The sequence below is a fragment of the Castor canadensis genome, chromosome 9, assembly GCF_047511655.1.
Source record: "Castor canadensis chromosome 9, mCasCan1.hap1v2, whole genome shotgun sequence".
NCBI classification, from domain to species: domain Eukaryota; kingdom Metazoa; phylum Chordata; class Mammalia; order Rodentia; family Castoridae; genus Castor; species Castor canadensis.
This window is the reverse complement of record NC_133394.1, coordinates 77,761,921-77,906,099: the sequence shown is the minus strand read 5'-3', so window position 1 is coordinate 77,906,099 and position 144,179 is coordinate 77,761,921. Positions and strand designations below refer to the sequence as shown.

The 144,179-nt window shown below is 35.8% G+C and overlaps 1 long non-coding RNA gene and 1 other non-coding gene across 2 annotated transcripts; both read right to left on the bottom strand.

Moving 5' to 3' along the window:
• Window positions 1-41,776: 41,776 nt before the first annotated feature.
• Window positions 41,777-41,883, bottom strand: LOC141411126 (U6 spliceosomal RNA). The gene has a single exon (XR_012435967.1). It is a non-coding gene; the product is annotated as a U6 spliceosomal RNA (small nuclear RNA).
• Window positions 41,884-53,146: 11,263 nt separating this feature from the next.
• Window positions 53,147-117,155, bottom strand: LOC141410750 (uncharacterized). The gene is made up of 4 exons (XR_012435537.1): window positions 116,987-117,155; window positions 103,134-103,217; window positions 72,905-73,021; window positions 53,147-53,541 (listed from the first exon to the last, which is right to left on the bottom strand). It is a non-coding gene; the product is annotated as an uncharacterized lncRNA (long non-coding RNA).
• Between the last annotated feature and the right edge of the window lie 27,024 nt (window positions 117,156-144,179).

Genomic DNA, 144,179 nt, shown 5'->3' with positions numbered 1-144,179 from the left:
TAAATGGACAAGATGAATGTGTTGCATTCCCAAATTTTCTTCTTTTTCCCTGTCTCTTGAAGATTCAAATCATTTAACCATAAATGAACGAATATCATATACAAAGGAAGGTGTGATTGTATGTTGATAAAGAGCACTCTTTGAAAGCATTTATAACCAATTCTCCCATTTCCAACTGAATAGAAAGCAGAACTTGGTTAAAACACTAACCATTTCCCTCAGGGAGGATAGAGTTTTATGCCAGAACTGAAATAATTATATACTTGCAAAGATCATTCACCAAAATGTTCAGTAATTATGCCTTGTCTTTCACTATCAATTCTCACCAATTTATGTAGTCCCATTCAAAGCTATTTGAAAGATGGCCATTTGTTTCTATTTCAAAACAAACCTACTAGAGAGAAAATATATTTAATAAAAGAGTATTTCTTTAAATCCCATTCATCAGATGAGGGATTTCACAGTTTAGACCAGGACACAGAGCTGTCAATACTTTTCTGGGGTGATACAGAGAACCAGGGGATGCACAGTCACTTGTGGAGCAGCTTGTCTAGTAGTTAGCTAGGATTCCACCAGATCTGTCTCTTGAGCTTCAGAAAAGCATCTACATCTCCTCCCAGACTTCTTCACATTCACCTGGCATTAAGTCAGGGCTTCTGAGTCTCGGCACCTTTCACTTTTGGGTTAACTCCTGAATGTGAAAGTTTGTTCTGCACGTTGTGGAATGGTCAGCACTTCTCTGGTCTGTCTACACTAGATGCCTGTAGTACACCTCTCAGCTGTTGCAGCCATCATACTCCTTGGCATTGCTGAATCCAGGAATTAAACAACAGCTCAAGTGAACTCACTATTGCCTCTTCCAAACGTGATTCTTTCCCCATCTTCCCAATATTCACAATGATATCCACATCAGAAATCTGGGAGTACAGAAGTTGGATGTTACTGGAATATGATGGTGTTACATACTGAAACACCCGTCAGAAGATGGAAACACTTAAGTCAAAAATGCATTGATACATCTGACTTAGTGAACATCACAGTGAGGCAGGCTAAACTTAGGGAAAGTTCGCAACTCATAGAAAACTATTACATCTTTGATTAACCATACTTTGGCTTAGGAACCACCCTCACCTAGCCAGGACCGGCCCATGCCCTTCCCCACTCATTGATTATTGGATGGGAATCACCTGATTCTCCCGCTGCCATAGGTTATCCTAGGTTTTAAAAGCACCTGAAGAGCAGAAGCTCACCAGGCCAGCAGACTCCACCAGCACCCACCATGCTCCCCTTTGTATTTCCTTTCATAACATTTACTAAACTCCCTTTATACCCACATGTCTTGCCACAGATTCTTCCCAGTGGTATACAAGGAATTTGGAAGTCTTCTGATCACAGACTGCACCAGCACAATTAACAATAGCTTAGCAACAGTGTTCTGTGATGTGTTGGCTGCCTCTCTCATGATCCTGTGCTGACTGAGAGCTGTGCTGCTGCTTAACATAGTGAGAGAACATTGTACTGCAAATCCCTACCTAGGAAAAGAAAAATTCAAAGAACAGCTTCTACTGAATGTGTATGACCTTCACCTCAGAAAGCTGAACCATGATAAGTTTGGAACGATCTAAAACATTCTCATGGATGTTTTCTTGTCACCAAAGCAGCTTTATATGTGTGTTTATAAAAAATATATCATACTTAGAGGAAGTACTTGAGAATTATGAAGTCAGAAGCCACTTTAAAATGAAACAGATGAAGCAGAGAAGAATAGAGAGATACTCCCAAAACAAAGCTTTGGTCAAAAACAAACCACATATGCAGTGATGATACCACAGGATTTTAATGGGGCTGAAAAATTCCTACCATGTAGTGAGATTGTAGCTATTGTAACATTGCAGTGCAATACACTTCTCACATATTTATGGTGATGTGCTGTCAATTGTGTAAAGTACTTACAATTATGTCTAGGATATAATACTTTATTATAAATGACTATGTTACCTTTACAAATTCATTATTTTATGTTTTTATTATTATTTTGTAGTTTAGTTCTACTTATAAAAAAGGTTTACTATAAAGCAATACAACAGCCTCATATATCATGTATTGTGCCTCTTGATTTCATCATTTTCTATTTCGTGCATCACAGCCTAGGAGCATTATACACCATGTGTATATATATCATCTATGCTGTGTAACCACACCCTAAGATGTGCACGCAAGAACACCCGCTGACGAGATATTTCTCAAGAACGTGTTCCTGACAGTGAATTGTGATTGTATATGCACCATGAGGTCAATGAGGACCATTGCATATGATCCATATATAAGGGATGCAATAAGATAGTCCATGGAGACATTCAATGTGGATGGAATATAATACAAGGAAAAGCAGTAATTAAAGCTGAAAGTATGAATTTACCTTAGCGATGCATCCTCTGATAGAGGGCAAAAGTAGGAAGGTAAAAGCATTCAAAAAGAGAAAACCCTTGTTCCTTCCTATTATTGCTTATACTCTCTTTACAACAAAATTAGAAATAAGGGCAAAATAGTTTCTGCTGGGTATTGAGGGGGTGGAGAGGGAGGGGGTGGAGTGTGTGGTAAGGGAGGGGGTGGGGGCAGGGGGGAGAAATGAACCAAGCCTTGTATGCATATATGAATAATAAAATAATAATAATAATAAAAAGAGAATCAGAATACAGCCTTGGTAAAGCCATTTTTTGTTTAGCCTTTATATCATAATATTTGTTATTAAACTATTTTATTAAGTCCTAAGAGTTATAATTATATGTTCCAAATCCAACCTTAGCTATCTATTCTCATTGAACAAACTCATATGTGTCTCAGAGTCACTTAGTTACACAATGCCAAAGTAGCCGTGAACACTTAATTCTAGGCCAAGGACTCTCCTGGAATGTGTGGCCCAAATGGGTAGAGGCCCAGCCTGTGCCCTTTGCTCAGATACTGACCTCTCACCTGGAGCTGTGTGTCATTCTCCAAATCAAACCCGTGCCCCAGTCCTCATCACTCCAATCAGTATCATGTGCTATAGTCACGGTCATATTTCTTCTTCTACATCTTCTGGTAAGATATGTCCATACATATGCATAAAACATATGTGCAGAATAAAGAACAATTAAGAATATTTAAGTGAAAATAAGAGTAATTGAAAAGAAAATAACATTAGTATCACCACCTACGTCAAAAAGCCAAGCACTGCCAGCATTTCACGTAACCATTGCACCCATCTCCTCAAGGTTCTTCCTGTCTTTTTGAGATATGTCAGCCTGATGTTTGTGGTAATACTGTCCATGTTAGTTATTTCTGCACTTAATCCTGTCTGTCTTCATTTCTAGGCAATATGAATGTATCCTAGATATATGCCTTAATTTCTAAGTTTTGCTTTCTATACTCATTTTAAGACTTTCCCTAAGTTTTCAAATATATAGATATAAGGTGAATCCTGACATCCTCTCATTTTTTAAAATCACTACCAGTTTTTATATTCCTGAAATATTCTGTGAATTCATTCAGCATTGATTGATTCTACCCAGGTTTTTTTCAAGTTTATAGGTTATTTCACAAAAGCCACACTCTTAATGTATATATCTTTTCTATTTTATATTTTATTTCCATTTCATTGTTTTTTAATGCAGTTTTAATTTTAGCATAATTTAAAGAATTATTGTGAAGATAATATAGTTAGTTCTCTCTTATCTCATACCCACTTCCCCCCTATAATTAACATCTTATATTATTTCAGCACATTAATTAGAATTAATGACCCCAAATTAATGTATTATTATGGAATAAGTCAACAATTTATTCAGATGCCTTCATTTTCCTGAATATGTTTTTTCTGTTCCAGGATACCAGAGTATCACATTATTTTTATTAGCCATTTTTCCTTAGACTCTTGGTTATAACTGTTTCTCAGAATTTCCTTCATTTGATGATGATCTTGACAGTTTTGAGAATTATTGACCAATTACTTCATAGAATGTCCTTCAAATGAAAATTTTCTGCCTTTTGTTCATGATTGAAGTATAATGTGTGTTTTGGGGCCACAGAGGTAAACTTGATATTCTCAATATAGAATATCACCAATATGTCTCATTATTGTTGATGTTAACCTGGATCATTTGGCTTGAGATCATCTTTGTTAGAGTTACTCTTTTTGTTTCCTCTCTACATCCCATGCTTTAGAAAAAAAGTCATTGAGGACAATCTTCAAGTGGGAAGTGGCATCTCTTAAAAACTAACTATCAACATAAATTATTTGGAATTCTTTCCCACCAAGACTTGTCTCTTCTTTCTCATTTATTTATTTATTTAATCATTTATATCAGTATGGCATCATTGATAGTAATTGTAGATTTATAGTCTTAATAAAATAATACTTACTTAATTATGTTCTCAAATTTTTCCATCTATGGACATTGAAAGTGCTTTCAGTTGGCTATGTTCCTTTTCACATATCCCATCATTTTTTTGTATGTATGTGTTTTTGCATGTATATTTATGTGCCCATGTACATAGGCATGTGTATTTTAGTACTTTATCACTTTTGGGGAAACTAATGTGATCCATGGTTGTCTTGCAACAGTCCTAGAATAAACAAAATTTCCAAGGATTTTTCCTTGGAGTTTTGTTGTGGAGTCCTTAGGATCTTTTAAAGTATAAGATCCTATCATCTGCAAATAGGAATAATTTGACTTAAAATGGGAAGGATACTTATTTAAATCATTTTTATTTTTTCCCTTACTTTAGTGCACTGGTTAAGAGTTACAGTACTATATTGAATAAGAGTGGGGAGAGTGAACACCTTGTCTTGCTCCTGACTTTAGAGGAAATGATTTCATATCTCCCCATTTATCATGATGTTTAGGTTTGTCATATATAGCCTTTATTATATTGAACTACTTTTCTTCTATTCCTAATTTCTTCAGAGCTTTAATCTTAGAAGGATGTGGAATTTTGTCAAAGGCTTTTCTGAATCTACTGAGATGATGATGATGTGATTTTCGGACTTTTTATATGTTGTATTATAGTAATTGATTTGTGTATGCAAAACCATCCTTGAATCTCTGGAATGAAACTAACTTGATCATGGTATATGGTCTTTTTGATGTGCTGTTAAATTCACTTTGCCAATATTTTATTGAGAATTTTCTTGTCTATGTTCATCAAGGAAATTGGTCTATAGTTTTCGTTTTTTGTTATCACCTTGTTGGGCTTTGGTACCAAGGCAATACTGGCTTTATAGAATGTGTTTAGTAGTGCTCTTTCCATTTCTATTTTATAGAATAGTTTGAAGACCATGGGAGTTCTTCCTAATAGTCTGGTAGAATTTAGCAGTGTATCCATTCAGTCCTGGATTCTTCTCTGTTGGGAGACTCCTTACTATTGCTTCAATCTCATAGCTTGTTACAGATCTGTTCAAGTGGTTTATATTCACTTGATTCAATTTTATTATGTGTCTCAAAATGCATCCATTTCTTCCACATTTTCTAGTTTAATACAATGTGTTTGAAGTATTCCCCAATGAGCCTCTGGATTTCATTGATATTTGTCTTGCTATAGACTTTTTCATCTCTAATTTTATTAATTTGGATATTTTCACTTCTTCTTTTGGTCACCATGGCTAAGAATTTATTGAGCTTATTTATCTTTTCAGAGAACATTTGTTTCATTGATTTGTAGTTTTTCAATCTCCATTTTGTTAATTATTTCCCTGATCTTTATTATTTCTTGCTGCCTGCTAATATTGGTTTTGGCTTGTTCTTGTTTTTCTGTGGACATAAGGTGTGTCATTGGACTATTTATTTCAGATTTTTCTCTTTTTTGATGTAGGCTTTAATAACCAAAAAACTTTTTCATAGCAGTGCCTTTGCTGTATCCAAGAGATCGGGTAAATTCATTAGAGACTAGGAATTCTTGTTTTTTAGATGACACACTAGTTGTTCTACAATGTGTTTTTCAGTCTCTGTGTATTTGAATATTTTCTGAAAGTTTTTTTGTTTTTGAGTTCTACTTTTATTTCAGTGTCAACTGATGGAATATAGTGGGTAATTTCAATTTTTTAATATTAGTTAAGACTTGCTTTATGTCCTAAAATATGATCTATTTTGTAGAAAGTTCCATAAGCTGCTGTGTAGAATTTGCATTGTGCAGCTGCTATATAAAATATTCTGTAGATGCCTATTAAATACATTTGGTCTGTAATGTAGATTAATTTTGAAGTTTCTTTGTTTATTTTTTGCCTGGATTACCTATCTCTTGGTGAGATTATAATATTGAAGTCACACACTGTTATTGTGTGGGGATCAGTCTGTGCTTATAATTCTAGCAGTGTTTGTTTAATGAAATTGGGTGCATCAAAATTTTATATATATATATATATATATATATGCTAAAAGCTATTTTTTTTCTTGATGGATTTTTCACTTTATTAACATGAAGTGACCTAATTTGTCTCTTCAGACTAATTATGGCTTGAAATCTGATTTATCAGATATGATTACAGCTACTCTTCCCTGCTTTTGATTGGAAAAACTTTTCCATTTTCTTACCCTAAACTAGTATTTGGTTTTGTCAAGGAGATGCATTTCTTATAGCCAACAGATATTTAGGTCTTGCTTTTTATTCCAATCTGCTGTTCTATGTCTTTTGACTGGAGAATTGAGACCATTGAATTCAACGCTGACATTGAAAGACGTGATGTGTAGTAGTTTCTGTTATTTTGTTGTTCTTGTGATGCTTGCTTTTTTTATAATCCTCATTGCTAATCTATTAGTCCACTGAACTTTATTCTTTCTTGTTTTTTCCTGCTTGTATTTATCATACTTTTCTGTGTGTAGGATTTCCTTAAATACCTTCTGGAGTATTGGTTTAGTGGTCATGAATTCTTTTAGTTTTAACTTATCATGGAAGGTTTTTATTTCTCATTCAAGTATAGTGGGAGCATTTGCTAGACACATTAATCTAAGTTGACAGTTATTTACTTTCAGGAGTAGAAATAGATCATTCCATGCCTTCCTTGCTTTTAGAGTTTCTGTTGAAAATCTTTGTTTTTCTGATAAGTTTGTCTTTATACATGACTTGTCACTTCTCTTTTGCAGCTTTAAATAGTCTTTTGTTGCTCTGTATGTTTAATGTTTTACCTATAATATGTCTATTAAGTCTAAGGGTATTTCTTTTCTGATCTTTCCTGAGTGATGTTCTGAAAGTCTCCAGTACCTGGATGGACCCTCTTTTCTCAAGATTGGAGAAGTTTTCTGCTATTATTTTATTGATTATATTTTATAAGCCTCTAGTTTTATCTCCTCTTCTTCTATACTTATGATTCATAGGCTTGGTCTCTTGATGGTGTCCCAGAGGTCTTGCATGTTCCACTAATATTTTCTTAGTATTTTCTCTTTGTCTGATTGATCTTATTCCTCTATTTTAGCTTCAATCCCTAGTATTCTATTTTCAACTTGTTCCATTCTATTAGTAAGGCTTTTCAACTGAGTTATTTTGGGGTAAGTGAGTAGGGGTTATTGAGTTTTTAATTTTCTGGATTGCAGAATTTTTCAGGATTTCTATATATTTTATTCCTCTTTCACATTCTGCATGGGTCTTCCTTATTTCATTCAGTAGTTTGTTAGAATTCTCTTTGAGTTCATTCAGTTGTTTATGTGTATACTCTTTAAATTAATTCAGGTGTTTATACATGTCCTTTTTAATTTCAGTAATGATTCTTATTATTCTTTTGACTTCGTTATTTGAAACTTCAACTATTTTGCTTTGTTTAAGTCTTTTATTGTGGAATTATTGACTTTTGGAGGGGATTTGTTACCTTACTTTTCCATATTTTTTGTGTTTCTGTGTGGGGATTTGCACATCCAAGGCCAAGTCATTGGTTGGAAGTTTTAATTACCTATATTCTTTTAGTTGAAATAGTCTCAATGTTCAGGTAGGAAGTATAGTAGCTAGGTTGAAATGCTGTTTTTCACCTCTGGACTGCATGGTATAGCTCAGTATCCAAGTATTGTCTTGGCATTGTTCAGATCAAGGTAATCTAGTCGAAGTCTCTTGAAGGGTCTGTTGTCCAATTTTTACTATGAAGTTCCCCTGCTACAGGGACCAGCTATTGACTGTGAAGCTTTATAGACTGTGGGCTAGGCTTGTTCTTAATTACTCCATGTGTCCCCCTCCAATTTGTTTCTCCAGGAGTAGCAATAGTACCATACATCAGAGTGACCCCTAAATGCATTAGAGAGTGAAGGGAGTGTACAAATCACTGAGTTCTGCAGTGACTGGGAGAGAAGCGAGGGACCTATATACTTTTCCTGCTTGTTTCAATGCTTACAGATCCTATCAAGACAAACATTAGCTATAGAAATTGTGTGATTCAGAGGATCTGGACTCTGGACTCTCCATTCTTAATGTCAACAAACACTAGATTGCTATTTTCAGGTGTGGGTATAATTGTTTCAGTCCTTGCCTGACAATTCCCCTACCTAGGGAGTGCAGGCAATATTGGTATCATGCAATTTTGAAAGTCAAAACATGCAGCTAGGAGGCTAAATACTAAGCCAGTCACTGGCCTCTGCTTTGATTCTGCCTGAGCCTCTGGTGATCATACTTGCTTCTGGCGTATGTGAAATTGTTAAATTTTTTCATTAATTTAACTGACAATAAGGACTATGGGTAATAAGAACATTTTGTTTCTCTAATCAACAAAAAGCTGACAACTGCACATAATAAGCTGTTGGAATTACCATCTAATTTTAGAGCAGGTGAGACATGAGGTCAAAATTATTGCATGTTTTACAATAAATGAAAAAACTTTTGGACATGCGGTTTAATAATAAATGACACTATATTTGTCTGAAAGGTGTAATAATAAACCATTTAAACCATTTAATTTGAAAATGGTATGATTTATGACATTGGAGAAATGTTTATCAAAAGTGTGTATTGCTTTAGGTCATCTGACACTTAGTTTGATAAGACTTTTTGATTAAATTATAATGTATAGCTCTTTAAATTAATTCTGAAATAATCTTTTTGAGTTTAAATAAATTATAGTCATGTGGGTATTAATAAACAATCTAAAACAGACAAATCATATATCAATATATACTTATTTTGTTATGCATCTATGCATGTACAAAAAAACAAGGTATTTATTTCCTTGATTTTTATCAATTAATGATAATTTGGAATGTGAGCATTTGTTGCAGTACAAGAGACACTTCAGCACCTATGACTTAGGGCTCAAATGTTTTGAAGAAACTATCTAGCTCTTGTCATTGTTTTTTCACCTGTTTGGAGACCTATAATTAACCTAGATTTTGGTTTGAAAATTTAAAGTAAAAATTTTAATAGGAATAATATGCTATAGAGTGTTATAAAGCCATGTATAACCTCAAATTTTGTGGAATGCCTTGAAGCAAGCATGAGGTTTGTGTTCAAACACAACTGATTAAAAGTCTTTTATGAAGCAATTCCTCAATGACTTAAGAAACTCCCACTAGGACCCACCTCCTGAAGGGTCTACTATCTTCAAACAGCACTGTCCTGGGGACCAAGCCTTTAAGGGACATTCAATATCTAAACTCTAGCAGGAATTGAGAATGACATGTAACATGTTAACCCTCTCAGCTCCCAGAAAGGACTAGATAATTTTGAATATGGAGTAGTCTTCCCTGAGGAATTTGATAGCTGTAGTAAAGTCCAGGGTTAACTACCAGCACTGAGATCTAGAATTCTAATACACTTCTTAAAGCCCACTCATAAATATGAATGAAGTGCCAATGATCATCAAACCATTGAGAAAAAACTCACTTGTGAAAGAGATCAAATATGCAAAAGTAGCTTAATGAAAAGAGCATGTACGTTGAAGAAAACTTTAAAAAAACTATTGAGGGAGAAGGAGAGAAAGGAAAGAGAGGACAGAGAGAGAGAGAGAGAGAGAGAGAGAAAGAGAGAGAGAACAGAGGGGATTTTTTCCATCACTGAAATGAGAATAGAATACAATAAAAATACTTACAAAGCAAAAGATGATCTTAGAAATTACAAATATGAAAAGTTATGACAAATTCAGATGAATGAAGAGCTAGATTCATTTGAAAAATCAATATTTGATCGGAAAATAGAGTGTTACTCAAGAGCATTAGTACACAAACAAAAACTGAACATTATTCCAGAAATAGAAAATTACTAATACTATAAAAAAGAAAGATCTCCAAATTTGAAAGGCAAGAGATCCCTGATTAAAAAACATCGAGTATCTGGCACAATAGATGAAAATGCACATTTATACCTGTTATAAAATTTCAAAGCAGTAAGACACAAGCGCAACTATAATTCTCCAGAGATTGAGGGAGGGAAATTTAATGACAGGAAAATATGATTAGGAAGTAGGGCCACTATATTGCTTCATGGCTTATTTCTGTTACACTAAACAATCTTATCATTAGGATATGAATTAAAAATCTAACAGGCCTTTTCTATCTTTGTCTTCTACAAATAATTTGTTCTCATTTTGTATCATTTGTTTAGAATTACACAATTTTTTCTCACTCAAATAGAATGACAGATGGCACTGAATGACTTGCATTCATTAGTCAAAAAAAAAAAAAAACCCAGTGGAAAAGAGATACAGAATAATCAGAGGAGAAAACAATTCAGATGCAGGAGTTCAAACTAGAGGAGAAATATCCTTTGTTATTTACATTCATCTCCAATTCCCAGAAACTATCATCAACTATTTGATGTGAGATTGTAATCTGTGTGGTAAAATATATTCTGCAATCTTCATGGGATTATGGTACATTATAGATCAATGTAAGTGCCTCTGTTAGAAAAGAGTGGAGGAAGAAAAAATAAAAAGGAGAAACTATGAAAGAAGAAAGAAAGGAAGGAGAAAAAAGGGAGGCAGAAAGGGAAAAAAAGGTAACTTACATTTCATAGTGTAATTTTATTTTCTCTTTTAATGATTTTTTTCCTGCATCCTTATCAAGGAATAAAATTATAGAATGGTTTTAAACCTGTAAGCTTTTGACTCCCAAGAGTATAAAAGATAAAAATAATAAGTGTTCACAATCCTCTAACAAAATGATTGAAGAAGCATTGTATAACATTCCCTTTCCTTCATTTATTCTTTCTATAAGTTATTAGGATTTTTTTTAACTTTAAGGAAAGAACATAAATTAGCTGAGTTGGGGAAACAGGAATCCAGGAGAACATAATTTAAAAATTTAACTTTCTTGTAACATATATGAACCACGCCATTTTCAAACTCCCAAGCTGTGTTTTGTGTTCAAGTGAAGGTAACTAGCAGTTTTTGGAGAAAAACTGACAATTTGACAAAATCCAATACTTATTCCTCATTGAAAATATAAAATCCTCGAATACTAGGAAGAAAGAGAAATTGCTCAATATGGTAAATCTGTAAGTTAACCCAACAACCATGATTATATGTGACAGTGAGAAACTAGACACCCTCTGAAAGATCAGGAACAAAATAAAATGTTTTCTTTCATCATCTTTCTTCAAAATCATACTGAAAATCTTAGATAACACAGTAGGACAAGAAAAGAGAATAAAACATATATGGATTGGAACACCAAGAAGGGGAGAGGCAAGATGGTGGATTACAGCATCCATTGTATTGATTCTGTGAATGATAAGAATCAGGTAGCACAGGAGAAACTATTCTGAAAATAGAAAAAGAGGCAGAGCACCAAAACCTCAAAAATTAATTAACAGAACAGCAGAAAAACATAAAGAAAGGAAGACAACAGAGAAAAGCAGCAAAGAGTTCCAGCCAAGAGTTCTTGGTTTCCCAGGAGGAGTAGAGGTACCTAAACTAGGTAAGACAAATGACCCAGGCAACAGACTGGCAATCCTGGGACCAAGAAAAGCCCACAACTCCTCCAATGCTTAAATCCAGTATAGGAATTTTTGAGACAGTGAACTTTCAGGTATGGAAGGCTAGCATCAGGGGAGAAAGATATTGTGTCACTCCCCTTATCTCAGAGGGGGATAGCAAGATGCCATCTTAAAAATGCGTCTATTGTTTGAGACTGAAATAGTCTGGGGACCTGAAAGAAAGGAAGACTTATGGCTCAGAGAGCCTTAGGACACCCTGCCACATTATCTGTGTGGGGGATAGGTTCTTGCCTTATGCATGATAAGCTTGAACCACAACCTTTGATTCCTTCCTTTTCATGCTTCCCTGTATAGTTGAAATGACAGGCATGCAGCACTGTACACAGTCATTGGTTGAGTTGGGATCTTACAAACACTGTTGCCCAATTTGGCTTTGAAGTGCTATCTTCCCAGTCTCGGCCAATGGAGTAACTAGGATTATAGGTGTGATTCACCATGCCAGCTTTCATAATATACTTTTTGATACCTGGCAGATGCATAATCTGTTCTCAGTATTTTCCAGATTCTTCTTGTCTTTTGATTTTCTGTACGAATTTTGGGTGAAGCTTGTCATATTTTATGAAATCCCATAGAAATTTATTATAAAATTACATGGAATTTACAGATTAATTTCTCCAAAATTGGTATCTTTTTGATACTGAACCTAACAATACAGTATGGAGGTTCCTTAAAAAAACTAAAAATAGGTCTGCCTTATAATCCAGCAATTCCACTCCTAGGGATATTCCTGAAGAATTGTGAATCTGCTTACAACAAAGGCACCTGCACACCCATGGTAATTGCAGCACTATTCACAATAGCCAAGCCATGGAAACAGCCAAGATGTCCCATTTCTGACAAGTGGATTAAGAAAATGTGGTATTTATACACAATGGAATTTTACTCAGCCACAAAGAATGAAATTTTGTCCTTCATAGGTAAATGGATGGAGCTGGAGAACATCATCTTAAGTGAAGTCAGCCAGACTCAAGGCCAAAAGCCACATGTTCTCTGTCACATGTGGAATATAGACCTAACACAAGTGCAGCAATATTGTGAAACACTGGTCATGTAGGGTAGGTCATGCACAGAAGGGGTAGGGAAACTAAGAACTTAAATATGGTTGATATACTCTATATACATGAATGAATATAGAAATCTTAATCCGACTGAAACTACTACAAGAAAGGGACTAAGGTAGAATGAAACGAATTAGAGAAGACAAACCAATTGGGGTTATAATACATATATACAAGGAAACTACCCATGTAGCTATCTTTATCTCAAACAGGCTAAAATGTCATAGTTTCTATTTTTTCTTCTATATAATGGGAGAAAAGGAGGGCAGAACTAGTCCTGCCCAGGGAGAAGGATTGGCACCAGAGCAAGGTGGGAGGTGTTGGGGAGAGGTGGTAGGAGGGTGAATATGGTGCGAAAAATGTGTAACGTGTATGCAAATAAAAAAATGATACTGTCGAAACTATTCCAGGAATCAGGGAAGGAGGAGATAAAGGAGAACAGTAGGAGGGTGAATTCATGTATGATATATTTGATACATTGTAAGAACACCTATAAATGCCATGATGATCCCACACTTGGCACAACAACAAAGGGGAAAAAAAGGAAAAGAAGTTAAACTTTCAAAAAAAATCCAAAATGATGTGCAACTGTGAAGTATTACATAGACAATAAAAGTAATTGTAATTTTAATTTTTTTATTGGAATACATTCTGATGATACAGATACAATAACAGAAAAACAGTCTCTGGGCGAGAAGTTGTACTTCTTTACTCAAAAACCATTGCTATAAAAATAATGTCTGTACAAGAATGAATATGGGCTATTTAAAAATATTAACATCACCATAAGAAAGGTACTAATGTAGAAAGGAGAAAAATGGTGAGGATGAGCCAATTTAGGATGTAATACATATATACATGGAAATGTCATAATGAAACTCTGTATAGCTATCTTAAACAAATGTGTCTATTTTCAGAAACAAAGACAGGAAGGTTAAACAGATCCTGTCTGGGGATTGGTACCGATGCAATGGAGGGAGGATATAAGGAAAGAGTATTGGAGGGTGAATATGGTGGAAATATTTTGTACTCATGTATGAAACTGGAACAATGAGAACTGTTGAAACAATTCCAAGAAGAGGGGGAAAGGAGAGCAATGGAGAGATGAATCTAATTGAAACATAGTGTAAGCTCTTTTGTGAGTGTCTCAGTGCGCCTCCAAGTATGACAATAATATATTAACAAAAACTTTTTAAAGAGTCAGCTGAACTAAGCTTATCCAGGAGTGTGTGGCATGACAAAAACATGATAAATAGTGTAAAAATAGTGTAAATAGATAAAAAGTGTAAATGCTAATGTGTTATTTAGAGAGTAGTTATACAATGATATAGAAGCTTATCAAAAATAGCCATCACTGTTCATTCAAGTACAGTGGTTGATAAGAGAAAATTTTTCTATGGAGCTCTGCTTTTGATGTTTCTATAGAATTAGAAATCAATTTAATCTTATATTTTAAAATATATTTTTAAAGATGTGAATTGCACACTGACTTAATTATCTGTTATCTTGGGCATTTTGTCTTTTCTTTTCTTTTCTTTTGGTGGGTGTGGGGTTTGAATTAGAGGCTTCACTCATGCAAACCAATACCTCCAGTTCATTTTGTTGTGGTTATTCTGGTGTTGGGATTATTACAAACTATTTACATGGCCTAGCCTCAAATCTTGATTCTTCTACTTGCAACCTCCCAAGTAGCAGATTACTGGCATCTGCCTGGTGCATTTTTAATATTATTAGTACTACCATGTGAGAAAAAATTCCATATACATTTCAATAACAGATACGATCAAAGGACAACAATAAAAATAAGAAGGTTGGAAGAACAAAGTTTCTACAGATTATAGCATGCTTCAGAACATAACACTAATTTCACAAAAGTAGGGAAAATTTATGCTATTGCAATCTAAGAACAAAGAACAGTTATAACTGAACACATTAAATGTTATAGAAATGTTTAAAACGTCATCAAAAATAGAATCCAATGTAGGAAATCTATGGCTTCATAATTAAATTATTTCACCAAAACCATAATTTAAATTTATTTATAACTTTATGGGATAAATTATTAGAAATGACCCCTGATTAATAATGAAAGATAAATTTAAAAAATACTGGATCACTTACTTTGGCCTGGGTTAAAAATGTAAAATCAATAAGCAATTTCTTTACAATATCTTCAGTTTGGTTTCTCTGTCATGCATCTCATTTAAGATTAATGGCACACTTTCAGAGTACATTTTGCCCAAAATAGTGCTGTTGCTAGTCCAACTTAGATTAGATAATTTAATAAGTTAATGAATAAGAAGCAAGCTTATTTGTCACATTAACTATTTTAAATACTGCTATGCAAGGCATGATATATCATGGGTATATCATGGATATATTGTGAGGTATTGCTACATTTAAAATGCATAGTAAGTCTTCATAATACTCAATGTCTGAAAACAGTAAAAATTCAATTTTATTTATGAATTTGAGTTTGGGTTCTTATGTGTTAAAAATAAGTTGTGTACCAGGTAATGACCTATAAGGTCTGGCCTCAGCTAAACCAAAGATTTAAAACAAAAAATAAAGGAACTAAGGCAGAATGCACAAAATAGGAAAGAATTAGAACAGCTACACAAATATATCTATCCAAAGCATTGTATGCACATATGAATAATAAAACAATAAAAATTAAAATATATATATATATCCAAAGCCAGGACTATCAGAGACTCAATGGCTCCTAAAATCTCCATTAGAAAGCAGTTCACGTAGTCTTTCTAGCAGAACCAAAAGTAAGGCTGAAATATTCAATCAAGGATTAAAGTCATGTCTGTGAATTAGAAAGTATTAGAATCTTTTTAAATAGGAATTTGAAACATAGCCAGTTTCTAATATAATCCATAGCATCTAGGCCTTGGAAAACACATCCCAGTGGCCATGGAATTAGAACCAGGTCTAAGTGGATATTTGAACCTCTCTGTATGGAGACAGCAGCATAAATTAGGAACATGTAAATGAAGTCCATCCAATTTACAGAGGAAAAGTCCTGCTTCATGTGGACTAACAGCGGCTACAGATATTGAAGGCTTAATGAATGCATGGGAAGGAAGCCATGGGATAAAATCCATGCTGTTCAAGTTGAGTTTGAGGAGCAAGAGAACAAGGAGCAGAATATAAAGCAGGCATTATTTATAATAAACTGGGTAGAAAACCTACACCTTCCCTATTAGAAAGAAGTGTCCTGAAGAGGCAATGGATGGAATGACCATAGACGGTGTGTCAAAAATATTAGGAAATTATTGGACTATTATTAATTGCATGTAAAATGATGGATTCAGATTATGGGATGGTCTATAAGACAGTATGAAGTAAGAGTTGCAACAACAAATAAATACATAAGCGGAATAAATATTATTAAGGCTGATTTAAAAATCACATGGAAGAAAATAAAATTGAAAAGGTCCAGGGAAGTGGAATAGGTCAAGTGGAAATATGTTGATTCTCCTCAATGCGGCTTCGGTTGTAAATATCCAGCAGTATAAATTAGCAAAGAATTTAAGAAAATAGTAAATTAATACAGGATCTTTTCAAGGAAGACATAACTTATCATATCACTATATAATTCATAATTGATGCTTGCTTAAGAAAATAGCTTCTGGGAAGTGAAGATTTGTCATGCACTTTAGAGATGTAAAAAAATAGTAGCAAAACCAGAAAGATCTATACGAGTTACAGGACAGCTAATTTGTGAGCTTTGTATTCAAACAGGAAATACATGACAGATATTTATGTCATATTCTTGCAATTTCAGACCTGAGGACTTCCCAAATCAATTTATATTCACATGAAAAAGGCCTTGCTCACTTTCCATAGACAGCCCTAAGCGTTACGTCAATAGTCCAATCAATGATAGCAAATAATCTATAGAAATAAACATAATTGATATAAATAGTAGTATAAGTATACAACAAAATAAATAAAATGTATTTTAAGGCCAATAAAATACACATCATTCACAAACAGGAGGCTGATCGATAGTACAAGAAAAAATACAACTTGCCAAAATAAGAGTTAAATTCTTAGAATTTATTTGGTTTTGCAAGGGAACAAAAATAATCTATACTAATTAAAGCAAAAGATAGCAGAAATGATTATCACTGAAGATAAAGGAAAGGCAAAAATATGCATTTAAAAATGTTTTCTTTCGCTTTTGAAAGAAAACTTTTATTTATCTGAAAATCTTCAAACATTAAAATTAAACAGTAAAAAAACAAACAAACAAACAAAAAACTTATCTGGCCAGGTGTCTCCTATAAATCCTACATACTCCTAAGGCTGAGGTTAGGAGACTGGCAGCCTGAACAAAAACTTTGCAAAACCCATCTCAGCCAGTAACTGGGCACAGTGGCACCTACCTGCCATTCCAGCTACACAGGAAGAATAAATAGGAGGGTTATGGTACAGACCACCCTGGGTATAAAAGCAAGACCCTATTCAGAAAATAATTAAAGCAAGAAAGGATTGGGATGCTGGCTCAAGTAGTGGAGCACCTGCCTCGCAAGCCCAGGAGCCATAGTTTAAGTCCTAGAACTTCCAAAAAAAAAACCCACCGAAAACAAAACTCATGATTGCACCCACCATTACTGTATGACTCTTTGGAGCTATTTTCCTTTATTTTTTTTTCTTCTGTGTCATGCTATACATTCAGTTTCTTAATCTTATTTTGTAATTCATGACTTCATAATAGAGTTTAAATTGAGTGCTTTTGATATTTTCACTATGCATTTAAGATTTTTGTTTTTATTTCTATCTTTTCGTTTTTAATGTTTGCTCTTGTATTTTATGATTTCTTGCTTTTTTGAAAGAAAAGTGAATGATTATTATAGATTCAACTGATGGGTTTATAAAATTATTAATTTTTCCTAGCATCTTAAACACACCAGATTCTTGAATAAAATCAATATTGTTGGGAGGTCTGCTCTGGCTGCTGACTTCTTTTTACACTAGGATCAATGTATTGGGTGTTTTGGATGTGAGTGACTGGCTCACTCTGAATGGAAAATACACTTTCCATTATCTTTTTCTCTGTCTTTACATTTTGCTCATTCCTTTCTGTTCTAGAGTTTTGAACTTACTTCCACCTGATCTCCAGTTATGAATAAAGAAAACAGTGACTAGAGTTCTTCCCCATACAATGTCAGAAGTACGACAAAGTCAAGGTGGCTTGACTCAGGTTGGGAAGCATTTTGTCTTCCTAGATTTGTCACCACTATGGGCTATCAAGTCAGACAATGTGTGTTAGTGGTATTTGACTTTCTTTTCAGGATAATGGAAAGTGTACTATCCAAAACCTCGTTTTAAGCAGTCAATTCTTATTTGATTCTTATGTGGAACACTTTTGATCACTTTCCTATGTAAGATCTTAATTCCCCTATTAACTTCTATAACCCAAAGCCAGATGCCCCACACAGCTCCAGAACAATTTATGTTTTACATTTGTGTTCTGATTCTCTCCAAGAAATAGTCAGGCCACCCAATTTAAGTTTCTAAACTTTAGCACCTTTTAAATTAGACTACCCTTAGAAATGCTGCCTTTGATCAGATGCTGAAGTACAAACTATATTGCAAGAAGTGTGAAGGTTAATCAATCTAAGACAGTTGCTGGAGCAAGAACAAAATTCTGAGTATAGTCCAGGAAGAGAAGATTTGATTCTTTCCCCCTAAACTGAGCTAATGAGAACAACGGGTAAAATGTGTTTGCATATCTTGTTTCCTGCAAGGGAGAACCAACCAGAAGAGACAAGTCTTGGCAGAGTATTCAGCTAAAGAGGTGCCTAAGAATAAGAAACAAATGCAGAACAGCTTGGAGAACTATTTTTATGCAGCAAAGCTCTTCAAAAGATCAAATGGCCACACTGGCAGTAAAACATTAGGGAAATAGAGAATACAGGTTACAAGACATTAACCCCTGAGTTGTATAAGCATTTGAGAAGAAATAACCACAAGAAGCCCTGTGTATTAGAAAGTCCCCAGGGTAAGAGAGAGCCAGCTCTCAATAGAGAACTTTAAAACAATACAAAATCAAAACACAGAGAACCTGAAAAGAAAAGGCATTGAGAAAAGACATTGGGTTCCAGGATGTAATTAAATATAAGAATTAAAAATTTTTTCATATGAAAGAATTCTAATAGCTTGCATTTTTATTTTTCAAAAGCATTGATTTGGCTGTGTTTGGTGAGGGAGGCAGGTGTAGGAAGCTCTAGGCCAGCTCAGGAAAAGTTAGCCAGATGCTATCTGAAACTAAAAGTGAAAAGATTAGGGGTACAGCTCAAGTGGCAGAGTCAAGCATTCCTTGGGTTCAATCACTGGTACCAAAACTAAACAAAATGAAACAAAGAAAACAAAACAAATGGACAAGAAAAGCATTTATTTAGGAACCAAGAAAATGGTTTCTATCAATTTATAAATAATAATAAAGAATGCCAAATTTAGAATTTTAGATTGACAAAGGTAAATAAATGTAGAGTTGAAATAGAAATAAGACAATTTAAAGAAATATTCCAGATGGATAACAACATTTAGCATCCCTTGACATGATTAATTGCTTCATCTTCATCTTTATTATGACAAGTGCTTTCAAAAACATTTTCTCTGTTCAATTTTTGCAAGTGTAGACTCTCATTTCAATAATTACTGGTTGAAAAAGGAATAAGGGAAGTGAAATTGTATAATATCATGAGCTTTTCCTTAGATTTAAATTCATTTTATTTTCTTTTATTTGAAACTACAATTCAGTCAGAACAACTTTTAGACCAAGGATATAATATTGCTGATAGCTAGAGGGAAATAATACATATTCAGTGGTTTGGCACCAACTGGAAACAAAGTTCTGTTTTGGAGCAGATTATTTAAACAGAAAGAATCATCTTGTTATCCTGAAACACAGACTATGCATACCACCACCACTGCTAATATGTCTATTTCAACAAATCATGAATTTGAGAAGATGAACACATATGAGAACATTTATTGTTTGAATAAGAACAATGTTCTTCTGTGCGACTTCATGAAAGTATTTTCAATACTTTTCAGACTGCAGAAGATTGTCAGGACAATCTATAGGTACTCAATCAGCTTTTGTGACATTCATAAGCATTAATTAAGTCCCACACTAAGTACTAGGGATCAAAGATGGGTAAAACACAAGCCATAAATACATTTACAATTATTAAAGAAACGTGTTCTGTGAAAAACCTTTAATACAAGTATGGAATTCAAAGACAAAAATACTTAGTGCAAAATATCATCTGTAATTATCAATCAAATATGATAAATACAGACTCTCAACAAGGTCCTTTGACTTGCTCCTTTTATTTAGTTAAGCTACTAAGATATTGGTAATTGAGTTTCCAATTTGTTTAGGGTCCACCTGAATATTGGTCAGCCCATTGAGTCATAACAAGACTCTGGTCCGTTATCTTACAGGCACCTCCTAAGTGTGTACTAAAATTGTTTGTAAAGAGAACCAATAGTTTGCAGCTAGCAAAAATAACTCTTTAGATCAAAGGTAAGGATGCCAGCAAGAATTAAATGTAATGTGCCAGTGACACTCCATTCATTAGATAGAGTGCCGGCTTGTCAACCTGTGTGTGCAAGGTAAGACCACATCAATGTTAATTTCTCTTTTCACAGATTTAATATAGAGCAAGAGCTCACCATCCAATGCAATTTCAAACCAATACTAAAGGCACCTTCATTTGCAAAAAAGAAAGGGCCTTATTGTGAGATCAACCCATAAAGTGCTGGAAAAACTCCTCAAATCTGTCTTCCCAATCAGTTGGTAATGAGGGAGTCATAAGAAGGAAGAAGAGAGAAGCTGCTTGTTGACCAGATTACAAGAAGGAGGGGCATTTGGTTCTTTTGCGTAGGAGAAGATGGTGATCATGTTTCTTCACAGGTCTCATGGAGAGTCATGTTCTGCACAAAATTTGTTGCTCATTATACCAACAAGTGTGTGACTTCAATGAGTTGGCTGCTTCTGTGTTTGTCTATTCTTGAAAATCTCATTCCAAACTGTCCATGAGTGGATTCTGGTGGCTTTTCCTGAAAAACAATGTAAGCACTATGTGTCACTAAAGGAGTTTATTACTAGGTGTGTCCAGGCTTAACGGGTGTCACATTCTTTATTTCACTCTCTTCCATATTATGTGGTAGATCTTTACCAACTTGCAAAGATCTTTTTCCAAATTATTTCTACTTGAACCAACATGAGCTCAAACACTGGAGAAACCACTGGTTCAGATCTCAACATGTACCTCTAAGAGTATCATCTAAGGTCTTTTCTCAGATGCTTATCCTTCCTCTGCCTGAAACATGACTGGAGGAAGTGAAATGTATTCATCTAATCTTTATGCTAAAATGGAGGTTTTACTGTAGACTCTATTAAATTAATGATTTTATTTAAAAAAGCTTTAAATAGGAGTACTCAGTGTATTGACTAGTAAGCCACTGGCAGAAAGTGATTAAAACAAGAGCACAGATAGGAGACACTAATGATGTTTTTTAAAGAACAGTACTGGGCTTGATTTTCCATTCATGAGACTCTTTTGCTTCTCTTTAGAGAAAAGACTAGATATACCTTTTATATAAACATACATATACTTAAATGTACATTCTGTATATATTTAAATGTGACTTTTTATTAAATCAGCTTTCTGCTCACTTTATACCAGTATTTCAAGATGTTGATTTGTATTTGTCTTAGAGGAAGTGGCAAAATAATACTTTTCTGAGATGTATTGGCACAATATGATACTTAAGGATACTAAGTAATAGCATACAGGGTATCTGTAAATGTAAGTGATCCTCAAGAGCAAAGAGGGTGTCTAGTGCAAGACCACAGGCCTTGATCTTAGTCCCTTAGTACTTAAACTACAAAATGATCTTAAACCATTCAGGTCTGCATTTCCTCCTTAATTAAGTGAAGAAATTTGATGTAGTAGCTTCTTGGGTGCTTCCTATCTATGAAGTTCATGTTTCTGGAAGAAAGTAAGGATAAATTTATAACTGCTATTAGTATAAAGATGATAAGTCTAGATGAATTGAAATTACAAAAAGAAAGTTAGTGTTATTAACATTATTTTCAAATAGCAAGAAAAGACAAAAAATAATGAAAAGGAAATATGACACTTTCTTTAGCTCTTTCTGAAACTTGTGAAGCACACTACAGCAATATGAAATGATGGCTAACCTATTGAAGGCTGTATTGTGGCCTATCGTTCACATTTGACAGGCAACAGAATGAAACATCTAGAAGTACCTGAAAAATAACCTGTTACTGATTTAAGAAATTGCATGATTTTGTGGTCAGTTGAAAATCATAATAATCATAATGCCCATGCCTATCTCTGGGAAGACGTGGAAGAAGAGTGAGGAATGAATGTTTAATGAATATGGTTTGTGATAAATAAGAAATATTACAAAAGAATGGTGCTGGATAATTTCGAATGTCTAAAGAAGTGAGCACCAAAGGTAGCTATTAATAAGTGTTTCATTATTAGCACTTAAACAAAGAAACTCAGATAAATATCTCCCTATGCTTTTTTTTTTTTTTTTTTTGAGATGGTGTCTTGCTATGTAACCCCAGGCTGGCAACAAAGTCAAGATATTCCTGCCTCAGCTTTCAAAGTGCTGGAGTTATAGGCATACACTACCACACCCACCCCAAATATCTACCTGTGATGGTTTATTGACATACAAACTGTATTCAGTGCTGCTGCTCAAAATAAGTCTGATCACACCAATGACATTAAATTCAGTAAACACCAAAATTGTATTAATGTTCACTTTTCTTTTATGCCAGTGGTAAACATTTCCAAAAGTTCATTGTACAGCTGAGAGAAAAAAAAAACACAAATAGCCTTCATTAATTCTGGTGTCACTTTGCTCATGAATTTCTTCCTGTGTGAGAGGAACAAACTGTTGATATGTAATTTATATTCGCCGCTGAGCTAAAGTTTAGGCTTTATAAGTTGCTATTTGAGATTCATGTGCTGGCTAGAAAATAATAAATGACTTAATTGAGGTATTTAAAAAATACATAGATCATTTCAGACTGTTATTTATTGGTAATGGGAGGGAAAATATTCTTTCCTAGTTGTCATGCTCATTTCTGGCCCATGGAATTGCTTTATGTTCTGTACTCCTTCACCAGACTAGAGAGTTTAAGTAGTCACTGCTTCTAGCTATTGGCAGAGTTTATGCCTCACCACCTAAGTGAAAATTTACTCTCTATAGAGATTAAGCTTAGAGGAAAAATAAAGTAGGTCAGAGCTTTGAGGGCAAAGGAGAAAAGAACACAGAATGCCAGTTTAAAAAAATTAAGACTTTTATGAAATAATTTGTGCAGGTTATAAAATTGTTTCAGGTAAATTTATTTCAGTATATTAAGGAGGAATTGGGCATCTCAGATCACAGATGAGAAAAAAAAGCTTCAAGAGTTAACCATCTTACCCCAATGGAGAGAGATACTGGTGGAATGGGTTGTATATGGTAGGTCTAGTTAGTACTCTTTTACTTGTGCAAGTTCTTTTAGGTTAAGGTGGAAGATATTAAATGCTATTAACTTTTCCAACAAAGTAGCACATCTAAAAATGTATTTAGCCATTTAATGAGCCAATGATAGTTTTACTCAATATAATAGTAGCTACTAAAGATCAGTGACCATATTAGGGTTTACAGAAATACAGGTGAATAACACTATGTTCTGCCCTCAAAGAGTTTTGAGCTTGACAAAATATATGCTTTTCTATTTGCAATCAGTGATTTTTTTGAGTTGTATTTTATTAAATAATGTCTCTACTTCTTCCCTAAATAGCTGAATTCATCTTCCTGAAAACATAGGCAGACATACTTTACTATTCATGCCTAAAATTCCCTCTTTGAAGTTAATATCTATTTTAGCTTGATCAACTAAGACCAATAAAAGTTAAATTATTCTACAATATTGGACCACATTTATTGCATAATAATTATTGTTATGAACTAGAATTTTATTTGTATATTCTATAAGTGAAGCATCTGTGTCAAGAAGTACAAAGGAAAGGAACTGAATATTTACACTAATTGGGAGTAAAAGTAGTAGAAGTAAAGTACATGTTCTAAGAAGTGGGTATACCCCAGTATTCCCGATACTTTTAAGTATTAAGTACTTTTTAAGAATTAAGTGACAAAGAATAGTGAACAAAAATCTCTAACATTGCATTAATATATATGCCAAAATTATTTTGTGATATGTTCTTAGTAATACTCATACACGGACTGACAAATGTGAAAGAAGGAAATTATTGCCATGAGATAAATCACCAAAACTAAAATAAAAAAGAAGCAACATTTTAAGTAAAAATTAAGATTATTTTATAATACAATGTGTATAGTGTCACTTAATTTTCTTCTTAAATATCATGTTAGAAAAGTTAAAGGAAAGATATTATGTTAATATATTTAAATCAAAGCAAAACTAACATCATTAAAGTCATAAATTGATACCTAAAATTGTCCAATTTCCTTTCACACTAAAGTGATTTTAAAATGCATATATCATTATATTGGAGTGCATCTATCAATCTGCCTATTCATTGATCTGAAAAATTATGGATGCACATAAGAGCAGATTTAAAAAAAGACCAAGCTCTTTAACTTCGTCTTTGGCAGCACTGGGATTTGAACTCCAGGCCTCACACTTGCAAGGTAGGCACACTTACTGCTTGAACCACTCTTCTAGCACATTTTTTGTGATGGTTTTTTTGAGATAGGGTCTCACGAACTACTTGCCTACGTTGGCTTCAAACCATAATCCTCCTGATCTCTGCCTCCTGAGTAGCAAGAATTACAGGTGTGACCCACAGATGCCTGGCAAATTATTCATCTTTGATGGTGCTTCTGAGAGCAAATTGGAAATTCTAAACACTTTCTTTTTTCTCACATAAAAACATGTCTTGGAGCTTTTTCCCATGGCTCCTGTCAGAGACTTAGCATTCTTTAAATTATCTTAGTTTATTTCATAGACTGCACTGGGGTTTGAACTCAGGACCTTGCACTTGCTAGACAAGCACTCTACCACTTGAGCCACTCAATCAGCAGTTTACTTCATAGAATACGCAATACATGAATAGAACTGAGAAAGTGTCTCCTTTTTCATATGGTTAGTCAGCCTTTCTGATGTAATAAATATATACATAAACTCACACACACACACAAAGGGCATTGTTCTGCTTTATAGCAGTCCATTAGAATATTTAATTTTTAATCAGACAGTAATATTCAACCATAGTTTTATTACTATGAGTTTAGTTTTTCCTAGCTTTCAGCTACCCTAAGAAAAAACCTTCAAGGTGTATATGTATATATCCCTATATCATCTATATCTGCATACATGTTTGTACAAATGTGAAAACAGTGTTTTTGGATAAATTAAAAAAATTATAATCAACAACAAAAAAGCATGTATGGATTTTAGATTCTAAAACATACTTTTGGGCTGTCCTCCAAAAGAAGATGTGCTAATTTTATAGTTGGCACATTATATGAGAATTGTTTCCCAATGTAAAAAGCAAAATGTTAAAAGCAACATGTGTCTCTATTGCTAATTTCATGGGTAAGAAAATATTTGTCTACATTTCTTTACTTTTTAGTGAACTTCAGTCTACATGTAAAGTTTGGGTTTCTAGTCTTTCTATTACCTAGGTATGTATGTTTTGTCAATATTAAATTAAAATTTGTCACCAAATTATAAAAAATATTTCACATTATCTTAAGTATCCTTTTGTCTTTTTAAATATGAAAAATATATTCTCCAGCATTACTTTTGTGCTTTGACAAAGGTAATTTTAAATACCTTCTTTTTATTGTTTACTATTTTGTTTAACTTTAAAAAGTCTTGTCTACTCCATTGCTATAAACTAATTTCAGTTTTAGGTGGAATTCATGTACAGTGTTTGTAGAATTATGAGACTGGTACACTACATATATTTCCCAACTGATTTATTAAATAGTCCCGTAAACTCTGGATGTTGTAAGATTCAGTCTCGTTGAGTTCTTCCTCACCATTTTTCTTTTAAATTTCCATTATTAGCCCTTTGTTTTTTTTTATTTTTATTTTTTTTATTGTTGTGCTGGGTGGGGGTACATTGTAGCATTTTAAAAAGTTCTTGCAATCTATCAAATATATCATAATTCAATTCATCCTCTCTGCTTCTCCTTTATGTTCCCCTCCCCCCATTCCTGGAATAGTTTCAACAGGTATATTTTTCCATTTACACCATATTCACCTCCAACCCCCTTTCCCCACCATCTACCCCTCCCACTGGTACTAATACCCACCCCTACACAAGACCTGTTCCAGCCTCCTGTTCTCTGATTTTGTAGAAAGAGAAAAAAATGACACTTTGCTTGTTTAATATAGCCACACAGGGAGTTTCCTTGTGACATTTCCATGTATATAGGTATAATAACCCAAGTTGGTTCATCTTCTGTATATATATATATATTTTTTCTTTTTCTTTTATTATTCATACGTGCATACAAGGCTTGGTTCATTTCTCCCCCCTGCCCCCACCCCCTCCCTTACCACCCACTCCGCCCCCTCCCTCTGCTCCCTCCCTCAATACCCAGCAGAAACTATTTTGCCCTTATTTCTAATTTTGTTGTAGAGAGAGTATAAGCAATAACAGGAAGGGACAAGGGTTTTTGCTGGTTCAGATAAGGATAGCTATACAGGGCATTGACTCACATTGATTTCCTGTGCGTGGGTGTTACCTTCTAGGTTAATTCTTTTTGATCTAACCTTTTCTCTAGTACCTGTTCCCCTTTTCCTATTGGCCTCAGTTGCTTTTAAGGTATCTGCTTTAGTTTCTCTGCGTTAAGGGCAACAATTGCTAGCTAGTTTTTTAGGTGTCTTACCTATCCTCACCCCTCCCTTGTGTGCTCTCGCTTTTATCATGTGCTCATAGTCTAATCCCATTGTTGTGTTTGCCCTTGATCTAATGTCCACATATGAGGGAGAACATACGATTTTTGGTCTTTTGGGCCAGGCTAACCTCACTCAGAATGATGTTCTCCAATTCCATCCATTTACCAGCAAATGATAACATTTTGTTCTTCATGGCTGCATAAAATTCCATTGTGTATAGATACCACATTTTCTTAATCCATTCGTCAGTGGTGGGGCATCTTGGCTATTTCCATAACTTGGCTATTGTGAATAGTGCCACAATAAACATGGGTGTGCAGGTGCCTCTGGAGTAACAGTCTTTTGGGTATATCCCCAAGAGTGGTATTGCTGGATCAAATGGTAGATCGATGGCTAGCTTTTAAGTATTTCTTCATTCTACCTGAGTCCCTTTCTTATGGTGGTTTCAACTGGTTTAAAAATTCTATATTCTTTCTTATATAGGGAGTACACCAACCATATTCACCTTCTTAATTTCCTTCTTTACCCTACCTCTCTTGTATGTGACCTCCCCTTAGTCACATAATATTGCTGCATTTGTATTAGGTCTATATTCCACATATGAGAGAAAACATGCAGCTTTTGGCCTTCTGGACATGGATAACTTCACTTAACATGATGTTCTCCAGTTCCATCCATTTATCAGCAAATGACAAAATTTCATTCTTCTTTGTGGGTGAATAAAATTCCATTGTATATAAATACCACATTTTCTTAATTCATTCATCAGTAGTGGGGCATCTTGGCTGTTTCTATAGCTTAAGATATTATAAATAATGCTGCAATAAACGTAAGTGTGCAAGTGCCTTTATTGTAACCTGATTTACATTCCTTCATGTATATCCCTAGAAAGATATTGCTGGATCTTATGGCAGTTCTATTTTTAGATTTTTGAGGAGCCTCCATACTGTTTTCCACAGTGGTTGTACTAATTAACACTCCCAACAGGAGTATATGAAGGTTTCTATTTCTCCACATCCCCACCAACATTTGTTGTTTGTATTCTTGATGGTAGCCATTCTAACAAGAGTGAGGTAGAATCAACATGGTTTTGATTTGCATTTTCTTTATGGGCATGGATGGTGAGCATTTTTTCATGTGTTTTTTAGTCACTTGGACTTCTTCCTTTGAGAAAGCTCTTTTCAGTTCATTTGCCCATTTCTTAATTGGGTCATTGATTTTTTGGGGGAGTTAGGTTTTTGAGCTCCCTGTATATTCTGGTTATCATCCCTCGTCAGATGTATAGCTGACAATGATTCTCTCCCATTCTGTGGGTACCCTCTTTAATCTAGAAACTTTTTTGTTGTGCAGAAGCTTTTTAATTTCATATAGTCCTATTTGTCAATCAATTCTCTTAGATGTTGAACCACTCTTCCTAGCAACATTTATTGAAGAAGCTGTCTTTTTTCCATCGTATATTTGTGGAAACTTTGTCAAAACTTTGGTGGGTATAGCTGTGTGGATTCATAAATGCATCTTCTATTCTGTTCCACTGGTATTCATATCTGTTTTTGTGCCACTACCATGCTGTTTTTATCTAGAAATTTGTCCATGTCATCTAGATCTTCGAATTTAATTGATTATTGGTTTTCAAAGAAGTCCCAGATTATTCCCTGGATTTCCTTGGTATTTTGTTGTTATCTACCTTTTTCATTTCTAATTTTATTAATTTGGGTCTCTTCCCTCCTTATTTTAGTCATATTTGCCAGAGGCTTATAAATCTTGGTTATTTTTTTCAAAGAACCAGCTTTTCATTTTGTTGACTCATTGTGTGGACTTTTTATTCTCGTCCTTATTTTTATTATTTCTCTCCTGCTTGTTATGGGTTTAGATTGTTCTTTTTCTAGGAGCTTCAGATGCAGCATTAGGTCATTTATCTGAGATCTTTCTGTATTTTTAATTTATGTAGTCATGGCTATAAATGTTCTTCTTAGGAGTGCCTTTGCTATGTACAATAGGTTCTGATATACTGTGTTTTCATTTTCATTACATTACAGGAACTGTTTTATTTCCTCAGTTATTTCTTTGATAACCCACTGATTATGGAGAAATGTGTTGTTCAACCTTCAGTGTTTAAGTATTTTCTATTGCTTCTTTTGTTGTTAAGTTCTAGTTTTACTGCATTGTAGTAAGACAGTATGTACGGAGTTATTTCAACTTTCTTATATTTGTTGAAATCTGTTTTGTGACTTTTGTGGTCTGTTTTGGAGAAAGTTCCACGGACTTCTGAGAACGTATTTTGTGCTGATGCAGTATGGAATACTCTGTAGACATCTGTCATGTTCTTTTGATCTATGGTGTCATTCAATTCTAGAATTTCTTTGTTGATTTCTTGTTTAGATGACCTTCCTATTGATGATAGAGGAGTGTTATTGTCTCACAACCACTACTCTAGTAGGGTCTATCTGTGTTTTTAAATCCAGTAGTGTATGTTTAATGAAGGTGGGTGCACCAACATTAGGCACATGTAAGTTAACAATTGTTATTTTCTTTTTATGTATTGCTCCTTTTATTAGTATGAAGTGACCTTTTTTGTCACTTCTGACTACTTAAGGTTTAAAGTATACTTTATCTGATATTAGTATTGCTAATGTTGCCTGTCTTGGGGGCCAATTAGCTTTGTAAAATTCTTCCATCCTTTCAACCTAAGGCATAGTTTATTTCTGTCTATAAGGTAAGTTTCCTGTAAATAAAGATTGTTGGGTCTTCCTTTTTAATCCAGTTTGCCAATCAGTGTCTTTTGTTTGTGGAGTTGAGGCTATTAACATTTGGTGGTAATATTGAGAGGTTTATGGTGATTCCTGACACTTAGTTGTTTTTGTTGTTTAAGAATTCGAGAGGATGCAGCTGATTCAATACCACTCTCTGAGTACTTGGTTGCTCCATTCTTGAGCTTTAATATTTCCTATCTTTTCATGGTTATGTTTGTTTTCATCTTCTGTGTATAGAATTTTTCTATGTATAGGATTCCTTTCAGAATCTTCTAGAGTGTTGGTTTGTTGGTCACATATTGTTTTACTTTCTGTTTCATCAAGACTTTTATTCTTCCATCAATTTTGAATGAAAGTTTTGCTGGGTAATGTATCCAAGGACTGAAATTGGTTTCTTTCAGTGCTCAAAATACCTCACTCAATGACCTTCTTGCTTTTAAGATTTCTGTTGAGAAGCCTGCTGTAATTTTGGTGGGTTTACTTTAATATGTTATTTGATTTTTCTCTCTTACAGTCTTCAATATTCTTTCTTTGTTCTCTTGTGCTAGTTCTTTTAACTATAATATTCCATACGGAGGTTCATTTTCAGTCATGTCTATTTGGTGTCCTGGGTACTTCCTGTACCTGAATGAGCATTTTTTCTCAAAATTTTGGAAATTTTCTGTTATTTTGATGAATATATTATGTATATCTTTGCCTTGCACCTCTTCTTCTCTTCAATGCCCATGATTTGCAGGTTTGGTCTTTTGATGAAATCACTGAGTTCTTGAATATTCCTTTAGCAGCTCCTGAGTCTTTTGTCTAAGAATTCTTCTGGTTTTTCTTTAAAATCTATTTTTGTCTTTGAGCCATGAAATTCTGTCTTCCACTTGTTCTAGTCTGAAGGAGTGGCTTTAAACTATATTTTTTATATGATTTAAGGAATGCTTTATTTCCAAGATTTAGTTTGATTTTTTTGAGACTTCCCATATCTTTGTTAAACTCCTATTTCATGTCTTGTTCTGTCTTGTTTATTTCATATTATCTCTTCTTTTATAATCTCCTTAGTTTCATTTTGGAGTTTGTTGCAATCCTATCTGAGTTCATTTAATTGTTTTTGTGTCTTCTCAAGTTTTTAAATCTGTGTTGTCTTGATATTCTCTGAGTTGTTTTTGTATGTTCTCTAAGTTCTTCCTTAAGCTCATTGAACATTCTTATCATCATTGTATTGGGGTGAGCAACTAGAGATTCATTTCATTCACTTTTCACTAAATCTTCTTTTGAGTTATTGTTAGTCTTTTGAGAAGTTGCATTCCTATGCCTTTTCCTTCCCCCCATGTTTCTATTTTGTGTTTTGCTCCTTTGTTGTTATTTGGTTCATTGGGGGTTTTTAATCACCTGTTATCTTTCCCTTGACTTAATTTCTATGCTGTGACTGGTTTATTTGTTAGCTTGGTTGTTGTACTGTTTCTGATCCCTGACCTGGAGGTATAATTTAGCAATAAGAAATTCACAAATTCAATGCCAGATCAGTTATTTACATAATATATAGAAAACCCCTTGGTGATATCATCTATAAACAGTGGGTATTGAGAGGATAACAGTTGTTTGGTTAGAGATAGATACTTAGGTAATTAAAAAGGTGGTGTTAGAGGAGAGGGCAGAAAGGTGGGATAGGTAGGTGAGGTGTAAGGGCTATAGGGTAATAAGACCTTTATATGTGTAAAGGTGTAGTTCAGTCAATGTGGGGGAGTTTCTATTGTCAGGGATTGCTGAGGGATAGGAAAGATGGGATATATGTAAAGTTGGTATAATAGACTATTCAGTGAGTAGTGAGCATTGAAGAGGTTGGGGCAGTGAGGGGAAAGAAAGAGGGAGGAGAAGAATGTAAGGGGAAAAGAAGGAAGGGAGAGAAGAAGAAAAGAGAAGAGAAAAATATTTGGGAGAGAGAAAGAAAAGTGGAGCAATAGAGGACTAAGAAAATTGGTGTTTGGACAGAATAGATGAGGGAGACAAAATGGAAGAAAGACTGAAAAAAATTAAATTTTATATATATATGTATTTTAAATTTATATATATACATATATATGTGTATATATATATATATATATATATATGCACACACACACACACACACACACACAGAGAAATCAGTTCAATGATTGTTCCAGGTGGTGATACTTTTTACACGTCAAGTTCCCTTCTTAAGATTGGTGTGCTGGACTGGGTGACAATGGATGTTGCCCCTCCCTATCAGACAGCTGGGGGTGGGGATCAATTTAGGGTGTGTGAGCCCAGGATTTCCTCTGGTGCAGGTGGATTTTCAGAAATTGTCCTGCAAGAAGTTGGTAGTGAGCAGCCACTCACAGGACAAGCCTGGGAGCTAGAATTGAGCATTTCTCTTGGAAGTCTGTCAGTTTTAATTCCCTCACAGTTTCTGCAAGGCAGTGCAATGTGTAGTTTTCACCAGAGTGCCGCTGGGTTGCCCCAGCTCAAGCTGGACTAGAGTAGCTCAACCTTCCATCCCTTCCTCTCCAATCAGAGGGGAAATGTTCCCTCCTTATATTTGGCCACCAGTTTTGTCCAGGGATGTACAATATGCCTCCCTAGCTGCACTAAACTATGTGGTTCCCTCTAAAGCAGATGATGTGTTACCTCACCTGGCAGGACTGCAGACTCATTCTTGTAGAAACTAGTCAGCTACATGGTGGTGTAGGCAGAGGGAAATCAGAGGTTCTGTGTTCACTGGTATTATGGCAGATCCAGGTTGTCCCAGATGCTTGCAGATCTCTTTCCACATTTCTCTGCATTGTATTTTTGCTTTACCAACTAAAGTGGGAAGGAAAAAAAAAAAGATGGAAACAGAAGAAAAAATAAAGGGTGTGTGTGGTTAGCTAGCCAGAGGAGCAGCAGACCAAAGGCTGCCTGTCCCAGTACCCAGCTGTTATGCTTTTCATTCTAATCATTAACTGGGAACAAAGGTGTCACCCAAGAGAGTTTCTATTTTAATTTCTCATCCAGTTGTTCTTACTGGTTTAAAAGCGGAAAATATTGAATCCCAAACTAAAGACTAAGATTTTGGTTGTATCATTTAAATTTTTATGGCATCGACCCAAGATTAAAAGAAAAAATTTGCAAGACACATTTATTGCCCTTGTTATTAGGGAAATGTACAGTTGTATTATTTGTGTTTTTCAGAGCAATTACTTGAATCACCATTAAAGGTAAAATCCAATAGCTATATCTGTTCTGAATTGTTTCCCAGGTTTTTGTTATCAATACAGAACTATAAAATTAAAAGTGACATACTACAGTAAACAGAAATTCCATTCTACCTTCAGACCAGTCAGAAAAGGAACCCTGTAGGCACACAAAAGAGAGCTGTCTGGGATGACTGAAATTCTTATTCTTACTTTATATTCACTTTAAGTTTCAGAATAGGACTCTCAAGAGGAAATAAATGAAAGTGCTAAGATGTTCAGCTACCCAGCAGTTGCTTGTGAGGTTGGCCTCTTTTCAACTGGATAACATTTTAAAGTACATAATGAACTGGATCATTCTAAATCTGAAGTTGTTTGGAAGAAGATAAGTGAAGACATTTCCCCTCTCTGTAGGATGTTCTTAAAATAGCTAGATTTCCTGCAGCATTATGGTGGAAAATAGCCCTTTCTTCTGTTCTCTCTCTCTTTCTCTCTCGCTTTCCTTCTCTCTCTCTCTCATTTCAATCTTCCTGTCTCTCTCCACATTTTTCTTTTAGATAAACTTTCATTTGGCAGAACTCCAAATTAAAACTTGTGTTGTGAGTACTGTTAATAAAAGACTCCAAGTCCCCAAACAAATTAAACTGCATGGACTTCAATTGCAAAATATGATTAATGTCTGTGAGATATATTTCTGACAGTCATTGTCATGTTTTCATAAATAACTTGAGTAGGTCTATGTCTTGTAGATGCCACATAATGCTGATAACACATTTAACATTAGTAGCAACCACTTGTTCTGTTTCTTTCTATACAATACAGAAAATATTTCACACAAACGTAGTTGGCTTTTATGCTTTCTGTTAGAGTCAACAATACAAACATACCAAAAGTGAAGAAGGGTGTTCAGCTTCTCCCTCTTGTTTGAATGTGTTTCTCTCCTATTCCACCACTAAGGGAAAGAACTAGAAAATCTTTAAAATTATAATGTTCCTTAACTACAACAAAGAGTTCAGGTCACCAAGCAGCAGTTTGGTCTAATGTCTAGGCAAAGAACCATGACCTTCAATTGAAATGGTGATGTGAATATGGACTTGCTGGGGGGAAAATCATGAATGAAAGATGTGGCTATCAACTGAACTAAAGTTTGAAAATGTTGATGAGTTGCTAATAGCCAAATATTGTCTATTTTCAGAGTATAGAAATATAAAAGGGATTTGAAGTGAGTGTTACATTGGAGAAAATCAGAGCAATAAAACACAAGCTCTGATCTACTGTACTGATTTGAAACTCCACAGCAGTAATCTATCCAAATAGGAGGAGCCTCTATTTTTAGGCAAAAAAGTCTATTTTCTTTGTTCTCCACTGACCATAATGTCTGTCTTTTAAACAAACTTCAATTGCACACAAAAAGCAAGAAGTCAGAAACACTATTGATAGACAAATCCATCTCAGTAACCCTAATCATATTTAACCCTGCTGAAATAATCAGCTAGGGAATTTGAATCAACTATTATCAATGTGATAGGAGGTCCCAGAAAAGCTTTATGACATGCTCGAATCTGTAAGTGATTCCAATACAATAATGAAAACTGTAAGACATAATGAAATTGAAGTACTAGAAATGAAAAACTTTGTAACAGGGATGGAAAATGTCTTCAACAAATCACCTGAAACAGTCAACACAGCCAAGGAAACAGTAAACTTGAAGATAGGCCAGTAGAAATTACCCAAGATTAAAATACAAAGAGTAAATGGAGAAGCTAATGAAAACCAGAAGAGAACACTCTACCTTTTTGGATAACATCAACTAGCTTAACATGAATGTGGTTAAGATTTCATGAGAAAAGTAAGAGAGAGTGAAGGAGAACAATAAAGCAATTAAAGTGATAATGGCTGATAATTTTTCAAGAATAGTAGAAAAGCATCAAATTGTATATATAAAATATCCAAAGGACATAAGGCTGAGAAATAACTCTTTTTCCAAAAATCATATGCCTGGACACATCAATTTCAAAATTCCATAAAGCCAAATAATGAGAAGCTCTGGAAAGCAGAGAAAAAAGCAACACTGTTTTGTGGAGCATAAAGAATTAAAGCAGACTTCTCATGAAACTTTGGAAGCCATATGATAATGAATGGCAACTTTAAAGTTCCAAAATTTAAAATAAACCCTAAGTAAAGAACTCTGTTACCAGTTACAACATCTTTCAAATGAATGAAAACTAAGGATTTGCAGATACATACTAGCGTAATTTGTTATCAGCATACCTATACTTTGGAAAAGAAAATTCCTCAGGCAGAAGGAAAATGGTGTATGATAGACTCTTGGACATACATTGTAAAATGTATTAGAGATGAGAAGGTTAGACTTAAGTGAGTACTAAATGTACCATGTGTTTATAAATATCTAAAAGGAAAAATATGATAATATTAACTCAAAGAAGGAAATTTGTAAATGGAAGTATATGTTGTAAGATTCAATAGTGAAAAAATATATGGACAATAACTAAGTATTTGGAAATTAAGCAACAAACGTATAAATGATTCATCTTTCTGGGATGATGCCATTAGAGAAATAAGAAAATGATTTAGACGAAATTGTAAATCTAGTTTGAAACTTTCATGGAAAGTTAAACACCAACATATCAGAAAGACAGGTAAAGAACAGTTTTGAGGAAATACATTTGATGTTTATGTAACAAGAAGAGTCTCAAAGACTAGAATACAAAGAGTTAATTAAAACCTAAACAATCACAAAAAAACATGAAAAAGCTATTTCTTTAGAAAATTCAATCAAATTCACAAAACCCTATTCATACTGATTGTGGAAAAAAGAGAAAATGTATAAATTATCATCATCAAGAATGGAAGAGAAAACTTCATTAAAAACCACACAAATATTAAAGAGGTAATAAGAATACTGCCAACAGTTTTTTTTTTTTATTCATGTGTGCATACAATGCTTGGGTCATTTCTCCCTCCTGCCCCAACGCCTCCCTAACCACCCACTCCACCCCCTCCCCTCTCCCCCCCACCACCTCAATACCCAGCAGAAACTATTTTGCCCTTATCTCTAATTTTGTTGAAGAGAGAGTATAAGCAAGAATAGGAAGGAACAAGGGTTTTTGCTAGTTGAGATAAGGATAGCTATACAGGGCATTGACTCACATTGATTTCCTGTGCGTGGGTGTTACCTTCCAGGTTAATTCTTCTTGATCTAAACTTTTCTTTAGTTCCTGGTCCCCATCTCCTATTGGCCTCAGTTGCTTTTAAGGTATCTGCTTTAGTTTCTCTGCGTTGAGGGCAACAAATGCTAACTAATTTTTTAGGTGTCTTACCTATCTTCATATCTCCCTTGTGTGCTCTTGCTTTTATCTTGTGATTAAAGTCCAATCACCTTGTTGTATTTGCCCTTGATCTAATGTCTGCATATGAGGGAGTACATATGATTTTTGGTCTTTTGGGCCAGGCTAACCTCACTCAGAATGATGTTCTCCAATTCCATCCATTTACCAGCGAATGGTAACATTCCGTTCTTCTTCATGGCTGCATAAAATTCCATTGTGTATAGATACCACATTTTCTTGATCCATTTGTCAGTAGTGGGGCATCTTGGCTGTTTCCATAACTTGGCTATTGTGAATAGTGCCGCAATAAACATGGGTGTGCAGGTGCCTCTGGAGTAACCTGTGTCACAGTCTTTTGGGTATATCCCCAAGAGTGGTATTGCTGGATCAAATGGTAGATCAATGTTTAGCTTTTTAAGTAGCCTCCAAATTTTTTTCCAGAGTGGTTGTACTAGTTTACATTCCCACCAACAGTGTAAGAGGGTTCCTTTTTCCCCGCATCCTAGCTAACACCTGTTGTTGGTGGTGTTGCTGATGATGGCTATTCTAACAGGGGTGAGGTGGAATCTTAGTGTGGTTTTAATTTGCATTTCCTTTATTGCTAGAGATGGTGAGCATTTTTTCCTGTGTTTTTTGGCCATTTGCATTCCTTCTTTTGAGAAAGTTCTGTTTAATTTACTTGCCCATTTCTTTATTGGTTCATTAGTTTTGGGAGAATTTAGTTTTTTAAGTTCCCTATATATTCTGGTTATCAGTCCTTTGTCTGATGTGTAACTGGCAAATATTTTCTCCTGCTCTATGGGTGGTCTCTTCAGTTTAGAGACCATTTCTTTTGTTGAGCAGAAGCTTTTTAGTTTTATGAAGTCCCATTTATCTATGCTATCTCTTAGTTGCTGTGCTGCTGGGGTTTCATTGAAAAAGTTCTTACCTATACCTACTAACTCCAGAGTATTTCCTACTCTTTCTTGTATCAACTTAAAGTTTGTGGTCTGATATTAAGATCCTTGATCTGTTTTGAGTTAATATTGGTATAGGGTGATATACATGGATCTAGTTTCAGTTTTTTGCAGACTGCCAACCAGTTTTCCCAGCAGTTTTTGTGAAGATTGCCAACAGTTTTATTTCCATAAAATATCAACTTAGATGAAATGGACAAATTCCTTGGGAGACAGGAAATAGGAAATTTCACTAACGAAGAAATGGATAACCCAATCTGTTTCTCTCTGTTAGAGACATGAAATATGTATACACATATGTACGTTTGTATGTTTGGTGGTACTGGGGTTTGAGTTCAGGGCTTCTCAGTTGCTAGATAGGAGGTTTACCACTTTTTTACTTTAGCTATTTTTCAGATAAGTGTCACATTTTTGCCTGGGCTTGCCTCAGACAGCAATCCTCCTAACAATCTTCCTAGCTGTGCCTTTCCCATAGCTGGGTCACAGGCACTCATCACTACACTTGTGAGGTCTTGCTAACTTTTTTGCCCAGACTGGCCTTGATCCATGATCCTCCTGATCTCCACCTCATGAATAACTCGAAATATAAGCTTAAGTCACCTTGTCTGACCTTGAGTCTATATTTTAAATTTTCCTAGTAAAGAATTGTGAATTCTACCAAATATTTAAAGAATAATGCTTGTATTAAACTCTTGCAAACAACAGAATTATTAGTTAAGCAGTACAGTATGGGATTATGCATTGTGACCTAGGGCAATGTCAATCTAGTTCAATATTTGAAAATCAATCAACCTAATTTACTGATTCCTTCTAATAGAGTTTTAAAAAATAAATTCCGTGTAATTTTCTATTTGTACAACTTGCAAAATGGGACAACCGGTTGGTGTACAGTTTGGGCTTTACACACAAAATTAGACCTACACATGTAGTCTTAGTTATGTCTGGTGAGGGCCAAGCATAAGGTAATGCACTGATTGATGGGCTGAGACTTGTCCGGAGAAGAAGAAGAAAAAAAGTTTGCATAATGACTAACTGAATTGTCTGAAACTCATTTTCCAAAAAGAAAACTAAATTTTAAGTGAAATTCCATATGTACAGTTCTGATGAAAATATAGAAGAAAAATTATAGGAAGAGATGTAAATAAACATAGTAAGTGAATAAATGAATGTCTAGCTTCATTTTCAGATATCTAGGTTTTATTACTTCATTTGTTTAAAAGCATAAAGCAACGTTTTGTGAAAATGCATTATATAGAAAGTTGTTATATACTGCTAAGTCACATAGTCACATGCCCCTGCAGAAGGGAGCAGGGGCATGGGGGCTTATTGTTAGGAATCACAAAAAAAGATGCAAAAAATTCAAAACTTAAATATTCTGATAATCACTGGTCTCATGGCATTAAAACCTTTATTAATCAGCAGTATTTTACATAACCAATGTTATGCTGGCAAACCATATCTCAAAACAAACAAGTATCCCATCTGAGTATAGTGAGGCACATCTGTAGTCCCAGATACTCTTGAGGCTGAAGAAGAATTGCTTGAGTCCAAGAGTTTGGGATCAGAAACTCTTACCCTGTCTCAAAAAGACAAAAATAAACGATCAAGAAGAAATCAAGTCCCTTGATTCATCGTGTTTGGCGATTCTCATTGGATAAACACTCATAAGAGCTGACCTTGGTATCTTATTTCACTGAGCAGAAGTTTGGAAGGAGATGGGCTGGGCACGACCAGCTTGGCCAGCCTGGGTGAGCTGATGCCTGTGTGCTGCTGAGCAGTCCAGTCCTCCCACACGTGTTGCTCTTATCAGCATGTGCCTAAAGTGACTGAATGATTTTGATATCATAGCAAATTTTTTTAAAAGGAGCACCACTAAAATGTTTCCAAGCATGTATTTGTCAGAAGGAGTCACATTCTTTGGCCACATTTGAGGTTCCCTTGGTGTGTTCATTTCTGAAATAAAAACAAAACAAAACAAAAACATACACACAAAGTTGAGATAGAATAAAATTATGCTGAAGTATTTAAACTTTAATGTTTCCAACATCAACTTAGAAACAATGAATGCAATTTCAAAGCAGCTGGGATTTGTTACAAGTGAATAAGAAAGTTTTGTTATTGAATTTAAAAAAAAGGACTGCACACAAGAGAGAAGCCAGGATAGCAATAACGGTAATTAACTCAATGCTTTTCAAACTACAGTGTGTCACCAGATGTACTTGGCTTTCTGTGTATGTGGGATGGCAAGCCAAATTATCTAGTTATCTCATCTTTCAGCTTTCTATAACATCTACTTCTCAGTTGTGAGAATTCCACAGGATTTATTGTCTTCTTAAAAGTCAGTATTTCAGTATACTTTTTTAAATTATGAAGGATTTTTAATGTTTGAGAACAACCGAAATGTCTGTCAGACAAGTTTGTCTGCTTGGGTCCCAATTTCCCTTCACATCTGTGAATGCTGCGTGCTCAGTCATCCATGGATGGAAGTTGGTCTACATTCCTGTCTCACCATGGTTCCATCTGATTTGGTCTACAGTTCACTTAATAACCAAGTCACAAAGCAAAGCTCTAGAACTGTTAGGTATAATAGGAGGACAAGGTGTAGAGGCTGAATTAAATGAATATAAGAATACAGAGGTGAATTAATGAATATGAACAAAATGTAACCTAAAAAATGAATACAAAAAATGTTAACTGTGACTTTTAAAAAGAAGGTCTAATGATTCTATAAACACATTTGAAATGTGTTATGGTATCAAAGTGAAGCTTTTTCTGATGATTCAGTTAAGACAGAAAATTCTTCGAATAAATTTCCTATCATATTGCTCAGGCTTCTTTTAATATGATGATCCAAGTTGTAGAGAGCCTGCCTAGCACGTTCAGGGCCCTGAGTGCAAACCCTAATACCCCCCCAAACCCTGAAAATGCTCCATTTCTAAAAATTATTTTTTAAGATTTTAAGGGAGTCAAGAATGCATATTACTTGGCTATGACAAGCTGTACTTCTTTCAGTCATTCTCCACACTCTAGTCATTGTGACCTAGATATGATGCAATAATTGCATATGCCAAAGAAGACTGGAAGAAATCAAGTAAAGGGAAAATGGTTATGATCAAAGCATATATATAGTTCTGATAATATATGTATATATAATATATGTATGTATGTATATGTGCGTATAAATATATATAGGCACAGCTTATAAGGAAAAAATGAAAAAGCATAATAACCACATGAAACATGTTCAATGTTCCTACTGAGCAAAACTTTAATTTAAAATGAGATCACAGTTGTCCCTGGGTATCTCTGAGGAATGGGCTTCAGGACCCTCCTCAGATATCAAAATCTGCAGGTGTTCGAGTCCTTTATATAACATAGCACAGTATTTCCAGGTAACCCACACAAACCTTCTGTATATTTTTACATCATGTCTGCACTACTTATAATCCATAATGCAGTGCAATATTAAGTAAATAATTCTAATACTATATTTTTAAAAAGTAATATTGAGAAGTCTGTACAATTCAGAATAATATTAATTTTTTATATTTAGTAAAAACAACATAAATATAGAATTTAGGTCAACTCTTTATACATATCATATACAAGATGTCTGTAATAAATAAAATACTTGCTATATGGTGCAGTGAAGGAACCAATTCTTTATGGTATATTATAAATTTTTGCAATATTTCCAGGTAGCATTATGAATATTTATCAAAAATTTCATAATGGCTACTTTTTTTGAACCAGTAATTCCTTGTGTAGAAGCTTCCTTTAAAAAATGCAAAAATGCAGATGTAAATTATCCACATCATAACATTATTTGTGATTTTGAAAAATCAAAAGGGAGAATTCTTTAATGAGTTACACTTTCATGTTTTTGAGTATTATGTATCATTGACAGCAATATTCATCAAGGACTCTCATGACATGGGATCAAGTTGATTACCTAAATGTAAGGAGATAAAAAGTGTACATAAAAGTAAAAAGTGTTGTACATCCAGTTATGTAAAAGCACACACAGATATTTGTAACAAATGAGTATATACAAAAAAACTAAATGAAATTAATGAATCTTTTAAAAATAGGTTTTAATGGGACTTCCCACAAGTGCCATGCAGCTTGTCATTTGGCCTGTGTGCTGCTTCTTGATTTAATTGTTTACTGCACATTGTCATTCACTCAGAGTTGCCATTGCCATAGCCAGAATGCTGGGTCTGTCAAGAGAGAGATGTTGGAGTAGTCCTTAGGTGAAGCATCATTTTGGTGCACAGTCAAGTTGGAGTCTTCTTATTGCTGGCTTTCTAGTAGGAAAATCTAGTTAAACATGTCTCTGACATGTTTCCAAGGTAGGGCATTTAAGACTCAATCATAAAAATCCTTTTCTGTTCTAAAGTACCTTTTAACCCTTTCACTTTCTGTAGAAGCCCAATGCAAACACACCTGTGTTTTCTTTTTTATTCCCTACAAAGCAAATGACATTGACAAAATCTTTTGCCTATTTTTGTTTGCCATATGTTGCAAACACACACTCACAATCCTCACACAGAAAAAATACTACTGGCCTTTTATAAATCTCTGTCTCCATTTTTTTGGAATGCTTCACAAATTTGCATGTCATCCTTGCACAGGGGCCATGCTAAGCTCCTCTGTATCGTTCCAATTTTAGTATATGTGCTGCCGAAGCGAGCACTCTGACTCCATTCTTTATTGGCAGTCAAAACCAGTTCAAAGACTCAAGTGAATACCTAAACCTTTCCATATAATTTATTCCTCTTGTCTCCTTTCCTTTCTTCCTGCCTTCCTTCTTTCTGGCCACTTTCATTACCTACCCTTAGGTCAACACTACCAAACCCTGACTTCCTTCTTCCTCTGCAGTTACAAAATGTGATCTTTTATGTATGGAATAGGAAACTAACTTACTGATAGAAGGCTGGAGGGCTGAAGGATGTGTGTACATGCAAAGACAAGCATGCACGTGAGAAGGGGTGAACAGGGAAACTTTCTGTCCAATCAAGCATCTAATAGTCAAAACTGCCTTGATAGTAGGTGGTTCTAATAATTCCATGGGAATAGATAGGGTAATTAACATGCTAGACTAGAGAAGGAAAATCTGTGAGATGGAATTGCCATTCACCTGGAGGAAAGAATATGTTTGCCATATTATACTAAAAGCTGTATCTGGGATGAAGACAGAAGCAAGGTGCAGAACATTATTTCAAGAAACCATTCCAAATCTCAGTGTTATCAAGAAGCAAATGTCTATTTTTTCCCTAAACAAGAGCTAACAGAATTATCATTGATAGATGTTTAAAGGTCTTTCACTGAATTAATTGACCTTAAAGATGGTCAACAGCTCATTAACACTACTTTGCATTTTAATTTTTTAAATGATCTTTGGGATTTAAGATAAAAATAAAATTCACATAATCTATTATTGTGTTCAAAAATATCCGATAGAGCCTGTCTCTGAGATATGACATTTCAGTGCCCATAGAAGTCCCCTGTGCTTTCTTCTTAATTCTGCAGGAAGGCAAATAACATTGACAAAGTTTTTCCTAGTTACATTCATTCTCATGTGTATTTTGTTTATTGCCTTATAGGAGAACCTGATAAAAAAAAATTAGTGAATATATGAAAGAACAATTGTAATTTCTTCTCTCTCAATAAAGGCATGATTTATTTTCTGTTGATGATGATAGCTGCATGAATGTGTTACACAAGCATTATTGTGCATGAAGGTATAAATCACAGGCACACAAGGACTCAGCGAGAAAGACAAGGTTGCTATTTTAGTTAAACAAGGGAGCTTTGTACTCGGGACATGAATATCTGCCCTGTCAGGTGGGCAGAATGAATTCTGTCAAGGCTCCATGAAGTTGTGCATGACTGCATTCACAAGAAAGCAGCAAATGTAGTATTCTACACTGTGTACCTTTGGGGAGCTTAACAGTACCAATTTAGACCAATTCTGTCAAAAACACATCTAAGTGACCTAAAAGAGTCGGTCTTTGAAAAAAACTTTATGAGGCTTAGGAATGGGCTTCAAGAGAGGGTTGTGTATCAAACTATTCCTTTCCCTGAGTAAAAACTGGGCATCACAACTTTTGCCAATCACAAGATAGAAGCCTTATCCTATAGTTATTAAAAACAAGAACAAAACCCATAGAGTCCTTCAGAGGGTTGTTTTCTTTTTTTTTTTTTTTTTGCCAAATTTATAACAATGGAAACTTTCCAGCTGTTCCTCTTGATGATGTGGAGATTTCTGGGCTCTGGGCTCTATAGATGGAAAGGGAGAACATCTCTGCACACAATTTTGGAAGTCACTATTATTCAAGAGGGTAGGCAAGCCCTGTAGTCTCTTGTGACTGCAATCATAGTGGTCTACCCATGAGATGACGTGAAACTCATGGAAGCAAACCTATCTCTCATGGATCAAGGGATTTTTCTATCCTGTCCTTGAATGAATGAGATAATGATGATGATGATGAATAAGACAAAATTTCTTAGCCTATGTGTTGACTATGTTTACCATGTTCAAGCCATAATGAGTTACAACCACCACTGAAAACTTTATCAAAGTTCTATGCTTCATGCTAGAATATCAGGCATAGTTAAGAGGGCATGGCTAATCGTACTGGAATCAACACAAAGTTTTTGTTTGCTTTCTTTTGTTAAGACATTTGGATTTTACATGATAACTTGGCAGTGATTCTGGTACGAAGAGGCATGACAGAAATTTACAAATTCTTGTTACTCAGAATGAGATTCTGTGCTTTGGCATGGGATGAAAAATAGTAGTTGGAATAATTAAACATGCTGATTTTACCTAACAAGTAGAAAAATCACTTCTTGATCATTACAACAAGAGCCTTTTGTTCATCTAAAAATCTATACCGAATTACTAAAAGCTCTCTACTAACTCTTTGTTTATCAAAGATCAGGTTTCAAAAAATTAGTGTCCCTTTTTATTTTTATGTATCTGTTTTTTTATTATCATATTGTTGTGGTGGGGAGGTACATTGTGACATTTAAGAAGTCCTTACAATATATTACAATTAAATTCATTCCCTCCATCATTTTCCTTTATTCCCCTTTCCCTGTTCCTGGAATAGTTTAGCAATGATGCTGTGTTAATGACATTTGTGGACAAAAACATGGTCTAAGATGTCCCTACTTGTTCTTATGGTACTACTCACTTACAGATAGGATACAACTCTCTGTGTCTTTATGCTCTCATTTGTCCTTGGTTCATGTTTTGCTCTCTCTTCATTAAGGTTTAGGTTCTTAACATATCCATGATTCTTCCCATTTCCAAATTACTACTCATTCTTGGATGACCTCCTATCAGCTTTAGGAAGCTTGTGAGTTCCAAAAATCCTAACATTCAGGACACACTTCTCTCAGTCTGCACTACATTTGATATTAATGGATGGAAAGATGCCAGGGCATCTACTTTGGTAATTGACCAACAAGAATCAGGGATTCTTTTTCTTTTTTTCCTTTTGGCCTTTGGAATTATAGGTCAACATAAAGGTCTAATGACACTAAACACAATTATTCTTGAGCTTCTCTATTACTAAACACTCAGTTGATCAGCATAATGAGACCATGCAAACTCATTCACACTGTAAACTTTGAAGACAAAATTGCAGTGACTTCATTTAGAATTTTAATGAAGGAAATTTCTCTTAGTGACATTCATTGGTCTGTGAAAAAGAATAATTCTTATGATAAAAGCAAAAAAAAGACTTGGATGATTAAACATAGAATGATATGCTGAATGATAATTTGAGAGTGATTAAAAGTGACATTCTAATAGAAATTGTTGAAAGACAGTTTAAAATTCTGAAGAAAAATGATTTCCAGCATGGATTTTCATATGCAATCAAAACATGAGTCAACTAAAAGGGCAGACTCAGTACATTTTTCAGACATGCATAGACTAAGAAAACTGACTTTCCTCACACTTTGTCAGGAAACTAATGGAAATTAAGTAAAGAACAGTGAAGGCCAGAGGTTGTGGAAAATGAGGGACTCACCAAGAGAAAGGAGAAGGGAATCTCCAGGACATCGTAAAGAGAGGGCTGAAGACAACTGTGGTGCCCCAAGACAAACTCGAATAAAATGAAGCCTTTGGTGTGATTTCTTCAGTGCAGTGAAATGGGGAGATTCTGTGTCTGCTGGACTGATAGGTCAACAAAACTCAACAGAGTGAGGCTTAAATTACAAATACAGAGCTCACTAAGCAGAGAAAAGGCCATTAATTCCAGAGAAAAATAAAACATTGTAAAGGAAAAAAGGAGCTATCAGAACACATTGCATGGCCTGGTCATGAATATTAATCACATAGTGACAATAATGTAAATACACAAAGCTAACTCAGCTACAATTATATAATTGTAACACTGATAAAAGGAAAAGATTTGGGAATTGGGAATCTGAACAGGGGAAGGGAAGGGGAGCTACATCCTTATCTTCGCTAAAGGGAAATCCAAATATAATGCCCAAAATTTATAAAGAAAATAATTAGCCATACAAGCATGTTATTTAGAGACCTTGAACTGAATCTCAAAATAGTTAATGGGAAGAGTTGCAAGGTAAGGAAGTGTCTGGGAATGGCTCTTCATTTTACAAGTCATAAAACTAAAAGACTTTAAATTATTGCATCCATTCATTCAGTTAAAAAGAAAATTAAAGATGATGTGATAAGCAAATATACAAGGGTTAGAACACTGTTGTAGGAGAAAAGTCTAGACTTGGGGTATAAGGATTACAGGAAAACCAAACAGGTCTCCATTTTTACTCTGATCCTTGAATGAGGACATTCTTCAGAGTAAAAGCAAGTATCAAGGACCATGGGTGCATCTCAGAGAAAATAACACTGAATTTCAACAGCATATTTTTTTGGAAACACAGCTATTTTTATTGGAAATAAATCAAAATAACTGTGGGTTTCACTAATATCCAAAGAAATCTTGTTTTGTTTTGTTTTTTTAATCTCTAAAATGCAGAACTAAAGATAGGAAAATGTCTGGCTTTCAAAGAGAAAAGTTGAATTCTACTTTTGTTTCCTGCTGATGACATATGTTTAAAATGCTATGGGGGGGGTGAAGAAATTGAGCTAAATGATGGACAATTACACTTTTACAACTAGCAGTTTAGGTGATTAAATATTAAAAGCACCCCCATGATTGTGTATCTGTCACCTATACAATTCTGAGGAAAGGTACTACTTCAGTACCTGAAGGAAACCTTCACATCCTCTCAGTGAAGGTGTTTCCCAAGCCTTCTAACGGTCATGGCTGGGCTACCTGCCCAGATTCACATCCATCTCAATGGAGAATGAAAGCAAGTCACCACCTTGAAGCATTTGCTGTGCTTAACCTCTATGATGGCAGCCCCTCTGGATCCACTGGACTCTGTTGACCCTTTTCAGTTTTAACTTCTTGCATTATAAGGTCATCACTGTATAAATGAGCATAAAACAAGTGACTGAGCAGCACAATATTTGGCTTAATAACGTCAATGGTATTTTTTTCTGTTGTTTTGTCTTTTAGAGTACATGATTGCATAGTTTAGCACATTTAATTTTTCTGTAGGATTCCTCTGTATATTAATCAATCACTGAAGTTCCATTCCACGTGACTTTGTGTATTTTGATATTTTGGAAATTAAAAGTAGGCATTTATGTAAAGGATTAAAATGGCTTTGTATTTCCATATTCCAAAAGCTGCATTCCCACAGAACAGAGTAATTTTAAACACCATTCTGAATAATGAGCATAGGCACCAATATCATGCATGCAAAAGTTAATTCACATTAGCTCAGCCAAAATGATGGAGATGGGAATAACTTACTGCCCCATGGGATCTCTGTGCTTTAGTTTCCTCATCACTAAAATGTCATTGGAAGTTACTTTTATTTTTCCTTCTAACTTAGTCTGCTCTCAACTCTAATGCTTAAACTCCAACAAATCAATTGCACTTCATTTGATGAAATTATGAAGATTTTTAAAGTGACACGTACCCCTTCCTCTACTTTCCAGCCATTCTAGACTTCCTTTATGTCATTATATGCTACTCCCCTCTCTTTCCTCACTGCCTCTGAGGAGAAGAAACATGTTTCCTCTTTGTTCTTTCAGAAAACCCTTCAAGCCCAACCTGTTACAATACCCCATCCCCTTCCAAATGCCCACCTAATCTCCATTCAAAGTTATCCTTTTTTACTACACCATAATCTTTATGAATCCAAAGAAAATGGCTGTTCGACCCTTCTTAATACTTCACAAGCAGTGCCCAAGAAATGTTGAATGTTAAATAACATGAGTAAAGATTGTCTAAGCCCCCTGCCAGGGGCTCTATTTATAATCCTAGCTACTCCAGAGGCAGAGATCAGGAGGATCACAGTTTGAAGCCAGCCAGGCAAATAGTTCAAGACCCTATTTGAAAATACCCAACCCAAAAGAGTTGGTAGAGTGGCTCAAGTGATATGGCACCTGCCTAGCAAATATGAGGCCCTGAGTTCAAACTCCAGTACTGTCAAAAGAAAAATAAAGTGATTGTCTAAAGAAAGCTTTTTATTTTTACTTTCGTAAGAATGCTGTGTATAAAAGTCTTTTACCTTCCCTTACTCCATTTTCTGCAAGGATCTAGGGCTGAACAAAAGATGGATCACAGAGTCCTTATGGGAAAACTTATGTCACATTGTCTAGGACATCCCTTGGGTCAGTCCACTAATAATTACGTGGGGACAGTGTAAGCCCTGGAAACCCAGCCTGGATCTCCACCATCACCATCCATCCATCCTCCTTCTCTTCATGGCTCTGGCAGGAGCTCACTGAACACCTCCTCCCTGCTCTCCACAGGCTCCCAAAGTTCAACATACCCTTAGATGGAAACAAAGAGAATGGCTGACAAATCCTTTGGGTCTTCCAAGACATCAGGGAACTTTATCTCCTCTGAAACTCTAAACTTGAAATTACGTATACTTTCCAAGCTTTCTTCCAATAAGCAGTGCTGGGAGCTTCCCTGGTTTTTATGATTTCTCATTTTGATGACAACTGAATCTCTTGCTCCAGTGATTTTATTAGTGTAAGATGGATGAGAATCTGGCTGGCTCCATGAGGCTAGCATGAGGATTCTGGGTCTCTCTCTAATGACCCCAGCAATTATTCATTTATGTTTGACAGGTATAATGCTGATTATGGTCTTTTTGAATGAATGTCTTATCCCTAATGCTACTTATCACTTAGTATAACTGCATATCATTTAACATATGTAAATACAATTTTATAGTTTATTTGGTTGTAATACTAACACTATTTGTGGGTGATTAGTTGAATTTATTGCTGAAATTATAATATAGACATTATTAGACATAAGGAAAATATATCCAGACCTGTCTATGTTTTCAATTTTAATTTTTGGTCAGTCTCTACATAATAAAAAGTTTTGCATAATTATAATTCCTTCACTTAAAGCAAAGATCGTAAACAGTACTGATTACCTGTTTGTTACAAACATAGTCACTGCTATCTACTGGATATACAATATGAATAAAGCATAGACTCTGGTCTCAGTTGTTCACAGTTTGGTATAGGAAGCAAATACATATCAAATAGTTACATGAATTTAATGGATTAACTAATGAGGGAAGCATATGTTGGGAAGTAGACGGATCATTTAACCCCACCAGGAAGATGAGTGAGTGGTCAAGGCTTTCACTGAGTTTTATTTCGGTTGAATCTTGTAAGTTGGGTAGAAGAAACCCAGGAAGTCAAGGTGGGGAATGACATCAGAGCAAGAGAAAAGCATATTCAAGGCAGAAGCAGGTTAAAGAAGCTAGGCTGCTGCATTTGATGACTTTATTTATCTCTTTCTGATTATTTTACTAGGTCAATAGGCTAGAACCTAATTCATGTCTGTCATTAGTCTGCAGGAGCACACAGGGCAGAGTTTATGCTGTGGTGAACAACAATGCTAAAAAGAGAACTGGCAGCAGAAATGACGCTTCTATGTTTAGGGCAATAAAGTGATAGTGAAAGGTTTCAATTGAACATTTGAATGCCAGATTGAATAAATGCAATTTTATTTTCATTTTTACATAGGAGTAAAATGAGTATTAGTAATAGTTAAAGCTCTTTGTTGTTATATAATATGTTATATATTTCCTACTTGGTGAGAAATTAATGTACCATTTTCTTGTAATTAATGTTTGTTTTTTATTTGTTTCTTTTAGTGTAATAATTTTAAACATTCACATTTTCTCTCTTCAGAATATATTTTGTTCAAAATGTAAGAACACTTTTCTGGCTCTTTATAGGTGCTGCCTCATAACCTAAAATTTTGACAAGCTGTAGCCTAGCATTTCAAGTTAGAGTGACATACATTACTAAATTAAGAGGCAGACAATTTGTGTAAGAGAGTTTTTGGAGGCCTTATTGGCTTCTTACATCCCTTGCATCACAAGAATAAAGAAAGACATGAGAACAGACTCACAGGAACATAAAAGGAATTAAATAACTAGGAATATTAGATATATCAAAACCAAAAGCTAAACACCTACATTTAGATTTCAGAGAAACAACAAAGAACTCTTTAGCATGTGTGTTCCATGCCATATTCTACATCTAAGTGAAATTTATGATGGATGTGGCCAATTTTATTACAGATAGGAAAAAAGAATTGCCTTCATAGTGGCAATACAAAATTGTACTCCATGGTACATTTAAGGTATAAAGAAAATTACTGCTCATATGCAATTTTAAACATAACTGAGAAACCTGTACTTTATCTGGCATATGACCACTTTTGAAACCCTTATTTGAATTGCTTATCTCCTCTCTGCCCCCAACACAGACACTAACATCATTACCCCTCCCCGCCAATCCACTGGTGAATAAACAGAGCTCTGACCATCACCACAGCTCTGGTTCCTTCACGATGTTCTAAAACTTAGGCTTGTTCATTTAATTACCTCCTTTATCTGTTTCCAATTATAGAAGAATTTCTGTATTACTAGAAATGTTGCTCTATATCAGATCTTAAAAAATGCCTAATGCACATTTCAGATATGGGAAAACTCACATGGTCAACCTTCCTGCCTACGTACAATCAGCAAATCATTAATGAAGTCAAAAAAGGAAACAAAAGCCACAAATGAGCTTCTGAAATGGCATCGCATGTCCTTTTTTTTGGCTGGATTTGGGGCTTGAACTCAGGGCTTCACACTCACCACTTGAGGCACAACTCCAGGACATTTTGGCTCTGGTTATTTTAAAGATGTGTTCTTGTGAACTATTTGTCTAGGCTGGCCTTAAACCACAATCCTCCAGATCTCAGCCTCCAAAGTAGCTAGGATTATAGATGTGAGCCACCAGGCTCCAGCCACATGTACTTTTAAACATTAGCTGTGTTCTTTTTTGTAAACTTTCTATCTTTATCATTCCAGTAGCCTAGTATATCTCTCCTGCACAGAGTGTGTTGGATGATAAAGGACATACAGCTCCTGGAGGGCTGTAGTGTTACAGAAGACCTACTGTTTTATATGTGCCTTAAGTATTAGCACCAGTGGGAAATCTGTGTTATACTGGCTTAATAAATAACTAAATAATTTCCTGCTTCAGATTTTTTAGTACTTTTAATTATTCTACCTTTTAGAGACGGTAATACATTCAAATATTAAATATTTGAAAGGTACAACACAGCATACAATGCACAAGATTTCCGTCTTTCCTTCTTTAGTGACCAAATTCACAGACTCAAAGGCCATCTATTTACAGTCAGTTTATATATATTAAAATATGCATGTGCCTCAATTGTTTCCTCTTTACACAAATGAAAGCAAATTTAATATTCTCTTCTTACCTTTAAGTTTCCACCTAAAATATGTACTTTATTCTTTCTAAAATTTGCTTGATACTTATTGTATTTAATAGATGGAGACTAAGGTAGTTCAAGAATTCCTATTATGATGCATTTACCTTATTTGCAATCATTTGCTAATACCAGCAATGCAGGAATGACTATACTGACCAGGAGCTTCTTCGTACATTAGTAATTGTCTGTACCATGAACACATAGAAGTGGAATTTCTGGGCTGATGTAGATAGCATCTCTTGACTTTCTTAGATACTCAGAAATTGACCTTCAAGCTTGCACAAATCAGTCCCCCAGTCAGCAAAGCACTGGATTCCTGGTACCTCACATCCTTGTGTTATCAAATGTTGTGATTAATCTGGATCAATCTAATAGGTCCAAGCAGATTTAAAAATTCTATCGGTTTTAGCATGAGTTAAAGACATTTTTCTTTATTTAAGGGCAACTCACGTGAACTATGTATTCATACCCTTGCCCATTTTTCTTTTTTTTTGTAAACATTTTTATTAGCATATATTAGTTTTACAGGGGAGAGGGAGTCAATTCTGACATTTTTATAGATGCATAATGTACTACCTGGATTAGAGTCACTCCCTCCATCATTGTCCCTCATCCCTTAAAACAAATTCAGTAGGTTTCATTGTTCTATTTTCATGAAGTATATAGAGTACTTCAACTTTATTTATTCTTCTTTACTCTCTAGTTCACCCTGCACCCTCTCTCTAAGATGACCCACAGCAGGACCTGTTTCGACATTCCTGTCATTCATTTTTAATTGTATGCTGGTTGTTTGACGGGTGTCACTGTAGAAGATATCATGCTTCAATCAGGTTAACCTACTCTATTACTTTCTCCTTCTCCCCATTCAGCTAAGTTTCGACAGCATTCAGTGTGTTTTTTTTGTGCTCTCTTCACACTCAAAATCCTTCACTCTATTATTCTCTTTTCCTCTCCTGCCTCCCCTCTCAAATAGTCCTATTATTACAAATGTGTTCTCCCTACATATATGTTATATAATCACATATGTATTTATGATTTATGTGTGCATTTACCTTTTAGGTCTAGCTTCCACATATGAGAGAAAATGTGACCTTTGTCTTTCTGAACCTGGCTTACTTCACTTAAGGATCTCCTTCTTTCCATTTACCTACAAACAACATAATTTCATTCTTCTTTATGTCTAAATAATACTTTGTTGTGTATGTATGCTTACTACATTGTCTTTATCCATTCATCTTGGCTGTTTCCATAGCTTGGCTATGACAAATAGTGGTGCAATAAACATGGGTGTGCAAGTGCCTCTATTGTATCCTGACTTGCAATGCCCAAGAGTGTTATCTCTGGACTGTATTATAGTTCTCTTTTTTAGTTTTTTGAGGAAACTCCATACTGCTTGCCACAGGGGCTGCACTAATTTGCATTCTCACCAACAGTGGATTAATGTTCTGTCCCCACAACCTCACCAACGTTTGTTGTTATTCTATTGCTATTGGATAGTCATACTATTACTCAATGATTTTTAGGAATTATTAGTATGAAAATATCATTTTGTCTAAGACATAATTTTATGATACTAATAGTTTAAGATAAACCATTGCAGTTATTTAACTAAGTGTATAGCTTTCATTTGTGAGTTTTTGTGATATATTGTAGATGGAAAGCTTTCCTGAAACTTTCATTTTAAAAAAAAAACTGTTTTCTTGCAGTATTTTATGGTTTCTCTTTTACTCTTAAATTTTGGTGCATTTGTTCATGGTCATCTTCTAGAACAGGATTTTGTTTTTAGTCATAAAATGTTCTTTTTATCCATCGATCAATAATTATAATGTTATTTACTTAGTAGATTCCTCCCCCAACCCCCTGCAAACAAAATGCAAAACCAAGGCTTCTGTGTGTTGCTATGAAAAATAACTCTGTAGTGAAACTTCTCAATTTAAAAGTTAAAGGAGTAACCAAAAAAAAAAAAACCCAAATCGAAACTTGTGTAAATGCAAAATAACAACAAGCAGAGGTGACAGCAACAATATCAATCAGCCAACCCAATTCAGCACAAAAATAAATAAATCCATTTTATTATTGAAGACTGCAACCTGCCATGAAGACAACAATTGCCATTCAGTCATTCAACATCTATTTTTTGAGCAACTACTTTGTGCTTGATGCTATCTTAATATTGAGGTTAAACACAAGCAGGACAAAGCCTTCTGCCATGGAGCTTACAGTTAGTGGGGATGGTCACATGTCAGAAGTGCCCAGCAATGTGGCACACAAATACAAAGAAAACCTGGAGATAGAGGGAGAAACTGACAGAAATACTAGGTAGCAGTGTGTGCACCACTCCGTCCTTAGCGGGAAACTCTAGCATAGAGCATGGCTTTGTAGGCAAACCAACCAGGTTTGGATTTGTGACTCCAGTGTGCTATCTTTATGATGTTCAGCATGAAAACCTCTTCAATCCTTAATTTTCTCACCTGTAAATCAGAAATGATAAAAATATTACTATGTATTAAATGCTTCAAAAAGCACTGGACAGACAGAAATGCTCAGTAGATGTTAGTCGATAACTTATTTTCTTACTAATTTTATATCTAATAACTATATACATGAACTCTACAAAATTGATGCATTTGGAATTTTGGAAATGGTGCTGAGAGTGCTGGAGAGACTCAAATTTGATTTTTTCACATGCCTAACTCAATTGTATAGAAACATATGCTGAATATTTTCTTCCCTATTCTGTGGAATTTTTAATGTGCTGTTGAATCTCATCAGTTAACATTTTCCTTTCCTTTTATTTTTGTCCATCAATCTGTTAGCTTCATGAAAGGAATTTTTCCTTTCATGAAGGAAATACTGGAAATACTTGATTGTTTTGTATCCTTTATATGTTTGAAAGAATTCTCATAAAATTCTCTAGGTCATATTATATTGGGGAGGTAATTTATTTATTTCTTTCATAAGTCGTTAGATCGTGGTCTTAGATCTCAATAGGTCTGTTTTGTTCATTTATACTTTATTGGAAGTATGCAAGCTTTCAAATATATTTCCACAATATTTGGCAAAAAATACTGTGGAATATTTTTTATTATTGTTTTCGTGTAATAATTGATTACTTGCCTATTCTGAGTTCTTATTTTGTATCTTATCTTCTTTATTGGCTTGATTAGATTAACTATTTGCTTAATAGATTTATCTTTTTCATTTTCCGAATCTAAACCAAGCTTACATTTGGAGGCTACTTAAAACGCTAAACATTGATCTACCATTTGATCCAGCAATACCACTCTTGGGGATATACCCAAAAGACTGTTACTCCAGAGGCACCTGCACATCCATGTTTATTGCGGCACTTTTCACAATAGCCAAGTTATGGAAACAGCCAAGATGCCCCACCACTGATGAATGGATTAAGAAAATGTGGTATTTATTCACAATGGAATTTTATGCAGCCATGAAGAAGAATGAAATGTTATCATTCGCTGGTAAATGGATGGAATTGGAGAACGTCATTCTGAGTGAGGTTAGCCTGGCCCAAAAGACCAAAATTCGTATGTTCTCCCTCATATGTGGACATTAGATCAAGGGCAAACACAACAATGGGATTCTACTTTGAACACATGATAAAAGCGAGAGCACACAAGGGAGGTGTGAGGATAGGTAAGACACCTAAAAAACTAGCTACCATTTGTTGCCCTTAACGCAGAGAAACTAAAGCAGATACCTTAAAAGCAACTGAGGCCAATAGGAAAAGGGGACCAGGAACTAGAGAAAGGGTTAGATCAAAAAGAATTAACCTAGAAGGTAACACACACGCCCAGGAAATCAATGTGAGTCAATGCCCTGTATAGCTATCCTTATCTCAACCAGCAAAAACTCTTGTTTCTTCCTATTATTGCCTATACTCTCTCTTCAACAAAATTAGAGATAAGGGCAAAATAGTTTATGCTGGGTATTAAGGGAGTAGGAGGGAGAGGGAGGGGGCGGAGTGGGTGGTAAGGGAGGGGGTGGGGGCAGGGGGGAGAAATGATCCAAGCCTTGTATACACATATGAATAATAAAACAATAAAAAAAAGTAAATAAAAATAAATTAAGCTTACATTTATTTGAGTTGAATGGTTTTTCTTTTATCTTTCTAATTCATCAGTTTCTTTACTGTTCATTACCGTAAACTTTTTTATCTATTTGATTTTTTCTCACCTGTTTACTTTCACTTTTTCATTACCTGTGAATAATTGATTGTGAATTATTAATAGGTATTTATCTAGTAAATTATCACTTGAACATCACTTTACTTGTATATATTCTTTATGGCCTAGAGTGCCTTCCTGCCATTAGTTTCTAAGTTTTTTGTCATTTTCATTTTGATTCCATCTTTGGCTTAGGTGAGATTTTGTTATTAACTTTCAGTTTTGTTGATTTGTAATCATAATGCTTTAATACATATTTTTTCTTGTTCCCTTTGTGGTTAATTTGTAAATGATGACTAGGTGAAGCAAAGGGGACTTTTATATCAGTGAAACTATTCTGTATTATACTGTAATGGTGATTGTGACATTATTTATAACACTTTTTCTTAAAACTTAATTTATGATCACTTTTCATTAATCTGTTGCATTTATAATGAGCACTTAAAATAAAATTGGGTTTTCCTATTGTACTTTTCATATACCTCAACTACATGTACACATAGTGTTCTCTGTTCCTCCTCATTCTGTATCCATTGATCTGTTATGAACTTAGATGAACTGAGACAATAGGACTGCTGTCCCTACTTGCATTTCCTGTAAGCTTTGCACAAAATGTTTTGACAAAAAACACTTGGTAACGTGTTCATGGTTCTGTTCTGGGGCAAAGGTAGTGAGCTGCTGGCTGGGGATTGCACAGCATACTACTGTAGAAATCATGCCAGTTCTGTCCGCTCTTTCACCATTTCCAGATCTGTTTGATGTTAAGCTCATGATCCTACTTTGTTCTTATTTGATTGAATTGTCCCTTCTCATGATTTCTTCTCAATGTGCATGTCTTCTTGTTAAATTTTCTTCTTGAAAATAGTTAATAATTGAATTTTCTTAATAATTATGTTAAAATGTTCTTAGTATATTTCTATTGCTGTAACAGAGTACCTGACCCTGGTAAAATTATAAAGGATAAAACATTTTGTTTTGGCAAGTGGTTTGTAGGATAGAAGGTCCAAAATCAGGTGGCAGCCTCTGGAAAGGAGATTCTGCTGCTTCAACTCATGGTGGGGAGCAGAAGAAAAAAAGGATCACAGGCAGAAGAGAGAAAGGAGCCAGCCTCATAGAACAGCTAACCCATTTCATGAGATAGACTATATTCTTTTGAGCTGTCTTGAACATTTCTTTTCTTGTGACATTAACCTGGGCACCACTCACTCCAGCTGAATAATGCTAAATAAGCTGGGTTAAGCATCCCGTGGGTCTGTCTAATCAGAGGGCTCTTGTGCTCCTGCACCTATCAACTACCATGCTGCAGTGCTGAAAATCATGTGTCAAGGTGCTTAATCAAAACATTTTGGTTTTCTTTTGATAAATGTTGCTAATATTCCTTAGAGTGATTTTGTCACCCAACCCTTTACAAAACAGTCCCTATTTAATTTCTTTCAAATTTCCTCAGAGAAGCTATTCTGGGCTACACAGGGAAACTGTGTCTCAAAAAGAAATTCTAGAGAGACTATCTTCTCCTTCTGCATTAGAGAGAAACTTTTGCTTCATTTGTGTCTTGTGGTTTATTTCAGCAGACTAAAGTTAGAAATGAAATTTAAAAAATTTTAATGTGTGTTATTAATATTTATATGTGCCAAGAAACATTTGATTGTATATTTTATAAGAAGATGGGTAAATAAGTACAGTTAAGCTGAACTGAGAGTTTTTTGCTTGATTTACACATATCATTAACTCAGCTCTTTCCTTTCCCTTTCAGCTAACAAATGTCAATGTAGACATGAATTGTTTAGCAATAAAATTACAAAAATGACATTTAATGTTACATTAGATTTTATTGAAATTGAAATCATGTAAAGGTGATAATGCAATTATTAACCTGAACATTTTCTGAAAAGTAGAAACAGTCATTCTTTTTTCTGGTTTTCAGTTTATGTGTTGTTCCTTCCAATTTTTTGGAAGGTCAGGTATCACTTTCCACACTAGTCCTTCTACAAACAGGAAGGCACCTTTGATAAAATTTTCTTTATATTCTGGCTTTCTGTTTTTCTTTATGCAGATCAGTACTTGGTCATAAAATAAGTCTTTAAAGATATCACCAGCCAAGCTACTTTCCAATGTATGTTTTGAATTTTGAGTTTTGTAAAAATACAATTGCTAATGTGACAGAACCTACTATTACAAATTACTATTGTAATTTCCTTTCATAATAAGTGATGAAAAGAGCTACAAATCTGAATGAGAAAATTTGAATAAGGTACTTTATAGATAAGTGAAATGTGGATTTCAGGCTTAATTTTTCCTTTAATAATGTGTACATTTTGAAACAAGTTTTGGATTGTGCTTTAGTTTGTTTTTATTTTGGCAGTTCTGATGCTTGAACTCAGAGCCTTCTACCTGCTAGGCAGGAGCTCTACCACTCGAGCTACTCCTCCAGCCTGTTTTACTTTGGTTATTTTTGAGATAGGGTATAGCAGTTATGCCATGGCTGGCCTGGACTACAATCTTCCTATTTATACTTCCCAAATAGCTTGGGTGATGGGAGGTACCGCTATACCCACTCTTTGATTGACATGGGATCCCACAATGTTTTTGCCTGTGCTGGCCTCAAACCAATACCCTCCTGATGTCTGCCTCATGAGTAGCTCGCATTATAGGTTTGAGCCACTGTACCCAACTTGTGCAAGTTTTTATAAAAATCCAAATTAAGAAAACCCAAATGATTGAAAGCAAAACTGGTACTAACTATAAGTAGTGCATAAAGAGCACATGTAAAAAAAACTAAAGGAATTTAATATATGATTAAAATGTTATTTAAAGTATAGCTCAATTCATGTGTTACTGAAATTGTATAGCCATATAGAATAAAGTAGCATGAGACAAAATATTAATTTCTTAATTTAGAGGCAAAAATATTGGAAAATAGTAAATGTTGAATAACTCAATGAAAATATGGGAAAAGTATGTGATCAGGCTATTTGTATAGTATGAACTGTAAATGGCCAGTCCATGTGTTGACATGTAAATGGTTGGTAAGAATATTTAAGGTTTCTAGTGAAAGGAATTCCAAATTTTAGATAAGTTGTCTTCTGTCTGCCAGATTCTTAGATTTTAATGAGTGATATATTCCCTAAAACAGATGCAGACATGATGAGCAGATATGCTAGTGTGCTGTTGCTAGATGTATTCACATTTTCCTGGAGTTGCTAAGCAGTGTGTACCCAAATGTTGAATGCATAGGTCAAATGATTATAGGAAGATGCTTAGAAAAACTTGCCCTAAGGAGTTAATTGTGACAGTTTGAAAATACATAAACACACACATATACATTTATATAAACATGCATATAGTTTCCCAGTGTTACGTAAATATACTGTTCAATAGTTACTGATATGCATATTTCTTAAGGTGTTTTTCAGGTCTCTTTTCTAGGAAACCTTCTGAAATGTAGTATGTGTATTGTTCCTGAAGAATAGTCTGGAGGCTGAAGAATACAGAACATGTTCCAATCAATATAATAAACTATTTTAAAAATTGTTAGATTTTGGTTGACTATACTTTTTACCTTGGTTAAATTTTAAAATCTATTACAAAGATACTGAATATTTACATGAAAAAATTGCCTAAAATGCATGGCATTTTAAATATTCAATCTCTTTCTAAGAATCTTTAAATCTTCAGTTTAGAAATTTTTCTCTTAAAGTATTTTATTTATGTGACTACATATAAAAATGTTTTCTAATTATTATTTTTAAAGCAAATAAGAAAGGGAAAGTTAAAAATCAGAATTAAATAGTTTAATTCTGAGAAAATGCAGAGGAATGGAGACGACTGCAAAGCATGGAAACAGGTTCAGCAAAAATGGTGAGGTCTTACTCTTAATTCAGTTGTTAGGCCTCATGAGTGTTCCGTTTATCATTTTGCTTTATAATTTACATACCTATTGCACAGATTTTTATTTGTGTTAACATTTTTGGAAGCAAATTCAAACTGAAAAGAATCCTACAAGTATAAGCCTGTAAGTATTAATGACACCATTTGAGTAGTCATAAATATGTAATTCTATGCAATGCTAATTGAATAATAACTCAGATTACAATGTTAATTAGTGACCAGAATGAAAAAATACAAATCTGATGGTTAGATTTGTTTAAACTTGCTTAACTACTTTCTCAGTGGATTAATAGTGGCTGTACATGACAATACTCAGTAAGAAAAAAATTCAAACTTTCTATAGGATATTATATGATTAGCACTCTTAATGATACTCTTTAATTCTTCAAGTGGAAAGAACTTAGCATAATTGAGCACTAGTTAGGATAATGTGTCATTGAAACATCTTGTTTGTACTACTGCTAATTAGCACCAATATCCAGAAACATCCTTTAGCTAGGATCTTTGCCCCAGAAAACAAGAAAAGATAGATCTAAGAGTAGAATCCAAAATTTGAATTCTATTTGGACATTCGGATCACCTTTAATAGTGATCATCCTACTACCTCCAATAGAGCTTGCTAAGATTCTAAGTTCTTTGAATCAAAGTCTATGAAGATCTTTTTTGTTTAATCATCTGAGTTATTCTACATTTTCACAGCTTTTGTAAACTACATATTTACCTCTCCAGACTGAATAAAAATGAAAGTGAAACCACATATATTTCATTTTTAAAAAGTGGCCCAGAATTCCACTTTCTATCTGATCCAGATAATCGCCCCACTTCCTCCTCTTCTTCACTGGCTTCTTGCCTCCCACCTTGGTAGCCAGTGTTGCTAATAAAGTGTGCTTTATTTGCTGTCACAGTCTCTACCATTCTCAAAGGTGGCATGTTTTCTCCTTAATTCTGCACAACCAAAGGCTTATTATTTTTAATATTTCTGCAGGTTTGGAGAGAGAGGATAACTTTACAAGGTATAAAATGAGAGTGTCAAACTCATTTTACCTGAAAATCTGCAGTTTTAACTTCTGAACCACATTTTCTCCTTAGTGATCATTAGGACAAATGACTAAGAGTGAAGGTATGATCTGAGCTTAGAGACTTTGTAGAAAGTGGTCCAAGAGACACACTTCTTGAATTTCTGTAATCCATTTGCTTAAAAATCTTCCTACGTCTTTTTCATATAGGAGAAGTATATGACCTCCTTAAAAGAAGTGGCAAGTTCCTGCCATGAGGACCAAAAGGGTCAGCCCTGCTTGCTGTCTGATGAAGAAGCATACATACTCTTAACAGCTGATAGAGAGGAACTCTAGCTTTTGAACTTCATTCTAGGGCTGATGGTATTATTTCTATTCCATGTATCAAAGCTTACAAAAATGATATAACTCTTCTCTTAAATAGCAGTATTGTTAACTTATGCCTTTTACCTAACTCTCTATATATATTACAAAAAAAAAAAGGATTTAGAATCATTGCATGTTTGACAGCTGGAAATGCTCTTGGGAGTCCTTTATGCCACAACTTTTACCTAAATGTATAAGAAAATTGTATCTAGAGAGATGTGTTTGCCAAAGTCACACAGTAGCAAAGTGTTTGGGCTTTGGGGCATTTTTTTCTGTGTACTAATAATTTACTTTTAACACTTCACAGTTCCAAGACAGTTACAAAGAACTTTCAAATTTATCTTCTTAACCATTTATACATTACTAGCTATTACAAAAACATGTGATTATTATATTATATACATGTATCTACCTCCAAAACTTATGACATGTGCAATGCATTTTCAAGGATAATCAACATTCCCATCTGTACTGCTTTGCAATTGAGTTGTTTTGAAGTGTAATGTGACTTTTTTGGTGGTACTGGGGTTTGAACTCAGTGCCTCACACTTATTTAGTGAGTCATGAGTTCTACCACTTGAGCCACTCCATCAGCCCTGTAATGTCACTTTTGAAATAAGTAAATAAATCTCTTATATCCTTGTTCATTTCATAAGTTGGAAAATTGTTTTAAAGTTTAGAACTCCCCTTTGAACTGTGATGATGTCTAAGTGAGTGAAGATTAAATTGCAGTATTAAAAACTGTAAGTGGTTTCAGATCCCTGGAGGCTAAATCATGGGTTGGCGGTTGCAGATGGCTGTAAGGATTTGAAGACTATTAAGGGGTTTTTGTTGTTCTCAAGTACAACGATATTAGTCACTTTCTTATACTATTTCCTTCACAGCTCTCTTTCTTCCTGTAAGAATTTTATGGACCTAGATGGAAAATAGACAAGACTTATTTATCCAGGTTATTTTATATTTTTAAGTGATCAGTATTTTCCATCTCTTTGATATGAACTCAACAAAAGTACATTTTTAAAAACAGTAAGCATGAATAAAAGGATCTATTGTTCAGCTTTTCCAGTCTCTATATTCAGTAAGGCATTATCTGTAAGTGCTATACCTTAACTCAGTAAATATATTTTATCCCATCAAGCTCTGTGCTGCTCTAAAGAATGCTACAACAATGGAATCTCCCTTTAGCTGTAAGCCTCTGCTCAGTGTTGGATCAGATAGGGAAAGGATTTACATGCAGTTTCTTTAAGCTTTCTTGTCATTGTAGGTTTCAAAATGACCTAGGTATCACAGAGGGAGGACTGTGCATTTTATTTTCCTGTAGGTATTTTAAGAGAACCAGTATTTTACTGCCTTACTTGGTTATGGTGAGAATGGAATGGAAGGATTTTTGTTTTCATTCACCACCTATAGTTTTGTTACCATTTACAGTACCTAAAGCAATAGTGTGCATACCAAATTGAATAGTGAGGCCTCTAATGTTACAATCCACAAACAGGTGAATCTCACCTAGGTAATTGGGTTTTTTTAATCTTTCTTATTTCCACTATAAGCATTTAGCAGTATAAGTTTTCTACTAAATCTGCTGAGTTACTTCCCAAAACTCGTGATATGTTGTGTTTTCATTATGACTCCAATTTCCTTTATAATTTCATATTTGACCTCTGCTCAAATTTGACTATAAGGTATGTGAATATAAGACATATGTTTTTCTCAAATTATGTTTTTAGTTCAACTTTTAATCCTTATTTTTGCTTTAATTTTTATTAATTTGTAATTCAATTTTGTTTGGGAATAGAATACCTCTAAATTCTGAGAGACTTGTTTTTTTCCCCCAGAATATGGTCTGTCTTGGTAACATAGGCATTTGAAAACAATGTATATTTTAAAATTTTGGATATAGATAGAAGTGGAATATGAATATTTTTATTCATATTTTATCTAGTTCTATCAATCACCAAGAGAGAAATATTAAAATATCCTGCTTTGATGGTGGACTTTTCTCTATAATTTTGTCTATTTTTGTTCAATAAGTGTTGACACTATTATTAGGTAAATACTCAGGCTTTTTTCCTCATGACGTTTTTCTTTTTATTATATATAGAACAATCCATCTTTATTTCTGAGAATACATTCGGTCTCAGAGTCTATTGTACTAGAACAAAACAGTGACTAGAGTTTGCTTTTTTTTTTTGCTTTGTATACTTCTATTTTCAGTTCATAGGTATTTTGTAGTAAGATTTAGCTTTTCTTTATTTTAAAGAGATATATGTCATTTGTTGACCTTTTTGAGTGCTTAGACTATTACAATTTAATATAGTGTTTGATATATTAAGATTTAGATCTAATGCATCATTATTTATGCTTGTCTCCCTGCTATACCTAATTTTGCTTCTGTCTTTTGTACTGTATATTTTATTGTTTCATTCAATTTAATGCATTGGCTTTCAGACTTTACACCATCATACTTTGTTTTTAGTGGTTGTACTGTGGATTAAGAAATGCATATCTAAACTTTCATAGTCTACTAAATGTGCAATGCAGAAACTTGTCAATTTACAAGCACATCCCTCATTGGTTTTTATGTTATGGGTTTATATATGCTAGATAATATATATTGAAAATCACACAAGAGGTGTAAATGTTTTTTTTTTTTTCATTTTTCTTTTATTATTCATATGTGCATACAAGGCTTGGTTCATTTCTCCCCCCTGCCCCCACCCCCTCCCTTACCACCCAATCCACCCCCTCCCGCTCCCCCCCTCAATACCCAGCAGAAACTATTTTGCCCTTATCTCTAATTTTGTTGTAGAGAGAGTATAAGCAATAATAGGAAGGAACAAGGGGTTTTGCTGGTTGAGATAAGGATAGCTATACAGGGCATTGACTCACATTGATTTCCTGTGTGTGGGTGTTACCTTCTAGGTTAATTCTTTTTGATCTAACCTTTTCTCTAGTTCCTGGTCCCCTTTTCCTATTGGCCTCAGTTGCTTTAAGGTATCTGTTTTAGTTTCTCTGCGTTAAGGGCAACAAATGCTAGCTAGTTTTTTAGGTGTCTTACCTATCCTCACCCCTCCCTTGTGTGCTCTCGCTTTTATCATGTGCTCATAGTCCAATCCCCTTGTTGTGTTTGCCCTTGATCTAATGTCCACATATGAGGGAGAACATACGATTTTTGGTCTTTTGAGCCAGGCTAACCTCACACAGAATGATGTTCTCCAATTCCATCCATTTACCAGCGAATGATAACATTTCGTTCTTCTTCATGGCTGCATAAAATTCCATTGTGTATAGATACCACATTTTCTTAATCCATTCGTCAGTGCTGGGACATCTTGGCTGTTTCCATAACTTGGCTATTGTGAATAGTGCCGCAATAAACATGGATGTGCAGGTGCCTCTGGAGTAACAGTCTTTTGGGTATATCCCCAAGAGTGGTATTGCTGGATCAAATGGTAGATCGATGTCCATCTTTTTAAGTAGCCTCCAAATTTTTTTCCAGAGTGGTTGTACTAGTCTACATTCCCACCAACAGTGTAAAAGGGTTCCTTTTTCCCCGCATCCTCGCCAACACCTGTTGTTGGTGGTGTTGCTGATGATGGCTATTCTAACAGGGGTGAGGTGGAATCTTAGTGTGGTTTTAATTTGCATTTCCTTTATTGCTAGAGATGGTGAGCATTTTTTCATGTGTTTTCTGGCCATTTGAATTTCTTCTTTTGAGAAAGTTCTGTTTAGTTCACATGCCCATTTCTTTATTGGTTCATTAGTTTTGGGAGAATTTAGTTTTTTAAGTTCCCTGTATATTCTGGTTATCAGTCCTTTGTCTGATGTATAATTGGCAAATATTTTCTCCCACTCTGTGGGTGTTCTCTTCAGTTTAGAGACCATTTCTTTTGATGAACAGAAGCTTTTTAGTTTTATGAGGTCCCATTTATCTATGCTATCTCTTAGTTGCTGTGCTCCTGGGGTTTCATTGAGAAAGTTTTTACCTATACCTACTAACTCCAGAGTATTTCCTACTCTTTCTTGTATCAACTTAAGAGTTTGGGGTCTGATATTAAGATCCTTGATCCATTTTGAGTTAATCTTGGTATAGGGTGATATACATGGATCTAGTTTCAGTTTTTTGCAGACTGCTAACCAGTTTTCCCAGCAGTTTTTGTTGAAGAGGCTGCTATTTCTCCATCGTATATTTTTAGCTCCTTTGTCAAAGATAAGTTGCTCATAGTTGTGTGGCTTCATATCTGGATCCTCTATTCTGTTCCACTGGTCTTCATGTCTGTTTTTGTGCCAGTACCATGCTGTTTTTATTGTTATTGCTTTGTAATATAGTTTGAAGTCAGGTATTGTGATACCTCCTGCATTGTTCTTTTGACTGAGTATTGCCTTGGCTATTCGTGGCCTCTTGTGTTTCCATATAAATTTCACAGTAGATTTTTCAATCTCTTTAATGAATGTCATTGGAATTTTGATGGGAATTGCATTAAACATGTAGATTACTTTGGGGAGTATCGACATTTTTACTATGATTCTACCAATCCATGAGCATGGGAGATCTCTCCACTTTCTATAGTCTTCCTCAATCTCTTTCTTCAGAAGTGTATAGTTTTCCTTGTAGAGGTCTTTCACATCTTTTGTTAGGTTTACACCTAGGTATTTGATTTTTTTTGAGGCTATTGTAAATGGAATTGTTTTCATACATTCTTTTTCAGTTTGCTCATTGTTAGTGTATAGAAATGCTAATGATTTTTCTATGTTGATTTTATATCCTGCTACTTTGCTATAGCTATTGATGATGTCTAGAAGCTTCTGAGTAGAGTTTTTTGGGTCTTTAAGGTATAGGATCATGTCGTCTGCAAATAGGGATATTTTGACAGTTTCTTTACCTATTTGTATTCCTTTTATTCCTTCTTCTTGCCTAATTGCTCTGGCTAGGAATTCCAGTACTATGTTGAATAGGAGTGGAGATAGTGGGCATCCTTGTCTGGTTCCTGATTTTAGAGGGAACGGTTTTAATTTTTCTCCGTTAAGTATAATGCTGGCTGTAGGTTTGTCATATATAGCTTTTATAATGTTGAGGAACTTTCCTTCTATTCCTAGTTTTCTTAGAGCTTTTATCATGAAATGATGTTGGATCTTATCAAAGGCTTTTTCTGCGTCTATTGAGATGATCAAGTGGTTTTTGTCTTTGCTTCTGTTAATGTGGTTTATTACGTTTATTGATTTTCGTATGTTGAACCACCCCTGCATCCCTGGGATGAAGCCTACCTGGTCGTGGTGGATAATCTTTTTGATGTGTTGCTGAATTCGATTTGCCATTATTTTGTTGAGGATTTTTGCATCAATGTTCATTAAGGAGATTGGCCTATAGTTCTCCTTTTTGGAGGTGTCTTTGCCTGGTTTTGGGATAAGTGTAATAGTGGCTTCATAAAATGTGTTTGGCAGTTTTCCTTCCCTTTCTATTTCATGGAACAGTTTAAGGAGGGTTGGTATCAGTTCTTCTTTAAAGGTCTGATAGAGTTCAGCAGAGAATCCATCAGGTCCTGGACTTTTCTTTTTGGGGAGACTCTTGATTGCTGCTTCAATTTCATTTTGTGTTATAGGTCTATTCAGGTGATTAATTTCCTCTTGGTTCAGTTTTGGATGATCATATGTATCTAGAAATCTGTCCATTTCTTTTAGATTTTCAAATTTATTTGAATATAGGTTCTCAAAGTAGTCTCTGATGATTTCCTGGATTTCCATGGTGTTTGTTGTTATCTCCCCTTTTGCATTCCTGATTCTACTAATTTGGGTTTTTTCTCTCCTCATTTTAGTCAGGTTTGCCAGGGGTCTATCGATCTTGTTTATTTTTTCAAAAAACCAACTTTTTGTTTCATTAATTCTTTGTATGGTTTTTTTGGTTTCTATTTCGTTGATTTCAGCTCTTATTTTTATTATTTCTCTCCTTCTATTTGTTTTGGGATTTGCTTGTTCTTGTTTTTCTAGGAGTTTGAGATGTATCATTAGGTCATTGATTTGGGATCTTTCAATCTTTTTAATATATGCACTCATGGCTATAAACTTTCCTCTCAAGACTGCCTTAGCTGTGTCCCATAGGTTCCGGTAGGTTGTGTTTTCATTTTCATTGACTTCTAGGAACTTTTTAATTTCCTCTTTTATTGCATCGATGATCCATTCTTCATTAAGTAATGAGTTATTTAGTTTCCAGCTGTTTGCATGTTTTTTGTCTTTACTTTTGTTGTTGAGTTCTACTTTTACTGCATTGTGGTCAGATAGTATGCACGGTATTATTTCTATTTTCTTATATTTGCTGAGGCTTGCTTTGTGCCCTAGGATATGATCTATTTTGGAGAAGGTTCCATGGGCTGCTGAGAAGAATGTATATTGTGTAGAGGTTGGATGAAATGTTCTATAGACATCTACTAGGTCCACTTGATCTATTGCATATTTTAGATCTTGGATTTCTTTATTGAGTTTTTGTTTGGATGACCTATCTATTGATGATAATGGAGCGTTAAAGTCTCCCACAACCACAGTGTTGGCGTTTATATATGCTTTTAGGTCTTTTAGGGTATGTTTGATGAAATTGGGTGTGTTGACATTGGGTGCGTACAGATTGATGATTATTATTTCCTTTTGGTCTATTTCCCCTTTTATTAGTATGGAATGTCCTTCTTTGTCTCGTTTGATCAATGTAGGTTTGAAGTCTACTTTGTCAGAGATAAGTATTGCTACTCCTGCTTGTTTTCGGGGGCCATTAGCTTGGTAAATCTTCTTCCAGCCTTTCATCCTAAGCATATGCTTATTTCTGTCAGTGAGATGAGTCTCCTGTAAGCAACAAATTGTTGGATCTTCTTTTTTAATCCATTTTGTCAAACGGTGTCTTTTGATGGGTGAATTAAGTCCATTGACATTAAGTGTTAGTACTGATAGGTATGTGGTGATTCCTGCCATTTAGTTATCTTAGTTGTTTGAAGGTTTGATTGTGTGTACCTAACTTGATGTTACTCTCTACTGTCTTGCTTTTTCTTATCCTGTGGTTTGGTGCTGCCTGCCTTTTCATGGTTAAGTTGGGTGTCACTTTCTGTGTGCAGGATCCCTTGCAGAATCTTTTGTAATGGTGGCTTTGTGGTCACATATTGTTTTAGTTTCTGCTTATCATGGAAGACTTTTATTGCTCCATCTATTTTGAATGATAGCTTTGCTGGGTAGAGTATCCTGGGGTTGAAGTTATTTTCATTCAGTGCCCGGAAGATCTCACCCCACGCTCTTCTTGCTTTTAATGTTTCTGTTGAGAAGTCTGCTGTGATTTTGATGGGTTTACCTTTGTATGTTACTTGTTTTTTTCTCTCTTGCAGCCTTCAATATTCTTTCCTTAGTTTCTGAACTTGTTGTTTTAATGATGATATGTCGTGGAGTAGTTCTATTTTGATCTGGTCTGTTTGGTGTCCTGGAGGCCTCTTGCATTTGTATGGGAATATCTTTCTCTAGATTTGGGAAATTTTCCATTATTATTTTGTTGAATATATTACGCATTCCCTTCGCTTGCACCTCTTCTCCTTCTTCGATGCCCATGATTCTCAAGTTTGGTCTTTTGATGGAGTCGGTGAGTTCTTGCATTTTCTTTTCACAGGTCTTGAGTTGTTTAATTAATAGTTCTTCGGTTTTTCCTTTAATTACCATTTCATCTTCAAGTTCTGAGATTCTGTCTTCTGTTTGTTCTATTCTGCTGGATTGGCTTTCCGTTTTGTTTTGCAGTTCTGTTTCGTTCTTTTTTCTGAGGTTTTCCATATCCTGGCTGTTTTCTTCTTTATTGTTGTCTATTTTTGTCCTGAGTTCATTTATCCATTTATTCATCATGTTCTCTCTTTCACTTTGGTGTTTATACAGTGCTTCTATGGTTTCCTTTATTTCTTCTTTTGCTTTTTCAAATTCTCTATTTTTATTGTCTTGGAATTTCTTGAGTGTCTCCTGTACATTTTGGTTGACCCTATCCAGTATCATCTCTATAAAATTCTCATTGAGTACTTGTAGTATGTCTTCTTTTAAATTATTCTTGTAGGCTTCATTGGGTCCTTTGGCATAGTTTATCTTCATTTTGTTGGAGTCTGGCTCTGAGTTTCTGTTCTCTTCATTCCCCTCTGGTTCCTGTACTAATTTTTTGCTGTGGGGAAACTGGTTTCCTTGTTTTTTCTGTCTTCCTGTCATTGTCCTTGGTGTTGTTACTGTCCCTGTACTGTGTGTAATTAAGTATTTTCTAGCTTGTAATAATAACAATGGTAATATTGAGAACGGAAGAGTGAGCTGAGATGGAAAGCAAGAAGTTAAAGAAAAGGGGAAAACAAATATACAGACAAGAGGGAGAAAGCAGAACAAGGTATCAGACAAGAGAGTTTCAAAGGTATAAACAGGGAGTGTTAGTGTACTAATCGACAGTAAGCTGAACAGACAATAGAGAGACAGAGAGAGGATTGAAAATCAAAGATAAAAAAAATAAAAAATAAGTATATGAAAGTAATATCTATTTATAAAAATGAATTAAAATAAAATGGAAAATAGGAAATTAAAAAAAAAAAAAAACCAAAAAACTTCCAAGTTTATATGCAATGCAATTTCAGTCTTAATAATTTGGATGTCCGTCTTAATCTCCAGTCCTGGAGTTGGTGCCTCAGATGTTGTTCTGTAGTTGTCTCATCAAAGGGGATGCATAAAGTAGAACAAAACTACACTCACACACACACAGAAGAAAAAATAAAAAAAAAAAGCCCCACCAAGTGTCCCCAGTTCAAATGCAATAGTTTCAGTAAGTTTTTCGGCTTGCAGGTGTAATTCGGTTGTTCTCTCATCAAAGGTAGGGAGAAAAAGAAAAAAAAGCGTCTGGAGGCAGTTCTGAGAGTGGTATCTGCAACTGTGGCTTGCCTGCCTGCTGCTCTCAGCCTGTAGCTGGCGGCGTTATTTATGCAGATCTCTGGGGTGAGCTAGCACTCACCTGGTCCCACAGGCTTTGTTTGCTCAGAGTTCTCCTGTGCGGGGGAGGGGGGCCTCTGCCACAGGCTTTTCCCTTTCCAAGCACTGGGAAAGGCGACACTGCCCCGCGTTGTCAGGCCTGCGTGTTTATTTACAGTTCACGTGGGAAGTGGGTCTTCCCTCCTCTCACAAGCGTCCCCGCTCCTGGTTGCTGGCGCGCCCTGCTCCCGCCAGAGCCTCTCCGGCCCGCCCGGCTCGTTTCTTTACAGTCCCGGGAAGGATTCCCTTCCCCCAATCTTCAGCGCTCAGGGCGCCCCACCCTCTTTCCAGCGTGTCTTAACTGTTCTTATTGCTTAGTACTCAGTTTCTCTTTTTTTCCCGGGTGGAGGTCAGTCTGTCCAGGGGGCTATGCTGCTCTGGCCCAGGCTTGTCTGTGGGGGAACCGCGGTACCGCGAAGCTCACCTGGTCCGCGTCTTCCCAAGCCGTATGGGCGCCGGCCACTGGCGGCCCCGGGGGCCTCCTCGGTTCTCCGTTTAACGTGAAGTGGAGATTCTCTGCGCCAGCTGGAGGTCTGGAGGAGTCAAAGTTATGCCTTTTCTCGGTGATTATGCCTGCAAAGTGTGTCTCCAGCGTCTCTCCAAGATTTCACTATAGGAGGGTCGCTTTCTGCTTCCTACCTCTAGCCGCCATCTTGGAATCTCTCTTCAAGAGGTGTAAATGTTGAACATATTTTTAATTTATGCAAAAAGTGTCTTTTATATTTACCCTCTTCTTTCATTTTTGAAAAATCAAGTTTTTTTCAGTATCATTTCCCTTCAGACCAAAAAAAATCTTCCTTTAGTATTTCTTGTAAGTCTAGACCTATGAGTAATAAGTATTCTATACTTTCTTTTAGGTGAAAATGTCAAGATTTTTCATTCATTGCTTATTTTTCTATTGGGGAAAAGTTCTTTTCATTTATTGCTTTACACATACTCTCCCTTGTCCTCTAGCTTCTGTGACTTCATAGGACAAGTTCACATTAAAACTTGATTGTCCCTCTACCTGTAAGGTACAGCTTTCCTCAGCTGCTTTCAAATCTTATGGAAAGTTATTAATATAAATGAATTGTACGAAGGAGGAGGTGTTTCACTGTGATACTTACTTACATAGATGTTCTGTACTTTGATCCAGTTTGCACCATCTTAACCTCTCTCCTCCTGTACACTTCCTTTTAACAGTTTTCAGTGGGTTTCATTGTGCTACTTTCATATATATATGAAATGTACTTTGATCTTAAAACCTTTTTTAATCTTTGATTTTTACCAACTTAATTATTATACATTTATAAAGGTATAATTTTCTTTATCTTGCTTAGGTTGCTGAGGTTCTTGAATCTGTACATTTCTGTGTTTTCTAAGTTTGGGAAAATTATATCCACTACTTATTCACATATATATTTTTGTCTCAATCTCTTTATCCTCTTCTGGGATCTTAATGACACATGTGTTGGATATTTTTTATATATTCCCATAGATTCTTCAGACTCTGTTCACTTTTTCTTTTTATTCTTCCAATAAGTAGAACTGTGTTGAGTCCTTTTACATTTGTTAAGTCTTTCTTTTTTCATTTGTAATCTACTGTTAAGCTCACGCACTGAGTTTTTTCAGTTGTATGTTTCAGTTTTAAATTTTTGACTTGGTTCATTTTTATAGTACACTGAAAAGTTCAGATTTTCAAATATAATTTTACTTCATCTATTAAACATAGTTTTAGAACTTTGTTTAAATTTAAAGAATTAAGTCCATTTGATAATTTCAACATCATAGTTATCTTGGTTTGGCAATTACTGATGACTTTTCCATGAGAAACTGTTACATTTTGCATTTGCACATTTAGTAATTTTGAATTATATCTGAATATTGTGAAATATTATGTTGTGTAGACTTTGAACCCTGTTTTACTACTTTGGAGGATGCTGATGGTCTTGCTCTGGACCCAAACTGGATTTCTGCAATCATAAATTCTGTCAAGGTCATAAATTCAGAATTGCTTTCTGTGTACCATGATTTTAAATCTCTGCTCAGTTCTCTAAGTTTTAGCTATGCTGATGTGAATCTGTTGTATGTATGAATAATATCCAATTAGGAGAGTTTTGTGGGAACAAAACAGAATTAGGGGAAAAGTCTTCTCTGGCTCTTTCCTGTCCAGGAATCCCTCAGAAGACTCCTTTTCTGCTTTGTCTGACAACCAGATATGGACTCCTCTTGAGGTTCTATCCCCAGGCTGCTCATGCCATTTTGCATCTGTCTCTCCCAGTCCCCTCTCAACTGGGGCAAAGTCTTGAGAAGAAACAGAAAATCAGGACCCTTGCTTTCATGAAGGTGGCTTCTCTGGCTTTGACATCTTTCTAGAGTTTTTGTTTTCTGTCAGTGTTCCTTGATAGCTGCACTTGCTTTTTGTTGTAGTTCTAATCAGCAGAAGTCAAGATCAGATGTCCCTGCATGGCATACAGTGAAACTGAATGCAGGAACTTGTTCTTGATGAGTGCAGTTGATGAAGAGACACAGCAAGTGTGTTTAACAATAAAATGAAGCTGTGAAGTACTTACTGTGTAACTTACAGGTATCTTTTTGTATTAATAACTACTAGCTGAATATTGTTGCTTCATCTTATATCTGCATTACTATAAACCAATTTGGAGCATTAAATAAGCCAGAATGTATTATTGTAAATGATCATCTCATAATAATACAAGACTTTTATTTTTAAATCTAGGTGAAATAAGAGATGCTAAGAATATTCTCTTAATGCTTAATGTTTACAGTTGATACACCAGTTACTTCTCCAATAACCATACCTGCTTCTTTTACCAACTCTAATTTTTTCTGGGCATTTTTTTTAAATCCAAGTGCTAAATTGTGATTGGCTTAAATAAATAGTGATAACAATGATTAAGATTATTATAGACTTACACAAGAGACCAGATCGAAAATACAGAATTATTAATCCCCAAAGAAAAATGAAAACAAACTTCAGTTCCATAATTTTTCCACATTTATCAAGACTTCTTTGTTAAAAATATGATATACTCTGTTTACCAATAGATAATCCTTTTTCAATTTAAATACTGATTAATCCCTAAAATTGTATTTATGTTATTTTCCTTCCTTCTTACTATTAAGAAAAAAATTTTAAACATTTTGCCTAAAATGCCTCAATCTACATTGGTGAATTTTGTTTTTTTGTATTATTACTCTTTTGGTGGTATACGGTTTGAATTCAGGGCTTCACACTTACTAGAGAAGTACTGTCATTTGCTCCATGCCCCCAAACCCTTTTTGCTTTAACTATGTTTCAGATAGGGTCTTGCACTTTCTGTCTAGGCCAGCCTTGGGCTGCAATTCTCCTACTTATTCTTCACACTTACCTAGGATTACAGGTGTGTGCCACCATATCTGGCTTGTTCTTTGAGTTAGGGTCTCACTGACTTCATTGCTCCTGCTGGCCTGGAACTGCAATCTTCCTCTCTCCACCTCCCAAATACCTGGTGAATTTTAAAGCATGTAGTAAAAATGTATCATTCCTATGTGTTTACAAAGTCAAATTCTTGTCAAGTCCAGGGACTGAATGATGTTTTATGCTGGATATATTCTTTTTTTTTGCCCCATTTACATTTACTTTCACTCTTCTCCATGATCCAGCCTGGATTATATCACAGCATTCCCAGGACTTCTGTCTTCTATCTTCCATTTGAACTGGTCAGTATTTCCCACTGACCTTAACTGAAGATCAGAGCTCATGGATGAATTAGGTCAAGCTTTTTACCGCCCCCCCCCCCCCCATTTTCTTTCTGGAAGGATTTGTCCTATAAAATAATTACATAAAATGTATACTTAGCCGTGAAACACTAGTAGGTTGATGAATGTGTTATGTCAAGAGGCAGAAAGTGGGCCCCAGGTAGGGCAGAGAAAAACAACTATCCAACAAATCTATTTGGAAATAGAAAAATCACTGACAGTTATAAGCAACTGTGAGGATTTGGGTATGGTTGTAGCTTAAAATTCACGTCACAGATGAGCGAGATCTCACATACTCATTCATGGGAATGTTTGCATTTATTTCTAATGGCTCGATCCATCTAAGGACAGCAGAGAAGTAGTGGAGTTCTCGTGAGCTTGGTGAGAAAGCCCACTGAAACAGAAATGTGCTGGGAGTGAGAATGCCTTGTGAACTACTGGAAAAACTATGAGGCAGATGCTGAGGACCTAAGCAGGTTAGCAGCCATGGAGACCCATATTTTCTTCATGTTCTCTCATAATATGAACAAAATCTGTATTATATTATAACCAAGAAAATGCATATAAACATTACTTAGACATTCTAAAAGCTTATTTTGGGCTGAACTCTCGTAAGAAATTAAGGAACAAAAAAGGCATTTTTTCTTTCTCTATAAGTGAAATATGTTCAGATAGTATCATGATCACATAGATTATCAATATATTTTTGCAATGAGAAAATGTCATGAAAAAAGAGAATTACTAGGATACAGTGTGTCCTTGATAATCTTATCTCTGATTGGCTCTAAAATATTAAATATAGCTGTCCAAGCAAATGAGACATAAACCTTATTACAAATGGTGTAGTCAATTAGTTTTATTTGCTCTAAAGCTTCATCAGATAATCACATGGCTTATTTACCACTTTACAATTAACTGTGGACCATGAACAACTCTAAGGAATGCTACATTATTTCAGAGAATCGGCAAATGGGAAAGGAGATTCCTGCAAAAACAGCACTTACAGAAGAAGATGATGACAAGCACAAAGAGACAAAACTAAATGCCAGAGCAATGATGGTGCTGTGTAAATATTTGTATATATTTGGGAAAGGGAGAACTTTAGGTAGGAAGGTAAGTTCAAACCTGTGGAATTTATTGATAGGTCAGTTAACATGAGAACTAAAAATATGCCACTGGAGATACATTTTTTGTCTTGAGTTTTAATTAGTAAGTTATCTTTTTTTTTATTCATATGTGCATACAAGGCTTGGGTCATTTCTCCCCCCTGCCCCCACCACCTCCTTTACCATCCACTCCGCCCCCTCCCTCTCCCCCCTACTCCCTCAATACCCAGGAGAAACTATTTTGCCCTTATTTCTAATTTTGTCATAGAGAGAATATAAGCAATAATAGGAAGGAACAAGGGTTTTTGCTGGTTGAGACAAGGATAGCTATACAGGGAGTTGACTCACATTGATTTCCTGTGCGTGTGTGTTACCTTCTAGGTTAATTCTTTTTGATCTAACCTTTTCTCTAGTTCCTGGTCCCCTCCTCCTATTGGCCTCAGTTGCTTTTTTTTTTTTTTTTTTGTCTTTTTCTTTTTTGGTGCTGGGATCGAACCCAGGGCCTCAGGCATGCTAGGCAAGCGCTGTACCACCGAGCTACATCCCAGCCCGGCCTCAGTTGCTTTTAAGGTATCTGCTTTAGTTTCTCTGCGTTAAGGGCAACAAATGCTAGCTAATTTTTTAGGTGTCTTATACCCCTCACCCCTCCCTTGTGTGCTAAAGCTTTTATCATGTGCTCAAAGTCCAATCCCATTGTTGTGTTTGCCCTTGATCTAATGTCCACATATGAGGGAGAACATACAATTTTTGATCTTTTGGGCCAGGCTAACCTCACTCAGAATGATGTTCTCCAATTCCATCCATTTACCAGCGAATGGTAACATTTCATTCTTCTTCATGGCTGCATAAAATTCCATTGTGTATAGATACCACATTTTCTTAATCCATTTGTCAGTAGTGGGGCATCTTGGCTGTTTCCATAACTTGGCTATTGTGAATAGTGCCACAATAAACATGGGTGTGCAGGTGCCTCTGGAGTAACCTGTGTCACAGTCTTGGGTATATCCCCAAGAGTGGTATTGCTGGATCAAATGGTAGATCAATGTCTAGCTTTTTAAGTAGCCTCCAAATTTTTTTCCAGAATGGTTGTACTAGTTTACATTCCCAACAGTGTAAGAGGGTTCCTTTTTCCCCACATCCTCGCCAACACCTGTTGTTGGTCGTGTTGCTAATGGTGGCTATTCTAACAGGGGTGAGGTGGAATCTTAGCGTGGTTTTAATTTGCATTTCCTTTCTTGCTAGAGATGGTGAGCATTTTTCATGTGTTTTTTGGCCATTTGAATTTCTTCTTTTGAGAAAGTTCTGCTTAGTTCACTTGCCCATTTCTTTATTCATTCATTAGTTTTGGGAGAATTTAGTTTTTTAAGTTCCCTATACATTCTGGTTATCAGTCCTTTGTCTGATGTATAGTTGGCAAATATTTTCTCCCACTCTGTGGGTGTCCTCTTCAGCTTAGAGACCATTTCTTTTGATGAACAGAAGCTTTTTGCTTTATGAAGTCCCATTTATCTATGCTATCTCTTAGTTGCTGTGCTGCTGGGGTTTCGTTGAGAAAGTTCTTACCTATACCTACTAACTCCAGAGTATTTCCTACTCTTTCCTGTATCAATTTTAGAGTTTGGGGTCTGATATTAAGATCCTTGATCCATTTTGAGTTAATCTTGGTATAGGGTGATATACACGGATCCAGTTTCAGTTTTTTGCAGACTGCTAACCAGTTTTCCCAGCAGTTTTTGTTGAAGAGGCTGCTATTTCTCCATCGTACATTTTTAGCTCCTTTGTCAAAGACAAGTTGGTTATAGTTGTGTGGTTTCATATCTGGGTCCTCTATTCTGTTCCACTGGTCTTCATGTCTGTTTTTGTGCCAGTACCATGCTGTTTTTATTGTTATTGCTTTGTAATATAGTTTGAAGTCGAGTATTGTAATACCTCCAGCATTGTTCTTTTGACTGAGTATTGCCTTGGCTATTCGTGGCCTCTTGTGTTTCCATATAAATTTCACAGTAGACTTTTCAATGTCTTTAATGAATGTCATTGGAATTTTGATAGGAATGGCATTAAATATGTATATTACTTTTGGGAGTATCAACATTTTTACTATGTTGTTTCTACCAATCCATGAGCATGGGAGATCTCTCCACTTTCTATAGTCTTCCTCAATCTCTTTCTTCAGAAGTGCATAGTTTTCCTTGTAGAGGTCTTTCACATCTTTTGTTAGGTTTACACCTAGGTATTTGATTTTTTTTGAGGCTATTGTAAGTGGAATTATTTTCATACATTCTTTTTCAGTTTGATCATTGTTAGTGTATAGAAATGCTAATGATTTTTGTATGTTGATTTTATATCCTGCTACCTTGCTATAGCTATTGATGATGTCTAGAAGCTTCTGAGTAGAGTTTTTTGGGTCTTTAAGGTATAAGATCATGCTGTCTGCAAATAGGGATATTTTGACAGTTTCTTTACCTATTTGTATTCCTTTTATTCCTTCTTCTTGCCTAATTGCTCTGGCTAGGAATTCCACTACTATGTTGAATAGGAGTGGGGATAGAGGGCATCCTTGTTTGGTTCCTGATTTTAGAGGGAATGGTTTCAGTTTTTCTCCATTAAGTGTAATGCTGGCTGTAGGTTTGTCATATATAGCTTTTATAATGTTGAGGTACTTTCCTTCTATTCCTAGTTTTCTTAGAGCTTTTATCATGAAATGGTGTTGGATCTTATCAAAGGCTTTTTCTGCATCTATTGAGATGATCAAGTGGTTTTTGTCTTTGCTTCTGTTAATGTGGTTTATTACATTTATTGATTTTCATATGTTGAACCAGCCCTGCATCCCTGGGATGAAGCCTACTTGGTCGTGGTGAATAATCTTTTTGATGTGTTGTTGAATTCGGTTTGCCATTATTTTGTTGAGGATTTTTGCGTCAATGTTCATTAAGGAGATTGGCCTATAGTTCTCCTTCTTGGAGGTGTCTTTGCCTGGTTTTAGGATAAGTGTAACACTGGCTTCATAAAATGTGTTAGGCAGTTTTCCTTCCCTTTCTATTTTGTGGAACAGTTTAAAGAGGGTTGGTATCAGTTCTTCTTTAAAGGTCTGATAGAATTCAACAGAGATTCCATCAGGTCCTGGACTTTTCTTTTTGGGGAGACTCTTGATTGCTGCTTCAATTTCATTTTGTGTTATAGGTCTATTCAGGTGATTAATTTCCTCTTGGTTCAGTTTTGGATGATCATATGTATCTAGAAATCTGTCCATTTCTTTAAGATTTTCAAGTTTATTTGAATATAGGTTCTCAAAGTAGTCTCTGATGATTTCCTGGACTTCCATGGTGTTTGTTGTTATCTCCTCTTTTGCATTACTGATTCTACTAATTTGGGTTTTTTCGCTCCTCATTTTAGTCAGGTTTGCCAGGGGTCTATCAATCTTGTTTATTTTTTCAAAGAACCAACTTTTTGTTTCATTAATTCTTTGTATGGTTTTTTTGGTTTCTAGTTCGTTGATTTCAGCTCTTATATTTATTATTTCTCTCCTTCAATTTGTTTTGGGATTTGCTTGTTCTTGTTTTTCTAGGAGTTTGAGATGTATCATTAGCTCATTGATTTGGGATCTTTCAGTGTTTTTAATATATGCACTGAAAGCTATAAACTTTCCTCTCAGGACTGCCTTAGCTGTGTCCCATAGGTTCTGGTAGGTTGTGTTTTAATTTTCATTAACTTCCAGGAACTTTTTAATTTCCTCTTTTATTCCATCGATGATCCATTCTTCATTAAGTAATGAGTTATCTAGTTTCCAGCTGTTTGCATGATTTTTGTCTTTACTTTTGTTGTTGAGTTCTACTTTTACTGCATTGTGATCAGATAGTATGCACGGTATAATTTCTATTTTCTTATATTTGCTGAGACTTGCTTTGTGCCCTAGGATATGATCTATTTTGGAGAAGGTTCCATGGGCTGCTGAGAAGAATGTATATTGTGTAGAGGTTGGATGAAATGTTCTGTAGACATCTACTAGGTCCATTTGATCTATTGCTTATTTTAGATCTTGGATTTCTTTATTGATTTTTTGTTTGGATGACCTATCTATTAATGATAATGGGGTGTTAAAATCTCCCACAACCATTGTGTTGGTGTTTATATATGCTTTTAGGTCTTTCAGGGTATGTTTGATGAAATTGGGTGCGTTGACATTGGGTGCACACAGATTGATGATTATTATTTCCTTTTGGTCTATTTCCCCTTTTATTAGTATGGAATGTCCTTCTTTATATCGTTTGATCAATGTAGGTTTGAAGTCTACTTTGCCAGAGATAAGTATTGGTACTCCTGCCTGTTTTCGGGGGCCATTGGCTTGGTAAATCTTCTTCCAGCCTTTCATCCAAAGCCTATGCTTATTTCTGTCAGTGAGATGAGTCTCCTGTAAGCAACAAATTGTTGGAACTTCCTTTTTAATCCATTTCATCAAGCGGTGCCTTTTGATGGGTGAATTAAGTCTGTTAACATTAAGTGTTAGTACTGATAGGTATGTGGTGATTCCTGTCATTTAGTTGTCTTAGTTGTTTGAAGGTTTGATTGTGTGTACATAAGTTGAGATTACTCTCTACTGTCTAGCTTTTTCTTTTCCTGAGGTTTGGTGCTGCCTGTCTTTTCATAGTTAAGTTGGGTTTCACGTTCTGTGTGCAGAATCCCTTGCAGAGTCTTTTGTAGTGGTGGCTTTGTGGTCACATATTGTTTTAGTTTCTGCTTATCATGGAAGACTTTTATTGCTCCATCTATTTTGAATGATTGTTTTGCTGGGTAGAGTATCCTGGGGTTGAAGTTATTTTCATTCAGTGCCCGGAAGATCTCACCCCATGCTCTTCTTGCTTTTAATGTTTCTGTTGAGAAGTCTGCTGTGATTTTGATGGGTTTACCTTTGTATGTTACTTGTTTTTTCTCTCTTACAGCCTTCAATATTCTTTCCTTAGTTTCTGAACTTGTTGTTTTAATGATGATACGTCATGGGGTAGTTCTATTTTGATCTGGTCTGTTTGGTGTCCTGGAGGCCTCTTACATTTGTATGGGAATATCTTTCTCTAGATTTGGGAAATTTTCCATTATTATTTTGTTAAATATATTATGCATTTCCTTCGCTTGCACCTCTTCTCCTTCTTCGATGCCCATGATTCTCAAGTTTGGTCTTTTGATGGAGTCGGTGAGTTCTTGCATTTTCTTTTCACAGGTCTTGAGTTGTTTAATTAATAGATCTTTCATTTTTCCTTTAATTACCATTTCATCTCCAAGTTCTGAGATTCTGTCTTCTGTTTGTTCTATTTTGCTGGATTGGCCTTCCATTTTGTTTTGCAATTCTGTTTCATTCTTTTTTTCTGAGGTTTTCCATATCCTGGCTGGTTTCCTCTTTAATGTTGTCTATTTTTGTCCTGAGTTCATTTATCTGTTTATTCATCATGTTCTCTCTTTCACTTTGGTGTTTATACAGTGCTTCTATGGTTTCCTTTATTTCTTCTTTTGCTTTTTCAAATTCTCTATTTTTGTTGTCTTGGAATTTCTTGAGTGTCTCCTGTATATTTTGGTTGACCCTATCCAGTATCATCTCTATAAAATTCTCATTGAGTACCTGTAGTATGTCTTCTTTTAAATTATTCTTGTGGGCTTCATTGGGTCCTTTGGCATAGTTTATCTTCATTTTGTTGGAGTCTGGATCTGAGTTCCTGTTTCCTTCATTCCCCTCTGGTTCCTGTACTAATTTTTTGCTGTGGGGAAACTGGTTTCCCTGTTTTTTCTGTGTTCCCATCATTGTCTTTTGGTGTTGTTACTGTCCCTGTACTGTGTGCTATTAAATATTTTCTAGCTTGTAATAATAACAATGGTAATATTTAGAATGGAAGGGTGAGCTGAGATGGAAAGCAAGAAGTTAAAGAAAGGGGGAAAAGAAATACACAGGCAAGGAGGAGAAAACAGAACAAGGTATCAGACAAGAAAGTTTCAAAGTATAAACAGGGAGCATTAGTGTACTAATTGACAGTAAGCTGAACAGACATTAGAGAGACAGAGAGAGGACTGAAAATCAAAATTAAAAAAAAAAGAATAAAAATTAAAAATAAGTAAATGAAAGAAATATCTATATATAAAAATGAATTAAAATAAGATGAAAAATAGAAAATCTAAAAAAAAAATGAAAAAACCAAAAAGCCAAAAAACCAAAAAACCTCCAAGTTCAAATGCAATGAAGTTTCAGTCTTAATAATTTGGGTGTCTGTCTCCGTCTCCAATCCTGGAGATGGTGTCTCAGATGTTGTTCTGTAGTTGTGTCATCAAAGGGGACACCTAAAGTAGAACAAAACTACACACACACACACACACACACACAAACCAACCAAGTGTCCCAAGTTCAAATGCAATACAGTTTCAGTAAGTTTTTTAGCATGCAGGTGTAATTTGGTTGTTCTCTCATCAAGGGTAGGGAGAAAAAGAAAAAAAAGCATCTGGAGACAGTTCTGAGAATGGTATCTGCAGCTGTGGCTTGCCTGCCCGCTGCTGTCAGCCTGCTGTTGCTGGTGGGGTTATTTATGCAGATCTCAGGGTGAGCTTAACACTCACCTGGCCCTGCAGGCTTTGTTTACTCAGAGTTCTCCTGTGCACGAGCCTCTGCTACAAGCTTTCCCCTTTCCAAGCACACTGGGGGAGGTGATACTTCACCTGCTCTCTCTAGCCTGCAAGTTTATGTGCAGCTCACATGGGAAGTGGATTTTCCCCCCTCTCCTGTGGAGTTTTTCTCCCACCGCCACTTTCACAAGCTTTCCTGCTCCTGATTACTGGGCGGTGCTGCTGCTCCTGCCAGCCGCCATGTTTGTTTACAGTTCACATGGGAAGTGGGTCTTCCCTCCTCTCCTGTGGAGTTTTCCTCCCTATGCCACTCTCACAAGCTTTCCCGCTCCTGGTTGCTGGGCACGCACCCCTGCTCCCGCCGGAGACTCTCCTGCCCACCTGGCTTGTTTATTTACAGTCCCAGGAAGGATTCCCTTTCCCCAATCTTCAGCACTCAGGGCGCCCCACCCTCTTTCCCATGTGTCTTTATTGTTCTTATTGCTTATTACTCAGTTTCTCTTTTTTCCCCGGGTGGAGGTCAGTCTGTCCACCGGGCTATGCTGCTCTGGCCCAGGCTTGTCTGTGGGCGTGCCGCGGTACCGTGAAGCTCACCTGGTCCACGTCTTCCTAAGCCATCTGGGCGCTGGCGACTGGTGGCCCAGGGGCCCTCATGGTTTCTCCGTTTAACGTGAAGTGGAGATTCTCTGTGCCGGCTGGAGGTGTGGAGGGGTCAAAGTTATGCTTCTTCTCAGTGATTATGCCTGCAAAGTGTGTCTCCAGCGTCTCTCCAAGATTTCACTATAGGAGGCTCGCTTTCTGCTTCCTCCCTCTAGCCACCATCTTGGAATCTCCAGTAAGTTATCTTTATATTGAAAATATAATTAAATCATACTGAATTGTGATTAGCTTTACTGTGGCTATTATTCTGTTGTGGGTGCAGAAACACCTCCTAGTGCCATCTGCCACATAAGGAGAATGTACATCCATGTAAGAGAAGCAGGGAGGTCCCACACCTGACTGTCCACCCTGTCCACATGACTGACATGAGCATTCTCCAGATGGACTCACTCCCTGCTCTTACCCCACTACACACTCAGAAAAGAGACACTGTGCTCAGGTGAATGTAAAAGGAACAGGCAGGATACATTTAATTTTAATTATATATAGAAATTCTCTCTAATAATAATAAAACTAGGAGAGAAAGTCAATGTTAAAAAACAAGAAGGTTAGAAAATGTGTTTCTTACAAGTGATTCACTATTTAAAAACAACAATGCCAGGTATGATGGCTGGCATTTGTAATGCCAGAACAGGAGGTAGAGGTAAGGGGATCATGTATTTGAGAACAGCCTTGGCTACAGAGTGAGCCCTGCCTCAAAAAGCATAACTAGCTAACTAACTAACTAAACTAGGAATAGCTGCAAAAGACATTGGAGTTTTGTCTTTTTTGGGTGATATTTTTGTTCCAACTAATAGTTGAAAACCCAGCAGAGCATGCTGAAAGGGAGTTATGATTCTGCTGAGGTAGGCATCTGAATTTGGATCCATGTGAGGATACTCTGTTAGGCTCATAACTTACCTGGACAGTAGCCCAGCAGATCCTCTAGCCAGCCTCAGTGAGATGCTGCTGAGTTTTACACATATCATCACTGATGGAATTGTGGCAAGTTTGTCTTTGTGAAAAACAGCCATTAGATTGATATAGAATTTTTGAAGTTGAAAATAGAAATAACTGGTAGTATGAGACTGCGAAGAGAAAGAAACCACTCTGAACTGAACCATAATTAAGATTTATTTTAAAGAGTTCTGTGCTCATAAACTTGGGGTTTGAGATGGTCTCTCACAGTATAAAGCCTGGGTTCCATTCTCTTGTGAAATTTAACTAAGTGCCCAGGGGATGACAATAAACATTTTCAATATTGGAAATCAATTTCTCTGAGCATATTTATTTATTCATTTCTTATTCATTCTGTGTCTTTTATGTCATGCTACCTTTTTCCTGGTAACTGGCAAGCCAACAATGGTTCTTAATTTTGAGAATAAAAGTTGATAATTAATGGAACTTAATGATACAATGTAAAGTACATGCAGAGGAGATCACATTTGACTTTGAGAGCTATTTCTTATAAAAATTGCTCGTAAACAGCAGAATGCCTTAACAGTAATTGTCATGTGGGGTTCTGCATTCTAGATTCTGTGTGTGTATGTGTGTGTGCATGCTGGTAATTTTTTAAAATATAAATTTAAAATAGTTTTAGACTTTTAGAAAATTTACAAAGATAATGTGGAGTGTTCCTATGCACTGCACACTCAGTTTTTCCTTATCATTGACAGGCTACATTCCTACAGAACATCGGCAACAGTGATGAACCAAACAGCATTGGTCCATTACCACTAACTGAACCAGTTTCCCCGACTTATGTTTTCTGTTCCAAGACTCCAACCAGCATGTATTGCATGTGGTCATCATGTGTCTTTAACCTCTTCTCTCCGATGTGTGGCAGTTCCTCAGACTTTCCTGTTTTTGATAGCTGTGTTTGGTTTGTTTGTTGGCTTGTTTGTTTTTGTGATAGAGTCTCACTTTGTAGTCCAGACTGCTCTCAAACTCACAATCCTCTAGCCTTAGACTCCTAAGTACTGGGATTGCAGGTGTGTACCACCTGCCTGGCTCATTGACTATTTTGAAGAGTTTTGGTCGCATGTTTTGAGGAGTGCTCCTCAAAATGGGTTTTAGGGTTTGTCTTGTGTTTAGACTAGAGTTATGGGTTTTGAGGAGAAAACTGCAGGAGTGAAGCGCCACTGTTAACACTTCGTATCAGGAGCACATGCAATCAACACCGTAGCATCAATAATGACGTTAACCTTGACCACCTGGCTCAGCAGTGTTTGCCTGGTTTTTGTGCCATACAGTCCCTGACCTGTTCTCTACTGTATTCTTTGGAAGAAAGTCTTTAAATTAAAATCCACCTTCTTGAGGGAAAATAACTTGATAAATTATTTTCTTCAAAACAGGAATTCTTCTACATAGAAATTTACCCCTTCTAATTCATTTATTAATTTGTTTATTTATATCACTAAAGACAGATAGATAGTTGTTTTGTTTTTACTAATTGGTTACTTATTTGGTAATACTCAGATTACTTAATAAAGAACTACATTATTTATTTTGTTGTTCAAATTGCTCCAAATTTGGCTATTGGTTGTCTTGTAGTTTGGCTTCTATATCCTTTTAATATGGCCCATGGCCTCATTCAGGAAACTTTTTTAACAATATAAGTCCTATAACTGAGGACTTTGTGAGTACAATTATAGTGATTTACTGAAAATTACTAAACCACACAATAAAATTAATTATATGTGATTTCCTAAGACTAAGAATAGAGTATTTGACTTGGGGAATCCAAGATGGTGACCAGAACACAGCCACAGACCTTCTGACCTCCGTGACAAGAAGCTGGAGACTTGCTTGAATAAGGTAAACCACCAGGGAGAGCTGAAAAATCAGCACTCAGAACCCCTAGCTCCTGGGAGGCCTCTCCACCCCACCATATACTAAGAGAATAGCAGGTGCTGCACAATAAGCCCCATCCCATAGGCCCACGGAGCCGCTGCTCCATACACCATGGGATCTCTGATCCTCCAGCCCTGATCCTTTGCCCCACCAGGGCTGTGCTACCCCAAACTCCCACCCCTCAGACCCACAGGATCTCCATGAGACCAGCCCTTAAGGCCAGGAATCCACAGGCCATGCCCCCCCCAGGCCTGCACAGCCCTGCAGGAACTCCGCCACGCTAGGCCACGCTCCCCAGCCCTGCACAATCTCTGCTTTGCTGGCCACGCCCACAAAGCCTGCACAACACTGCACAATATTCACTCTGCAAACCTGTGCCCCTAAGGCCTGCCAAGCCAGGGACACCCACAAACAAGATCTCCATTCTACACAACCGCACCCCTCAAAACTGTTAAGCCAGGAATCCACAGACATGCAGGATCTCCATTCCACCAGCCTGCACCCTTCAGGCATGCCAAGTCCATGCTCCAAACGCCTGCTACTTCACCTCAGCTAAGGCTTCCACCCGAAGGCCCGTGGGACCCCATCCACCATCCACTTGCCACAGGAAGGCTCCAAACCTACCAAAGAGACACACACAGATAGGTCTGGATGCTAATGAACTAACATCAGAACAACTAAGACTGCAATTCTACTGCTCCAGAACTGGTGATATTTTTTTAAATTTTAAATTTTTATTTTTTTCCCTTCAAGGGATTTGCTGCCTGATTTACTGTTTGATCATCCACCATCTCTACCATTTTTTTCTCTTTTACTCTCTACGCTATTCCTTTTATCTTTCCATCTCTCTCTCTTTTTTATCCTTCTTTCTTGGTTTTGTTAGTATTAATATTGCTACCCAGCTAATAATAAATTACCCATAGTTCAGGGATAGAAACATTACCTAGTGGAAATATGGGAAGAAGAAAAAAGGAAGGAAATTATTCCACCCCCCAAAAAATAAAGTACTGCAGGATTTAGAATGAAATGAAGAAAACAGATACCCAGACCCAAACTTCAAAAAAACAAAGATAAACTATACCAAAGAACCCAATGAAGCCCACAAGAACACTCTGAAAGAAGAAATCCTACAAGTAATTAATGAGAATTTCATAGAGATGTTACTAGACATGGTCAACCAAAATGTACAGGAGGCACTCAAGAAATTCCAAGAGGACAAAAATAAAGAATATGAGAAAACACAAAAACAAATAAATGAAATCATAGAAGCCCTAAATAAATGCCAAACTGAGACCACCACAAATAGAGAGATAAACAAATTAAGGTCAAAAATTGACAATGTTAAAGAGGAAGTAAACCATGATATGAAAAACCTCAGAAAAAAGAATGGAACAGAAATACAAAACAAAATGGAAGACCAGTCCAGCAGAATAAAACAAACAGAAGACAGAATCTCAGAAATTGAAGATGAAGTGGCAATTAAAGAAAAAAACTGAAGAACCATTAGTTAAACAACTCAAGACCTATGAAAAGAAAATGCAAGCAATCACTGACTCCATCAAAAGACCAAACCTGAGAATCATGGGCATTCAAAAAGGAGAAGAGGTGCAAGCAAAAGGAATGCATAATATATTCAACAAAATAATAACAGGAAACTTCACAAATCTAGAGAAAACTATGCCCATTCAGGTACAGGAAGCCTCCAGAACACCAAACAGACCTGACCAAAATAGAACTACCCCACAACATATTATCATTAAAACAACAAGCACAGAGAATAGAGAAAGAATATTGAAGGCTGTAAGAGAGAAAAACAAATAACACACAAAGGCAAACCCATCAAAATCACAGCAGACTTCTCCATAGAAACATTAAAAGCAAGAAGAATATGGAGTGAGATCTTCCAAGCACTGAATGAAAATAACTTCAACCCTAGGATACTTTACCCAGCAAAACTATCATGCAAAATAGATGGAACAATAAAAGTCTTCCATAATAACCAAAACTAAAACAATATATGACCACCAAGCCACCACTACAAAAGATTCTCCAAGGAATTCTGCACACAGAAAATGAAAGCAAACAAAACCATGAAAGGGCAGGCAAAACCAAACCACAGGAGATGAAAAGGCAAGAAAGCAAAGAGTAACATTGTTTCCACAACACACAATCAAACCCTTAATCAATAAAGACAACTACATGACAGGGATCACCACATATTTATCAATACTAACATTGAATGTTAATGGACCAAATTCCCCCATCAAAAGACACCAACTGACAAACTGGATTAAAAAGGAAGATCCAACAATCTGCTGCCTACAGAAGACCCACCTCGTTGACAGAAATAATCAGTGGCTGAGAGTGAAAGGTTGGAAGCAGATTTACCAAGCCAGTGGTTCCCAAAAACGTGCAGAGGTAGCAATACTTATCTTGGACAAAGTAGATTTCAAACCTACTCTGATCAAATGAGATAAAAAAGGACACTCCATATTACTAAAAGGGGAAATACACCAAAAGGAAATAACAATTATCAACCTATGTGCACCCAACATCAATGCACTCAATTTCACCAACCATACTCTGAAGGGCCTAAAAGCATATATAGACCCCAAAACAGTGGTAGTGGGACACTTTAAAATCCCCCTATCATCAACAGATAGGTCATCCAAACAAAAAATCAACAAAGAAATCCTAGAACTAAATCACACCATAGATGAAATGGACGTAGCTGATGTCTACAGAATATTTCATCCAACTTCTGCACAATATACATTCTTCTCAGCAGCCCATAGAGCCTTTTCCAAAATTGATCATATCTTAGGGCAAAAAGCAAACATCAGCAAATATAAGAAAATAGAAATAATACCATGCATTCTATCTGATCACAATGCATTAAAACTAGAAATCAACAACAAAAACAGCAGTAAAAAACACACAAATAATTGAAAGCTGAACAACACATTACTCAATGATGAATGGGTCACTAATGAAATAAAAGAGGAAATTAAAAGGTTCCTGGAAGTAATGAAAATGAAAATATGACCTACCGGAACCTATGGGACACAGCAAAGGCAGTCCTAAGAGGAAAGTTTATAGCCATCACTGCATATATTAAAAGGACAGAAAGATTTCAAATCAATGACCTAACACTACAGCTGAAACTCCTAGAAAAACAAGAACAAACAAACCCCCAAACAAGCAGAAGGAAAGAAATAATTAAGATAAGGGCTGAAATCAATAAAATAGAAACAAAAAAAAAGCCACACAAAGAATCAATGAAACAAAAAGCTAGTTTTTTGAAAAAATAAATAAGATTGACAGACCCCTGGCAAACCTAACTAAAATGAGGAGAGAAAAATCCCAAATCAGTAAAATCATAAATGCAAAAGGAGAGATAACAACAAACACCATGGAAGTCCAGGAAATTATTAGAGACTACTTTGAGAACCTATATTCAAATAAATTTAAAAATCTCAAAGAAATGGACAGGTTTCTAGAAACTTACAACCACCCAAAACTGAACCAAAAGGATATTAATCACCTGAATAGATCTATAAAACAAAAAGAAATTGAAGCAGCAATAAAGAGCCTCCCAAAAAAGAAAAGTCCAGGACCTGATGGATTCTCTGCTGAATTCTATCACACATTTAAAGAAGAACTAATACCAACGCTCCTTAAGCTGTTCCATGAAATAGAAAGGGAAGAAACACTGCCTAACACATTTTATGAAGCCAATATTACTCTCATCCAAAAACCAGACAAAGACACCTCCAAAAAGGAGAACTACAGGCCAATTTCCCTAATGAACATCGGTGCAAAAAATCCTCAATAAAACCGAATCCAACAACACATCAGAAAGATCATTCACCACGACCAAGTTGGCTTCATCCTAGGGATGCAGGGGTGGTTCAGCATACGCAAATCTATAAATGTCATACAATACATTAATAGAAGCAAAGAAAAAAACCACTTCATCATCTCAATAGATGCAGAAAAAGCCTTCAACAAGATCCAACATCCCTTCATGATAAAAGCTTTAAGAAAACTAGGAATAGAAGGAATGTACCTCAACATTATAAAGGCCATATATGACAAACCTACAGCCAACATCATACTTAATGGTGAAAAACTGAAACCATTCCCCCTAAAATCAGGAACAAGACAAGGGTGCCCACTATCCCCACTCCTATTCAACATAGTACTGGAATTTCTAGCCAGAGCAATTAGGTAAGAAGAAGAAATAAAAGGAATACAAATGGGTAAAGAAACTGTCAAAATATCCTTATTTGCAGATGATATGATCCTATACCTTAAAGACCCAAAAAAACTGTACCCAAAAACTCTTAGACACCATAAACAGCTACAGTAAGGTGGCAGGATACAAAATTAGCCTACAAAAAATCATTAGCTTTTCTATACACCAACAATGAACAAACTGAGTAGGAATACATGGAAACAATTCCACTTACAATAGCCTCAAAAAAAAAAATACCTATGTGTAAATTTAACAAAGGATGTGAATGAACTCTGCAAGGAGAATTACAAACTCCTGAAGAAAGAGATCGAGGAAGACTACAGAAGATGGAAAGACCTCATGTGCTCATGGATCGACAGAATCAACATAGTAAAAATGGTTATACTACCGAAAGCAATCTACATGTTTAATGCAATTCCCATCAAAATCCCAATGCCTTTCATCACAGAGATTGAAAAATCTATCTTAAAGTTAATTTGGAAACAAAAGAGACTGCAAATAGCCAAGGCAATACTTAGCAAAAAGAGTAATGCTGGAGGTATCACAGTATCTGACTTCAAACTATATTACAAAGTCATAGCAATAAAAACAGCACGGTACTGGTACAAAAACAGACACGAAGACCAGTGCAACAGAATAGAGGACCTGGATATGAATACACACAGCCATGCCTACCTTATTTTTGACAAAGGCACCAAAAACATACAATGGAGAAAAGACAGCCTCTTCAACAAATGTTGCTGGGAAAAGTGATTACCCATCTGCAAGAAATTGAAACTAGATCCATGTCTATCACCCTGTACTAGTATCAGCTCAAAATGGATCAAGAACCTAAATATCAGACCTGAAACTCTGAACTTACTACAGGAAAGAGCAGGAAATACTCTGGAACAAATAGGTATAAGCAAAGACTTCCTCAGTAGAACCCCAGCTGCCCAGCAACTAAGAGAAAGGATGAATAAATGGGACTTAATAAAATTAAAAAAGCTTCTGCACAACAAAAGAAATGATCTCTAAACAGAGTGGGAGAAAATATTTGCTAGCTATATATCAGACAAAGGACAGATAACCAGAATATACAAGGAACTTAAGAAACTAAACTCTCCTACAATCAATGAACCAATTAAGAAATGGGCAACTGAACTAAACAGAACTTTTTCAAAAGAAGAAATTCAAATGGACAAAAAACACATGAAAAAATGCTCACCATCTCTTGGCCATAAAGGAAGTGCAAATCAAAACCACACTAAGATTCCACATCAACCCTGTTAGAATAGTCATCATCCAAAACACCACCAACAACATGTGTTGGTGAGGATGTGGGGAAAAAGGAACCCTAATCCACTGCTGGTGGGAATGCAAGCTGGTGCAACCACTTTGGAAAAAAATTTGGAGGCTTCTTAAAAATCTAAATATAGACCTGCCATATGATCCAGCAAACCCACTCCTGGGGATATACCCAAAGGAATGTGACTCAGGTTACTCCAGAGGCATCTGCACACTCATGTTTATTGCAGCACTATTCACAATAGCCAAGTTACGGAAACAACCAAGATGCCCCACTACTGATGAATGGATCAAGAAAATGTGGTACTTGTACACAATGGAATTTTACTCAGCCATGAAGAAGAATGAAATCTTATCATTTGCAGTAAATGGATGGAACCAGAGAACATCATTCTGAGCGAGGTTAGCTGGGTTCAGAAGACCAAAAATCGTATGTTTTCCCTCATATGCGAACTTTAGATCTAGGGCAAATATAGCAATGTTGTTAGACTCGGATCACAAGAAAAGGGGAGAGCACATATGGGAGATATAGGAATAGGTAGAAAACCCAAAACATGAAAGCGTTTGATATTCCTACTCCAGATGAACTAATACAGAAACCTTAAAACAACAGGTTATCATGAGCAGGGGAACAGGAACCAATGTAAAGATCAGTTAGAGTTGAATCAACATGGAATGTAACACATGGGTACATGAGAGGAATAGTAGGAATCTTTCTGTATAGCTATCCTTAACTTAACTAGCAAAAATGCTTTGTCTTTCTTATTATGCTTATATCTTTTCTTCAACAAAATCAGTCACAAGGGCAGAACAGGACCTGCCTGAAACTGAGGGTGGGGGAGGGGGGAAGGGTGGAAAAATGACTCAAACAATGTATGTATATTAAAAAAACAACTAAGAATAACCTTGTATCTATGTGTACATATGAGTATCAGGATATATACATATACACACACATATAGATATATATCTATATACACATATATGTATATAGATATATATTACAAAACTATAATTTTTGTGACAAAAACTGTGATGATCTAAGACTTAAATGCATCTTTTCTTCTTTTATCACTGGCATGTTCTCCATTAGGACTCTTTTGATGATACTTCAAAATATCAACATTTTTGTAAGAATTGCTCCATTTTCAGATGGAGTCAGACATGGTACATTTTTCCTTACTTAGCAGAAGACAAGTATTCTCTAATATTTATTTTTTCATTTAAGAGAGTTTTATTCATTATTCATTAAAACTTTTTCAATAACATTTTTCTTTCTGTTATCTTTTTTTCTTTTAATTGATACATACTAATAATACACATTTGTGGAGTACAATGAGGAAATTTAATACCCATATATATGTGATGTGCATGATTAAATTAAATTACATGATTCCTATCTGGGTAATTAATATCGTCATCTCTTTATATAGTCACCATTTCTTTGTGTTTAGAGGCTTCAAACACCTCTCTTCTAGTATTTTATAAAACATATAATAGCTTGTTGCAAACTGTCAACATACGTGGAGATATGTAGACATGTTGATTTGCCGTGAGAATCCATGATTAGCCAAACATTGAATTAGGGCCTAATCCTATGAATCCCTAATTCAGAACTTGTGTAATTAAGAATCTGGACTTAGAAAGGGAGGTCATAAATTACAACTTTTGTGATTCTTCATGTCTCTGCTTAAGATCAGGGTTTCCAGCTATGATGACACCACAAATAAGAAGAGAAGGTGCTGGGGAGGCAAATTTGACACAATTTGGAGGACATTTCTCCAAGAGTCAACAAGTTTGTAAGGAAGACAGTTACTCGATTATCTCTTAATTAAAGGAAGAATGCTCAATTTGCAGTGAAAATTCCATAAGCAGGAATATCAAGGCCTTTTGTCATAGTTTACCAAGTGAAGATAAATTCCTGAACTAGACAGAGTGACAGAATCAACAGGGGGTAGTAGTTCTGAGACAAATCTAAAAACCAAGGCAGGTAGGCATTAGATGGTGATATAAGGGAAAGGGGGGATGATTCTGTGAGTGTTAGACCTGTGTGGTCAGTCAGTGATGTACACGGCTCTTTTAGCTGTCCTTCAGATTGTCCTTGACAAAAATACATAGATAAATACCTCCTAGAGATCTGAAGTACAATACTGTGCCTAGAACTAACAATACTAAATTGTTTACTTAAGATAGTACATCTCCTGTTAAGGCTTCTTACCACAATTTAAAAACATCCAAATGTGTGTTTTCTTTCAAAATGATCACTGTAGGAAGCTATGTTTATGGTATTACCATTGGGAATTCCACATTGCACACTGCTGTCAATATCAATGTCAGCTTATAAGTCTTCATTAGAGTCCGCAAATGCCTTACCCGTAGTAGGTGATCAATCTTTGAGTGGCTGATTCCTCGATTGATTGGTTGAAAATTCATTGATAGTTTGGTTACATGATATGAAATTGATAGATGACTCTTATTGCTCATAATATCTTGCAATCACTGAAAACTGCTTATGATAAATGTGAGAAGGGAAGCCAGAAAGAAGCTGCTGAATGTGCGGGGCCTCACAACCATAATGCCTAGTCTGCTTTTCATGTAGTCATTCCTTATCTTCCCTGTCTTCCACCGTCTCAGTTCCTACTCTTCCATGGCATCCTTGTGCCTTTGATAATTGTAAAACCTTGTTCTTACTCTGTCTCTTACAGAGAAGCACATTCTTTTTTTGGTTTTAAATAATGTAGGAGCTCTTTGTTTTGCTAGCAACTCATGGAAGCTTTTTATGTAAGGCAATGTTACATGACAGTTCTGAAAAATAAAGCTCATCAACTCTAAAAATATAATACTTTCAGGTTCAGGTATTTTATTCTTTCAGTAATAATGGAAATGTCTATTTTTATAATGAAGGGTACATCATTTAAAATGCAAAATATTAATGGTTTTAATGAAAATTACAGCATAAATAAATGTCATGCCCTTGAAGCGGTTTCCCGAAATAAACATCTTACTGATTTCTATTTTTATATTTCAATTTGAACCATCTGTTGAGTCTTCACCAAATATATTAAAATCTCATGTTTCAGGTTACAAATATTATATATTCAATTTTAAAACTGGAAAATAATGATTTAAACAGTACAGATGGGATTGAAGCTTAATAAGAAAGCAGCTCAAATTGTACTATAGATGATGAATGGAAAGCTAGCCAGAAATTGAACTTGCAAATGTCTGGACTCCTACTAGGCATTTCCTGCACATTCAAAGCTCATCACAAAAATCTTCAATTAGCACCAGAGGACATTGAAAAAAGAAAAAGAGAGTGTTAGTGTGCACTGGATGCAGATGCTGCTACCAAAGAAAGGCGCAATGGCATGCCAGCTTACACAGACAGCAACTTTGTTTTATGTGTGAAATCTGCATATTAAGAAATTTGGATATTTACAACTCTCTTTTCAGTATTCATTAAATGAAAAAGTCCACTTCTTACAACCTTCATTTTTTTGTAAGTTACATACTTACACAATTGCATTTTATTAAATTCTGAAGGTCATAAGGTCGCTTATTTTATTCAGGTATATAAAATATTAAATCTTAATATGTGACTAGTGCTAAAAATACACCTTCTTATGATGAAGTTTTCAGAATTAATGCTCGTGATTGAAGTAGTTCATTTAATATACAAATATGTTGTTAATTATTACTACACAGGGCTATCGATTTTCATTAAGAATTATTTCCTCTTAATCTCTACAAAAGGTCATTATGTTTAATTCCAGAAAGAAAGGCAAAACTGTAAACATTTGAGCCAACCCAATATTCAATTCGCTCTAAGAAAATAATTCATTTCACATATAGGCTCGTCAGGTTGTTTTTATTAACATGCTTATACAAATAAAATATTACTATTGATGGGCATACTAAACCAAATAGTAAAATAATAAATGGATTTGCCATTTCTATATTACTAAATACGTGGTAGTTTTTATAGAGGTGTTGTTAATTGAAAGTCTTTGAGACTATTAATTTTCAGCCTGGCACTTCAGTTCTTTGGAGGTAATTAGAAAAATATATTTGGATACTTCAGATACATCCTCAGTGCATGCTGAAACTTGTTCAAAATATCACACTATAGAACCCAGTAGGCTTAACTAACAAAATTTGGTTTTATTTATTCACCAGGAATATTGAATTTGTGACGTTGATTCATGTTTTTCTAGCTCATGTGAGATTGTTGGCTCAACAAAATATTTTAATTCTTAATTATTTTATTTCCCTATGAAAAATATGCATCACTGATCTTGAGGTAATTTTACATAGTGTTCCAACCATTCATAGGAGGATAGAAGCCTACAATGGACTAATAAGCATAAAGAAGTTGACTGAAATTAGTTAAAGAAAGTTTATTAACTTGAAGGAAGAAAAGTGAAAAATAGCACAAGTAACTCTTCTCTGTTTGGAAGATGTCATTCCATTAGTTAGTAACTCACTGTGGTAGCAACACACCATACTCAGAAGGAAGTGTGAAGTACAGTCAGGAATACAATTTCTCCCATTGGGTAGGAATCTGTGGTATATGAAGATGTCAGTGTTTCTTATGAAAATAAATGACCAGCTAAGATACACCTGGGAACTGTTTACCAGTTCTATTGATTGTCATTCCTTGACCATCACAGGGATATAGTTTTCAATCAGCTGGAGTATTTGGATGTAATGGGACATAGAATGGGGTAAGGAAGATGTTAACATTAGTATAATTATGTGGTCACCAGCAATTATAGAAATCACAATGGAATGGTTACACATTGTTTCTTATTTGCTCTGATATCTATCTTCCATCTATCTATTGTCTACTATCGATCAATTTTTCTTATATGCAATCTATAATTTCTTATTTTCCCCAAGATGTAGTCTTTCATAATACTTTAAATAAGGTACATTTCTGAACTATGTAGTTTTTTTCACATTTGTGCAAGAAAAGCATGAGATTCATCCAGCAAAAAATTATTTCCCAGACATGAATAGAGTAACAATTGGAATCTTGGATTTCCCAGTTTGGGAAGAGAGTGAATATGTTTTCCTTAATAACTGTGTAGTTACACCATGTCATATGGGAGCATACTACACTTATTAATTAGAGTTTTCACTATGTCTTGAAGGATTGACCTGTCAGATAGGATATATTCCAACAATATGTGATTTCTATTCATTGAGTTGCCCTACATGCATTATAAGAAATGACAAGTAAAAATGCATTCTTTAGATCTCCTTGCATATAAGGTCGTAGATGACATGTGGGTTCTAAGATTCAGAAATACCTGTGTAACATTTAGATGTGAGGTAGCCACCATGTTTTTCCTGTTTCTGCTTTTTGTGCAGTAAGCATCTGCTATTGTTTTCCTTTGGTGTAAGTTTGTAATCTTGTAGACATCTTATTCATGCACATTTCCATGATTTCAGTAGCATTTGAACATGGAGCAGTCTGTCAGTTGTGGGCATTCCCTTGTTTTGCTGCCTCCTTAGAAGTATAGGGTGGTGATGTTGCAAAGGTGAGAGCTGTGGGAACAGCTCCAATTGGGATACTTTGTTCACTAGTCCTAATAATGTCAGACCCATACAAGAAAACATTAAGCTAAAGACAATGAATATGTACAGAAAAGGTCCCCCAAACCAGAACTCATAAGTTGGAGATAAAATGTAGTGTCTTGCTTCCAATGCTCACTGGCCAGGTAAAACTGTGACTGTATATACCCTAGGGTACAGACATGAAATGTAAAAGCACAATTTAATAAACTTCACAACATGACAAAATAAAAATAAACCATGTCTTAGTCAGTGTGACTTACCATAACAGAAATGCCATAATCTTGATGGCTTAAACTGCAGAAATTTAGTTACAGTATGGAGGTCTGGAAGTTCAAGTTCTAAACCCTACTAGAAACCAGGTGTAGTATTGCATGCCTATAATCACAGCACTCAGGAGGTTGAGGCCAGCCTGTGCTACACAGTGAGCTTAAGACAAGCCTGAGCTATATAGAGAGTTCAAGGCCAGCCTGAGCTACCATAGTGAGACCCTATCTCAAAAAAAAAAATGCTAGCAGACCCAATGTATGGTAGAAACTTGTTTCCTGGTGTGGAGGTGGCTGAAATGAATGAAGAAAAACTCTCTTGTCTCTTCTGATCAGCACACTAATCCTTTTTTTAGAGGCCTTACTTTCATGAGCTAATTACTTCCCCAAAGCCCCACAGCCTAATACTATCACACTGAGGATTAGGATTTCAAAATATGAATTGAATTTTTGGAGGGTGACATAAATATTCAGTTAGTATATATAGAAATATACTTTTCTATATATGTAAAATTTTTAAAATACATCAGCAAAAATTTAAAAATCCTCATGATATTGAATTCTGTATATAAATTTACAGGGTGTAACTATAGCAGTGCACGAAGGAAAAGATATAGCTCTAAGTAGTTAAAAGCAAAAAAAGATAATAATATGCAAATTATACTATCCACTCATGAAGTTAAAAAATAATCTCAAAATACCCACCAAGGAAATAATGATTTTTGATAGAACTCATCAGAATCTAAAAAAGATCTTTTCATACAATAAGACAAGGTAATAGATAAACCATTATCTAACTAATTAAATAAAAGAATAAGTATTTTTAAACGTGACTATAATATAAGTATCTTTTTTTTCTATCTCTGTCTCTCTGGTCCTCTGCGTTTTTCTGCTAAGATTATTTCATTAATGTTTATTAAGTACAAACATTTTGGTTTTGGTTGTAACTGAAAGAATGTGCTCGCTGTCTTCTGTTCTTTAGAGGTTTTTTTGTTGTTGTTGATATCTGCTATGTTACAGTTGAATATCTTTGCTGTGTGGGTGCTGAGTGTATGTGGGTGCCCTGCAGTGAAATAAAATACACAGTTTAAATACAGTTTAAAGGTACTTTATGCTACATTATTTAGGCTGCCTATTGAATCCATTCTAGTCATTAATACAAATTTAATATACTTCTTGTTCTAAGGTTCTTTCTCTACTCTCCATGACATACTGTGAATGCAAGTGTTATTACTTCTTAAGAGTTCTTGCAGAGTTTACCCCAGGTGTGAGTTCAGAGTCTTTGAGAAGTAGATGATACTTTAGGATGAGAAGTGACTGAGACTTCAGTGGACAAAGCTTGCGAAGGATGGTGGGAGGCACGGGACAATGGAGCCTTCCAGTCACAAAGCATATGGACTTCTGTGAAGGAGAAGGGGAAGGGAGGCTGGTCAAGACAAGTCTCTGACTTCAGGATGATTCTAGCAAAGCTTCAGTCAGGCCGATAAGGAAATTTTATGCAGGAAAGCAGACACATTATTACTTTAAGTATAAGTATGCTTATTTATTTGCTGAAAATACCCTGCAGGATGTATGAACTTGGAGGTACACCTGGGGCCATCAGCGCTACTCATAGCAGAAGACACCAAATTTCCATTGTTCATTGTTCAGTGCATGACTCAGGGCTGCAACCACCTGACCTGTGGTTACCTCAGCCAAACGCTGCTTCTGTTCATGGATGTGTGGCAGCTTCGTCTTTCCTCACTCAAGGCCCTCAGTTCATCTTTTCTCTTCTGAAAGGTCTTATGGTATGCTTTCTCACTGTGAGTTATAATATCATCTTTATATAAAAGTCAAATTTGGCTGACATAAAATTATTTTGTCATAAATTATTTCCCAGGCTACCTGGTACTTAGTCACCATTCATCTGCTGTGATTGACCTGGACATCTAAGAATTTCTTTCCTCTCTGTCTCTCTCTCTGTCTCTCTCTCTGTCTCTCTCTCTCTCTCTGAAACTTTCTTTATCCTTGAAGTCCAGAAATTTTGCAGAGGGTTATGTTGGGACTGTCATCTAAGTAAGAAACAAAACAAAACAAAACAAACCCAATGATATCCTTTTTCTATTTTTACTTTCAAGGCTAACAGTATTTCTGGCAATCTGTTCAGCTATTTAGATCTATTACTCAGAGACAGTGAGTGTAAGTTGATTTCTTTTTGTCTCTCTTCCATATCTATAATCCTCTCAATATTTCTTATCTTCATTTATTTCTGCTATTTTTTTCTTATTTGTCCTTTGTGCTCCTACCTGTATTTTCAGCAGTACATCTCCTTTGTGTAGTTTTCAATATGACTTTATTCTGTCATGATTTTTTTTCTCTCTTATTCCCTGAGCTGTGCCAGCTTGTTTCAAACCATCTGCCATCTCTCTGATCTTTCGTGATCACTACTTTGAGTTCCTCCAAAAAATAGTACATGGATCATTGCATTTTGTTTTTATTTGGGAAACTATATTTGGTCAAATTTTTTTCATCTGCTTCATGGTGCTATTTTCCAAGTCAAAATTATTCTTGTATGCCATGTATTCTGGCTTTAATTTTTCTCTTCTGATTTGAAAATTATGCCTTGTATGTTGGCCTTTTTCAAAATCCATTCATCCTTGAGAGATGTAATCTCTTTTGGCCTCCACTGCTTATTTCTGAGAGGTTCGTGGGGAAGAAACAGAAAAGGAGAGCTGAGCGCTCACAGCTCCCTGTGACCGATGAGCCCACTGTGTGCAGCTGCGCTACTCCCACAGGACTTCTTCTCACACTGTCCCTATCCTTTCTTCCCCACACGACTTTATTCAGAGTGAGCACTCCACAGTGAGGCCATCCACACTTCCCAACCTAACCTGCTCTCTCCTTCTCCTGTCACCAAAACCACTGAGGGCAATGTCTAGCAGCAGTGTCTTCATCCTCTCCTACTTGTAATTAAAGTCCTCTTTCATCTGAGCACCACAGTCCACAGGGTCCTCTCTAGGTATTGCTCCACCTTCATACATTTGGCAGTTACACACACACACACACACACACACACACACACACACACACACCACTGCCACCACCAACACCATTCCTGCCCCTGCCCAGGCTCTGTTTTGTGGTTATAGATGTCTTCTACATGGTTTGTTCTGTTTCTTTTTGTACTTGTCAAATTTGGATGAGTTCTGTGTGGAGAACAACCATCATCGTACTGAGGATGCTGTGAATGTCTCTCCTCTTTCCTTTACCAAGATGAAGGCTCAGAATTGTCAATACTAGGAGAGTTGAGTTCCACACTTGCATGTGAAAATAAAAAGAGTTTATGTGTTGCTTAGCAAATAGGTAGACAGATACCCATTTTTTGTGTCAGCACTGGAGTTTGAACTCAGTACAGGGCCTTGTACTGACTAGGCAGGCACTCTACCACTTAAATCATGGTTCCTCCCCTTTTTACTTAAGTTATTTTTTGAATAAGCTCTCACTTTTATGCGTGGACTGACCTGGAATATGATCCACCTATTTATACTTTCCATGTAGCTGGGATTATAGCCATGAACTGTCACACCCAATTTACTTTAAATGTACAATCTAGAGAACCATAATGAATAAGTGTACACATGATGCCTCTGACATTCAAACAAAATTGAAAAGGTGATACACAGTTAGCCTCTCAAGGTTTAATTGCCCCAGAATATACACTTTGATGTGGTTCAGATATATTTTGAGACAATAAGTAGAATGAGTGATTAGATTCATGAAAGTTCTTTACAGTTGTTCTCAGGGGATTACCATTTATAATAAAAGCCTGTCTTATCATGTTTTAACTATCCATTCCTGTATCTCTGAACTCAGAATGTAGCATCTTCACATTACCATGGCAATTTTTGGCATGCCATCACCCCTCTCACCCCTCTATGTAAAGCCATGGAAAGTACTAAGGATCAGATTAGATCTCACCAGGCAGGAGCTCTTATGTGAGAAGTGAAGGAAGCATGAAAATCACAGCCATTCTTTTGGCAGAGCTGAACAGATAAGTACTCTAAATAATCATGATATTTTGTGGAAACCTTTCAATGTTTTTCTGAACATCATTTGCCTGAGGATGGGTTCAGGAGAGACCCTTACTAGTACTTTATGGTCTTCCTGGTGGACGGTAACTTTCAGAGTCTATGAAGGGGGCAGTCTTCCTGTAGCAAGCAGCATTTACCACTGACCTCAAGCCAATGCCTGTCCCAGGGTTTTATAAACAGTTAATTGAATATTTTGAGCTATTTACTTGAAATATCTTTAAAGTTCTCTTTTATTGGCTGAGCTCTGAATGATAGACTGCCTAGAGCTCTTCGGTATTTATTTGTTGTCCATTGGAAGATTTGGATTAAATATTTATGTTGCAGTATCATGGCATAGTAACAACATGACCATTGATCTTTCCATTTGCTTAAATTAACGATTTCTAATAGCCAATATTTTAATGAGACAAGATTTTAGAATTCCTCATTTTTATAGACTTTCTGTGAAATGAAGCAATAACTTATTTAAATCCTCATGCAGCCAGTCAATTAGTGGCATTACACAAAATATGATATTGAGCGACTGAGTCTGACATACTCAATTGCTCTGGAACATGTAAACTAGGGGTAATTGCACACTATGTCTTTGCAAACCCAGCGCTTCTTCCTCCTACTTCTACCAATAACACAGCTCACAGGAGAAAACTCTAAGGCAGCTTGTTCTTCAACTTGGGTGGTAAATAGGTACATTTATGAATATTTCAGTTGTTCACTATTAAAATTGTTAGCCACTTTAAGTTAATACATCTTTACAGTCTTAATTTTTTCTACACCCTTTTCTGAATCTCACACAAAGATGAGATGTGACTGTAAACAGAAATGGGTTCTCTCTACATCCCGTTTCTGCCTACCTGATTCAGGTCCATGCTCATCAATGAAGACTTTGTGGACAAATTGACACCACTCCCCCTCTTCTAACAGTCATTGATAGACCCTTTATTGAACAGGTGATGTTGAGCAATGTATAAAATTTACTTTTTCAGTAGTTGAATTTATTGTTATCTATGACAGCTCTTGAAAATATTTTGGTCTGAATTCATGCATTTTTTTGTTTTCCTGTAATTAATAAAACAATTTGTTTCCAATTTTTTGTTGGTGATTTTACATTTTTTTTTATCAATTGTGTCTGTAGATTGTTTTGCAGCCATTACAGTGACAAAGTCTGTCCTTTATCAAACACATCATGCTCTTCTCTTCAGAAGGTCTCAACCCTGACTGCCACCCTTACTAGGCTTGCATAGCCCAATTTTATCAAGAATCCCCCTTTCTTTACAGAGAATCCTCCATCCTTGATATGTGTTCATTCTCAAGATCTGACCAAATTCTTAATTCCCCATCCTCCAAATCTGATCACCCTGGATGCCTTTAGCAAGAACACTGTCAGGTCAGGACAGCAAGAATCACCTATCCTTGTGGTCTCTTCTTGCTAATTTTTCATTCACTGACACTCACTCTGCTCACCGTGAGTCCCCACTGTCTGCACAGTGTGTTCAGAGATGAGGCTCATCTCTCTCTTCTGGTATGTTAGTCCCTACATCCATTACAATTGTCCTGAATAAATTCTTCCTTACATTAATACTTTTTTTTTGTTTAGCAATAAGTATGCTGTAAAAAGTCAAACAACTTGTTTGTCAATCAGTTTATGAACTATCTGTCCCATTTTCATGTCCTTTGAAAATTTAGTAAGCATCGATGTCCTTTTTCAAGATAATAAAAAGCAGTATCAAAGAAAAAAGAAAGTTGAAATAACCAAACATCACACTTGAATTAACTAGAAAAACTAGAGCAAACATCCTAAAGGCAGTAGAAGGAAGGACATAATAAAGACCAGAACAGAAATAGAGACTAGACCATGCTTGGCAGTTTAGGACTATAATCCCAGCTATTTGAGAGTCAGAGAGTGCCATCACAGTTTGAGGCCAGCCCAGTCAAAATGTTAGTGAGACCCCATCTCACAACTAAGCTGGTTTGGCAATATGTGTCTGTAATCCCAGCTACTAGAAAACATTTGGAGAAAAATCAAGGTCCAAGGCCAGATCTGGACAAAAATCTGAAACCCTACCCAGCAAAAGAGGGCTGGAGGCATGGCTCAAGAAGTAGAGTACTTATCTGATAATGGGGAGGCCCTGGGTTCACACCCCAGTACCACAAACACAATAAAAAAGAAAGAAGATAGAGTGCAAGAAAATGGAGAGTGAACAAATAATCAAAAAGATGGATGGAAGTAAGAGATTTTTTTGGAATAAGATAGACTAATATTTAAATGCACTAAAACAAAGAAAAGATCCAAATAAATAAAATCAGAAATGAAAAGGAGACATTTCAAATGGTTACAGACAAATACAATAGGGCCAACAGATTGCATATCATGGAAGAAAGTGATGAATCCCTAGACAGACAGCCCACTGGATTGACTCAGGGAACTGGCAGAGCATCTGAACAGACAGTAGTGAGTAATGACGAATTGTTACAAAAATTCTCTGATCAAAGAAAAGCCCAGGAACCAGGTAGATTCACTGCTGACTTTTACTACACACTGAAGGAAAAAAAATAATTAGTGCTAACTCTTTTCAAATAATTCCAAAAATCTGAATCCTAACTGATTCTATGAGGCTAGCATTACTCTAAGACCAAAACCAGACAAAAACACAACAGAAACAGCAAACTGCAGGCCACCAACATTGATGAAAGATAGGTACAAAAAAGCTCAAAACAGTACTTACAAACTGAATTCTATTACACCACATTCACCATGAGAAAGTGGGATCCATCCCAAGGATGGGAAAGTGCTCCAACATAAGAAAATCTATAAACATGATATACCACATTAACAGAATGAAAGATAAAAGGCATATGCATGTCTCAATAGATACAGAGAATAACATGACAAAATTCAGCATCCTTTCATTATAGATATCTCATAAATTGAGTTTAGAGGGAAGACATCTGAACATAATAAAAGTCATATATGAAAACCACATAAAAGCTAAAAACTTTCTTTTATTGGCAGTATTGGTTTTTGAACTCAGGACCCTGCCACTTGAGCCATACCTCCAGTCTTCCTTATTTTTCAGATAGACTCATACTTTTTGCCTGGGGTCAGCCTTAGAACAAGATCCTCCCACCTATGCTTCTTCATAGCTGGTATTACAGACATGAGTCAGCACACCTGGCTTGCTGGTTACTAACTTTTTGTCTGGACTGACCTTTACTGCTGTCCTCCCAGTCTGCTTCCTTGAGTAGCTGTGATTATAGAGGTAAGCCATCAGAGCCAGCCTTAACAGCTTCTCCTGTAAGATCAAGAACAAGACAAGGATGTCTACTCTTGTCATTTCTACTCAATATAGTACTGCAAATGTTATCCAAAACAATGAGGCAAGAGAAAGAAATAAAAGGCATGTAAATTGGAAAATATGTTAAACTATTCTTGTTCACAGACACGATTATCTTATCTATAAATAACTTTACCAATAGCACCAAAAAGCTGCTGAAACTAATCAATAAATCAATAAATCAAAATAGGTAAAGTTGTAGGATACAAGAGCAACATGTAAAAATCAGTAACACTTCTAGATATGAGTTATCTGAAAAAGAAATTAAAAATCCTCTGTATAATAGCTATAAAATATAAAACACTTCAGAATAAATTTAATCAAAGAGATGAAAAATCTGTGCACTGAAAACTATTAAACTTCATGAAAGAAATCAAAGATACGAAAATGGAAGTTACCATGTGTTTATGAAATGGAAGAAAAGAATTGTTAAGATGTTCTTGGTACCCTATGCAATCTATAGACTCAATGCAAATCTCTATCATCATTCCAATGACATTTTTCAAACACATGGAAAAAATAGTTCTAAAATTTGTATAAACCATACTTAAAACTGCTTGTTTCTTTGACTGTAGCAAGTTTATTTACAAATCCAAAAATTTAGAAAACAAAAACAATATCAGGAGATTTTAAATTCACACCTTGAAATACTACTTATTCAGCAATGAAAAAACATATATACACATAGATGAATTTTTAAATCCTTTTGCTAATGAAAGCTATTAGTCACAAATCCTGTGCACCGTATAATTTAATTCATGTGATTCAAAAGCACATCAGAGATTGCCTGAGGCCCAGAAAGAAAATTGACTACAATGGAGCAGGAGATGTAGAATTTTTACCTTGATGGTGGTAGTGGATGCACAATTGTTAAAATTATCTAATTGTATACTTATATGTGTCCTTTTAAAAAAGGACCTCACATGAGTGGAATCACAAAGTATTTGCCTTTTTATGACAGAGGGTTTCTTTTATTTTAGGCAAAGTAAAAGCCTCAGTAATGATGACATAGTAAGAACAGCAAAATCCAAGTAATTACTATTTGTGAACTTGTTGAACAAATTTATTATTCACAGTTCCTTCTAATACTACATCTGTAGTATTTTTCTGAAGATATATTTTCAACACATTCTTATTATTTTTGATGTTTAAATTGCTCATAATATTCTCAAAATTTCATGTTATACTTAATAAATTGCCCTATTCAATTGATGTGATTCTGCAAACGACAATATTTTTCAGCAAGGCAACATTCTGCCCCTGTGCTGAAGTACTTGGAAGCCTCCAATACAGATCTCATCTGCTAATTGAAATATAATCCTGATTACTGATTCTGACTTTAATACATGGTACAAATTTATTTAATAAAAAATAAGAGTGCCATAAAAGTTTTATTATTATTTGAGAAGTAATGTAATTCCAAAAGACAATTACAGACACTCAAATGTAGAGGCTAAATACACTGGTCCAGTGCGAAGCCCATTCTACATAGTTCAGCTCTCATGGGGAGAAATCAAATTTCCTACACTGACCTCTTGCAACCAAACCTCCCAACAGTGTTGTAAACAAGTTCTATCACCTACCTGCATATCATGTCATGCTGTATTGAGTATTCACACAAAACCATTCCCCAGCGACCAAATAAAACAACATAGAGAACTCCCTGCAATCTTTGTTAAACTTTTTTTTATCAGCATATTATTGTAGAATAGAGGGTACAATGTCACGTTTACAAAAGTGCTTACGCTATATCTTAGTTAAATTCACCCCTTTCATCATTCTCTTTTATCCTCCTCCCTGATTCTTAGAACAGTTTCCACAGGTCTCATTGTTCCATGAGTACCTATTATTTCCACCATATTCATTCTCCTTATATCCTCCCCCTTCCACTGATACAAACCCCCAGAAAGGACCTGATTTACCTTCCTGTCCTTCATTTTTGAGAAGAGACATTTTTGTTGAAGATAGCTGTACAGGGAATTTCATTATGACATTTCCATGTATGTATGTATTATATTGTAATTTGGTTCATATCGTCCATTTTTCCCTTTTTACCTTAGTCTCCTTCTTCTGGTGCTTATGGTTTAAATATTCTATATTCATTTTTGTGTAGAAAGTACGTCAATCATATTCACCTTCTGTACATCCTTCTCTTAACCTCCACCCCTCCATTAGTATCCTTCCCTTAGCGGGAACTGTTTAACATTCTTGTTCTTCATTGTTTAGGTGTCTGTCCATTGTATAGTGGGATTTTTTGCCTTGGTATTATACCTGAACATACATTGTGCTTTAAAAAGTGAGAAGCAATGCAGGAAAACAAGTGAGCAGAAAACCTTACCCAAGGGATTTACATAAAGTCTAAGCATTGTTGTTGACCTATGTAATAGCAGAAATTAAGCCTCTCCTTCCCTCAGTCCTTCAAAGAAATAAAACTATCAACCTCTAATGAAAATAGAAATAATAGTTCCAAATCCATATCTTGGAAGTAAGTTTGGTGTACTGTGGGGAAGAATAAAAATGCACAGGTAAAAAGACATTTATGGATAAATAATTTGATTTTATCAAATTTTAACTTTGGAAGTAGCCTTTAGCTTTGGGACACCCAATTGCATTTAGTGATGCTAAAATCATACTGTATGTATGTGTGAGAACTACCAAACTAACTGGCAAAAGTAGAGAAACATTTACTTTTAATTAAAAATGTTCATCAGTGCACAGGATTTTGTTTAGAAAAATGTTTTTAAACCCATTTTTTTCTCAAATAATTTTGATGCCAGTTCAGATATGAGTATTTTATGATACACAGAAAACAACTTGATATTTTAATATTTTGAAATATTAGGATACTATTTATTATGTATTTAATAATATTAGAGAGAAAATAAATCTTATTTCCCTGCCTTACAAGGTATTATTATTAACCATTACACTGAACTAAGGTCCAAATAAAAGTAACCTCTCTCTGTGTCTCTTTCTTCCCTTTCACTTCTCCCTTACTGCTTTTCTTAAAAATAATTACTAAGCTCATCAAATGAAAAATCCAACTAGGAAACACTTATCAATGACCTCTAAACAATGCATGTGTGTGGAAATGTTATTTGCTCCTGTTTCTGTTGCCTTAGTCTCTTCCTTCTAGTCCCACTTCTACCAATTTAAAATGGAATTCTTTAGTAAATTCAAATGCAGTGACTTCTATCCATTTAATCTAGTCAATATAGTTCTTGGAGAAATATAACTTTCAGAAAGACTTGCTTATGAGTATGAAAAGCCTTAAAATACATACTTAGAAATGAATATGGTGCTTTCTGGACTTTTATATTTAAGAAGTCAGTTTGACCCAGCAATATTATTTCTTAGAAATTGCCCCGAATATAAGTTGTTATACATGACAATGCATATGCACAAATCTCTTCATTTCAAGATTGTGTGCAGTTATAAACTGTTAGAAAAAACTAAATGTGCAGAAATGGCTGAGTGGTCAAGTCCTAATGCATCTATTCCAGGAAGTCCTCCTATTACAGTTATGGAGAGAACTCCAGCATATGCTGTTAGGTGAAAACAAAATGCCAAACATATCTGTATGTGCTGCCCATTACACAAGAAGGGAATCAAAGAAAACAGATATGAGTCTTCCTATTTACAGAAAACATAAATTGGACACTAATGAGATTTGTTACTTACAGTTCTGCAAGGGAACAGTGAAACGAGAGATGATGGAAGTGATAAATGTTGTTTACCCTTCTTTGAATATAATAGATTTTCATAGAGGTCTAACACTGAGACACACAAACAAACTAAAGAAACAATTGAAATCACAAATTATGGGAAAATGTAAAGGCACTAACAGTAACACTTGAATGAGATATGAGCGACAAATATAGTCACAACAGAAGTAAACTTTGGTCATTTTTGAAAATAACATTTGACTGCCTATAATAATATGCAAAACAAGAACTGAATTTAGATTTTGTATTCTAGTTAGGAAATAAGTTTCAAGTTACAGTTAGTGATTCTGAAACTATGTGCCCACTAAGGCTAAACAAAGTGTATACACTTTGTGTATATATATATCACCAGATCCAGGCTTACCATAGACAGAAAGAACCTAAAAATGAGGAACGGGAAATGGCTAGAATGAGCCCAGTGGTGTTGGACTGAATTGCAAGTATCAGTTTGAATTCGTGGTTTAGTTATATATACAGATACAGGTTGGCTAATACAGAATTCAGCGCAGATTATGGATGGGTTTGTGTTAGTGTGTACAGCTTTATTTCCTAGCTTACTGCTCACAGGGCATGGAAGCAATGACACAGCAGCATCAATGTCCACACCATTGGTTCTAGGGCTAAGGCAGAGAACATATAAGCTGGGTCAGCATTAATATGATAACATTGTAAGAAAATGTTCAAAAGACAATGGAAACTTACTGAAAAGGCACAGGTGTCAGGAAGAAATTCTCAATGGCACAAAGCTTTGGTAATTTTAGCAGCAAAATAAATGCCACTATTGTTTTATAACCAATTAAATAAATATTCATAAGCTCATACTGACATAAATAAATAATTGAATGAAAAAGTAGGGGTGATGGAAAATTACATGAAGAGTTCCCAGATAATAAATGTAAAAGGTTTTGGGCACTAGTGGCTGACCCCTGTAATCCTAGCTACCCCAGAGGCAGAGATCAGGAGGATTGCAGTTCTAGTCCAGATGGGTCAAAAAGTTTGCTAGACCTCATCTCAACAGAAAAAGGTGGGTGTGGGGATACGCACCTGACATCCCAGATTCTGCAGGAAGCATAAATAGGAGGATAAAGGTCCGGGGTGGCCTGGGCAAAAAGCAAGACTCTATGTCAAAAATTACCCAAACAAAAGGGCTATCGACATGGTTCAAGTTGTTTAGCACTTGCTTAGCAAGCATGAAACCCTGAGTTCAAACATCAGTGCCACCAAAAAGAAAGAAATAGAAATATATAACCTTGTTTAGATAAATATCTCAATATTTTGCAAGCATGAAAATCCAGTGGATTCTAAAATTATTGGATGAAAGTATGATAACAAAGAATATACACACAGTATCAAAATATCTGTACAGGGATACTTATTAGTGAAAGGAAAACAATAACTTTATGAAGGAAGAATTTGGCAGGCACCAACTTAAACAAATCATCAGAGTTATCCACACAGAAATAAGACACTTTGACATGTTCTTCTGAAATGTGCTGAAAATGGCACAGCACGGCATCATGGCTTTGGGCATTCTTGTCCCAAAATAATGAGAAAGCAAACAATAAACAAAACAATAGAGACTGAGGTACAGCCTGTGAAATAACTGACAAGCATTCCTTCAAACAGTCAAACTTGTGAAAGGCAAAAGATCAAAAAAGTGTCATAAATTGGAAGAGATGACCACTAATTGCAAAGGGAAATTCTGGATTGAATCTATATCATAAAAAGGCCATTAATGGGCCAAATCATGAAATTTTAATAAGGATTGAATGCTATGCCAAGGTTAGTTTTCGGGTTTTTGTATGGTTATTTAATATTTAAGATTAAGGTAGTCTGAGTCAAAGTGACACAGGAAAACTAAAGTACTTTTCAAAGTTCAGAGCTCTAAAATAATTTCAAAACAAAAATTAAAGGAAGAAAAACTAAATTAATAGATTCTAAAACAACACAGGTGAAGAAGGAACTATAGAAAAACGTTTACTACAATGATATTTAAAATAATAAAATATTGGAGGTAGCATTTACATAAAAATAGAGAATGAATGTAGCCATATTCATAGTTCATATTTTCCTCAATTAAGTTTATTTTTAACACAAATTTTTTGTTTGTATTATATATTAAGAGAAAAATAATATCATAGTTTAGTAGATGATTTTAAATAACATACAACTATGTATATTTATAGATACAAAAGCCATCTGACGTATTCCAACAAATTGTGTGGCTGTCTCTGAGTGCTTGACTTGTGGTTAGTATTTTTTTCTTTATTTTTTCGTTTGTTCATTTATGATTTCCCAAGTTGGGCATGAATTACTTTCATAACAAGCAGAGACTAATAAGCCATGAATTTCTCCATGGGCATTCACCCTAGTGCGCTCAGCTTTGCTGAGGAAGAACGAAACTTTAACAAAGACAAGTCAATATGAGAAAATGAGCTCTAATCATATTTAGATGAAGTGGATTACATATTATGATCCATTACAGAAGAAACACATGGCTCCATCTTTAGAGAAAGGCCTTTCTTTTAAACACCTTCTAAACTCTTACACATCTGTAAGTGTTTCTGGGAAGCAGTGGAAGCCCAGCTCAATAAAGCAAAGATAGCTATGTTTGGCAAATAAATTTGCTGTGTATTCTGAAGCATATTTTTGTCACTGACTTCTCTTCATACTGATTCCCTTTAAAGGACATTTGTACTTTCTATAGATTCCTGCTGTCTGTGATGGAATCCCACAAATATGGGCTTCTTCTGCTGTTTTAGCCAAGAATGAAAACATGGAGTGTGTAGTGTCAGTTTTTTGATAGTATCATTTATTGTGCAATTGATTCTTCAATTTTTTTTTCTTAGAAACTCCATGTAACAACCCTACACAGTTTATTAAAAAGCAAGTTTTAAAAATTGAAAACTTGGTTCTAGAAATTGTCTTCAAATTTGCAGTAGAATTTTTGCTAGTGTTGAGATCTGGAAAGGGCCTGAAGCTGGAGTTTTGGAACCCAGTCTCAAACTCCTTGGATTCTACATGCCAGGTCTGGCAACATCCCCTATACACCACATAAAAAAGGCATGGTGAAGGCAGATTTATTTCATGGCTCAGGACCTGCTGTGGGAAGAGGCAGAAGTAAGCACTCAGCCCATCTTCAGCCATTCAGACATGAGTTACAGGTTTAATTATACAAAGAACTGAGGGCAAAGGACACAGGTATGTATGGCTAAACAGTTCCAGTCACAAGTCCTTGCTCAGGAAAGGTTCCTGAGTTGTTACCTGGAGGGTGGTCCATCCTAAGAAGGTTCTACTGTTAGGTGTAATTTCAGTCCCTGTCATGGGGATGTTATCAGTACTGTCTTTCCTAGAATCCAAAGTGACTGCAAGGTGACTGCAAAGAGAATGTCTTAGAGCAAAGACAAACACAAAATGGAGGACAGATGCCATGTTTTTTTCCTGCTTTTAATTAATTCATGGGCTTGAGCAAGGAGTCCTTGCTTTTCAACAAAACTAGTTTAAACACTTCTTACAGTCTCGGAGGACTACAGACCACATTGAGCCCTGTATCTAGGATTTCCGGGCCCTTCTATCAGAGGCAGAATTCAGAAATGAGACAAAATAAAGAATTGGGAGAAAGTTATATTTCAGAGCAAAAGTACATTCCACAAAGGAGTAGAGTATGGACTTCCCGATAGTCACATGGTCCTGTATTTTGGATAGCTTGTTTTATGGATAAACTTTAAGGGAAGGGATGATTATTCATGGGTTAAGGCAGAGAAAGGTAGGGCACTTCAGAATGGAGTTACTTTCTTTTTTTGTCCATATATTGACTTTTTGGATGTGTCATGACATCAGATGTATGATAGGAATAACCAAATTTGAAACACTGATGATATCATTATAAAGGCTTGGGCTGTATTGGTCCCAGTGGATTTGGGGTGGTCTTGTTTCTACTGTTTGAGCAGTTGCAGGATGTCCTGCTATAACACAGCTCTGTGGTTGCACCAGCCTGTACTCACCATGCAGTTCACTTTTTTAATACCTGTCTACCTTAGAATGCTCCCAATGACATCTTTTTAGACATTTCACAATGGTATTTTACATTTATTTATTACAGAGGTTTTTGCAATGAGGATTCTGATGTATGGATTCACTTTTGTCCACAGTTTAAAAATGTCCTAATCCCATTTTACAAATACTTTTTAAATTTTCTCATAAATTATGATGTATAAATATTAAAGCTGGCCAAAAAATTAATATGGTATAGTTTTGATCTCATTTTTATACCTTCTGGCAATAATAAAGAAGGTAGAAACCATTTTGTTGGCATCAGCTAAAGTCAAGGAAAGAAGTATTTGTTCTGGTAGCTGCAGTTTTGATATCTAAAGTAGTGAATTTGGAAAAATATCTGTAAATTAATATGATTTCTGAGCAATATTTCTGAGTTTTCTAAGAACAGATGTGCATGGAGGATATTAAACCGAGGTTGGTCGTGTTTAATATCCTCACGTATGTATATTAATACATATTTTAATTAATTCTTTTTTTGACATTCTTTCCAGCTGTGAAATGCAGAAAAATGTCACGTTTTAAAATATTTCACAACTGAGTTGATTTTACTCAAATGTTCTGGTCAGTTACAAGTGAAAATAAGATTTTTTGTTTCTGAAAAATATTGGAAAATATATAAATAACAAACATAATTTGGTGTTTTGATAGCTTGAAGAAGCTTTGAAAGACTGAATAACTAAGAAGGCAAAAAAACATTTTGGACATGGACTGGTAACTTTCTAAAGATACTGAAATTAAAAAAATTAATTTTGCAGTTCCTTCAGGGTCAACTGATCCAAAATTAAGCTTCAGTATCCTACATAGTTGCTAGGCAACTTACAAGTAGCTGTGTTCGTAATTTTAGGCTTTCGTAACTAATTTATGATGAACAGAATTCTCTGTTGGTACATAGAAACCAAAGGCTTTTGTTAAGGAGGAAGCCACAAAATTGAACAGTGAGCCTAAAATTAAATATTACTCTAGACACAAGTCTGCGAAAGGTGACATTTGTTATGCATGAGTGACCTCTGAAGAAATTAAATTTAGGTGGGGAATGAAAGTCATTTTAGGAAATTAATATTAATATATTAATACATATTTTAAATTATTTGTTTCTATTGGAATGAAATGTTGATGATATCCTTATATCATTGTTTTCCAATAACCTTGTTCCTCTTCCCTGCTGTAAATCTGATACTTGTCCTCGAAGCAAAAGTTTCACTATTTTGCTTTCAATTACACCTGCAAATAAAGAATCTTTCTTCCCACTCCTGGTCATTTCATCCTATAAACAAGTTCAATTAGTGTAACATAGGCTTGCTTCATTTCCTTCACCTTATAAAAAGATCTGCCTGGTACAGAGTTTCCTGCAATTGAACAGGTAAACTTCTCATTCAGAAGTTTGGCAGTGGTTAGGCCCATTTGCCTGTATGTATGTGCACCCAATTATTTGGCTTTGCTATTTATCTTAGTTTTGTTTTTCAGCCTCTTCAAATCCAGGAAGCAGAGAAGGGTGTTATTTTGGAGATTCCACATAGCAACTTGTAATAGGTTTTGTACTAAATATTGTGAACATAAACCTAAGAATGACACAAAGTGCTAACAAAATAATAAAGCCAACATAATATAAACAGATGATTGAACAGTTACACATTAAATACAGCACTGTAAAGAGGAAGCAAGATGTGCAACAGAAAAATGAATAAGAAGGACCAAACTCAGTTCCCCCAAATTTACTGCTATGCTTAATCTCATAGAATGCAAATCGATAACACAGGTAAAGTTGGGAATCAGGAAGAGAATTGTTAAGGGATGGAAAAACAGCATTTCCATAAGAAGAAACACAGTACATTAGTCAGCTTTCTGACACTATGACAAATACCTGAGACAATCAACTTACACAGAGAAAATATTTATTCTGGCTTACAGATTCAGAGGTTCCAACCTATGATTGGTCCTTTTGCTTTTGAGCTGATAATGAGGCAGCATATTATTGCAGGAGGGTACGATGGAGCAAAACCCAATCACCTCATGACCAGGATACAAAAAAGAAGAAGAGGAATTATCCATTTTGAGTATACTCCTCTCTCACTGAGCCAAAGACCTGCCACTGAACCCCACCTCTGAAGTTGTTACCACTTCCACTACTCCACTTTCTGCCTCTTTACTTTTGTCTACTCTGGATATTCCATGTAAATTATACCAAATAATATGTGGTCTTTTTTGTCTGACTTAGCACAATGCTTTTGAGGCCCATCCAGGTGCTCATACATAGCAGTAATTTATTATTTTTTATTGCTGAATAATTGTTCCTTGTATGGATATATCACAATTTGTACACCTATTCATTAACAGAAGGACAGTTGAGTTGTTTCAATTTTAGCCAAAGTAAATAATACTGTCATGAGCATACCAAGTAATAAGCCATATAAGTTGAACATATATCTAATTTAAGCAATACTTTTCTCATGTAAATATGAGAATACTATTTCTATAGTCTATATATACAATTTTTAAGAACATAAAGAAACTAATATTCCTTAAAAAAAAAAAAGTAAACTAAATAGAGCTGTGAAAGGTTAGGAGGTGCAACTCAGTGGTAGAGCTTGCCTGACATGCATAAGATTCTGGGTTCAATCCCCAGCTCTGCAAAAACAACCAAATGAATAACAAGAAAAAACTAAACAGAGCTTTCTGGATTTTTCTTCTGATAGAACCCAACAAATAACTCAAGATTAGTTAATACTTAAGAAAAAAAATCAATGCCCAAACACCAAATCTGGTACAACAATAAGCAAAGCCCAAATTTGGTGTAATATAATAACTTGCTTATTATGTTACAAATAATGTTGGGAAAAAATGTTCCTCTGTTTTCTGACATTATTTAACTTGGAGTCTTGAGAAGAGGAAACTGATTTTAAAAAATAAGAGTAGGAATAAAATATAAAGCATTTTTCTGAATCTGCTTCACAATATGCATTGGAGTGAGTAGGAGAATGGAGCGAGGGCACCTACAACAATACAAAATTCCACATGTGCTCTTTTGAAGTGTTGGCTATCAATTCCTTTCATAAGCAGTTTGCTGAGACCCCAGCTTCAATCCCTTCTTTTACTAGGTTCCCATCCTCCAGTGCTCCTATGCATACACCATAAGTAACCCCTTCTTTTGGTCTGCCACATTTTGGACCAGGTACCAGACAACTAGGGACAGATCCTATGGACTAAAGCCCATGAAGTCATTGCTGTCAGCCCTCCTGCAGGGAGCCTGGTATGGCTTCCCACATACTAGCTGCCTCCTCCAAGTTGTTCCTGCTGCTGCTGCTGCTGTTTTTTCTATCCAATTGTCAGTGTGTGGTGTCCTGCCACCAACAGAATCTTTAAGTCTTACAGAACACCTAGTGAAATGAACAGCATGTCAGGGCCATGAAAGTTGAGCATGAATGTTTGCTTTGACAGATGGCTTCTGATTTATGAGTCCAGATCAGGCCAGAGCAGCTTGGAATGGAGCTGCTGCCTGGAGGTAAGCTTGCCCATTGCTGGTGTTGCCTGTGGCCCTGCTTGCTGGTGACTGCCACTTATCTTCATACTCAAATTCCCATGGTATCTGAATAGTCGATGTGAACAGGGCTAATTGCCTACATTTTGGAGGGGTGGATCTTACTCCCAGTCCCTTTCTCCCCATCTTAGGTCACTTGGAGTCTATACTAGTGAGTTATGTTTTCTGGTAAGGGGAACCCATGTGTTTCTAGTCACAGATGCTGTCTGGTGGAGACCTACACCATGAGTCTGTCTTCTTTGGTATTGGGGTTTCTTATTATTTGAGGCAGAACTACAGTTTGTGATAGAAAGTGTTGGTTTGACACCTCCATGGTAGAGAAGCAGCACTCTATTCTTGTCATGGTTTTCAGATATGAGCAGAAGTCTAACCTACTTTTCTTGCTTCTGGATACCTTGCTGTTCTTCCTAGTGAAGTTTGCAATCTTCAGACCTGCAAGGATGTCATAGATACCATTCAGTGGCCCACTGCATAATTTGAATGGGAGAAGGGAATAAATACCTTCTTCCTGAATCCCCAGAATGCCAGCTTATGTGACCTAAGTGCTCACACAATGTCAAACTCTAAGCCAATGAACGTGGGTACCAAATGCATCCCAACACGCAAAGGCAAATCCTTCATGCTAAGGGGCTGGCCAATTGCCTTGTCCCAGAAGGAGACAATGAAAACTATACTGAATGTGAATCGCAACCCCTCAGCTAGTCTAAAAGGACTACAAATGAGAGCTGACCATCTAAGAGCTTTGCCACTTACCACCCAGAATGCCTGATGGATGACTGATCTGAAGCTGAATCAGAAGCTGAAATTTTACTTCAGAAGAAATACTTTAATCTCTCCCATCCAAACAGTGCCAAAGCCTCTTGCCTTACAAAAGATGAACTTGTTCCCCAGTCCCTTAGATATTTACACAGGTATCCAACATTCATGAACAGTTAGTTGACCTGGTCTCTTATGTACAGGCTATCTGTGTCTGGTAGATCTCCCAGCAGCCTGGTTCATGTACCACACTTTTATCAAATGACATCTGTCCTGTCCCAGAAGTGGAAAATACTGCAAAACTAAAACCTATTCCAAACTGCCACCTCCTGCACCTTTGGTGCCCCCCACACATTGCTCTGATGTTTCCTCAATATGTAGCATGCACTTACTAACGGAGGCCTCCATATTCAAAAGTGGAATGTGGTGAGGTCTAGTTTTATCAGTAGTGTGGTGATATTGTAGAGGATAACAGTTGGTTTGAGCTACAGGTCCTGAGTTAAGTATTATTATTATAATAGCTATTATTACTATATGGATGCTATTAAGCAACAAAAGAAATACTGCTCTCCTTCAGTACTTCCTTTACTAATTCCCAATTACCCAAAGAACAATAAGGGGATACATTTCCTATTAAAGATAATCCCATGGGATTAGGTTGTGGCACAACAAACAAAAGCACTCATCCTGACCCCTTGCCCTTCTACCACTCCCAAAACACATACCACATTTGCATTTAGGCCTCTCTTGACCTTGACCTTACCATTTATACAAATCTTAACCATTTGTCTCTAACTGTGGATTATTGTCAGATGTTCTGCATTCATATGTCCAGTATTGGAAACCCCTACTATTTGGGGGTTGATGAACCTGTCACAGGGACCAACTTAGTAATTTAGCAATTGAGAATCATACATACATGTGAAGACAGCACCAAGAACTGTTTTAAGTGGGGGGTGGGGGGAAATGGAAATATAATGGAGCAGGTGAACTTGTTCAAGGTACCGTGTACACATTGTGGAATTATCACAATGAATCCCTTAATATATGCTAATTCTAATTCAAAACTAAAATTATATATATGCATAGATATATAGAAAAAAGAATCATTGATGTTAACCTACAAATATTCAAGTGTCTCATATTTCTGAAGTATAACAAATGTCAAACCCACTTAATTAAGGCCTAAGAATTTTGACAATTGACTACCACTATTACCTATACAGCCAGGTACTTATACCATCACCATAACAAACATAGCCCACACAAATTTAGCATGCTCCATAATTTAAGCAAAATAGCATTCAAAGTCCCTAACATGACTGACTTATTCTCCTGGTTAACATCCCCCCACCAAAAAATATAGGAGCCTGCCTTCAGTGACCCCCTCATGCATCTACTTGGTTTCTTTCGTTTACTCTCATTTTCTCTACTTTTTTACAGCACCTCACTGAAGTCTCCTTGAAGACTCCTCTAGTCTTCAGGCCACTCTAATACCCCAAATAACTGAGCTCAAAACTGATACCAGGACATCAAGAGGTCAATTTTAATACAATATTTCACAAGCGCTGTCTTTACCCTGTCTTAAAGTCTTGGCTGAAAACTTGCAATTATACCTTACAAGCCCTTTGTTAAACACCCTTCTTCACACATACCTGCATTTACTTCCCTGCCAGGCTCCCACATGTAAGGGAACTGTGATTGTACACTCCAGCTGCATCTCCTACCTATTTGGGTCCCACTGTCTGGGGCCAGGCAGCAAACTAGTAAAGCCCACGAAATTATTCAAGTCGCTGATCCTGGGAAAGCTGGCTCCGCCTGCCCTGCCTGCCACCTGCAGCAGTCATGTGCAGCTCCGGCAAGCTGATCCCCATCCCTGCGCGCAGCCCTCCCCCGCCCCATACCCATAGCCTGCCTGGCAGCTTTTCTCCTTTGGAGCTGGAAACAACAAAGAGTTCCTCCTTTTCATCTGTTTGTGTCAGTGTGTTGTGTCCTGTCATCAAAAGAATCTTTAAACCTTATAAAACACCTATTTCATGAGGCTTTTACACTCAACTCTCCTGAGAATATTAAAGTGATGTTTCTTTTCATCTCTGAACTCACACTGATTGCAGACATTCTCTGTGTTTTAATAAGAAGTTACTAGCACAATGCCTGGGCTCAGAATACTGTAGGCCTTTAATACATATGAATTTCCTCTTTATGTGAAATCCTTTCCACTACAGCCTAGTTATTAGATTTACACATTTATTCTAAAGAAGAAAGGGGGGGAAAGAAAAGATAAGGATTTATCATTCTACATTCTTTGAGAAATTTAATTCCACAATAGCTCAACACTAGAAATACAAAAAAAAAAAAAGTGGATGATGCAAATGTAGAAGAAATGAAAGTAAAAAGAATCCGTTATTGTCCTTGCAATGTTTCTCTTTGAGATCTGTTCTTTTCCTGCTTGCTGTGATATTCAGAATCTTTCATCTGTGGGATAATAAATTGATAGCATATTAATAGAAAAAGTAATTGTTGGTTTTTTTTCACTTCAAAACTATGAATAATGCTTTTCTTATGCAGAAACCGGAGATGTCTAGTTTCTAATCTTTTCTACAAATATAAGTAGACTTGCCTAGAAGTGTTCAGATATTACTGCACTTTAGTTACTTATGCTGTGAGTATGAGAGTGTGTGTGTGTATGCGTGCACGCACACACCTGTACTAAAGTGAAGCTTACCCATTGGGAATTTTGGAAACCTCCTCAGGACACCTTTGTGCTGCATGTGACTACACTGTGTCCAAGGAGACCCACCTTACTAAAGGTCCACTTGAAAGACTTTGCCTTGAAATCTGTCAGGAAAAGTAGCCTGATTTCAAATGCAACTTTTACTTTAATTACTAAGCATTTTCCTCTCCTGGCTGAGTCACTAATGGTGAATTACGTTAATAATAAACAATTAACTAGGCTGTGTAGTTATCAGGGTCTTTGAAATGAAGGAAGATGCTGCCTTTCTGTATTTATCCAAACTATGAAAATCATCAGTGCTTTCCCAGTACGCTGAGAACACAGGCAACTGTGCTGCTTTCCATTTATTATCAAATCCTATCAGTCTTTCTCATGAGGGGGAAAGTAGGCCTTAATGAAAAGCTGTCCCTGCTTGTGGTGCAACTCTGGTGAGCCAGGGTGTCCCTTGCCTTCCCTACAGTATGGAGAGCAGTCCTGACTTTCATTTAGGCAGATCGTACCTCATTATACTCTTATCAAAGAATCCCAACAAAAACATTGTCAGCAATCCTAAATGAATTTCTAAAGTACTTCCTTCAGAGGCAAAGAACATTGAATCTTTTGGGCACTAGCTAGAAAACATTGATTTAGTATTCACAATTTGCAATTAAATTTTAATGATATTAATATCAGAATCACATGGATGCCCTGTGCTCGTTCCCCAAATGCTGCTTATTTCTATTAATGAGCTAGACCATGATGTTAGAACAATAGATTATGTTATTTGAAGATTGATTGTTTTTTAAAAGGCTAAAATATTTACTCATATACTTTTTCACTTTACTAATGGTTCTTTTGGCAAAATCACAGTTGACAATATATTTATTAGTGTGTTCCTGGGGTTTATATTCTGAATTTATAAAATTAATACTTCCTGTAAAAGAAGTATCCATGATTGCTTGGTGGGAGCAGTTTGCTTTGTCCCTTCTTGTTATTTGAAAAGGTAAAGCATCAAGTACAGATATGCAATATAACAAATATTTCAGAATTATTATCAAATCAATGACAATGCACACATCCATTTGAATTTTGCTCTGTTATCTAGTATATGTCATATAGGAAAGAAAAAATCTAATATATAAGCAAGGTCTTTTCAAACTGAAGTACTGAATTCACATGGAATAAACTAACTGGATTGTATCCAGTGACATTAGTATTATTATAATAAATAAGAAAATACAACTCTACAACATTTCTTAAAATTATGAAATGATTTTTCACTGAGATAAGATGGTTTTTATATATTGTCTTTTGAAAATATGTCACTTCTTGGATATATAGCTACATAATTTGCAGATGTAATTAACAATTTTAGCTATATTTTTGGCTTGGCCACCATGCCAGGAAGTGTCAGAATGATTTTTAAAGTAGAGTTTACTTTTAAATAGAATTGATACCATTTGCCAAGCATAAATGCCAAGCGTTACTAAGTGAAAGCATTGTGAAGGTGATCTGGCATGAAAATCTATTCTTTTAAAAGAAAAGTAAAGATGAAACTTAAACATGTTGATAGTAACTATATACATTTACATTTTTATTTATATATTGTATATCTTTTAAATATATATATTTAATCATTTAAATATGTTAAATATGTTACTATTTCTGCATTTGATTTTAGAAAATACATCCATTGTAACTTAGTTACAAAAATACCAGACTGTATTATCATCATCAAAAATAACTAGTTGTTATTGGAAACAACTAGTTTCTCTCCTTCTTTCCCCCTTCCCTCCCACCCTTTCTTTCCTTCCTTCCTTCCTTGCCTTCCTTCTTTCCTTCCTTCCTTCCTTCTTCCTCCTCCTCCCCCATTCTTCCCTCCTTCTCTTACTTCCTTTCTTCACTTTTTCTTTCTCTCTCTCTCTTTTTTTTTGGGGGGGGACAGGTTCTTGCTATGTTGCCCAGGGTGGTGTTGAACTTATGATCTTCCTGCTTTAGCCTCCCAAGTAGGTAGGATTATAGCTGTATGCTGCAATCCATACAATCCATGTATTTCTTTTAATCAAAAATAGGTTACACAGAAACAGTGAGTTAAGAGAATTTAAGCAAATTTCCAAGGTTATAGAAAGAACAGTTTTGAGCTGACAAAGATGGGTCTGTCCTAAGTTTGTTCTCTACCCACTGACATTACTAGAATAATGGAAGTCAAAGTTCTCTTTTGGCTGATATTAAAACATTTAGTGAATGTCTATAAAGCTACATATCTCCCTACTTCAAGGAGAAGAACAAGCAAGCATATGGCTAAACCTGGATGGAAAAGGAAGACTTATTCTTTACACAAGGAATATTATTTGTAAGAAGCTTTTAAAGTGTAAATTTTACACAAACTTAGCCACCTGTATATATTCTGGTATATAAAATCCATGTAAAATAGAGCTCTAAGTCAAGTACTTGTCATCAATATATTTCCACATATTAGCATTATATAGGGAAGAGAATCTTGGTTAAATCAATTCTTTACAGAAACAAAACAAAAAAATGTGGCATTTAAAATGTTTTACTCTGTACTAGGACCTTTTGTTTCCACAAATTTCTATCATTTTAATGCACACATCACATCACAAAACACATTGCATTGCTCACAAAAGTAGACTCTGTTTCTCTATAATGTCAAGAAGAAATTTAAGTCAGAAAGTAACTCACTGCAACCTGTTAGTGATGAAAGTGCTCCACTTCTTGAAAAGAGTTTTTCTTCATACATCTCCTGCCCACTGCTAGGACGCAAAAGCAGTCCATAGGGGATGTCAACAGATTTGACATGTGAGACGCAAACGTTTGTGAAGAATCTACATAACTAACCTTATGGAGTAAACTGAAAATTCTTTGTTTCTGCCCACTTTGTGGGAGTAACAACTGCCTAATCAAATCACTTGCTTAGATTGACCCAGTCAGAGTGGCGAAGTGGTGTGGTGTGGTGTGGTGTGGTGGGTTTGATGTGCTGTGGTGTGGCATGCGTGTGTGGGGGGTGGGTGTGTTTATGGGAAGTGAAGTTGAAGTGCAGTTGCTCATCACATGTTTGTTCTTTTTTAATAGCATTAGGAAGCAACCGGGTATTTCTAATCCTCTGGATTCGTGTGTTTATATAACACTCATGGGCATAAAATATGAGTGGAAGATATCAGAAAAATTCCAAAGAAAGATTCCATGTGAACCCTCTGGGGCAACATGGTCCAGGTCCTTCCCACGGTCTCTCTTCTTGTCCCTACATGCTTCTGTAAGCACACAGAAAGCCATTATTCTGAATAATTCTCCAAATTTCATCATGGGTCTTTCTTCAGAGAATGGGGATCTGCATGCTTGTGGGGTATCAAGAGTTCACTGGCTGTCATTTCCACTGGGAAAGCACTGCTGTCTTTCCTCAGAGGATGCTGAGCTGAAAGCATGGCCATGTGTGGCACACTTCCTTATCCTACTGCCATTTGGTGCATCACTTTTTAGATGATAAAAGACCAGAAAGGAAAGGTTAGCTGCCATGTGTGACCTCTTTTTTCCCTTTGCAATGCATCCAGAAAGAAATTTACTGGGGCAAATAGTGAGCAAAAAGAGCAACACTGGAGGTATTACAATTTCTGACTTCAAACTATACTATAGAGCCATAGCAATGAAAACAGCAGGGTACTGGCACGAAAACAGACATGAAGACTGTTAGGACTCAACTGACATAATTTATGCCATCTGCTTGACCCTAAAGTTCCTTGGCTCCAGTAGAGAGGCCCACCCCCTGAAAAGGAAACATTCTATGTACCTGTGCCAGAACACAAGACATAGTTCCATGACTGCCTTAGCAATGGACAAGCCACAATGAAAAAATTTCCCTCACGTTTTATCAGGTCCTTCCTCTCTTATTAACACCCCAGTCTGTAAGTAGCAGTGGTCTCTAGCATCTGCTGGACCACCCTTGGCAGGTTGCTTCATCTGAATAAACCTGTGCTGACATTGAGCCATCTCCTCGGTATCCCTCTGTGCCTTTTCAGTCTAACAAAGACCACTGGAACATAATAGATGACCCAGATATGAATTCATGCAGCTATGTCCAGCTGGTTTTTGACAAAGGTGCCCAAAACATACAATGGAGAAAAGACAGCCTTTTCAACAAATGTTGCTGGAAAAACTGGATATCTGAATGCAGAAGAGTGTAACTAGATCCGTATCTTTCACCCTATACAAATATCAACTCAAACTGGATTAAGCACCTTAATATAAAACCTGAAATTTTGAAACCAGTGCCAGAAAGAGTGACGAATACACTGAAACTTATAGGCAAAAAGGAATAATTTCCAAAATAGAACTCAATGGCTCAGCAACTAAGAGAAAGGATTGACAAATGGGTCTATATGCAGCTAAAAAGCTTCTACACAACAAAAGAAATGATCACTAGATTAAGGAGGCAGCCCACAGAATGGGAGAAAATCTTTGTCAGCTATATAGCAAGCAAGAAATTGATAACCAGAATGTACAGGGAGCTCAAAACACTAAACTTCCAAGAAACCAATGACCCAGTGAAGAAATGGGCAAATAAACTGAATAGATTCTTTTCAAAGGAAGAAGTCCAAGCGCTCCAAAAAACACATGAAGAAATGCTCAGCATCCCTGACCATAAAGGAAATGCACATCAAAACCACATCAAGATTCCATCTCACTCCTGTTAGGATGGCTATCACCAAGAACACAGACAACAACAAATGTTGATGTGGAGAAAAAGGAACCCTCAAACACTGCTGGTTAAAATGTAAATTAGTACAACTACTCTGGAAAACAGTATGGAGGCACTTCAAAAAACTAAAAATAGAATGCCATACAATCCAGCAATATTTTTCCTAGGTATATACATGAAAGAATATAAGTCATGTTACCATAAAGGCACCTGCTCACCCATGCTTATTGCATCATTATTCACAATAGTTAAGCTATGGAAACAGCCAAGATGCCCCACTACTATGAATGGATTTAGAAAATGTGGTATTTATATGCAATGGAATTTTTTCAGCTGTGAAGAAGAATGAAATTTTGTCATTTGTAGGTAAATGTATGGAACTTGAGAACATAATCTAGTGAAGTTAGCCAGGTTCAGAAAACCAAAGGCCACAAGTTTTCTCTCATGTATGGAATATAGGCCCAATACAAATACAAGCAGTGTCATATATCCATAAAAAATACATAGTGCATGTATACAAAAGTGGGACTCATAGAGGAGATCAAGAGAGAATGAAAGAAAGGTAGTGTATAATAATGAAATACATCACATCTGTGTAGGAACAATGCACAGGAAACAAGTTGAAAACTGTTAAACACAGGATGGGGGGAAGGGAAAGGAAGTTCAGTGGAGGGGGGTTACATTGACATAAATACAATGTATGTACAGGCAAAAATCCCTCTGACCAATGAACAATAAACAATAAAGGACAAGAATGAAAAATAGGTCACATTAAGAGGAAGGTACTAACGGGAGCAGGAGGGTAAAAGAAAGAAGTAAGTAAAGAAGGTGAATATGGGTGATGTATTTTCTATACAAGAGCGAATATAGAATTTTAAAACCTGTTGATCTCACCATAAGAAGAGAAGGACTAATACAGAAAGGAGAAAAATGAAGGGATGAACCAATTCAGGATACAATACATATATACATGGAAATGTCATAATGAAATTCCCTGCAAAGCTATCTTAAACAAAAATGTATCTTTTCAAAAATAAAGGACAGAAAGGTAAGTCAAATCTTGTCTGAGGTTGGTACCAGTAGAAGGGGGGAGGCTATAAGGAGGATGAATATGGTTAGAAGCTGCATGTACTCCAGAGCTTACATTTGCATGTGCTCAATGCAAATTCACTGTAATTTATAGTAAAAGAGCTCTGTGATTAGTACCAGATGAAAAAGTGCCAAATTGTTTTAGAAATAATTCTTAGGTTCACTGAACTGACAATAAAAATACCATTTTGAACCATCACATAAATCTCTGAGTTTTTAAGATGAAGTTCTGCTTTTTCTATGAATTGTGCATTACCTATAGGTAATGCATGATATGTTATGTTATGCATGTGTTCCTTCTGGACATTTCCACAAGACCTAATCCAAATGAAAGATCATATGGTGTTCAAGGAAAGAAAGTGAATAAGAAATAATCCACTAAATATTTCACAAGAGAAAGAATTTAAGCCCAAAATATATGAGTTATGGGGGAGTTATGTTATATTTTAACTCTGAGCATTTTATTAAGACTTTGAAGTGGTTTTAGTAAATAATCTGTATAAGCATCAGAAATAGGTATAACACATAAATAAATATACCTCTTTTCTTTCTGCAAAAATGATTACAAAATAAAACCAATAATGTCATGGGTTAGTTTTTATTAATCACATAAATGGTTGTATTTTAAAGCGTTATGATGTTCAGTTTAATTTTACTTATTGTAGTATAAATTATTTGGAAGTTCTCATAATTCTGTAAACTATATAGGAAAAATTTAATTATATATATACATATATGTACACTTTGATATATTGCAATTATCCTTTAAATTTCATAACATAGTCAACATTTCTCTGAAAGATTCTTTTCTACATGCTCTTTCTTTCCCCATCCTGTTTTTTGTACTCTTAAAGAAGACATTACATCAATGCACAGGATAAATTGGAGAGAACTATCTCTGATTAACTCATCTATCCTAAATATTCCCTTTTGTCCTTTTCCTTAGTAATTTTTAGAACAATATATTGTTGTTTTCACAAAATTTGGGACATTAGAAAAACTTTCTAGATAGGCTTCATGACTAATAAATGGCCACGTATTTAATTTAGAACAATTTGGAGCACTCTAGTTTGCATCTTAAATGTAGTCTGAAGGCCATTGTTTTATAGGCATGGTCCTCAGCCATTGATGCTACTTGGAGGTGGTGAAACATTAAGAGGTGGGAGGATGTTAGTTCATGGGACCATGCCCTTGAAGGGGACCAAGCCCTTCCTCTTCCTCTCTCTTTGCTTTCTGGCTACCATGCTGAGAAGCTTTGCTCTTCCATGTGTTCCCCACCATGATGTGGTACCTCAAGCCCAAAGGTTACTGGGCCAAGAAACCATGGACTGGAACCTTTGAAACTATGAGCCAAAATAAGCTTTTCCTCTTGTAAGATGGTATCTCAGCCAAGTGCTGGTGGCTCATGCCTGTAATCCTAGCTACTCAGGAGGCAGAGATTGGGAGGATCACAGTTTAAAGTCAGCCCAGACAAATGGTTTTGTGAGACCCTATCTTGAAAAAACCCATTACGAAAAAGGGCTGGTGGAGTGGCTCAAGGTGTAGGCTTTGAGTTCAAGCCCCAGTACCGCAAAAAATACATATATATATCTCAGACATTACATAATAGTGATGCAAAGCTGAATAACACATGAGAAACTAATCAAATAATGATTTCAGTTGATAGATTTGAATGCAGTCCATGTATGGTAAAGGGGCTTGGGCTCTATAAGGTTGTAGTGAGCAGGATTTTCCACCATCAGCTACATGCTGTAGGCTCAAGTTAAATGACAGCACTCAATTCTCATCTCCAAAAGGTTACCTGTCAAATTTCATTAAGGATCATGCCTCTGCTAGGGAATGCCAGAAATGACCTGACTCCTGGATTCCAAAGCACAGAGCACATGCAGAGATAGAAAAGATTGGCTGGATGGAGACCCTGAACTGCAATGGCCAGACTCACGTCTAGAAACATCCTAGGGTCAGGTTGTTTCTTTGTCATGTTCATAGAATGGTACTTGTCACCTGTAACTCAAACTACACAGATCTGAATCCAAAGCTCTGCCAATGCCAGAACACTGATACAATAGGAATTTGAGGCTACATTAGCTATACACATAAGATAGCCCTGTCCTTCAGTAAGCTGACTCATCTATTGTGCCAAAATATTACATAAATATGGGTATTTATTGCAGTTGTTTTAAGACATGAAATTTCAATTCATAAAATCATTGATGGAGTGTTGATAATAATGAAAACAATGCATGTATGAGGGTAGGGATTGTGGAAAACCTTCATACCTTCTGCTCAGTTTTCCAATAAACTTAAAATTGCTTTAAAAATAGTCTATTAAAAAATTTCCTACTAGATTCTTGGAGGTTGTCTTAATGGATGATCTCAAAAAGTCATGATTATTAATGTCTAACCTTGGAAAAGATGTCATTCTCCTCACTGTGTATCCCTAAGATTCATATGTGTGTATGTGTATAGAATACACTTCCCATTGTCATAAAAACTAAAGCACCCCTGGAAAAAGACAAAAAGAGGCAGACTGGTATAACTGTTAAATTAGAAGTATTGGAATAAAGCAGAATAAATAATAAAGTATAATTTGATTCTGGCTGGGCCTTTGACTGAGAATGTAGCCTTGAGTATGTCACTGAGCCTGGGTTAGGCTTCATTGCTACAGATTCCAGAAGTGACGCATACCTCTCAGCTGCAAGGATTAACTGCTATTTATGTGAAATGGCGGTTGTCTGCTACTGCTCCTTTTACTCTTCAATCTTACCTAAAGATTTTTCACATAAGTACTTACAGCCTCCCATTGTACACACCAAGACCAGTAAGGGGTGGCTCATCTTACAAGAACTACTCAAAACTAGCATGCATACTTGTGTCTAGCATACCCATAATGAGACCTGAGGGGAAAGATGAGGGATGCAGATGGGGACTTGGTGTAGAGGTGGGTTTACATTGTAGATGCTTGTGACAATCTAAAAACAAAATCATTAATGCTTCCTGAGTCTGTCCCTGTGTCAGATGCTATAATAAATACAGCACATCTTTTTTTTTTTTTAAATACCCTCAGTTATACTCTGATTGGTTCACTTATTATCTATCATTCCAGTTAGGAAACAATGAGAATTAAAAACTCTCGATGTGATTCACACATGGCAGCCAGTCTTGGGTCCAGGAATGCCTGGTGTCAAAGCAGAATTGATATGCATGGCTTGCAGACAAATTGAGTGGAAAGTTTAAAAAGTGAAGTAATAACGTGAAAGTCATGTTTGAGTTTTTAAAGGCCTAAAATTATGTACAGAAAATCACTACCCTGAAACCAGTAAGATATTAGAAGAAATGTTCAATGAGAAATAAGGTTACATAAGTAGGAAATGAAATAAGATGTGAAAATACTGCTATTTCACACTTAGTTTATTTAACTTTATTATTATAACCAGTAGATAAATATTTCAATCTATATTGAAAGAGTTATACATAATAGTCACTCTGTTTTTATGTCTTTGTACATCAATAAATCTTTTATTTTGTTTTTATTTGAATGAACTGTCAGACTTTCAGCTGTCTACCTTACTTGAGTTTCATCCACTATTTAAAAATTAGACCTGAGCAGGGCGCCAGTGGCTCACACTCGTAATCCTAGCTACCCAGGAGGCAGAGATCAGGAGGATCACGGTTCAAACACAGCCCTGGCAAATAGTTCTTGACACCCTATTTCTAAAAACCCTTCACAAAAAAGGCTGGTGCAGTGGCTCAAGGTGTAGGCCCTGGGTTCAAGCCCTAGTACCACAGGAAAAAAATAGATCTGAGAAAAAATGATAGCCTTGAACAATCAGGCACAACTAAATTATCTTATTGGCTCATTATTATTTTACTTATAACCACTGCTTCACTGTCTGTAGCAGTTGCTACAGTATACTGATTTATTAGGCTATAGTTAGAAAACAAAAGCTTCTTTCCATATTACAAATTTAGCTTGACACCATATTTAAATTAAGGACATGCATGTTTCTTAGCACTGAAATTTAAATCTCAGGAGGAAAAAATTATCTTAAGGGTTATGTTCTATGTTACTCTAATTGGATGGGTTTTCTTAATTAATTCTAAAAGTAAAGATGGCTTGATTTTAATTTTATTTTAGAGATTATGAAGAAATCAGATGGTTTACTCTGAATTCTAAAAATTAGGAAAATCTTGGCTATTCTTGTTCCTTACAGACTTTTACTTTGTTTTTTTTTCCCCTCCAGTACTAGCATTTAAATTCAGGGATTTACAGTTGGTAGGCAAATGCTCTACTGCTTTATCCATGTTTCAAGCACTTTTTTGCTTTAGTTGTTTTTCAGATAGGGCTTCCCATTTTTGCCTGGGCAGTCCTTAAACCATGATCGTCCTATTTATGTCTACAGTGTGGCAGTAATTATAGACATGTACCACTGCACCTGACTTTTTTGTTGAAATGGGGTCTCAGTAACTTTCACCTCAACTTGCCTGGAATTAAGTTCTTCTCTATCCCTACCTTCTACGTGGTTGGGATTACAGTCATGTATTACCTTGCCCAACTACTTCAAATTTGTAAGTAAGCATTTAATAAAAATGTCAGAGCCAGTGCTGGTGGCTCATACCTATAATTCTAGCTACTCAGGAGGCAGAGATCAGGAAGATCATGATTTGAAGCCAGCCCAGGCAAATAGTTCTCAAGACCTCCATCTCCAAAATAACTAGGGTAAAATGGACTGGAGGTGTGGCTCGAGCAGTAGAGTACCTGCTTTGCAAGTGCAAAGTGCTGAGTTCAAACCCTAGTCCTACCAAAAAATAAAGAAAAAAAGAAAAAATGTCAGAAGTGTGAGCAACAGGGCACAGGGCATGGGTTGAGTGAAAAAAATTGTATATAAAGCAATTCTAAGGTCAGATTATTAGTAGCCTCATGTTTGGTACTGGATGTCCAAAATACAAACATAAGTGTACCTGTTTATGCAAGTATAAATATATGAAAGTAAAAACAGGAAGAAAATATTTTCCTATAAAATTCCATATTTATCATGTAGTTAGCGGTTTTATAGAATGTTGACATAACTAATATATGGAAAAATAGGCAAAACTACAAAAAAATTTATGGGGAAGTTGAGCAGAAATCAATATAAAATCCCCGAAACTCAGATAGTGGAGGGAGTAGGTAAAACACTAATTTCTAAGGGAGAGACACAGGCATGAAGGTTTAGTACAGTAGCAAGGGAACCATAGCCGTAATTTCCAGAGCAAATCCTTAGGAAGCAAACTCCTGTGGTTATAGCTGCCTTAGTGTTGGGGCCAGGTGAAAACTAGCACCCTGCAGAGCAGAGGTAGGGTAAACAGTGAGGATGAGTGGGTGCTAGGAGAAAAATAACTCCTAGCTCATTGCTTCTTCATGGTGGGTGAAATTTGAGTTGCCTCTTGAAAGACTGTTCAGAAGAGATGGCTTGAGGAGACTATCCAGCCTGTGAAGGTCAAGACTAAGGTCAGGACAACAATCCTCTGTCCTGCATGCATGAGAGCAACACTAAACTGGTGAAATCTGAGTGGCTATGTTAAAGAATATTGGACTGTATGCTTAAAAATGTGATTTGTAATTAAATTCTACAAAGATTCTCTCTGCAAACACGTTTTCAAGTGTATTGTTAATAAGTGCATGATATAATGAAGTGCTGTGCTGGAGGTTAAGGACAAACCAATTTAGTAATGGTGTTGAATCAGTGGTTCTGTCATTTCACTAAAATTACATTAGGCAGCTAAATTTGGACTCTTACATTTCCTGTACAAACTGACAGTTTAGTAAAGCCCAGAATAGACACAAGTTAAGTGTCAGGACTTGAGTCATTTACTATAACTCCTTCTCACATTTGAACATGGATGGTTAGACTCTGAAAGGTCCAGATACATTGCAGAGGTTGTACGGAATGAACAATTTAAGATTCTATCATTCATAGGAAAATGGATGTAAAGAAAGTAAGTGAGCTGCCAAAGCATCATAGGCACAGAAGTAGAGGGAAACCAACCACCAGGGCTCTGCATTTTCAGTCCTGCACTATTTCTGCAAGGAGAAAGTGTTTTAAATGATGAGGAAGGCATGACTCTTAACTTCAGATGAGTTTTGGGCAAATAAACATTTGAGGACAGAGTTAGACCCTGGATTATTAACATCTCCAGCCAGCCAGTTTGTTCCCAAAAGCCAAAGCCCAGATTGTGAAAACAGATGGTATGAGGCCTAGGAGAATTGAGTAGTAGAATTTGGGGCCTCCACTCACTGCTTGAAAATGCCTTCATGCTCAGGTTTTAGTCCTTAGCTCATGTGGGTGAGTAGAGAGAATTTTCTTTTTAAAAATATCGATTACCTTTAATGGACACAATAACTTTGTATCTTTATGGCCCATAGAATATTTTGATTCATGTACACAAATCTTTATCCTATAGTCTATCACCAAAATAACAGGATGGTTGCTCTTCTTAAACTTGTTACTACTAGACAGTCATTTCTTTAGTGAGAGTGACTTTTTTAAGCAATGTATGATTTCTTTCAAGTGAGCCAAAAGCTCAGAAACGTGTAAATGATCAAGTCAGGGAGGAATCACTTTCTCCACACTGTTTGCCCTATTTAGACATTTCAGCTAATTCTTACAAACTACCTGCAACTCCTAGAAACTCCAAATGTATTCATCTATAATACTTACATTCTTATCCTTATCGTAAGTTCTTTTGATTACTGAGAGAACTAAATCACATAAAGGAACTTGTAAATTAGAAAAAAAACTATTAAGAATTATTTTGTACTTATTTAAATATAATACAATACCAATAAAAAGTATATTATTACACTTTTAAACATATAAAATATGAAAATGATATTCTTACCTGGTAAAATACTTCCAATACTTCATAAACTTATATTTCAGGACTCCATGAGAAATATAAAATATTTACCATAAAAATTTAGAATATGTTTTAAAATCTTTAAGGATCATGGACATAAACTATTATTTAGCATTTTAAAATGAACTCTGATTTTAGTTAAAATATATTTACTATAGATATCCAGTGTGACACAGTTCTGCAGTGTGGCATTATGAACAGATGAAGATGTGGTACATTTCTTCAGAAAGAACCTGAAGACAGACAGGAACTGGCCACGGCACCACCAGTCCACTTGGGAGAGCAAACAGGAAGACATCTAATAAACTGTAGCATTTGGAATAACATCTAAAGAACAGGCTTCTAAAGAAAGTGGAAACTCAGTGAGATTTGAAAAGTACTCCATCCTTTAATGTAGCTAATTAACCAAAGGCCTTTTTCCTACTTTATGTGTAATTCCCTCAGAATGAATTTCCAGTCAACCTGTTCCAAAGAATGCTTCAGTAGTACCTGCCTTTAGTTGTTCCCAATCACACATCATGGCACAATTGAGCCAGTTGCTTGATTAAACACAGCTTAAACAGACCTCAGGATAAACTAACACCTTGTTAAGTGCTGTTGTACCAGACATTTCAGCCCAAAGCTGATGCCTTTAAATCCATTCTTCTGCTAAAATTGAAGTTTTCTTTCAGCAAATCAATGGAATAAATTTTGTGGCAAAACTTCCTTTCTATTCCCTGCCACAGAAATTTTAAAAACGAAATATTACTTAATAAAAACTGCTATAGAACAGTTGGTAACTGACATAAAATAGTAACTCTAGCCCACTGTATATGTGCTCATTTTGTTTCAAGTGTTTGATATTTTTGCAAATTATACTTGATTTAGACTCAAATCATATAGGTTATATAATTACCCAGTATAGGAGACAGAGATAATTATTGTAGAGAGTTTGAAAGGTTACTTATATAAAAATTATTTCTTTGTCAGGATGTGTATCTTTCTTTAGCAGTACATGGAAAATGGGGGAGGCGAAAAATCCCCAAAGTGATTCATTTCTTTGGCAGAAAACATTATTGCAATCGTGGTCTGTCTTCTTTGAAAATGATTCCACCACCTTTTAAAAAATGAACCTATCTGCAAAAAGAAAGTTAAAAATATTTTGATGATATACACCCCCCCACACCCAAATATATATTAGTCATGTTTTGATTGGCTCATCACAAAGCACTAATCTGTTAAAGCAAATGCTATACTTGTATAAGTGCTTTGCTAAGTCACCACTGGCAATTCCAGGTGGAAACTCCTCGTACACTATGAAGGTATAAAGAGACTTGTCCCCAGCCACATCTATGAAAGCCTAACTTCTGCCTATACTGCTGTAAAACAAATAAAAAAGAAAAAGGAAAGAAATCCAGAGAAGACTTAAAGACAAATAAAAATAACTTAATTTCCTATCTGTAAGAGTGTTATTAGAATAGTAAACATGTCAATCAAAATGAAAATAGTTTCTGCTGGGTATTGGGGGGGGGAGAGGGAGGGGGAGGAGTGGGTGGTAAGGGAGGGAGTGGGGGGCAGGGGGGAGAAATGAACCAAGCCTTGTATGCACATATGAATAATAAAAGAAAAATGAAAAAAAAAATCAAAACGAAAAATCTAAGGTAGGAAGTGACTTTGTTCTAGAGATGACTTATCACCCAAGTAATGAAGTGATTGCTCTTCTTAACACTTGTTACTATCAGAATGATAGCATTTCCTTTTAATGATAGTGATTTTTTTTAACCATGCGTGATTTCTTGCCAGTGTGCTAAGACCTCAGAAACAAGATGTCTGGCCAAGGTTAATAGCTAGTTTATGGTCTCTGGGAAGGATATTTCATGTAAGTTTTACAACCATAGACACTTTCTATAACCTCATCTGCTTGAAATGTTATCAAAGACTAACTCTCAGAAAGCACAATTCATTTCAATCTGCCTCCTGTGCACTTGATAGTGCCAATGCAGAGGAGAAAATACATTCACAAAGGAAAGATAAAACAGAAAAGCAATTGGAGGCAGAGCAAAAAGTAGAGCAAGCCTCCAGGATGTGGGGCACCCAAGCTGGGAGTTGAAAAGGAAGAAAAGCAGAGCAGAAGTTAGTATCTCTGGAGGAAGATGACCAAAACATTCAATGCCAAGGAAAAAATACAAGCAGAAAGGAAAGCTCATATGCTAATTGGACCTTCAATGAACTTTAAAATTTATGCAAAATTGCTTCAAAATCCCTCATACAAGAGACCACAGAAGCCCAAATGTGGCCACATTTTCTATGTATTCCTGAGACTTAAGTTCTAGTGCACACTAGTATTGTCTTGCCTTTTTCTGCACTTTTCAAGAAGGATGGGAGGAAGGGGGAATAGAGCAGGGGAGATTAGGAGGTTAGGGACACTAGGCCATGACACGGAAGGTACAGCAATCTCTAGATTGCTGGGAAAAGAACTCTGATGCTGACACTGAAAAAAGTGGCAGAGTGAAGTGTACACCTGCTGGAGGAAGAGCATTAAGTGTCAAAGGAGGAGACAGTGAGTCTCTAAGAATCTATGCATGTACTTTTGTCTCCTATTTTTGGTATATTAAAATATTAGAGGTACCATGTGAGAAAAAGAATCAAGGATGTCACAACATTTTTGTTCTAAGCAAATGTCAGGCTGAAGTTTCTCTTCACTGAAATGGGGAATATTGGGAGAGAAGCTACTTTGTGAGGGAGGGGTTACCACAGCCAAGATGGTTTTTACTTAGGAGGCTGTCTTGATATCCATTTGAATTATGTAAAATTATGTCTTGAGCTTTAGGTAAAAGGTCAGGCTCTAGATTTATTTTGAGTCTTCAGAAGTAGATAGCACATAAAGCCATGGGGCAAAAGAGATTGGGTGTTGACTGAGTTTGTAACTAGAGTCCTAGTCCAGAGGCCTGACTTCAAGGATCCCAACATGTAGGTCCCACTACTCCCCCAAAGTGATGAGGAATGGTGAAAGGAGACAAAGGAGATTTATTTATTTATTTATTTATTTACTTGTTTATTTAACAGTATCACAGAAAGACCAAAAGCAAGTATTTCAACCCATCTTTGGGTACTGACATAAGCTTTAGGTTAAAGGAGAGAATTATGGCTGGGGGATGGGGAGCAAGAAATATACATAATTAATCAGTCAGTCTCAGTCAAAGGTGTGGTGAAAGTTATGGTCTGGTTGATCATTATTTCAGAATTGGTCCCTGGAGTAAGGTAGGGTAGATTCATGAGATGTTTATCCATCAGTCCTGCTCCTGCAATCCATGGTGACTGTGGGAAAGTATGACTCAGAACAAAGAGGCAGACATAAAATGGAGGCAGAGAAAGTTTATCCTGCTTGTAGTTACCTTTTGGACATGTGCAAGCCCAAGTGAAAAATTTGTGCTTTTAGCAAAAGCAGTTTCAAAATACCTGTTGTAAGTTTAGAAACTAGAGAAATCCAAGACTATGCTCTGTTGAGTCTCTGATACATAAAAGCTGATGAAGCTGAGGAGGACCTAGCAAAGCAAAGGAAGGCAATGAGGTCAGTAGTGGGACAAGAGAGTTAAGAGTGATATCTTGGAGCACCAATGAAGACAGTGCTTAAGAAATTAAGTGTAGCCTGCTTTGACAAATCTGTTTGATGTTTAGAGCAAGGGGCTGAAGACAAGTGTTGGATTTGGAGTTAGGATAATGGGTAAACTGGATGAGGGAAGAATCAGTGGAGGTGAGTCTCATAGCATTGGGCTGGACAGTACAAAGAGGTAAAATGAAAATGGAAAAGGCTGGTAACTCTTATAAGACATTTTAATATAAAGTGAACAATTAAATTAGGCAATGTTTGGAGACATTCTAAGGTAACAGGAGGGTATTTAAGGTGCAGATATAGCATGCTTGAACAGTGATGGAAATGAGTTATTAAAGACAAATGTGGCAGAGAATGTCAAAAAGACTAGGTGAAGATGGTCAAATTGAATATAGTTTTCTGGAAACCCTGGAGATTAATACTTGTGAGTTTACGTTTAGGCCACCTTTAGGGGTGTGCACATATGTTTTTGTTTTGTTTCTCAACTATAGTCACCTAGGTGAAGGCTCATATTGAATTATGGGGACTAGAGATTTGGTTTCCTGCTGAACTATTGATTCTAGACTTGAAGAAATGGATCCAAGAAGTAAGAGCCTAGTAAAATCTGGATATTTCATTGTTTACTGGAATTTCCTAGCGATTATAAAATAATAAGATTCTATATTTGTGCTTGGTAAGTTTTGATGTTTTATATGTTAGTAAAATCATATAAAACTTATATATACTATAAATATAATTTGTATTTAAACTGAAAAAAATCAAAGGTTTCCCCAGATTTCACTTTGTCTCCATGTCCTACGAGTTTGACTATGAAGGGACTATTGTTCAAATATTTGAAAATTTGTTAACTTACCTAGATGTTTAAGTTTATAAACTCACTCTTGGTGGAGTAGTAGGTGACTGAGATTCCAATGCACTTTTCAGAAGTAATTTACCCAGCACATCTCTTATTTCCCAGTCACTTATTCTGAAAGTTTTTATTATTTTGCACTGGGAAATTTCAAGTTTATATGAGGTACTTATTTCAATGCTTTTCCCATTTTGGAAGAGAAGGAAATCTTTTTGTCTAACATGGAGAAGCTGGAAGAAAATATTTCTCTCTCTTTATCTCCTGAATTCGTAGCAGATAAAGACGAGTTACACTCACATTCTCTTTTTTTTTTTTCATTTTTCTTTTATTATTCATGTGTGCATACAAGGCTTGGTTCATTTCTCCCCCCTGCCCCCACCCCCTCCCTTACCACCCACTCCGCCCCCTCCCTCTCCCCCCCCCTCAATACCCAGCAGAAACTATTTTGCCCTTATCTCTAATTTTGTTGTAGAGAGAGTATAAGCAATAATAGGAAGGAACAAGGGTTTTTGCTGGTTGAGATAAGGATAGCTATACAGGGCATTGACTCACATTGATTTCCTGTGCGTGGGTGTTACCTTCTAGGTTAACTCTTTTTGATCTCACCTTTTCTATAGTTCCTGTTCCCCTTGTCCTATTGGCCTCAGTTGCTTTAAGGTATCTGCTTTAGTTTCTCTGCGTTAAGGACACACTCACATTCTTAAAGAAGACCAGGGGCCAAGTGATTCAGAGGGTTCCCTCAGCTCAAAGTTCTCAGACTATCATTCTGTCCTCTCCCACGCCTTCTCATTACTTCCCCTCTCCAGCATGCGTGGCCACCTGGGGCTCCTGCCCATGGAAAACCTAATAGCCTGTTACCTTAAGAATGCTGCTTTCCAAAGAAAAGTTTTGTTTCACAATTCACTTATCATTTGCCTTCTGTACATCTTTGAAATTCTGTAGATATTTGACTCATAATTTATGGCATTAATTAAATGCAAATCTTAGGATAATTTAAATTGTTACCATAATGATAAAAATACAAGATTTTGGAGAAAGATGAAGGTCTGAAGGAGAAGACTGTCCAAAAGCAAAGTCTAGCCCTTCCAAGTGGTGGCTTAAAGCAAGAGACAAACAGGAGTGACAGCTCACAGAAGATTGGGGTGCCCACACTCCCTTTTATGAATTCTTGCTTCTGTTTCCTGAGTGGTTAATTTTAAAATGGCACCCACTCCCTCAAGTTTTGTTTCTCAATGAGATTCCTAACCACCTCTGACACTCTTATAGAATTTTTGTATTTTAATGTCTTGAATTGTTAAGAAGCAATTTATTTCACAAATTGGAAATAAACAAAGCATTTAAAAATTTACTTTATATAACTTCATATTTTACAACTTCTTAAATTTTCCTCCTCTTGATCACATTGAAGTCAAAACATGATTAAATAGAGATGTAACAATGGGAATGGAATATGAATGTATGTGAATATGAACGTTATTTTATTAACTTATTTCTTTGTCTACTTAGTTTGTTTCATGTTCCAATAATACCTATTCTAAGATTCTAAACAAAGATAAATGAAGAATTATAGATTATAGTAGGGAGAAGAAATTCACCAGCCAGAAGGGAGAAAACATTTCTAATTTCATACTTTAATCCCAGGAGAGGGGGTCAGGAGGTAGGAGGGGCAATAGAAGAATAAAAGGACATTTGAAAGGAGAAGTTCATTTTACACCTCTGTGTCCTTGTTTGTTGATGCAGAATAATCACCTTTATAAGACATGTTCAAGTATTAGAGTCATAATATAATAAATGTGTATCATTATCAGCATTATCAAAATAGCTTGTGGAATACAAAAAAAGACATATTCTCTCCCAAAAAGCTCATGAATTAGAGAAAAAAAATGAAGTTGGAAAATAGAAATACAAATGTTACCTGAGGACACGTGCTGGACATTATTTTCCTTTTCTACTTCTACCTTCATATTCTTACCTCCTATTCAAAGAACTTAGTTACTTGCTGCACAGCTGTCACTAAATACTACTGGCTAGAATTGGACCAAATAATCAGTGCATGTAGAGTTTTTGGACTGTGCTAGTTTCTTGTTAGTTTGCTTCTTGGTTAAGTTTGAAAGGAAATAGATGTTGTATTCAAATATAAATATCTGAGAATGATTTATTGAAAGAACCATGTATAGAGGTATAATCATACTGTAAAGAAACCACGTAGGATATTACACATGCATGTTGCTTTTAACAGAATTATTCTCATCCTACGTACCAATGGCAAGAGCAAAATGTGTCCACTTTAACTTCCAAGACAGAACACTGTAGCAGTGTTCACTTGAATAGAGTGGTCCCAGTTGATAAACCTGACTGGCCTGTTTATGATGGGAGCCAGAGGAGTACCCAGCCACCCTTATTCTACTTCCTGACTTCACTCCCTCACAGGGTCAACCAGTTGTCTAGAAAGAGGGCCAAGGAGATCCCTGTTTGGACCATAGGGCAGCTTCTAAGGATGAGGAGAGGATAGAAAACAAAGAAAAAAAGATATAGAAGAGTGACCATAACATATGTTCAATATCAAGAACTTTCACGTTAACCAACCTTTCCAAAATACCTAAGAAAATCAACTTAAAGAAGGAAAGATTTCTTTTTGCCTACAGTTTTAGAGGTTTCAGTCCATGGTCACTGATTTTGTTGCTTTTAGAGAATGAGGCAGAACATCTTAGTTGGTAGCATGTGGTAAAACATGGTCATTTATCTCAGCTCAGGTAAGCAAAGAGAAAAAAGAAGGGGACATAAACAAAATACACCCTTCAAGGGTGACCATCTTCCTCCAACTATGCCCCACCCCCTAAACTTTTCACCACCTTCCAATAGCCCATTGAGCTGAGTCTATCAGTGGACTAATCTATCAGTGAGGTCAGTGTCCTCATGATCCAGTCACCTCCCAAAGCCCCACCTCTCATGGTTGCTGCTTTGGAGACCAAGCCTTTCACACAAGAACTTGTGGGAGACATCTCAGATTCAATCCATAGCAACATTCTATCTCTATTCTTAGACATAGGACATCACATTGACAAGTTAGATAAATGGGATAAAAAGACATTGTCATATCTATCAGTGATGGTGCAGGTGTTTTTGATTTAGGAAAATAGTAACTATTTGCTTTGTGTAATTTTCATTAACTTTCATAAAGAAGTGATTGACAAAATAAAATGTCTTATTTTCAAGAGTTAATTTTCTCTACTCTCCTCAAAGTAAGGAAAGTTAGTTCATAATTCCTTCATATTTTAGAACACCCCTATAAATTACTTATGTAATATGGCTTAAGATATTTAAGTATAAATGAAATATTTAAATGTTGTCTACAGGATTTAAAAGTTCATTTCAGTATTGTTTGGGAAAAAAGAAATGCCTTTTAATTTAACATCACTAGTTCAAGTTTTGGTAACACCTAGTCTACTAACCTAAGATATAGTCACAAATATAAAAAGTAAGCCACCTTAGACTTTCCCCATTCCTCCCTCCACATATACAATTCAGTCAAAACACATAATTCAAAATAAATTTGGGAGCTTTATGTGTGCTTCAGTGGTAGAACACATGTTTTGCATTTGCAATGCCTTGGGTTCAAGCCCAAGTACTAAAAGTGAATGAATGAATGAATGAATGAAAAAAAAACTACAAAATGCTCTCCTGAGCTTTTTCTGTTATCTGGTATAAGAAATAATTCATCCATTGCTAACAGAAATATTGTCTGATCAGTAAAATAGGATGGTAAACTAATGATACATTTGCTTCTTCTTTTGGATATCATAATATATAAAAAGGGTCCAAATTTCTCCTTTTAAGTTTATTTCTAATCTCTAGAAAATGTTATGTAAAGTAAATCAATTTTAAATGTCAGTACTCTTTACAATGTTCAAATGCTTCCTAGGGGTGGGGAAAAAACAGAAATATCTTCACTGAAAAACACTGCAAAATTTCAAGCATAGAAGATAATAACTTGAAAGATACTTTGTGATTAATTTGCAAAATCAGAATGGAGGATGGAAATATGAGAGAAACAGAACCAGTAAAGTTAAAGTTCTACTGTTCTTTGGGATTCAGTATGGGAAACAAGATGAGTCTTCAACTCTCATTGTTTGCACTTCTCCAGCAATGCATTTACATCAGATCTATCAAGTGAGTCCATTCAAGCAGTTCAGTGAAGCCTCCAAAGCTATCCTAGAATACTCTCAAAAAGGTGAAATCATAAGTGTCATTGAAGTATAAAACAACAACCTGTCAAAAGTTTTATTGAATTCACTAACTAATGGGGGAATCAGTTAAATATTAAAAACAGTTCAAATGGCAATTTTTAGGAATTCATTCTCTTTCTGACAAATTTAATTGCATCATCAAGAATAAGAATCACTTGCAATGTTATGGACAGGGATAGAAAACATTTCTATTGGAATCAGTTTTCTACTACTTAAATGATATCTCTTCAAAATCACTAAGTAGCCTGTCCATCACAGGCATGCAGAGATACACAGCCCTGCAGGATCAGCTGGTCCACTGTGCAGCCAATGGATACTGCCCAGCTTTCTACTGAAATAACCCTCAGTCTTTTATTTTCCAGTGCATTTCTGAGTCTTGAATGAATGTTCCTAAAAAAGGCAGTATGATGAGGTCAAACTCATCCAACAGAGATTCGATTACTAAGTCATAATTACATCCTTTAGAATTAAAATGAATGCCTACATATCATGGTGTCATTAAGATATTTCAAAGGATTCTGTACCTTAACATTTCTAAAAATGTTGACTCTGCCTCCCATAATTTCAATCACTATTGATCTCAAAAAGATAATCAAGTAGAAAGTTTTCTACTCTCTATATTTGTGTTAGGATATTTGACAGAAGACAAATGAAAAGAGGTTGTCTCACATTGGGGTTTAACTTTAGTTCTGTGACTCAGAGCCAGGCTGCCTATTCAATATGTGAACTTCTATGCTGCAGGGAGTGGCGACAAATCCACCTAGAGGGCTACACTGGTGCCAGAGGCTTTACAAATCAGAGTAGCCAAAGCAATGGAAATAAAGACAACTGCCTGGAACCTTAAGGCAGCTTCATAAACAAGTGGGCAGTAAACAGTCCTTCTCCTTCTCCCTCAGCATGTGGACATGATAGCTGGACCAGAAAAGAGAGGAGCTTGAGACTTTGGTAGCAATGGTAGAGCAGGCACCCTACACTTAAGACGGTCTACCTCTGCATTTCATGATGAAAAAATTCATCCTGTTATTTAAGGCAATGTTACTGTGTTCTGGTGTTATTATTAGCTTAATTCAGTTACTGATTCAGGCCCACTTTTCCATATGTTTCTCTAAGTCATCCACTCTAAGTTATTTTATCATTACTCATCAAACACTTTTTAGAACAGAAATTCTATCTAACTCTAATGTGAAGAATATTGGATGTAAAAACTAAACAGATGGATAGGCTACATTACAGATACTTGGAACAGACACAGAATGTAACTTGGCTATGTTACATTTGTAAATAAGTTTTCTCACTCTCTCATAAACACATTGGGCAGTTTTTCCTTTGTTATTGATTAAGTTCTTAGTCCAAAGCAAAATTTTATGTTCTTATATGTTCATCATATAAGAACAAAATGTTAGCCAACAATTCAATAAACCCTTTCTGTAGGATTCCCGGGTTGATTTAGTTTCTTACCATGCTCTTCCCTTAAAAAAAAACTTTTAATTATAGAAAATTTCAAACTGAAAAACCAGTGTTAAGAATCCCAAGTTTTATAACTTGGAAAAAATTTTAGGTGGTGAATTCTGAGGTCCATGACTGATGGGCAAAAAATGATTATATTTTCAGTAAGTAAACCTTTCATCCTATAGAGACTTGATCTAACATAAGACAAAAAAAGAACCATCATATAAGCATCTCACTTCAGTGGTACCAATGTTACTCTATGCTCTTCTCTTCCTCTTTCCCCTGAGTCATTTTGAAGCAAATTCCAACTGTCATTTTATCTCATTTAGTCTGTATTTCTTCACGTAACCCTAAAATACAAAACTTCTCTATTTTAACTAAGGTATAGTTTCACATCCCTACCTAACATTATGAATGGTAATTTTTTAGTTTTCCATTATTATCATTACTATTTGCACTTACATTTTAATTGTTTTTAAAACTAGTTGTTTTCCCTACAGTGTTTTCAGTAGTGTGGATATTATCTATTGAATCCATTTGGTGTGGTTTCATGCATTCTTTCTATTACATGTTTCTCTTATACATTTGTAGCTAGATATAGATACAGACTTTTGATGGGATATACAGGTGATATTTTGCAAGACTACATCGTAGGTGATGTTTTAAATTCTGTCAGAAGCACATAGTACCTGGTTGTCTTTTCTTTATGCTGTAAGGCCCTGATGCTCATTATGTCCTTAGATCCATAGTTCACTAGAAGTTGAAAAAATATCAATAATCTTATCATTCCATTTTCATTTATAAGCTAGAATATATCTATAAAGAGCATGTCCCTACATCATTTGGTGAATTTGAGATTATAGTTATAACAAAAAGGCAGGTTAAGTGCTTGATTCTTTCTCCTTATTGGTTGGTTCTCAAAATAATGACTAAACACTGTATGCTTCCATGCATACATGCAATATAGAGTTAATCTCATAGAAATTGAGAGTAGAATGGTTTTTACCAAAGGCTATATAGAGGGAAAGAAGGATGGATTAGTGGACACTGAGTTACCATTAGATAAAGCAAGAAGTTCTGGTGTGCTGTTGCACTGTGGGGTATTATAAATAGTGAAAACATACTGTACATTTTTTAAAAGTCAGAAAAGTGGATTTTGAATGTTTTCACCATAAACAGATTATGAATATTTGAGGAAATAGATATGCTTAACCTGATTCATGTGCGGTATCTTACATGAGGTATACATGTATTGAGGTATCACATATTATCCTATAAATATATATAATTTTTTCTGTTACCTGTCAATTAAAATTAAATTTCATTAAAAAAGTAAAATACAGCCTGGCATGGTTGTGCATGCCTATGAACCAATATTTGGGAAACTGAGTCAGGAGGATCTCGGGTTTAAGTACAGCCTGATCTACATAGCGAGTTCCAAACTAACCTTAGACACCCAGTAAGAGCCCATCTCAAAGTATACACACACACATACACACCAAACAACTTATGAAAATATTTACTTAGTAAAATATTCTTGGATAGAGCAAAAGAAGTGTTTTTTCTTTCCTTCTTATATTCATGTTTGAAGTCCTTATAGCACAAGGCAGATTAATAAAGGAAAAAAATGGAAATTTACTTAATGCAAATTTTAATAAAGTTGCCTTTAAAAGGAAATGAAGACCCAAAGAAACAGGAAGACCTGCATATTTATGCTAAGTTTTTGAAGATGCAGAGAGTTATAGAGATGTGTGATTGGACAAAAAGGGGTTAATGTAGCAGTAATAAAATGGAAGGGTATGTATGATCTCTTCATTTAGATCCTCTCAGTTGCCCCTGGTCTTCAGAAGTCAGGACACTGCTTTCGTCCGGGTATAGGTTGGCTTATCTCATGTGATGCTTTTATGACCTACCTTCCAGGAGAAGGGCACGGGAAGGTGAGGATGATATTTATACCTCTGTTGTTCTCTCAAATGCAAATATGCCTTATTTGGGGACAGTGTCTTGAACCCACCACTTGCACAATCATCAAGTTTCTGGCACAACTGTTCAGCTCTGCTAATGTAACCAGAGTACAGTGATAGACCACAATGTTAACAAATTGGGCATGGCGTGCTGTGCTTCAAATTTGTTTGCAAATTCAGAGATAAAAGGTTATGCTTACAAATTGTACCTTTAGATTCCTTTTTTTTTTTTTTTTTTTTCATTTTTCTTTTATTATTCATATGTGCATACAAGGCTTGGTTCATTTCTCCCCCCTGCCCCCACCCCCTCCCTTACCACCCACTCCGCCCCCTCCCGCTCCCCCCCTCAATACCCAGCAGAAACTATTTTGCCCTTATCTCTAATTTTGTTGTAGAGAGAGTATAAGCAATAATAGGAAGGAACAAGGGGTTTTGTTGGTTGAGATAAGGATAGCTATACAGGGCATTGACTCACATTGATTTCCTGTGTGTGGGTGTTACCTTCTAGGTTAATTCTTTTTGATCTAACCTTTTCTCTAGTTCCTGGTCCCCTTTTCCTATTGGCCTCATTTGCTTTAAGGTATCTGCTTTAGTTTCTCTGCGCTAAGGGCAACAAATGCTAGCTAGTTTTTTAGGTGTCTTACCTATCCGCACCCCTCCCTTGTGTGCTCTCGCTTTTATCATGTGCTCATAGTCCAATCCCCTTGTTGTGTTTGCCCTTGATCTAATGTCCACATATGAGGGAGAACATACGATTTTTGGTCTTTTGAGCCAGGCTAACCTCACTCAGAATGATGTTCTCCAATTCCATCCATTTACCAGCGAATGATAACATTTCGTTCTTCTTCATGGCTGCATAAAATTCCATTGTGTATAGATACCACATTTTCTTAATCCATTCGTCAGTGCTGGGACATCTTGGCTGTTTCCATAACTTGGCTATTGTGAATAGTGCCGCAATAAACATGGATGTGCAGGTGCCTCTGGAGTAACAGTCTTTTGGGTATATCCCCAAGAGTGGTATTGCTGGATCAAATGGTAGATCGATGTCCATCTTTTTAAGTAGCCTCCAAATTTTTTTCCAGAGTGGTTGTACTAGTCTACATTCCCACCAACAGTGTAAAAGGGTTCCTTTCTCCCCGCATCCTCGCCAACACCTGTTGTTGGTGGTGTTGCTGATGATGGCTATTCTAACAGGGGTGAGGTGGAATCTTAGTGTGGTTTTAATTTGCATTTCCTTTATTGCTAGAGATGGTGAGCATTTTTTCATGTGTTTTCTGGCCATTTGAATTTCTTCTTTTGAGAAAGTTCTGTTTAGTTCACATGCCCA